Below are 112,173 nucleotides of genomic sequence, written 5' to 3' on the forward strand. Positions count from 1 at the left end.
TATGGAAAATCAGATTTCCAACATTTTGATGCCATATTTACAATTATATAAAATACACTACATTACCAAAGTATGTGAACACCGTGACACTTGCTTGCCAAACATCTCATTCCAAAATCATTGGCATTAATATGGAGTTGGTCCCCCCTTTACTGCTATCACTGCCTTCACCCTTCAGGGAAGGCTTTCCACTAGATGTTGGAACATTGCTGCGGGACTTGCTTCCGTTGAGCAATAAGAGCATTAGGGAGGTCGAGCGATTAGGCCTGGCTTGCAGTCAGCGTTCTAATTCATCATTAAGGTGTTCAATGGGATTGAGGTCAGGGCTCTGTAAAGGCCAGTCAAGTTCTTCCACACCGATCTCGACAAACAATTTCTGTATGGACCTCTCTTTGCACAGAGGCATTGTCAGGCTGAAACAGTAAAGGGCCTTCCTCAAACTGTTTCCACAAAATTGGAAGCACAGAATAGTCTAGAATGTCTTTGTATGCTGTAGCGTTAACATTTCCCTTCACTGGAACTAAGGGGCCTAGCTTGAACTTTGAAAAACAGCCCCAGACCATTATTCTTCCTCCACCAAAATGTACCGTTGGCACTATGCAATCGGGCAGGTAGCGTTCTCCTGGCATCCACGAAACCCAGATTCATCTGTCGGACCTTGATGGTGAAGCGTGATTCATCACTCCAGAGAGCGTGTTTCCACTGCTCCAGAGTCCAATGGCGGCTTTTGACTGGTACTGTATATCTAGCCTATATATAGGAAGTGAAGTTTAGGCCTAGCTCCAGAGAGAGCTATGCTACATGCTACGACACCAATGCATTTCTTTATGTCAGATGGCTATTGCATCTGCTATACAGATATAGACATACAGAAGGAGGCAAATTCTTACATTTTTTATTATAATATTTTGTATAAAGATAAGCATAATATTGTTAGATTATAGGAGTAACTCTAGTAGGCCTGAAACATTCTTCCTCACCTCAAGTTCAACTGTCGGTGTCAGTTGAAGCGCCTTTATATCACACTGCCTTTATATCATAGGCTTGCAGTGGCTAAAGCTTAATAATAGCCACTCCAAACCTTCACAAACATTTCTAAACTTTATTAGGGAAATGTCAAAAGTAAGTCAAGCCATTGTTTATAGGGGAAATACAAGCAGGCTGTTGTACTGTGGCAAACACAGCATTATAGTGGGAACTTAATTTGGCCAAAGAAAATGGCTCAACAGAATTAAACAAAACACTTGCAGGTTTAACTGGTTTAAACCTTCACAACATTTTTGAACAGGCTATATTGCAGCAATTACCAACAAAGACAAGTGCCTACTATACCCAAAAATGACAGAAATAGGCTAATGTTACATGTTTTACAACAGACCTACTTATGACCTATCTAAACTAAATACAGAGCACACAATTAAAAAGACAGATTGAATTGAATTTAGCCAATGAAAATGTCTCAACAGAATTAAACAAAACAGGTTTAGCATATTTAAATAACTGGCTTTGATTCATGAATAGGCTTACAATAATATCAATGACATACAATAATAATAATGATAATCAAACAAATTATTATAAATAATGTAACTTCCAAAATATCCTCCTACCTGAATAGGGAGTTGCGCAGTAGCCTGTATTACTCCCATCTTAGTCCACCCCAATATTAAAACTTATATTAAATTCCCCTTGTTGGCTTTTCACTATAGGTATACTCTTTTCCCTCTAACTTTTGTTTTACTTCAATGAAAAATGCCTCCATCTTGACAATCAACAGTAGCCGAGGCCAAGGCTCCTCTGCTGCTCTCTCTCCTCAGCAGTAGGCGCACCTGCGAGCAAGGCGTGAGAGAATGGTGCTGAAGAGCACATTTGGGGGTGTAGGCTATGATGCTTACAAAAAAACTGGAGCATTTTCCCATCAGAGTTGTGTTTCCACCAAATTGACTTGTTGCAGATGAAAATCTGAGTGTAAATACGTAATGCACATAAAAATACCTTTTGAGGTTCAATTCCCATGTACTGAATGCAAATACAAGCTAAATGGGTTTCCATTGCATTTTCAACTCCAGGCATACTGATGGTTTTGTCTAGCCAACAGCTGGCAGATACAGTGCAGCTATAGCCTACTACATGAGGAGATTATTAAGGACCAAAGTGCGAGATTATTTTTATTTGTCAAATGGCAAGCATCGATCATCATGTCACCAGAATAAGACCCTCGATATGTATTAAAAGGAGCACCAACCTCGTCTCTGTGCACTTTCACCGCCCTGTGAAGGTCATAATAACTTATTTCATGATGTGTTGAAACATTTTCTCAGACTTGTAAGCTACTTTACTCGCAGGGTAAAGTAAAGGTAAAGGTTATCAATGTCAAGCCATTTTGAGGATGCTGGAGTTCTATTTTGGATGAGTGTGTGCATGCCTACAGGATACTGCCTACAGGATACTGCCTACAGGATACTGCCTACAGGATACTGCCTACAGGATACTGCCTACAGGATACTGCCTATAGGATACTGCCTACAGGATACTGCCTATAGGATACTGCCTACAGGATACTGCCTACAGGATACTGCCTACAGGATACTGCCTACAGGATACTGCCTATAGGATACTGCCTACAGGATACTGCCTATAGGATACTGCCTACAGGATACTGCCTACAGGATACTGCCTACAGGATACTGCCTACAGGATACTGCCTACAGGATACTACATACAGGATACTGCCTACAGGATACTGCCTACAGGATACTGCCTACAGGAGACTTTTAAAGTAGCCTAATCATACTAAAGCATTGTGACTGGTTGTGTTTATGCTACATATAAAAGGTAATACATTTAAAACGTTTATTTATAAATATTTAGGCTATTGTCGAAGCTAAAATACCACCTATGCAGGATCAACAATTCAACTTGCCCCTGCCTACCCAATGGCAGTTATTCCTCATGAATCCCTACAGATCTGATCAGGGGCGCAACTTTCACTGGGGAGGCATTTTTGTCCCCCCCAGTTTTATCAATGGAATGCAACCGGTGTGCTTTAGGACCATGCGGACGCCTCAGAGCGGTCAGGTAGGCTGTTTGGAGCGTTTATCCGACTGGATTTAAAATATATTTTTTTTATGTCCATCCCACTTCTAAAACCAAATTTGCGCCTCTGGATCTGATAGATGCAGCTCTGCCTTACCACTGAGCTAATGTACAGCTAGGGACAGTTCTTTAAACTCTACAGTAAAGTGGGCTATCCCCAAAGTTGAGTGCTTACGCTCCGTCACCATGAGTTTATAAACCCGGTGCCTTCTCAGGATTGTCCGGGCCAGAGCTTCAACTTCAGCACACTATGAGCCGGTCGGTCGACCTCCTCTGGGTTGGTTTAGCCCAGAGACACCCCTCTTACAACACCTACCAATGCACTCAGGTTCCTTTATTCCAGCCACTCGAGTTCCCGATATACTAATTAACCAGATGTTAAAAATCCTAAATTAATCAAGTCAATTTCAGACCCCCAGAGTAAAACGACATGCACTTGTATGACTCTTTGATGACACAGGGTTTCAGAACAATAAAGCACGTTTATTCAAAATTCCGGAAACAGGCATAAAAATACCAAATTAATATCACCAATCAATGACAAGTGAAAATGAATCTCGGATTAAATTGATACATTCCTCCGGCGCCCTTAACTAAACCCTTATTGGAGTGCCAATACATTGTCTTTTACAATGTCTTTTTGTCTTTTTTTGTCTTTTATTATGAGAAGCACAGTGTTTAATAACAAGAAAAACGTGTTCTTACCTTCTACAACTGATAAACATATTTTTGTCTCCCCCTCAGGATGATCAGTCCATCAGTTGGTGTCAAAACAACTCTTAACACTTCTATCAATTAGGTAACCTAAACCTCAAAATCTATCTTCAACTAAATAGCTACAGAAAACATCTTCTTCCAGCCAGCAACATGTTATTCTAGCAAGCTCAAAGAGAGTCGTACCTCTCCCTAAAATCTTGCCTCTTTTATACCATACTCCTCATCTTCTGCTAGCTCATCGTGGCTAACACATGCCCCGATGACGCGTTCAGTGGTTGACACCTAATGTGGCCATTTCTCAAAAGGTGCTTTTTCAGCACCCACTAGCCCCCACCTTATCCTCGCCGAGGCAAGAGGTGCGCCTCCACAGGATGTCCCCCCCCCACCCCCCTCCTTGCCTCCCCTGGCTGCTCTGACCTGAGGGTTTCCACCCTTAATATACTTCATTAACATTACCTTTTAAAACGTTATTTTTTTTAAACATGAACCTTTCTTATTCCCTTCTAACTTCACTCAATTCTAATCCTACTCCAGTCTAATTTATTACTCCAGTTATGTCTTGAACACCCAACATTTTAAATATCATTTATAACATTTAATCATGATCATATTTTATCAAACCTTGTCCTCCAAGCCTCTTCAACATAATCCAAATGTGCTGTACGTTGAAACAAACAACATTATAACATTATTAACCAGCTTACTACATTACCTTTATCGCCTTTAATCATTTTTCAACCTTTAACATTCAACCGTTAACATTCAAACTTTAACATTCAACATTCAATAATCATCTTAATAAATATCTGTACCATTTTTTTCTCCTTCTTCTTCTTCTTTAGAGTCTGTCCATTTTCTTTAAATATTCCTTCTTCTTTATGCTCCGTGCGTGGGTGCAAGTGAAACTTCTTCATGAGTGTGTGTGTGTTAGTGGGGCCTTCCTAGCCATGCTCTCTGTCACTAAAATGTCAAAGAAAAGCCTGCTATTCTTCACAATACATTGAAGCGTTAGGTTCTAGGTGTGCAAGGAATAGCTCAGATTCGTGAGGAGGCAGAACATGTGTTAAACTTTCCTGAATAACTGGGCCTGCCGGGAGCACATGGGACAATTATTATAGGATGACTTGGGAGAATGATGATCTGCAGCAGACAGCGCATTCAATATCAGAAGTACAAAATAAAGCCAGACTGGCCTGCTACTGTGCCTTTCTAGACCTTATAAACTGTCGAGAGTAGAACCACAACTGATCCAAATCAAATGAAACATTCAAATCACAGAGTAGGCTAGAATGTTGTACTCACTTGAAAACAATAATGCAATTATTCATTGTGTTATAGGCGAGTCTACACTCTTAGAGAAAAGGGGTTCCAAAAGGGTTCTTTGGCTGTCCCCATAGAACAACCCTTTTTGGTTTCAGGTAGAACCTTTTTGGGTTCCATGTTGAACCCTCTGTGGAAAGGGTTCTACATGGAACAAAAAGGTTTCTTCAAATGGTTCTTCTATTAGGTCAACAGAAGAACCCTTTTAGGTTCCAGACAGCACCTTTTTTTGATAGAAGTTTAGGTAGGATAATTCTATTGTCCCTAAACAAGATCAATAGGGAAGAGTTTTGAGCTGTGTGTTACGTTTTCACTGTTCTTTCATGAGCATTGATGCCTATTGCATGTCCGGGCAAACAATCCACTATTCTCTTGATATAGGGGAGGTGCATGCAAGCAGATTAGGACATTTGGCTAGGATTGAAGAAATAATGTAGTAAAACCTGCAAAAGAGTGAATGTAAACCAGGAAGAAAACGCACTACCCTCCCCCGTCCCCAAAAAAACAAAACACAATCCTCCCCAAAGCAAAACAAAAGTTTGACAACCCACCCCTATTTTCGACCACCCCTCCCCCCCAGTAAATTGCGATCTGTCCCTAACATCCAATTATCTCATATCTCCATTCTCCAATTACCTGGGGCCTTTAGGAACAGGATCTACGAGGGGGAAAACATGTCTTAGACATGAATTGCACATCAATGCTGTTGATAATTCAGAGACAGAACATCTTAACTGGCAATAACCACCACAGAGCTAAGGTGATTGAAACCACTCTTTGCAGAGAAGGTATTTAAAGGCCCAGTGCAGTCAAAAACATGATTTCCCTGTGTTATATATAATTAAACAATATTAGGTTGAATAATACTCTGAAGTTGTAAAAATTATGATAATGCCCTTTTAGTGTAAAAGCTGTTTGAAAAGTATGTTTTGGCGGGATGGAGTTTTTTCCTGACAGTCGGTAAATTAGTTAATAAACTAATAAGAAAGACTTCCAAACCTCTCTGCCAATAGCAGCTAGTTTTCAGTTTTCCGCTCCCCACTCAGACCACTTCTAGACAGTCCTACCAAAATTCTTGCTTGAGAATTTGCTCTTTGCTAAGAAGCTATTTTTGTTTCTGTAAAGACCATTTGAATTGAAAACAATCACAGTATCGTTACCCAGAAATGATTTGATATTGAGGTAAAAACGGCTGCATTGGACCTTTAATAAACGTAATATTGCAGCAGAGACCATATTGAAACTCATTCAGGTCCAAATTCCAAATGTTAATGTCTATGCTTGAAGGAAAATGAATGTTCACACTTCATTAGTGATGAACAATACACCTTCATTCCAATAACATCACATTGAGCCTTGGGAGACAATTCTGAAATCAGCTTTCATTTGTGTGACACTAGCAACTCATCTGTGTTAATTCAGTCTATCCATGGCCCATTCTGCCATTCCACTGCAGGAAGGAAAGGTAGCCCAGGGCCAGTGTTTGGGTATTCCTGAGACAGATTCACGGGAGTCTCTACCTCGCCATCTATCCTGGGTACAACTTGCTCCTTTGTTGTGCATAAGAGACCTTAGAACAGCTGCGGGGAATCGATTTTACAGTCCTGCAGCACAGGGGTCAGTGCCCCAGGAAGGAGGCTAACGTTAGGGTTCACCGACCTTTGACATCTTTCAGAACATGGTCATGTTCATGGAGGTAGTGGCAAAGGGTGGTGCTAACAAGTGGGGAAACCTATATGCCTACGGTATATACCATACCAACGTTTGCTGTTGGTCTTCTATGTGGTCATCGTATCGTGGAAAACCGGTATGTCAGATTATGTGTTTGATCTATGTATCCAAGTTAGATCAACTCGCAGGTTACAACCACACAATACTTCTCTCATGTTTTAAGAGCCATAGTAACAACTGGAGAGAGGGAGAGACAGACAGAATGAGAAAATGAGAGAGAAAGAGAGACAAAGAGACAGACAGAGGGGGATGATTAATCTGTTTTGTGGTAAACTGTATGTACAGTACACTGTGTGGTATTAGTATTGAATAGATTTGTTTTTTCAGTCCAGCTGGTATTATGTTACTGTATGCTGTACACTACGCTGCTTCTATAGTAGACTCATAAATCATCCACACGTGTCTGGTGTGTATGTGTGTGTGTGTGTGTGTGTGTGTGTGTGTGTGTGTGTGTGTGTGTGTGTGTGTGTGTGTGTGTGTGTGTGTGTGTGTGTGTGTGTGTGTGTGTGTGTTATTCACTGTGAACCGTCTAATAACCTGAAAGCCATCGCTATAGAAACAGATAACCCAGAGGTGTTTAAAGTCTCACAATACTAACAAAAGACACTTCACTCTACGGGGTTAATGATCTTTACATGTTAAACCTGGGTAGATTATTAGGATTGACTTAAATGTCTAGTAAATAGATCTCATGGGGTTGTTTGTGAAACATAGTATTCACTGTAAAGAGGACAACTCAATGATCCTAACTGTGACCCTAATCTATAGAACAGACAGAATTTCTACTTAAAATTGTGTTTTTTTTAGACACAAGTGTAAAGTTCATGGAGGAGGTCATTCAAGGAGTTGGTCTGATGGTGCCCTCTGATGTCATCGGCAAAGGAAAACAGAAGAGGAAAGGCCTGCCTGCCCATGTCATGAGGATCCCTGGACCACCTATTGAGAAATGCCTTTTGTTAAGTAGACAAATGAACTGGAAAGGAGACTGGAGTGCAGCTTTAGAAACCTATAACCCTTTTATTACCATACATGTGTATGTCCATTTCTGGACCATTTCTGGACCGTATCTATGACGCACAACCAGAGGACAAGACTAGTGTACCTTGGATGAGTTACGAGCTGGGATTATGGCCTGGTGAAACAACACCTCATTATGTCTACATGTAACTAATGTATTCATTAGTGCACCACACTTTTTTTTTTGCCAATGATCATGAAAACAAGCCTTTCTTATTGGACAAGCTCAGGTGGTCATCCCTTCCTGTTACAGTCTTTTTTCCTCCTGTTTGATACTGTATTAATACGACCCTGGTATAACAGGTTAAGAGAGACAGGAAGGCCATGTGTCAGGGGCCTGGCTTTGAAGAATAGGCTCTTTGTGTGTTCGCAGTCAGTCAGACAGGAGCTGGACGACGGAAATATTTGAATCATGTCAGAAGCTATACAGTATCCAGACCAATGTTATTAACAGATGTTGGAGAGGGGGGGGTCTGAGACTGTTTCCTGCCACAGTTCTCTAAGAAATGCTATTTCACTCACTCAGCTCCTCCACGAGGGGAGGACATGCACGCCAACGCACGTATGCACAAGTACACGCAGGTTTGCACACACACACATACAGTGCCTTCAGAAAGTATTCATACCCCTTGACTTACTCTACGGTTTGTGTTACAGCCTGAATTCAACATGTATTCAATTGTTGTTTTTCTCACCCATCTACACACAATACCCCTTAAGGACAAAGTGAAAACATGTTTTCAAACATTTTAGCAAATTTAATTGAAAATTAAATACATAAATATCTCAGTCACATAAGCATTCACACCCCTGTTAGAATCACATTTGGCAGTGATTACAGCTGTGAGTCATTCTGGGTAAGACTCTAAGAGCTTTGAATAACTGGATAGTACAATATTTTACGGCCGGCTGTATCACAACCGGCTGTGATTAGGAGTCCCATAGGTCGCCGCAAAATTGGCCGAGTGTCGTCCCGGTTTGGCTGGTGTAGGCCGTCATTGTAAATAAGAATTTGTTCTTAACTGACTTGCCTAGTTAAATAATGGTTACATATATTTTTTTAAACGATTAAAAGCTCTATCAAGTTGGTTGTTGGTCACTGCTAGACAGCCATCTTCAAGTCTTGCCATAGGTTTTCAAGTTGATTTAATTCAAAACCGTAACTAGGCCACTGAGGAACATTGACTGTTTTCTTGGTAAGCAACTCTCTGTGTTTTAGGTTATTGTGCTGCTGAAAGGTGAATTTGTCTCCCAGTGTCTGTTGGAATCAGACAACCAGGTTTTCCTCTGTTTTTTATTTTTACCCATCTACCAATAGGTGCCCTTCTTTGTGAGGTTTTGTAAAACCTCCCTGGTCTTTATGGTTGAATCTGTGTTTGAAATTCACTGCTGGACTGAGGGACCTTCCAGATGTGTGGGGTACAGAAATAAGGGCATCATTCAAAAATCATGTTAAACACTTTTATTGGAGAGTCCATGCAATTTATGTGACTTGTTTAGCTCAATTTTACTCCTGAACCTATTTAGGCTTGCCATAACAAAGGAGTAAAATACTTATTGACTTAGGACATTTCAGCTTTTCATTTGGAATGAATTAGTAAAACATAATTCCACTTTGACGTTATGGGGTATTGTCTGTAGGCCAGTGACAAATCCAGTCTGTAACAACAACATATGGAAAAGGAGTTTGAATACTTTCTGAAGGCTCTGTACACCTGTGCATAATCCTGCAGAGTGAACACCAACTTTATAATCAGATTCTTCAGAAAACAGTTGTTTTAATAATGGTAGAACCTTGGTAGTACAAAAAGCATATACTTTACAGTACAAAGTACAAGCCCTAACAAATTCCTTTAGAAATACACAAATAAATTGCTCAATACACACCACACAGTACAAAAGTATGGTGCACCTTCTCATCCATCCAAATACAGAACACGATTTATTTTGGAATTGCTAGATGACATTACCAGTTTAAATGTTGAAAAATATACATTCAGGTCCATAGACTGTATAGGAAAAGCCTCTCTAAAGCCAGAAATAACAGATGTGTCAATGGGTTTGTAACTTAGAATTGCACTGTATACATCTGTGTAACTTCCCACTTTGATCTTGATTTATAGCTGACAAGCACGTTCTAGTCTAACGTTACCAAACAGCCAATGCAGCTGGATGATGCCGACTAGCAGGTTAGGATGGTAACCTGTTACCTGGTGATCTGTTGTTTCATCAGTTATAACACGGTCTTCAAAACAGAGACCCCCAAGTGCAACAGACGGTTCTTATCGATACAATAACACAAGAGGAACACAAAGGACTGCATGAAGTCCTTTGCTTGGGGAAGAAGTCCATCACTGATTAGAGCTGCAGGTAGTTGGGTTCATAGTGGCATTCTTATAGTAGTGTTTTTGTATTGTAGTGTGTGTGATGGCATTTAAAATATAAATTCCAATCAGGAACCAACAGGTAGTTTCCACTTGACTGAGTAAGCCCAGAACAACAGTTACAGCTAAAATGCCACTAAAACAGTGGGGAGATTTTCTACTCAAATTATAATCTCAGTCACGGGTGGCTGATGGCACCTTAATTGGGGAGGAGGGGCTTATAGTGATGGCTGGAACAGAATTAATGGAACGGTAGAAAACACTTGGTTTATATGACTTTTAACACCATTCCATTTATTCCATTCCAGCCATTATTATGAGTCGTCCTCCCCTCACCAGCATCCTGTGATCTTAATATTGTTTGACATCTCCCTCCACATCCAGGTACCACAATGTTTAGGTGCATGCGTAGGTTTCCATTGTGTGTTTGTGTTTCAAAGAGAAACTGGTGGGTGAACAACACAGCATCCACTTCCTGTATAGGCTTCTGTTTGGGCACACTGTGTAGCTAGCTGTATGGGGTTATCACAACCGGCGTCTCGGAGTGTACCCCAAATGTCAAAAGTAGTGCACTGTAAAGGGAATAGGGTGCCATTTGGGACACAGGCAGGCACAACATGGACCTTCGAGCCAGCGAAGTCCAGGTGACCACAGGCATATTATTATTATGTCCATATTATGCCTTCTTTAAGGCATTTCAAACAACAACAACACAGAAATGTTGGGTGAAGTAAACCGAGGCGCACTCGCCACAACAACTCAACATGGTTGGAATGTCCAGTTTACAGTCTTAGTTCTAGAACAGAATGTCCAATCTTAATCCATGGCTTTCAATGCTCTCTCAATGCAGAGTTAACTTAGTGCAAATCAGTTCTGGAAGGTTTTTGTGAATACCAGAAGAGTTGCTTAATTCACATTTTCATTTCTTCCACCTGGCTTGATGTTTAGTCATCATTCTTACAACATCAGTCTTTTGATGTGGTGATATTGCTGCAAGTGCACCACTACAGACTTGCTGAAGAGAGATATGTCTGAACTTGATGCTCTCATCAAAAACACCTGTAGCTATATCTGTCGCAATCATAGATCATTCACCTGTCTTTTTGAGGGTTTGCTCTTAGGCTTAGTTCATTGGCCAGAAGAGAGCTATAGATGTAGGCTAGTCTGCCGGAGGCCATTGGAGTTGAGTTGCCAAACAGGAAGTGATGCAGTTTTCAGGTGGCCATATTGAGCACTCCTGTTGTCCACCACTTCAATATGAAGTTCACTCCATAGAAATACAATTACTGGAAGGGACAAAGCCCCTAATTCTATGGTTTACTCTCTCAAACACAGAGCTGCCCAAAGGGTCCCTCAGGTCTTGTCTTTTCAGGAGGCCATATGGAGCACTTATGTTGTCCATCTTCCATAGGGAGTTAGTTCCCTGTCCATCACAGAGCTATCCACATTAGGCTCTTTAGACCTTGAAGAGCTTGGGGTAGAGAGTCTTTATGGGTGACTGAGCCGTGACGATGTTCCCAGAGGAGATCGTCGTCTCCAGGCCTTCCAGCTTCTTCGATGCCACCTCCGTCTTACTGAAGCTACACTCCAGGAACGGCACCCCCATCCTCTTCACCTGCCCGTCCTTGGTCATGAGACACGGGCGGCAGAGCAGTTTTAAAATAGCGCGACGCATGTCTTTGCTGGTCAGGGTGTATATTATGGGGTTGAGGAGCGAGTTCACCATGGCAACGCCCAGGAAGTAGTCCGCCTTGAGGAGCAGTCGGCAGCGGCGGGCAGGGCAGAATGAGTCTAGGCCGAGGAGGAGGAAGAGCGGCAACCAACAAGCGATGAAGACGCCGAGTACAATAGTGACTGTCTTGAGGAGCGCCATGTACTTCTGGGATTTTCTGGCGAGGCCTTTGCGAAGGCTTCCCTTTGCTCCTCCGAGGCGTTGGCGCTGGGTGTTAGTGCGCACGATACGGAAGACGCGGGCGTAGAGAACGACGATGGCGAGGAGCACGCCGCTGAACACGGACACGCAGCACAGGATGTAAGACTTGGCGTAGAGCGGGAGAACCGTGGAACAGTGGTCCAGATGACCCATACAGTTCCAGCCCAGGACGGGGAGCACCCCCAGCAGCCCTGCTAACGCCCAGCTCCCCCCAATCAGAGCCAGCAGCCGACCCTTCTTTGCCCCGTGGTATGGTTTCATTGTCACCATGGTAACGTGGCGTTCTATAGCGATGGCCAATAGGCTGATGACGGAGGCGGCTAATGTGATAAAGACGCCTCCTTCCCTCAGAAACCAGAGTATTGGAGTTAGTCTCAGTGTATTAGGACCAGACATGATGATATTAGCCATGTAGGTGACACCGGCCAGGAGGTCTGACAGAGTCAGGTTACCTAGGAAGAAAATATAGAAAATTAATGGAATTGCATATGGTGGATTTTTAAAAATTATATTGTAACATAACATTTTTTTAAAGTTATATAACGTATAGTCAAGTATAGTCAATATAGTATAGTCAAGTTGTCCTCTGAAGAAAGGGGGGTGGGTGTAGGACAAAAACAACAACGGTTACCTAGGAGATAGTACATGGGCAGGTGGAACTTCTTATTGGTCCAGATGGCTATTAGAACCACAGCATTCTCCAGGATGATAAGAAGACACACTACCAGGAAGGCTATGGCTTCAGGTTTTAACCCTTCACGATACCTGTCTGTCTGGAGCTTGCCTGTGTAGTTGTAGTGCGTCACAATGACATCATTGTTCTGGTAATCCCAGAAGAATTGGAGCAGGCTTGGAGAGGTGTTGGTGGGTAGAGAGCCTATAGATTCAGTGGGGAAGGTCCCAGCGTAAGCAGCACGGGAGGCTTCCATCTCCATGTTTCTGTTGTTTGTTAAGTCTTCTTTAGTGAACTCTTTGGTTGACTTTTTAATACCTTATTCTAGGTATTAATTAACGCATAGTTTAACTTGTCATGCTTCAGTTACCGATCAATACCAGTTGGTATGGGGGATCTCTGTGAGTTTCGCTCCATAGAATGACAGAACTATAATCCAATAGACAAGAAGGTGTTAGTTGCAGCTGAGTCAGGTAGTGGTTTTCTTTCCCCACGTTTCTGATCACAGGTGTTATGCTTGTCAATGCCACCAGGGGGTGCTCATGTGCTCTGTTTGAAGGGGTTTTGACTGAGCCGCTTATTGTCCAACTCCTGTGAATTAAATAATACAGAGGACATTAGGGTGAGAACAGTACAGTATGACTAATTACAAACACATAATGAAAAACAAATAAACATATATTTTTTTAAATAACTAAAAACATTTATCTACATTTTAATTTGAATTAAATGAGCCTATTGAAGGCAATCTTTAATTCGTTGCCCTAAAACGTTTGCTATAGTGATTCCTTTTTTATTAAAACATTGGGCTTATGGGAAGTGTGGAGCAGAGTCGACATTGAGATAGCGACACATGCGCTTAGTTTAAAACACATAGTGACCACTTGGGGTAAAGGTTTTGACTGAGTTAGCGAGTACCTAAAGAGGCCATGTGAAATGTTTCAAGCTCTTTCCTTAACTACCTTAATTATGTTTAAAGAGTGAGTTAATCACGTTAACGATATTAGACATTCAGCGTCATAACAGTGCGTGCGTAAAGTTGGCACACGCGGACACTTTCACCTGCCAGCTTCGTCATAGCACAGTCGGGGTGAAATGTCAGTAGGTTGGAGTAAATTTGAGTTGCTCAAGTTTCCAGAAGGAAATCAATGTAAAATGTATGGAATTTAATCTGGAATGCATATACTTTCATAAATAATGCCTTGTCAAAAGAAATCGAAACCAGAGTGGAGAATGTCTTTGATCAGATGATGTTTATGTAAGAAAACCATTAAGTGTCAACCGGGTCGCATTCCTTTGAGTCTTGTGTTTTGAGAATGGATTTTTTTTTTCTTGCCTTGAGTCATATGGTAAGATTTAAAAAATGGCCTTGTCTGGAAACGTTAACTCGAATCTAATCTGTAGCCAATGAAATTAGGGCAACAAACTTGACGTTTCAAGGTTCAAACTATAGAATTGCTAGGAATTAGAATACTCAATTTAATAGGATGTATATGTTTCAAACAAACAACAAAAAAAAAAAATGCATAGCCAACACAAATTCCACAATATAGCCTGGATATAATAGGATACATATAGAGAATTCTAACTGTTCTTAAAAATATGATAGTGACCGTTGTTGTATCTCACTGCACATTTCCATGGAATCACATCCCACTAAGCAAAATTGGTTCAGACGTTTTTTCAACGTCTTGTGCTCATATGCCTAAATGTCCAATTCAGCCCATTGACTGGTAATTACCCCAATCACATCAGATCTTTATCAGAACTGATCTAATTGGTCAAAAGACTGCCTGTCTAAATTCAGCCTAATTGCCGTACACTGATTACCCCAATAACGTCTCATTGCGATGGGCATGGTCTGTAAAGTTCCCACGGTCCACAGACCAAAAATAAGTTACCGGCTTGTGCATTCCACACAACAGGCTACATACATGTCAAACGAAATCTAATAAACAGAAAGTGAAATTGGATTCAACCGAATTCAAACATGTTCTGAGAAGAGATTCAGCACACTGCAGACACCCTTATCTTTTACAACAGATATAAAGTAAGACGCAATTCTAGCGCGTAAAAGCAACGCATCCAATCACTGCGTATTTGGTAAAACTCTTTCTATTAACATAGATTAGCACTGCGACATTGCATACAGATGTGAAATGAACCTACCTTGAATATTATTTGTAGAGATCTTATCAATGCGTTGAAGAGAATCCACACTAACCACCGCACAAGAGAGAACTGACAAGTAAGACACCGGAGCAGCAGAACCTAACTGAAAAATCCAGGGGGGTTGGTTTTAGCCCAATCTCTCTCCGTATCCCCTCTCCCTCTCTCTCTCTCCTCTCTCTGTCTCTCTCTCTCTCTCCTCTCTCTACACATTAACCATTGATGTTTTGGGACTCAATTCAACTTTTAAAATACAGGGACAAGCAGTACACGCAGGGAAAAGTGAGGAGGCAAGAGAAAAGCATATTGTCGAAGATTTTTGGTATTGTGGTTCCTTGAATTTTTTGGGTCCATAGAAATAGAATTCATAGAATTTACCCACAGAACATATGGCTGGATTCTATAGTCGAATACTCATTTGATTATTTATTATGATGCCTGTTTCATGGGAGACAGAACACATGAAACAGTTGTATCTCTCTGGCTTGATTATCGTAGATAGTTATCATCTGGAAGTGTAAATAAATGCAATGTTTATGTAGTGTTATAGACTAGCCTAACTCCAAAGATTGTCAGTAATTCTAGTAACATGCTCAGACCCGCTATGTGTTGTCACCTGCCAAACCGCTCCAGGCATTGGCTACAGATTGAACCATCTCTGTTGGAACAGAACATGGCTACAGATTGAACCAGGTCTGTTAACACTGAGAGTGCCCGACCAACCACTGTAATGTAATGTCCCATGATTGGGATGTCTGGCTTAAAGCATGTACCATACACGTGTGTGTGGGTGCATACATATACTGGATACAGGGCTGTGCACATACCTTTGGAGAGGCAGGTGTTCAAAGACACTCATCCCACTGTCAGTAAGCTACCTAGCCTAAGCTACTGCTCACAGAGAGGGCAGTATATGGGCTATCAGCTGAGCATAGCGAATGTAGAGGATGTAGGCTAAATCAGCTAACTAGTTAGTTAACTAACTGTTAGCTTTGCTGTTGTAACTATTGAACTACTCTTTACCTGTGATTGGAGTTTGTTCTGCTGCTAACATCAGCGTTGTAGGCCTACTTGAGAAACAGTCTAATTGAACCCTTCCCTGACGGTGAGAGACGACATACAACTTAGAAAGTAACCCGTGTGTTATTACTCATACTACCGCTAGGTGTCAGTAGATTCTGCTTGTGCAACAGCAGGAGGATGGTGGCAGAGGAGCGGGGGAGGGGGAATTTCCAACATTAGAAAATGAGAAATGAGCTAAATTGAATACATTCTTTACAGAACAGCAGAGACCCAACCCATCTGAATCAGCAATGTCTTACTATACTTGTGAGAACTTTATGGAGACCAGCATCCCTAACCCCTAAACCTAACCCTAACCTTCACCCCTAACCCTAACTCTAACCTTCACCCCTAAATCTAACCACTAACCCTAATTCTAACCTTAACTCTAAACCTAAACCTAACCCTAACCTTCACCCCTAAACCTAACCACTAACTCTAATTCTAACCTTAACTCTAAACCTAAACCTAACTCTAACCTTCACCCCTAAACCTAACCACTAACCCTAATTCTAACCTTAACTCTAGACCTAACCCTAACCCTAACTCTAACCTTCACCCCTAAACCTAACCACTAACCCTAATTCTAACCTTAACTCTAAACCTAACCTAAGTGAGGACTGGCAAAATGTCCTCACTTCTCTGAATTTTTGTTGGTTTACTATTCTTGTAAGGACTTTTGGTAATCACAGTATACTAAAACATGTACACACACACACACACACACACACACACACACACACACACACACACACACACACACACACACACACACACACACACACACACACACACACACAAAACCCATATAAATCAGTCTCCCACTCCAACGTGGGAGGTGAATGTGACACCTGAATGTTGATCCACATATCATTCAAATGAGAGGTTCCACCAACTGTTTGTCGCCGGTTGTATTATGGATATCCTGCTCTAATCCTGTTGGCTGTTCCAACATTCTACCTGTAGCGTATATAAACACGCCTGGGTTCAAATAATATATGTATCCTTTCAAATACTTTCAGCATTTGTCAGAGCCTGCCTGAAGTGCTAGATGGGCAGGGTTTGCACTTTCAAGTACTCCGTTGGTTCCATAGCGCCAGACAATCTCAACCAACCACAGCTTAAGTATTTGTAAGAAACAACTACTAATTGAACCCAGGTCTAGTACATATAACCAGGTGAGCCCAAGAGACAATGCCTTTCCCCTCCTCACAAACTACTGTTTGTTTATGGGATTAGCGTTAGCTGGGAGCTACCCTGATCACCCTCCCAGGGGGATTAAGTCTGGTTCCTGTGTGTGTGTGTGTGTGTGTGTCTGTGTCTGTGCGTGCGTGTGTGGGTGGGAGCGTGTGTGTGTGGGTGTGTTCTCATGTGACTGTCTTCTCAGCGTGTGTGCACGCGCTCATGTATGGACATACGGGTCAAGTGCCTGCATTTCTCCTAGTCTGATAATGTCAGTTAAGGACGGCTCGTTGACACACTGACACACATGAGAGGATCAACAGAGTAAACATTTATCATAGGCTGAGCCAACTTGAAAAAAGGCCAGTCTGCTTGTCTTCAAGGAATAACAGAAAATGCAGCAAAGACTCGGTCTACATCCCAAAACAGCACCCTATATTTCTCTATATAGGGAATAGGGTGTCATTAGGGATGCACACTAAGTGTCCAAAGGCTGTGAAGTATTTGCAGTTAATCATGTCAGTAATGTTAGTTCATCATATCAGAGCAGTAGCTCCGCCCACCGGTGAAGTGGAGCAGAGCATGCTGGGCGATCTCCAGCTCAGAGAAGAAGATCAGCTGCAGAGAAGTCAAGTGAAAGAAAGTTCCAGCCATCCTTGTGTTTTCACACCAGTTAGCTTTCATTGTGTTAGACAAGGCCAGTGTGCGTCCTTGTTGATATGTAAGTACATATTTCATATCTTTCAGGTGTTTATGTCATATTTATGGTTATGCTATTTAGTAGTTTCTACTGCGAGCTAGTTATTGTGAGATGGCTAGCTCTGTTTGGTTGTCATATCATTTGGGACATGTAACCCTGTATTTGTAAAGGATAATGTCCCCCAGTGCGTTGTTTATATGCCCTGTAATTGTATGGGTGTATGGTATATCACGTAGGCCGAGCAGTTTCCGTACCAGGCAGTGATGCAACCAGTCAGGATGCTCTCGATGTTGCAGCTGTAGAGCCTTTTGAGGATCTGAGGACCCATGACAAATCTTTGTAGTTTCCTGCCCTCTTCACGACTGTCTTGGTGTGCTTGGACCATGTTAGTTTGTTGGTGATGTGGACACTAAGGAACTTGAAGCTCTCAACCTGCTCCACTACAGCCCCGTCGATGAGAATGGGGGCATGCTCGGTCCTCCTTTTCCTGTAGTCCACAATCATCTCCTTTGTCTTGATTATGTTGAGGGATAGGTTGTTATTCTGGCACCACCCGGCCAGTTCTCTGACCTCCTCCCTCTAGGCTGTCTCGTCGTTGTCGGTGATCAGGCCTGTTGTGTCGTCTGCAAACTTAATGATGGTGTTGGAGTCGTGCCTGGCCACGCAGTCGTGGGTGAATAGGGAGCACAGGAGGGGACTGAGCACGCACCCCTGAGGGGCTCCAGTGTTGAGGATCAGCATAGCAGATGTGTTGCTAACTACCCTCACCACCTGGGGGCGCCTGTCAGGAAGTCCAGGATCCAGTTGCAGAGGGAGGTGTTTAGTCCCAGGATCTTTAGCTTAGTGATGAGTTTTAAGGGCACTATGGTGTTGAATGCTGAGCTGTAATAAATGAATAGCATTCTCACGTAGGCGTTCCTTTTGTCCAGGTGGGAAAGGGCATTGTGGAGTGCAATAGAGATTGCATCATCTGTGGATCTGTTTGGGCGGTATGCAAATTGGAGTGTGTCTAGGGTTTCTGGGATAATGGTGTTATTGTGAGCCATTACCAGCCTTTCAAAGCACTTCATGGTTACGGATGTGAGTGCTACGGATCTGTAGTCATTTAGACAGGTTGCCTTAGTGTTCTTGGGCACAGAGACTATGGTGGTCTGCACAGAGACTATGGTGGTCACTACTGTTATAGCCTCACTACTGTTATAGCCTCACTACTGTATATAGCCTCGCTACTGTATATAGCCTCGCTACTGTATATAGCCTCACTACTGTTATAGCCTCACTACTGTTATAGCCTCACTACTGTTATAGCCTCACTATTGTATATAGCCTCACTACTGTATATAGCCTCACTACTGTATATAGCCTCGCTACTGTTATAGCCTCACTACTGTTATTGCCTCTCTACTGTATAGAGCCTCTCTACTGTATATATCCTCACTACTGTATATATCCTCACTACTGTATATAGCCTCACTACTGTATATATCCTCACTACTGTTATAGCCTCACTACTGTTATAGCCTCACTACTGTATATAGCCTCAGTACTGTATATAGCCTCACTACTGTATATAGCCTCGCTACTGTTATAGCCTCACTACTGTTATTGCCTCACTACTATATATATCCTCGCTACTGTAAATAGCCTCACTACTGCATATAGCCTCACTACTGTATATAGCCTCTCTACTGTATATAGCCTCACTACTGTATATAGCCTCACTACTGTTATAGCCTTGCTACTGTATATAGCCTCACTACTGTATATAGCCTCACTACTATATATATCCTCGCTACTGTATATAGCCTCTACTGTATATAGCCTCGCTACTGTTATAGCTTTACTACTGTTATAGCCTCACTACTGTTATAGCCTTACTACTGTTATAGCCTCACTACTGTATATAGCCTCACTACTGTTATAGCCTTACTACTGTTATAGCCTCACTACTGTATATAGCCTCACTACTGTTATAGCCTCACTACTATATATATCCTCGTTACTGTATATAGCCTCACTACTATATATATCCTCGTTACTTTTATAGCCTCTCTACTGTTATAGCCTTACTACTGTATATAGCCTCTACTGTATATAGCCTCACTACTGTTATAGCCTCACTACTATATATATATCCTCGCTACTGTATATAGCCTCTCTACTGTTATAGCCTCACTACTGTATATAGTCTCACTACTGTATATAGCCTCACTACTATATATATCCTCGCTACTGTATATAGCCTATCTACTGTATATAGCCTCACTACTGGTATAGCCTCACTGCTGTATATAGCCTCACTACTATATATATCCTCGTTACTGTATAGAGCCTCTCTACTGTATATAGCCTCGCTACTGTTATTGCCTCTCTACTGTATATAGCCTCACTACTGTATATTGCCTCTCTACTGTATATAGCCTCACTACTGTTATAGCCTTGCTACTGTTATAGCCTCACTACTATATATATCCTCGCTACTGTATATAGCCTCACTACTGTTATAGCCTCACTACTGTATATAGCCTCTCTACTGTTATAGCCTTACTACTGTTATAGCCTCACTACTGTTATAGCCTCACTACTATATATATCCTCGTTACTGTATATAGCCTCACTACTGTATATAGCCTCACTACTGTTATAGCCTCACTACTGTATATAGCCTCTCTACTGTTATAGCCTCACTACTGTTATAGCCTCACTACTATATATATCCTCGTTACTGTATATAGCCTCACTACTGTATATATCCTCACTACTGTTATAGCCTCACTACTGTATATAGCCTCTCTACTGTTATAGCCTTACTACTGTTATAGCCTCACTACTGTATATAGCCTCTCTACTGTTATAGCCTCACTACTGTTATAGCCTCACTACTATATATATCCTCGTTACTGTATATAGCCTCACTACTGTATATAGCCTCACTACTGTTATAGCCTTGCTACTGTTATAGCCTCACTACTATATATATCCTCGCTACTGTATATAGCCTCTCTACTGTTATAGCCTCACTACTGTTATAGCCTCACTACTATATATATCCTCACTACTGTTATAGCCTCACTACTGTATATAGCCTCTCTACTGTTATAGCCTTACTACTGTTATAGCCTCACTACTATATATATCCTCGTTACTGTTATAGCCTCTCTACTGTTATAGCCTTACTACTGTATATAGCCTCTACTGTATATAGCCTCACTACTGTTATAGCCTCACTACTATATATAGCCTCACTACTGTATATAGCCTCACTACTATATATATCCTCGCTACATTATATAGCCTCTCTACTGTATATAGCCTCACTACTGTTATAGCCTCACTGCTGTATATAGCCTCACTACTATATATATCCTCGTTACTGTATAGAGCCTCTCTACTGTATATAGCCTCACTACTGTTATTGCCTCTCTACTGTATATAGCCTCACTACTGTTATTGCCTCTCTACTGTATATAGCCTCTCTACTGTATATAGCCTCGCTACTGTTATAGCCTTACTACTGTTATAGCCTCACTACTGTTATAGCCTCACTACTATATATATATCCTCGTTACTGTATAGAGCCTCTCTACTGTATATAGCCTCACTACTGTATATAGCCTCACTACTGTTATTGCCTCTCTACTGTATATAGCCTCTCTACTGTATATAGCCTCGCTACTGTTATAGCCTTACTACTGTTATAGCCTCACTACTGTTATAGCCTCACTACTATATATATCCTCACTACTGTATATAGCCTCACTACTGTATATAGCCTTGTACTGTATATAGCCTCACTACTGTATATAGCCTCACTACTGTATATAGCCTCACTACTGTATATAGCCTCACTACTGTATATAGCCTCACTACTGTTTTAGCCTTACTACTGTTATAGCCTCACTACTGTATATAGCCTCACTACTATATATATCCTCACTACTGTATATAGCCTCACTACTGTATATAGCCTCACTACTGTATATAGCCTCACTACTGTTTTAGCCTTACTACTGTTATAGCCTCACTACTGTTATAGCCTCACTACTATATATATATCCTCGTTACTGTATAGAGCCTCTCTACTGTATATAGCCTCACTACTGTTATAGCCTCTCTACTGTATATAGCCTCTCTACTGTATATAGCCTCACTACTATATATATCCTCGCTACTGTTATAGCCTCACTACTGTATATAGCCTCACTACTGTTTTAGCCTTACTACTGTTATAGCCTTGCTACTGTATATATCCTCACTACTGTATATAGCCTCACTACTGTATATAGCCTCACTACTATATATATCCTCGCTACTGTATATAGCCTCTACTGTATATAGCCTCACTACTGTTATAGCCTCACTGCTGTATATAGCCTCACTACTATAAATATCCTCGTTACTGTATAGAGCCTCTCTACTGTATATAGCCTCACTACTGTTATAGCCTTGCTACTGTATATAGCCTCACTACTGTATATAGCCTCACTACTATATATATCCTCGCTACTGTATATAGCCTCACTACTGTTATAGCCTCACTACTGTATATAGCCTCACTACTGTTATTGCCTCTCTACTGTATATAGCCTCGCTACTGTTATAGCCTCACTACTGTTATTGCCTCTCTACTGTATATAGTCTCTCTACTGTTATTGCCTCTCTACTGTATATAGCCTCACTACTGTTATTGCCTCTCTACTGTATATAGCCTCGCTACTGTTATAGCCTCACTACTGTTACTGCCTCTCTACTGTATATAGTCTCACTACTGTTATTGCCTCTCTACTGTATATAGTCTCTCTACTGTTATTTTTTACTGTTTTTTTACTGTTGTTTTTATTTCTTTACTTATCTAATTGTTCACCTAATTACATTTTTAAAATTAAAAATCGCACTGTTGGTTAGGGCCTGTAAGTTAGCATTTCACTGTAAGGTGTTGTATTCGGTGCACGTGCCAAATACACTTTGATTTGATTTACATGGGTATTACATTGTATTTCCCTGCTTAGAGGTATTCCAGTTCATTGTGCAGTTGTAGCCCAGTACTGAAGATGATGGTGCTATGCTTTGTAGTACACGTGCAGGGGCACCCCTTTGATCTCAAATGAGTACAGTCATGTTGTATTGCACTGTATGGTCCTGTATAGCATTATGTTATAGCCCATTATGTTATAGCCCTTTACACACACACACACACACACACACACACACACACACACACACACACACACACACACACACACACACACACACACACACACACACACACACACACTTTGGTTGAAGCAAGTTGCCAGACAATTCAGTGCCTTATCCCATCTATACTACATACACTGTGCGGCGCTGTTCCGGGCCTGTTTATTCAGCATTATTAAACCACCTCAACTGGAACCTGCCTGTCATCTGTGTCCTTACCAGCACACGGGACAGAACACATAGAGTAGAACCTAACCTGAAGAATATACAGTCTCCCAGTCCTCACTTACACTAGGCGTTTCAAACTTAATCCGAGACCTTGGGGATATTAAGACATCACCCCCCCCCCCCCCCCCACACACACACACAAGAAAGGTGCAGTGAAATGTGCTCATGTGTGGGTATGTGTGTCCATGTTTACGTGCATGCTTGTGTGTGTCCCCATGTGTGTCTCTCTAGTGTTTGTGTGTCTGTCTGCGTCATCACCACCAAATCACTTCCTGTGCTGCTGTGGTGTGGGAGTGTGTCCCTATCAGGGGGTCATTACAGACTAATACCCTGTGATTGCCTGTCCTGTGACTGAAAGCAGACAGAGGCCTTGAACATCATAGGGCCTCCGTGGGATGATGGTGTCTGTCTCATGTGGGGCGGATGAGTGATCTAACAGACAGGCAGGGCTGGTGAGTGTTGGGCTGAGGAAATGCAGTCTCCTTTTCTGTTTCTCTCCCTCTCTTTTTCTCTCTCACTGTCAGTCTTCTCATCTTATTCACTAACTCTCATTTGGTTGTCCTCCTCTCCCTCTTTCTCTCCCTCTCTCTCCATCCCATACCCACTTTCTCTCCCTCCCATTCACTCTCTCTCTCTCTCTTTCTCTCACCCACTTTCTCTCCCTCCCTCCCATTCATTCATTAATTCACTCTCTCTCTCTCTCTCTCTCTCTCTCGCTCTCACCCACTTTCTCTTTCTCTCTCTCCCATACCCACTTTCTCTTTCTCTCCCTCTCTCTCCCTCCCATACCCACATTCTATTTTTCTCTCTCCCTCCCATACCCACTTTCTCTTTCTCTCCCTCCCTCTCTCTCCCTCCCTTACCCACATTCTATTTTTCTCTCTCTCTCCAATACCCACTTTCTCTTTCTCTCCCTCTCTCTCCCTCCCATACCCACTTTCTCTCCCTCTCTCTCCCTCCCATACCCACTTTCTCTTTCTCTCCCTCCCTCTCTCTCCCTCCCTTACCCACATTCTATTTTTCTCTCTCTCTCCAATACCCACTTTCTATTTCTCTCTCTCTCTCTCCCTCCCATACCCATTTTCTCTTTCTCTCCCTCTCTTTCCCTCCCATTTTCTCTTTCTCTCCCTCTCTTTCCCTCCCATACCCACTTTCTCTTTCTTTCTCTCTCTCCCTCCCATACCCACTTTCTCTTTCTCTCTCTCCCTCCCATACCCATTTTCTCTTTCTCTCCCTCTCTCTCCCTCCCATACCCATTTTCTCTTTCTCTCCCTCTCTTTCCCTCCCATACCCACTTTCTCTTTCTCTCCCTCTCTTTCCCTCCCATACCCACTTTCTCTTTCTCTCCCTCTCTTTCCCTCCCATACCCACCTTCTATTTTTCTCTCTCTCTCTCTCTTTCCCTCCCATACCCACTTTCTCTTTCTCTCCCTCCCTTTTTCTCTCCCACACCCACCTTCTATTTTTCTCTCTCTCTCCCTCTCTTTCCCTCCCATACCCACTTTCTCTTTCTCTCCCTCCCTCTCTCTCCCTCCCATACCCACTTTCTCTTTCTCTCCCTCTCTCTCCCTCCCATACCCACTTTCTCTTTCTCTCTCTTCCTCCCATACCCACTTTCTCTTTCTCTCTCTCCCTCCCATACCCATTTTCTCTTTCTCTCCCTCTCTCTCCCTCCCATACCCACTTTCTCTTTCTCTCTCTCCCTCCCATACCCACTTTCTCTTTCTCTCTCTCCCTCCCATACCCACTTTCTCTTTCTCTCTCTCCCTCCCATACCCACTTTCTCTTTCTCTCCCTCTCTCTCCCTCCCATACCCACTTTCTCTTTCTCTCCCTCTCTCTCCCTCCCATACCCACTTTCTCTTTCTCTCTCTTCCTCCCATACCCACTTTCTCTTTCTCTCTCTCCCTCCCATACCCATTTTCTCTTTCTCTCCCTCTCTCTCCCTCCCATACCCACTTTCTCTTTCTCTCTCTCCCTCCCATACCCACTTTCTCTTTCTCTCTCTCCCTCCCATACCCACTTTCTCTTTCTCTCTCTCCCTCCCATACCCACTTTCTCTTTCTCTCTCTCCCTCCCATACCCATTTTCTCTTTCTCTCCCTCTCTCTCCCTCCCATACCCACTTTCTCTTTCTCTCCCTCTCTCTCCCTCCCATACCCACTTTCTCTTTCTCTCCCTCTCTCTCCCTCCCATACCCACTTTCTCTTTCTCTCTCTTCCTCCCATACCCACTTTCTCTTTCTCTCTCTCCCTCCCATACCCATTTTCTCTTTCTCTCCCTCTCTCTCCCTCCCATACCCACTTTCTCTTTCTCTCTCTCCCTCCCATACCCACTTTCTCTTTCTCTCTCTCCCTCCCATACCCACTTTCTCTTTCTCTCTCTCCCTCCCATACCCACTTTCTCTTTCTCTCTCTCCCTCCCATACCCATTTTCTCTTTCTCTCCCTCTCTCTCCCTCCCATACCCACTTTCTCTTTCTCTCTCTCCCTCCCATACCCACTTTCTCTTTCTCTCTCTCCCTCCCATACCCACTTTCTCTTTCTCTCCCTCTCTTTCCCTCCCATACCCACCTTCTATTTTTCTCTCTCTCTCCCTCTCTCTCCCTCCCATACTTACTTTCCCTTTCTATCTCTCCCATTCTCTCCCTCCCATACCCACTTTCTCTTTCTCTCTCCCTCCCATACCCACTTTCTCTTTCTCTCGTATTTATTTTATACATCAACACTGTGAAGTCATGTACTAGTAAAATAAATTCTCCAGCCCTTTGGCCCACACACACACTAGGATGATGCCGATCCCTTTCAGCTGAACATGCTTCTCTCTTCCCTCTGAGCTGGGATTTGGATGTAGCCATGGCCTTGGGAGCCCTGGCGTTGTGGGCAGTTTATGAGGTGAAGGAGGTGATTATTCTAGGTTGACCACAGTCTCTCCCCTACACGGAGGTCGCCATGACGATGATGAGATCCAGGAAGTGAGGTCATAGTGAGGTTTCTATGATTTCTCTGGACTGGCAGAGGTAGAGATTTCTCTGGACTGCCAGACATTTTGACTCACTCATTAGTAGAAGTGCGTTTAAGCTTTTTATGCCCTGATATTTAATGTCTACGTAGAGGGAGATGGTTGTCAAGACAAGAACGCACGGTAACTGCTCACTCAAAAATCCTTAACTCTCATTGCATTTAATCCTTAACTCTCATGGCATTTAATCAGGCCTATAAAACTATAAAACGTCAGGCCCATTTATTTCACTACTTCAGCTCTACATGTATAGAAAACAGCCTTATAGGCTACAGCCACCAGCTTCATAGCTACACAGCCTTATAGGCTACAGCCACCAGCTCTATAGCTACACAGCCTTATAGGTTACAGCCACCAGCTCTATAGCTACACAGCCTTATAGGCTACAGCCACCAGCTCTATAGCTACACAGCCTTATAGGTTACAGCCACCAGCTCTATAGCTACACAGCCTTATAGGTTACAACCACCAGCTCTATAGCTACTCTGACTTATTGGCTCCAATCACCAGCTCCATAGCTACACAGACTTATAGGCTCCAACCACCAGCTCTATAGCTACACAGCCTTATAGGTTACAGCCACCAGCTCTATGGCTATTCTGCCTTATTGGCTCCAACCACCCGCTCTATTGTTACACAGCCTTATAGGTTACAGCCACCAGCTCTATAGCTACACAGACTTATAGGTTACAACCATCAGCTCTATAGCTACACAGACTTATAGGTTACAGCCACCAGCTCTATAGCTACACAGATGTATAGGTTACAACCACCAGCTCTATAGGTACACAGCCTTATAGGCTCCAACCACCAGCTCTATAGGTACACAGCCTTATAGGCTCCAACCACCAGCTCTATAGCTACTCTGCCTTATTGGCTCCAACCACCAGCTCTATAGCTACTCTGCCTTATTGGCTCCAACCACCAGCTCTATAGCTACACAGCCTTATAGGTTACAACCACCAGCTCTATAGCTACACAGCCTACAACCACCAGGTGCCCATGTCTTTAGAGATACATAATATTTCTGATTGTCCAACAGTCCTATGTTGTGTTTTGTTTCCTGTTTGGGCCCCAGGGAGAGAGGCCACTGACTTGGCAGCAGATAATTGGGGATCCTAATAAAATACTAAATACTAAATAAATACTACCCAGTATCCTTTATACAAACAAAATAAGGCACTCCCCATGTTTGGTAAAGAAATTAAAAAGCCTTTATAAATTGGACTATCAGAATCCAGTCTCCCTCTTCACCACTTACCAGGTTATCATTCCTTCAGGCTATCGGCTTGTCACCCCCCCTATTCCCGCCCTGCCCCTCCACGCACACACATTTAAATCCTTCCGCACTGATAGGGCCTAACAACAGACCCCAGACCAGGTCACTAATGATAAGAGTGCATTCCTTCCTTAACTGTTACCATCTGAGTGTTTTTCCATATATCTCTCTCTCTCTCTCCCTCTCCCTCTCCCCCCTTCCAGGTTCCAATGGAAGCCCACATCATGGTGTGTGATGTTTACTCTTTACGTATTGGATCTTTCACTAGTTTAGTTTGGAGTTAGGTTACATGAACAGGACCTGAGACTCATTAGGTTGTTTAGTTTGGAGTTAGGTTACATAAACAGGACCTGAGACTCATTATGTAGTTTAGTTTGGAGTTAGGTTACATGAACAGGACCTGAGACTCATTAGGTTGTTTAGTTTGGAGTTAGGTTACATGAACAGGACCTGAGACTGTCATTATGTAGTTTAGTTTGGAGTTAGGTTACATGAACAGGACCTGAGACTGTCATTATGTAGTTTAGTTTGGAGTTAGGTTACATGAACAGGACCTGAGACTGTCATTATGTAGTTTAGTTTGTAGTTAGGTTACATGAACAGGACCTGAGACTGTCATTATGTAGTTTAGTTTGGAGTTAGGTTACATGAACAGGACCTGAGACTGTCATTATGTAGTTTAGTTTGGAGTTAGGTTACATGAACAGGACCTGAGACTGTCATTATGTAGTTTAGTTTGGAGTTAGGTTACATGAACAGGACCTGAGACTCATTAGGTTGTTTAGTTTGGAGTTAGGTTACATGAACAGGACCTGAGACTGTCATTATGTAGTTTAGTTTGGAGTTAGGTTACATGAACAGGACCTGAGACTGTCATTATGTAGTTTAGTTTGGAGTTAGGTTACATGAACAGGACCTGAGACTGTCATTATGTAGTTTAGTTTGGAGTTAGGTTACATAAACAGGACCTGAGACTCATTAGGTTGTTTAGTTTGTAGTTAGGTTACATGAACAGGACCTGAGACTCATTATGTAGTTTAGTTTGTAGTTAGGTTACATGAACAGGACCTGAGACTGTCATTATGTAGTTTAGTTTGGAGTTAGGTTACATAAACAGGACCTGAGACTGTCATTATGTAGTTTAGTTTGGAGTTAGGTTACATGAACAGGACCTGAGACTGTCATTATGTAGTTTAGTTTGGAGTTAGGTTACATGAACAGGACCTGAGACTCATTATGTAGTTTAGTTTGGAGTTAGGTTACATAAACAGGACCTGATACTGTCATTATGTAGTTTAGTTTGGAGTTAGGTTACATGAACAGGACCTGAGACTCATTATGTTGTTTAGTTTGGAGTTAGGTTACATGAACAGGACCCGAGACTGTCATTATGTAGTTTAGTTTGGAGTTAGGTTACATAAACAGGACCTGAGACTCATTAGGTAGTTTAGTTTGGAGTTAGGTTACATGAACAGGACCTGAGACTCATTATGTTGTTTAGTTTGGAGTTAGGTTACATGAACAGGACCCGAGACTGTCATTATGTAGTTTAGTTTGGAGTTAGGTTACATGAACAGGACCTGAGACTCATTAGGTTGTTTAGTTTGTAGTTAGGTTACATGAACAGGACCTGAGACTCATTAGGTTGTTTAGTTTGTAGTTAGGTTACATAAACAGGACCTGAGACTCATTAGGTTGTTTAGTTTGTAGTTAGGTTACATAAACAGGACCTGATACTGTCATTATGTAGTTTAGTTTGGAGTTAGGTTACATAAACAGGACCTGAGACTCATTAGGTTGTTTAGTTTGGAGTTAGGTTACATGAACAGGACCTGAGACTGTCATTATGTAGTTTAGTTTGGAGTTAGGTTACATGAACAGGACCTGATACTGTCATTATGTAGTTTAGTTTGGAGTTAGGTTACATAAACAGGACCTGAGACTCATTAGGTAGTTTAGTTTGGAGTTAGGTTACATGAACAGGACCTGATACTGTCATTATGTAGTTTAGTTTGTAGTTAGGTTACATAAACAGGACCTGAGACTGTCATTATGTAGTTTAGTTTGTAGTTAGGTTACATAAACAGGACCTGAGACTGTCATTATGTAGTTTAGTTTGTAGTTAGGTTACATAAACAGGACCTGAGACTGTCATTATGTAGTTTAGTTTGTAGTTAGGTTACATGAACAGGACCTGAGACTCATTATGTAGTTTAGTTTGGAGTTAGGTTACATGAACAGGACCTGAGACTGTCATTATGTAGTTTAGTTTGTAGTTAGGTTACATGAACAGGACCTGAGACTCATTAGGTTGTTTAGTTTGGAGTTAGGTTACATGAACAGGACCTGAGACTGTCATTATGTAGTTTAGTTTGGAGTTAGGTTACATGAACAGGACCTGAGACTGTCATTATGTTGTTTAGTTTGGAGTTAGGTTACATAAACAGGACCTGAGACTGTCATTATGTTGTTTAGTTTGGAGTTAGGTTACATGAACAGGGCCTGAGACTGTCATTATGTTGTTTAGTTTGGAGTTAGGTTACATGAACAGGACCTGAGACTGTCATTATGTAGTTTAGTTTGGAGTTAGGTTACATGAACAGGACCTGAGACTGTCATTATGTAGTTTAGTTTGGAGTTAGGTTACATGAACAGGACCTGAGACTGTCATTATGTAGTTTAGTTTGGAGTTAGGTTACATGAACAGGACCTGAGACTGTCATTATGTAGTTTAGTTTGGAGTTAGGTTACATGAACAGGACCTGAGACTCATTAGGTTGTTTAGTTTGTAGTTAGGTTACATGAACAGGACCTGAGACTCATTATGTAGTTTAGTTTGTAGTTAGGTTACATGAACAGGACCTGAGACTGTCATTATGTAGTTTAGTTTGGAGTTAGGTTACATGAACAGGACCTGAGACTCATTAGGTTGTTTAGTTTGTAGTTAGGTTACATGAACAGGACCTGAGACTGTCATTATGTAGTTTAGTTTGGAGTTAGGTTACATGAACAGGACCTGAGACTGTCATTATGTTGTTTAGTTTGGAGTTAGGTTACATAAACAGGACCTGAGACTCATTAGGTTGTTTAGTTTGTAGTTAGGTTACATGAACAGGACCTGAGACTCATTATGTAGTTTAGTTTGGAGTTAGGTTACATGAACAGGACCTGAGACTGTCATTATGTAGTTTAGTTTGGAGTTAGGTTACATGAACAGGACCTGAGACTGTCATTATGTAGTTTAGTTTGGAGTTAGGTTACATGAACAGGACCTGAGACTGTCATTATGTAGTTTAGTTTGGAGTTAGGTTACATGAACAGGACCTGAGACTGTCATTATGTTGTTTAGTTTGGAGTTAGGTTACATGAACAGGACCTGAGACTGTCATTATGTAGTTTAGTTTGGAGTTAGGTTACATGAACAGGACCTGAGACTGTCATTATGTTGTTTAGTTTGGAGTTAGGTTACATGAACAGGACCTGAGACTGTCATTATGTTGTTTAGTTTGGAGTTAGGTTACATGAACAGGGCCTGAGACTGTCATTATGTAGTTTAGTTTGTAGTTAGGTTACATGAACAGGACCTGAGACTGTCATTATGTAGTTTAGTTTGTAGTTAGGTTACATGAACAGGACCTGAGACTGTCATTATGTAGTTTAGTTTGGAGTTAGGTTACATGAACAGGACCTGAGACTGTCATTATGTTGTTTAGTTTGGAGTTAGGTTACATGAACAGGGCCTGAGACTGTCATTATGTTGTTTAGTTTGGAGTTAGGTTACATGAACAGGACCTGAGACTGTCATTATGCAGTTTAGTTTGGAGTTAGGTTACATGAACAGGACCTGAGACTGTCATTAGGTTGTTTAGTTTGGAGTTAGGTTACATGAACAGGACCTGAGACTGTCATTATGTTGTTTAGTTTGGAGTTAGGTTACATGAACAGGACCTGAGACTGTCATTATGTAGTTTAGTTTGGAGGTAGGTTACATGAACAGGACCTGAGACTGTCATTATGTAGTTTAGTTTGGAGTTAGGTTACATGAACAGGACCTGAGACTGTCATTATGTAGTTTAGTTTGGAGTTAGGTTACATGAACAGGACCTGATACTGTCATTATGTAGTTTAGTTTGGAGTTAGGTTACATGAACAGGACCTGAGACTGTCATTATGTAGTTTAGTTTGGAGTTAGGTTACATGAACAGGACCTGAGACTGTCATTATGTAGTTTAGTTTGGAGTTAGGTTACATGAACAGGACCTGAGACTGTCATTATGTAGTTTAGTTTGGAGTTAGGTTACATGAACAGGACCTGAGACTGTCATTATGTAGTTTAGTTTGGAGTTAGGTTACATGAACAGGACCTGAGACTGTCATTATGTAGTTTAGTTTGGAGTTAGGTTACATGAACAGGACCTGAGACTGTCATTATGTAGTTTAGTTTGGAGTTAGGTTACATGAACAGGACCTGAGACTCATTATGTAGTTTAGTTTGGAGTTAGGTTACATAAACAGGACCTGAGACTCATTATGTAGTTTAGTTTGGAGTTAGGTTACATGAACAGGACCTGAGACTCATTAGGTTGTTTAGTTTGGAGTTAGGTTACATGAACAGGACCTGAGACTGTCATTATGTAGTTTAGTTTGGAGTTAGGTTACATGAACAGGACCTGAGACTCATTAGGTTGTTTAGTTTGTAGTTAGGTTACATGAACAGGACCTGAGACTCATTATGTAGTTTAGTTTGGAGTTAGGTTACATGAACAGGACCTGAGACTGTCATTATGTTGTTTAGTTTGGAGTTAGGTTACATGAACAGGACCTGAGACTGTCATTATGTAGTTTAGTTTGGAGTTAGGTTACATGAACAGGACCTGAGACTGTCATTATGCAGTTTAGTTTGGAGTTAGGTTACATGAACAGGACCTGAGACTCATTAGGTTGTTTAGTTTGGAGTTAGGTTACATGAACAGGACCTGAGACTGTCATTATGTAGTTTAGTTTGGAGTTAGGTTACATGAACAGGACCTGAGACTGTCATTATGTAGTTTAGTTTGGAGTTAGGTTACATGAACAGGACCTGAGACTGTCATTAGGTTGTTTAGTTTGGAGTTAGGTTACATGAACAGGACCTGAGACTGTCATTATGTAGTTTAGTTTGGAGTTAGGTTACATGAACAGGACCTGAGACTCATTATGTAGTTTAGTTTGGAGTTAGGTTACATGAACAGGACCTGAGACTGTCATTATGTAGTTTAGTTTGGAGTTAGGTTACATGAACAGGACCTGAGACTGTCATTATGTAGTTTAGTTTGTAGTTAGGTTACATAAACAGGACCTGAGACTCATTAGGTTGTTTAGTTTGTAGTTAGGTTACATGAACAGGACCTGAGACTCATTAGGTTGTTTAGTTTGTAGTTAGGTTACATAAACAGGACCTGAGACTCATTAGGTTGTTTAGTTTGTAGTTAGGTTACATAAACAGGACCTGAGACTGTCATTATGTAGTTTAGTTTGTAGTTAGGTTACATGAACAGGACCTGAGACTGTCATTATGTAGTTTAGTTTGGAGTTAGGTTACATGAACAGGACCTGAGACTCATTAGGTTGTTTAGTTTGTAGTTAGGTTACATAAACAGGACCTGAGACTCATTAGGTTGTTTAGTTTGGAGTTAGGTTACATAAACAGGACCTGAGACTCATTAGGTTGTTTAGTTTGGAGTTAGGTTACATAAACAGGACCTGAGACTCATTAGGTTGTTTAGTTTGTAGTTAGGTTACATAAACAGGACCTGAGACTCATTAGGTTGTTTAGTTTGTAGTTAGGTTACATAAACCCCACTTGCAGAAGTTTGGAGTTCCACATGAGCCTCAGTTTATGAGGTTCAATTTCATTTTAAGTGGCCGGGGAGAAAGCACAGTGGCTTTTCGCAGGATGAGTTAAAGTAACTGTCTAGTGTTTCCAGATTTCTATAACATATGACCTACAATAGATTACAATATAAGTTAAATAGTTTCCCTTCCAATTTAGTTTAATTAAGTATGTTAAAAAACCTATTTTCTGTGTTGGAATGGTGTGGGGGTACCCCAACAAAATAATGGTGTAGGCGTATATCGGCCATAAGAAGAACATGAATGCGAGTAGACTGCTGATTGGCCAGCTCCTTCTCCTCAGGAGGATGACATCGTCCACTATGAGGGAATTACAAGTCTTTTTAAACGGTCTGTTTGAGATATAACTTTGGGTTTTTTTTATTTAATTTTTTCTCAAATTTATGCCTTAGCCACAAATATGAGTAAAGGATGAGTCAGCAACATTATTTGGGTATGAGTTAACAGAATATCAACTTTTAATAGTGAGATTTTCACTGGACAGTTACTTTAAGAAATTAGTTCAGAGAAAGTGGGTGGGTGCGGTAAGCGTCTTGTCTTCCGCTACTGATATTGGTAGAGTGGCTTTGTGGGGATAGCAGGAAAGAATCTGCAAGCAGTGAGTCATCACAATTAGGCCTAACCCTAATTGTCCAGAGAAAATGGCCCCTACTCGCTCAATTACAGAGATAACAAGGAGATTACACCCTGGACAGAAAGAGAGAGAAACAGCTGGGACATCTTTAAAGTCCTACTCCAGTCTCCTTTTCACCTCAATTAACACCTGATTTACTACTTGATTAAAGGTCTTACTCACATTGGCTACGGAGAGCATGTTCACACAGTCGTCCAGAACAGCTGGTGTTCTCACGCATGGTTCAGTGTTGCTTCAGGGTTGGGGTGTAGGGTTTGAGCATAGCCTGAAGGTATGGAGGGGAAGTTCCCTTGCTGCTCTGTAGGCAAGCCTTGTAGTGGATGCCACCTTTGACTGGAAGCCAATGGAGTGTACAGATGAGCGGGGTGACATGGGAGAACTTATGAAAGTCTGGATATAGTTTGGATGTAGTCAGCCCAGCTCTGGTAAACCGCCATCTTAATGAGAAGCAGACCAGGGCCCTGTTGGGGTTTTGTGTGTGATACATTACAACCCTCTCGGCTCCACTGGACTGTGTAACACATCATAGAGACAGGCAGACAGGCCTCCACAGGGCACGCTGCAACCCTGTTCACCTCAGGCCCCTTCCTGTGGACACATCTCATTAAGTCTCACTCAATCCCCAAGATTGACGGCTGATGAGTCGCTCATTCCTCCCAGTTGCCAGATTTCACACTCATCCCCTACGGGACCTGTGTGGGTGTCAGTCAAAGACTTCTGACACAGGGAGCCCCAATGGACGCCGTTTCAATGACACATGGTGGTAATCAAAATAAATGAGAGGACGACACAATAAAACACCACACCACACAGCTGTGCAGGCCTGATCCCCTGTGGATCTCAACTCTTGAGGATTGTGTTGCTTGAGTGTAATTTCTGGTATTTTCTCTTTCTAAAGCCCCATGGAATTCCATCTCTCTTTACCCCTTTTAGTTGAAAAGAAACTAGAAATCAGCAAGAATGTGAATGAAAGCCAGACTCAGACCTAGAATGCATCCCAAATGGCACCCTATTCCCTATATATATAGTGCACTACTTTTGACCAGAGACCCATGGCGCCCTGGTCAAAATAAGTGCACTATAAAGGGAATAGGCTGCCATTTGGCGCTCAGACTCAGTGTTTGTCTTCTCCTGTATCCTGAGCTAATTTGTTGAACATACAGCCAAGAAGACCGATAAGGTGAACTAGCAGAATACCAAGACATGCTCCAGCCTGAAACCCCTTTCGCCCCAGTCTCTTTTGTTCAGGAAGTAGAAGTGCTTTATATGCTGTAGTTCCGGATGGATGGGCAATATGTTTGGCCGAGCACAACCCCAGACACGCAAATGGAGGCTAGCTAAAACGTTAGCGTGACTGGAAAGGATTTGAAGTGAATTCTGAGTTGCTCTCACTTCCTTTTATCCCTTTCAAGTACTTTCTTTAAAGCAGGTTCCTTCCAATTCCAATATCCATATAAAAAGGGGGTATTCGAGCGAAGGCAAATTAGTTCCTCGCATCCTGATCCTTTTTCAAACGCGACCAAGCGATGATGACAGCGTTACAACGTTGACTCCATTCCTTCCTATTGGTGGTCTGGTGTCGTCGTGATATTCTTGTCAGGTTCCCAATAGAGTGAGAGTGTGCGAGCACGGGCAGACCTGGGTTCAAATAGTATTTAACAATATTTCAAGTACTTTAGCTGTACTTGAGTGTGAGACTGGCAGGCTGCAGCGAGCGGGGCTCGGGAGCTTTTCTCTAGCACGCCAGGGTCATTAGCTGAGGTTTGGATGGCTCTTCAAGAAATATGACACGTCAAAAAGAACGCTGATGATGATGTACCATGAAACTCGAACTCTGGTTTATTACTCAACATACCGACCAACCCTCAAAAAACCATTAACTCTCCTGGCATTCGATAGAAATGGCAGAACATGAGTGGTTTCTTCAACATTTGGATTCTCTGTAGAACCCCATAAACACTATTGTACTATACTTGTGAGGAAGGTTTTGGGGATGTTTTGAGCATGTTTAGTCAAATGTAAACGTAGGGAAACAACAATGCGAGAGCTAATTCAAAGTTTATGCAGCAGAACATTTCAGACTTGGGAGAATCAATAAGAAAGATGGGAGCAAAACAAATTAAGATAGTTCTTCAACCAGAGTTACTATGAAAAAAAAAGAGGGTTCTTCTATGAAGAGTCACTACAACATGTGTCCTTGATTTGAAGCGAGTTAACACTCTTGGAACTCGTTCAACTGATGGCGTATGTGTGTTATCCATAAATAATTTAGTCTCCTCTCTCATTCAGTACTCTGCTGGATTGTTACATATCAGGAGAGTATCTTTTTTTAAAGCAGCAGTGAATATTTCAACCTCTCTGCACGTCTGTAATATGTCACATCATCCTGGGAATGCCTAGCAACCAGGTGTCAACATTTAAATGAGTTACTGAGGTACTGTTAAGATGTGTAGATGAGATAAGTTAAGAAGATCAATTAAGAAGATCAGTTAAGGACAAGCAACCCAAATAGAGTCTTCACACAAACAAGCTTCATGCTCACAATACATTCAGTCATAACTTTAGTCACGTAAGACATCATTTATAGCCCATTTGATAATGAGAAGGAAATACATGACATAACCTCTACCTAGCGTGCGCTGTTGTGATTGAGTTGAATATGGTCCTATCTCCTCAGACTGTCACCCATAGAGATCTATAATAATCTCTATGGCCCCACATGAAAACAATTACGTTTACTATAGAATACTACAGTACTTACCATAGAATTCTATAGTAAACTGTAGCATACTGTAGAATACTGTACTACACACTGTAGTATCCCTCGATCATGTGTAGTACTTACTACAGAATGTTGTAGTAGCCCATGTGGCTCAGTAGGTATAGCATGGTGCTTGCAACACCAGGGTTGTGGGTTCAATTCCCATGGGGGACCAGTATGAAAAGTATAACATGTATGCACTAAGTCGCTCTGGATAAGAGCATCTGCTGAAATGTAAAGGTAGAATACTATAATAAATACTACAGTATTACCCCCCCCAACACAACAAAACCCTGCACTAAATGCTATAGTAATCTTCATAAAAACACCACAGTCTGCAAAAATGTATCATTTAACTATAGAAAATACTACAGTATTTAATTTGCATATACCCTGTCCATTCCCCTCTCCCCCATAGCCCAATTTATGCCACCCATAAGTGAAAAACGTATATATATGCCAAGTATAGACCATGTGTTCCAAACAGGTTATCAAAAGTTCAGAAGCTCCTCTGAAGTATCCATTCAGACCCCAGTCCTACCTAGAGGTTATGGAAAATGTGCTCTTTGAGTGTTTATCCAGTAGGTTTCAAAGATGATAAAAACAAAACACTATAGTAAATAATACAGTAATGTCCGCAAAAACACTAAAGTAAATACTACAGAATATTACAATCTGCAAAAACACTACATGAATGACTATAGTACATACTACATGTCTTTTACTACAGTATTTATACTATAGTTAACTGTAAACTAACTACGGGATACTAGATTAAATTCTACAGGACTAAAGTCTGAAAAAACAACAACAGTGAATATTACAGTAAAGTCTGCAACGAACACCACAGTGAATACTATAGTATTTATACCAATGTATACAATAGTGTTTTTTCATGTGGGGAGGCGACACGACCATCACTGTTCATGAAGTCCACAGAGTGGCAGTAGGAGATATATAATGTGTCATCATCCAGCAGGTTCTGGAAGCCATTCAATTGGTCCATGCTGGGTTGGGCCGGACTTAGCCGGGGGAAACGTGAGCCCAACAATGAACTGTAATGTTTTCCTTGGGTTCGTCAACGTCAAGTCTCTCTCTCTGTGTGTCAGGATGTGTATCTCTCTCTTTCTCTATGTGTCAGGATATGTAATGTAGCCCCCAAACCACATCTCCATCTCAGCACTACCAGCTGGGTCCTGTTTCTGTTTCCTCTCGCTAGCCGAGGAGTGCCGACTGGACTCAACTCGAAGCAGACTTTATTCAATGGGGTATCATGTCTCCATCAGCATAGTGTTGCATAGCATACTGGCAGATACAAAACAGCTGCTGTCATCTAGGATACTAAATTGCCCGGCAGTGAAACGTGAAAGCCAGGGAGGTGAGTTGAATGTATGTGGTTGGACAGCCTGACTGCGCAGTACTCAACATGGTCTACAACGGTTTCCTCTTCTGTCCACAGGGACTGAAACACTGTACCATAATCACACACCACACTTTAAATGGTCTCACGTAAACACACATTCTGCAGTGCACCCCAAAATCCTATACCGTATACAATGATTTTGATGATATGATGATCATTTTCATGAGTATATCCACACGTGATCGAGCACACGTACACGCACTCACACACACACACACAGGGCAAAAATGATCTTCCCAACCCTGGTTTGACTCCTCATTTTTCAGACGGTCCCTCCCTTTTCCCATTGTCTATTAGATCACAAATAGAACCAGAGACGATACTATTTTTAAAATATTTTCTGGGAAGATAATAAGTAACCCTAACCTTAGGTTTGTATCAGGCCGTTTCTCTCTTTCATGTTCAGATTACTTGGAGAGGAATTGCAATCAAACAATGCAGTTGAGGCCTAATTGTTGTTAGTTTAAAATTTAAATAACAACAAATATGAACTGTAAAAGTGTATATTGACAAAAAAAAATGATTTAGCTTATTTGTTTTACCATCTGCTAACAACATTAGCTCATCCAAACAGACTGGCATCCAGGTCACTTCAGTGAACCGCTCAGTAGTCAGTACAGTTCTACACATCTAAATGCATGCTCTTCAACCGATTGCTGCCCACACCTGCCCGCCCGCCCAGCATCACTACTCTGGACGGTTCTGACTTAGAATATGTGGACAACTACAAATACCTAGGTGTCTGGTTAGACTGTAAACTCTCCTTCCAGACTCACATTAAGCATCTCCAATCCAAAATGAAATCTAGAATCAGCTTCCTATTTCACAACAATGCATCCTTCATGCTGCCAAACATACCCTCGTAAAACTGACTCTCCTACCGATCCTTGACTTCGACGATGTCATTTACAAAATAGCCTCCAACACTCTACTCCGCAAATTGGATGCAGTCTATCACAGTGCCATCCGATTTGTCACCAAAGTGCCATATACTACCCACCATTGCGACCTGTATGCTCTCGTTGGCTGGCCCTTGCTTCATATTCGTCGCCAAACCCACTGGCTCCAGGTCATCTATAAGTCTTTGCTCGGTAAAGCCCTGCCTTATCTCAGCTCACTGGTCACCATTGCAGCACCCACCTGTAGCACGCGCTCCAGCAGGTATATTTCACTGGTCATCCCCCCAAAGCCAATTCCTCCTTCGGCCGCCTTTCCTTCCAGTTCTCCGCTGCCAATGACTGGAACGAACTGCAAAAATTACTGAGGCTGGAGAGGTATATCTCGCTCACTAGCTTTAAGCACCAGCTGTCAGAGCAGTTCAATGATCACTGCACCTGTACATAGCCCATCTGTAATTAGCCCATCCAACTACCTCATCCCCATACTGTTATCTATTTTATTTATTTTGCTCCTTTGCACCCCAGTAGCTCTACTTGTACACTCATCTTCTGCACATCTATCACTCCAGTGTTTAATTGCTATATTGTAATTATTTCGCCACTATGGCCTATTTATTGCCTTACCTCCGTTATCCTACCTCATTTGCACACACTGTATATTGACTTTTTCTATTGTATTATTGACTGTATGTTTGTTTATTCCATGTGTAACTGTGTGTTGTTGTATGTGTCGCGCTGCTTTGCTTTATCTTGGCCAGGTCGCAGTTCTAAATGAGAACTTGTTCTCAACTAGCCTACATGGTTAAATAAAGGTGAAATAAATACATTCAATAAAAAAACTGTTCTGCATAATTCTATGTCAATCCCAATCAGTGTTTTGGGACTGCGGAGATCACCAGGTCACTGGGAGTCTCAGCCATCATCCAAACTACTAGTTGTAGTATTTTGTTTGGGATATTTAACCCCCCCAGTAGAAAGGGGTTATTTTTGTTTTCCTGTGACTGATGGTCCGGGTTGTTTACGGAAACGCAATTATACGAGCAACTGAGCAGGCCATATTAGTCCCCAATGGCCTCTCAATAACAACCCTATGGAAGTCAATGGGGGGCTAACTAGTGAGCTAGCTGTTAACTGTGTTAGTGTTCAACAACACAGGAGACCCATGGCTCCAAGGCTGACAGGTTTTCCATGTTAGAGAGCAGGAATGAAAAGAGACAGAGGCATTTTTAGTTGAGGAAGAACTTGGAAAATGAGGCGATGTCGGATTTCACGAGCTTTCTAGTGAGCCTCTGACATTCTCATTTAGTTCCCATTGGGATGTGTCATTAGGGACCTTTCCCCTCCCCTTCCAGTTTAGGTATGCACAGCTCTGCCAATAGAAATGTGGACTGAAGAGGAGAGAAAGAAAGAAATAGAGAGAGAGAGAGAGAGACAGACAGACAGACAGACAGACAGACAGACAGACAGACAGACAGACAGACAAAAAAAAGAGAGACAGCTGGAAAGACAGTGAAAAGACAAAAGGTAACTGGAAAATGAAAACGCTCACTCACCATGGTAACCTATGCACGCGGTGTGCCATTTCCTTTTCAATGATAATACATTTGTTTGATTGCACCTTGACTCACATTGGTTGAGTGCCCTCCACTTCTTTCCATTATCAATAGGTTATTTCTTTACAGACATTGTCGAAAACTATAGTCTAATAATATTTCATTTAATTTACTTGGAAAGAGAGGATTCTCCTCCCACCTTTATTTAGCTAGGCAAGTCAGCTAAGAACAAATTCTTATTTACAATGATGGCCTACCAAAAGGCAAAAGGCCCCCTGCGGAGACTGGGATTAAATAAAAAAAAGCTCTTACAATATTCGACCCTACTCAACTTAGCTTACTGTTCTGACTTGGTGGTGCACATGTAGCCTATAGCCTGTTATAGAGAATTGTCATCATTGAATATTGTAAGAGCTTTCATTGTCTGCTTATATGCCCCCTTTATTTATCCTACGGTTCTGACTTGGTATACAGGGAGAATACTGTAAGAGCGGCCCATGTTCTGAATTCTGTCGCTGTACATTTCAATAGTCAGCCATATCAGCTATGTTTTTTGTGGGGAAATGGTTACATTTTTTATTTTGCTCACAACCGCTGTCATTTAAAAAGTAAAATCACTGGGGAACAGTTGCAGTGTGTGGGTAAATCACTGGGGAACAGTTGCAGTGCGTGGGTAAATCACTGGGGAACAGTAGCAGTGCGTGGGTAAATCACTGGGGAACAGTTGCAGTGCGTGGGTAAATCACTGGGGAACAGTAGCAGCGTGTGGGTAAATCACTGGGGAACAGTTGCAGTGCGTGGGTAAATCACTGGGGAACAGTTGCAGTGCGTGGGTAAATCACTGGGGAACAGTAGCAGTGCGTGGGTAAATCACTGGGGAACAGTTGCAGTGCGTGGGTAAATCACTGGGGAACAGTAGCAGTGGGTGGGTAAATCACTGGGGAACAGTAGCAGTGCGTGGGTAAATCACTGGGGAACAGTTGCAGTGCGTGGGTAAATCACTGGGGAACAGTAGCAGCGTGTGGGTAAAATCACTGGGGAACAGTTGCAGTGCGTGGGTAAAATGACTGGGGAACAGTAGTAGGGTGTGGGTAAATCACTGGGGAACAGTAGCAGTGCGTGGGAAAATCACTGGGGAACAGTAGCAGTGCGTGGGTAAATCACTGGGGAACAGTTGCAGTGCGTGGGTAAATCACTGGGGAACAGTAGCAGTGCGTGGGTAAAATCACTGGGGAACAGTTGCAGTGCGTGGGTAAATCACTGGGGAACAGTTGCAGTGCGTGGGTAAATCACTGGGGAACAGTAGCAGCGTGTGGGTAAAATCACTGGGGAACAGTTGCAGTGCGTGGGTAAAATGACTGGGGAACAGTAGTAGGGTGTGGGTAAAATCACTGGGGAACAGTAGTAGGCTGTGGGTAAAATCACTGGGGAACAGTAGTAGGGTGTGGGTAAAATCACTGGGGAACAGTAGTAGGGTGTGGGTAAAATCACTGGGGAACAGTAGCAGTGAGTGGGTAAAATCACTGGGGAACAGTAGTAGGGTGTGGGTAAAATCACTGGGGAACAGTAGTAGGGTGTGGGTAAAATCACTCGGGGAACAGTAGCAGTGTGTGGGTAAAATCACTGGGGAACAGTAGCAGTGTGTGGGTAAAATCACTGGGGAACAGTAGTAGGGTGTGGTTAAAATCACTGGGGAACAATAGTAGGGTGTGGGTAAAATCACTGGGGAACAGTAGCAGCATGTGGGTAAAATCACTGGGGAACAGTAGCAGCGTGTGGGTAAAATCACTGAGAAACAGTATCGGGGTGTAGGTAAAATCACTGGGGAACAGTAGCAGTGTGTGGGTAAAATCACTGGGGAACAGTAGTGGTGTGTGGATAAAATCACTGGGGAACAGTAGTAGGGTGTGGGTAAAATCACTGGGGAACAGTAGCAGTGTGTGGGTAAAATCACTGGGGAACAGTAGTAGGGTGTGGGTAAAATCACTGGGGAACAGTAGCAGCGTGTGGGTAAAATCATTGGGGAACAGTAGTAGGGTGTGGGTAAAATCACTGGGGAACAGTAGTAGGGTGTGGGTAAAATCACTGGGGAACAGTAGCAGTGCGTGGGTAAATCACTGGGGAACAGTTGCAGTGCGTGGGTAAATCACTGGGGAACAGTAGCAGTGCGTGGGTAAATCACTGGGGAACAGTTGCAGTGCGTGGGTAAATCACTGGGGAACAGTAGCAGTGGGTGGGTAAATCACTGGGGAACAGTAGCAGTGCGTGGGTAAATCACTGGGGAACAGTTGCAGTGCGTGGGTAAATCACTGGGGAACAGTAGCAGCGTGTGGGTAAAATCACTGGGGAACAGTTGCAGTGCGTGGGTAAAATGACTGGGGAACAGTAGTAGGGTGTGGGTAAATCACTGGGGAACAGTAGCAGTGCGTGGGAAAATCACTGGGGAATAGTAGCAGTGCGTGGGTAAATCACTGGGGAACAGTTGCAGTGCGTGGGTAAATCACTGGGGAACAGTAGCAGTGCGTGGGTAAATCACTGGGGAACAGTTGCAGTGCGTGGGTAAATCACTGGGGAACAGTTGCAGTGCGTGGGTAAATCACTGGGGAACAGTAGCAGCGTGTGGGTAAAATCACTGGGGAACAGTTGCAGTGCGTGGGTAAAATGACTGGGGAACAGTAGTAGGGTGTGGGTAAAATCACTGGGGAACAGTAGTAGGCTGTGGGTAAAATCACTGGGGAACAGTAGTAGGGTGTGGGTAAAATCACTGGGGAACAGTAGTAGGGTGTGGGTAAAATCACTGGGGAACAGTAGCAGTGAGTGGGTAAAATCACTGGGGAACAGTAGTAGGGTGTGGGTAAAATCACTGGGGAACAGTAGTAGGGTGTGGGTAAAATCACTCGGGGAACAGTAGCAGTGTGTGGGTAAAATCACTGGGGAACAGTAGCAGTGTGTGGGTAAAATCACTGGGGAACAGTAGTAGGGTGTGGTTAAAATCACTGGGGAACAATAGTAGGGTGTGGGTAAAATCACTGGGGAACAGTAGCAGCATGTGGGTAAAATCACTGGGGAACAGTAGCAGCGTGTGGGTAAAATCACTGAGAAACAGTATCGGGGTGTAGGTAAAATCACTGGGGAACAGTAGCAGTGTGTGGGTAAAATCACTGGGGAACAGTAGTGGTGTGTGGATAAAATCACTGGGGAACAGTAGTAGGGTGTGGGTAAAATCACTGGGGAACAGTAGCAGTGTGTGGGTAAAATCACTGGGGAACAGTAGTAGGGTGTGGGTAAAATCACTGGGGAACAGTAGCAGCGTGTGGGTAAAATCATTGGGGAACAGTAGTAGGGTGTGGGTAAAATCACTGGGGAACAGTAGTAGGGTGTGGGTAAAATCACTGGGGAACAGTAGTAGGGTGTGGGTAAAATCACTGGCGAACAGTAGTAGGGTGTGGGTAAAATCACTGGGGAACAGTAGCAGTGAGTGGGTAAAATCACTGGGGAACAGTAGTAGGGTGTGGGTAAAATCACTGGGGAACAGTAGTAGGGTGTGGGTAAAATCACTCGGGGAACAGTAGCAGTGTGTGGGTAAAATCACTGGGGAACAGTAGCAGTGTGTGGGTAAAATCACTGGGGAACAGTAGTAGGGTGTGGTTAAAATCACTGGGGAACAATAGTAGGGTGTGGGTAAAATCACTGGGGAACAGTAGCAGCATGTGGGTAAAATCACTGGGGAACAGTAGCAGCGTGTGGGTAAAATCACTGAGAAACAGTATCGGGGTGTAGGTAAAATCACTGGGGAACAGTAGCAGTGTGTGGGTAAAATCACTGGGGAACAGTAGTGGTGTGTGGATAAAATCACTGGGGAACAGTAGTAGGGTGTGGGTAAAATCACTGGGGAACAGTAGCAGTGTGTGGGTAAAATCACTGGGGAACAGTAGTAGGGTGTGGGTAAAATCACTGGGGAACAGTAGCAGCGTGTGGGTAAAATCATTGGGGAACAGTAGTAGGGTGTGGGTAAAATCACTGGGGAACAGTAGTAGGGTGTGGGTAAAATCACTGGGGAACAGTAGCAGTGTGTGGGTAAAATCACTGGGGAACAGTAGTAGGGTGTGGGTAAAATCACTGGGGAACAGTAGCAGCGTGTGGGTAAAATCACTGGGGAACAGTAGCAGCGTGTGGGTAAAATCACTGAGGAACAGTAGTAGGGTGTGGGTAAAATCACTGGGAAACAGTAGCAGTGTGTGGGTAAAATCACTGGGGAACAGTAGTGGTGTGTGGATAAAATCACTGGGGAACAGTAGTAGGGTGTGGGTAAAATCACTGGGGAACAGTAGCAGTGTGTGGGTAAAATCACTGGGGAACAGTAGTGGTGTGTGGATAAAATCACTGGGGAACAGTAGTAGGGTGTGGGTAAAATCACCGGGGAACAGTAGTAGGGTGTGGGTAAAATCACTGGGGAACAGTAGTAGGGTGTGGATAAAATCACTGGGGAACAGTAGTAGGGTGTGGGTAAAATCACTGGGGAACAGTAGTAGGCTGTGAATAAAATCACTGGGGAACAGTAGCAGTGTGTGGGTAAAATCACTGGGGAACAGTAGTGGTGTGTGGATAAAATCACTGGGGAACAGTAGTAGGCTGTGGATAAAATCACTGGGGAACAGTAGCAGTGTGTGGGTAAAATCACTGGGGAACAGTGGTGGTGTGTGGATAAAATCACTGGGGAACAGTAGTAGGGTGTGGGTAAAATCACTGGGGAACAGTAGTAGGGTGTGGATAAAATCACTGGGGAACAGTAGTAGGGTGTGGGTAAAATCACTGGGGAACAGTAGTAGGCTGTGGATAAAATCACTGGGGAACAGTAATAGGGTGTGGGTAAAATCACTGGGGAACAGTAGTAGGCTGTGGATAAAATCACTGGGGAACAGTAGTAGGGTGTGGGTAAAATCACTGGGGAACAGTAGTAGGGTGTGGGTAAAATCACTGGGGAACAGTAGTGGTGTGTGGATAAAATCACTGGGGAACAGTAGTAGGGTGTGGGTAAAATCACCGGGGAACAGTAGTAGGGTGTGGGTAAAATCACTGGGGAACAGTAGTGGGGTGTGGATAAAATCCCTGGGGAACAGTAGTAGGGTGTGGGTAAAATCACTGGGGAACAGTAGTAGGCTGTGGATAAAATCACTGGGGAACAGTAGTAGGGTGTGGGTAAAATCACTGGGGAACAGTAGTGGTGTGTGGATAAAATCACTGGGGAACAGTAGTAGGGTGTGGGTAAAATCACCGGGGAACAGTAGTAGGGTGTGGGTAAAATCACTGTTGTCAATGATTAGTTATTGGAGAAACAAGACCAAGATGAGACTCTGGACAAGGCGGATACGGTATATTCGAGGCCTTTTAATCAAGCATAGTGATATCTGGCAAACGTGCAGCACGGCTCCTATCGTCCACTCTTAGGGAGCTTTCGGAAAAAGAGGGCGTAACACATATTTGGGCAGTACATTTATACATTGAAATGACGTAGGTAGATTCTAGTAGTCCTGGCTCCTGGTTGGTTGTTCGTAGGTGATAGACAGTCCTCTCCAGCCTGTTGTCAGTATCCCATTGGTTCTTGACAGAGTTCTTTGTCTTTGTAGCCCATCCCAAAGGGTTTTGAGCAGTGTATATTCATGGGTTATCAGTGTGTTTAACAACAGTCAGTGAATGCGTCATTACATGTTTTAATATGTTATTACAACACTGGGGAACAGTAGTGGGGTGTGGATAAAATCCCTGGGGAACAGTAGTAGGGTGTGGGTAAAATCACTGGGGAACAGTAGTAGGCTGTGGATAAAATCCCTGGGGAACAGTAGCAGTGTGTGGGTAAAATCACTGGGGAACAGTAGTGGTGTGTGGGTAAAATCACTGGGGAATCCAGGGGGAAAAAGCCATATGTGTTAATGGCGTTGTTGCTCTATAACCTGTTAGTATAAAAACATGTTGACTCACCCTACTTGTAGAGAAATGCCAAAACTATCCTCTTCTTCATGTTTCTTAATTAAATGGTATTTTTTGTTGTCCTAGCATACCTGGCTAAAATGCTTGCTATCCTGACTTCCTTTCATGGGCAATGATGCGCCAGGCCAGCTAGTTAACATTAACCTACTAGCTACATGTTGAACTTCCATCCTCTCAGGCCAGGGGCACAATGTTTGAATTTATGGTTGGATCAGACACGCAATTATAATCATTGGCCAGTACAGAGAATGAAGTTAAACCACAAGTACAAACCCTTATCTCCGTTCGTGGCTAATTTAGGAGAGGGTTGATTTTAGCTAGCTAGCCACCAGAGGACAAAGACACAAGAGATGCAACAAATTCAACAAATGTTCAATGACATTTGGCTTATGATAAATGTGATTGGTGTGAAGCCAAATCCAAACAGGTGTCACAACCGAAGTTGGTCCCTCTCCTTGTTCAGGCGGCGTTCGGCGGTCGACGTCACCGGCTTTCTAGTCACCACCGATCCATGTTTAATTTCCGTTTTGTTTTGTCTTCATTGTACACACCTGGTTTCCATTCCATAATCATGTTCCTTATTTAACCCTCTGGCTTCCCCTTTTGTTTTGTGCGTGATTGTTTTTGTCAAGGTGCTCCGTGTACGTGTTCTGGATTGTTCATGTTTATCCTTGTTGGATTATTGTTGATATTGAGTAAATATCGTGGCTTTACTCATACATGTGTCCTGTGCCTGACTCCACTTTTTTCCATTCACCTGGAACAATGACAACAGGCTTTGTTTTGGTATGCCAGGACCATTTCCAGCTGAGCTCACTCAGTTTAGCTCAACACTGATTGGCTATTATAGGAACAAATATATAAAGGGAGGCCAAATGCTCGCTGGCTTCCCTTGCATTCAATGCTACGGGCGGCAACAATGTCATACTCTTCTTGTCCACAGGATCAGATAGACACATAGGCTACTGAGACACAGGGGGCGCTGTTTCCTTCGCTCCGATGCTTTCTCCAGTGAGATACATTTAGCCTCTTGCGAATTGAAGGACGTTTATGAGACACAGAGAGACGAAAGATACATTATTTTGTTTCTTGGTAAATGTTTTGGGAAGCCTGGCTTCCCTTGGCATCCACTAATACACGTCTATCCGCTTCATTAGGGAGCAGGCATAGGGTCTTACCTTCATCATGATACTGATAGAAAATAATAGCAATCTTAAAAAACGTGACTCTCCTTCATATTCACAACCTCCGTGGGCTTTTGGAGTAGCGATCTGGCAAAAAAATAATAGGCCTAAACTTGATTTAGGCTACATTGTGGCATGCTAAATGGTTCTGATTGGTCATAGATGATCAAGCAAATAGATGAGCCATATCACCTCCACTTATTTGCCCAGACAGAAACCATTTAACCAAATAGCTTACACAGATGAAGATTAAGTGAAACAAAATGACATTGATTGACTATCAGAGAAGTCAGGGAAGTCAGGTCCTGAGGCCTCGGCTACTAAGTGACTGTGAGTAAAGCAATCCAATTACTAAACTACATAACATGGCAAAATTTTCGAATAAATGAGCCAACTAGACAAGATGATCAGGAACTAACATTTTCCCGGCCTAATTGTAGCCTAACCAATATCCAAACGGAGATTCACTGAAAACAAAAATCGGACATTTTTTGATTTGACAAGACTCGTCCCCAAGCTTGTCTCAAAGCAGCACCATGGCGAAGTCCCCGATCAAAATGGAGCTGAAATGATCATCTAGTTGACCACACGCAGGTCCTATTGCATCAAAAGGGTTGTATGACTTTGGGAGTTTCAGTCAGCAACAATTTGATACAATTGCATTAGCCTACTTTATTCCAATATTTTCGTCACAGAGTAATTCATTCTTTGTGGATCCATCCAGTTGTGGTTTAGAAAACAGTGCATGCTCAGTGGTGGGCTATGCTAAGAGACGGACGGAGTGACTTCCCTCGCAACGTTTAGAACTGCCAGGAGGACCATCAAGAGTTAAACAGGGAAGTGTGTGCAAAGTCCCCTCAGCATTATAGCTACGTGTCATATCAGTTGTAGGCAGAACTTTACCGACATGTTTAGGCACTAGGCTACTAGGTCGTTTGGCGGAAATAAAAGTGTTGGCTTTACTACAGGCAATACCTTTCACATATCATGAAACGGTGGTGGTAAAGTTGGCTGGAAAATGTCCGTATGAAAGGGACAGCCTATAATGGATCCATGGATGAGCCAGGAATACTTCAGTATGCAGAGACAGATCCTTCTCTAATTCATGAGTGTTTAGACTGGAGAGAGAAGAGAGCCCTCAATAACCCCTCACTGGCTACTCCTGAACCCCTCTTTCTCTCTTCCCTTCCGCTGTTTCCACACTGACTGCATGTGTGTCTTGTTTCCGCAGTGTCTTTGTGTCAGGAGTAGAGAAGAGATGTGTACACTCACACATCTGTGCTAATGTTTAGTGGAAACCGTAAGGTCCTGATTCCATGTTGGATTGAGATAATTGCTCTTGGTTTGACCCTGGGAAACCAACTAGCATTATGCATCATATCTTCTACTAGCCCTATAGTGTATAATAGCATAACATGGAAACCAGCTAGCATTATGCATCAGCTGCAGCCTATCTTCAACTAGCCCTATAGTGTTTAATAGCATAACATGGAAACCAGCTAGCATTATGCATCAGATGCAACCTATCTTCAACTAGCCCTATAGTGTATAATAGCATAACATGGAAACCAGCTAGCATTATGCATCAGCTGCAGCCTATCTTCAACTAGCCCTATAGTGTATAATAGCATAGAATGTATCTTGCACGCGGATTAGCAGCACAGGTCACTCATTGTGACAGCATAACATGTTGACATTCCAAATCAGAAACACTGTACAGCTGTACACTAAGGGTGTGTGCCCCAAAAACACCCTATTCACTATGTAGTGCACTACTTTTGATCAAGGCCCATCGGATAATATATCTGGGATAGGGTGTCATTTCAGATGCAGACTAACAGTTCCACTCATAGTGCTTCCTTTGAAAACAAGTCATCCACACAGGATTGCCCGTCGTACATCGATTTTACGCTCTCGCCACTCTACATCTGAGCTGTCGTCGAGAGTGCTTATTAATAAATCAACACTGAGCCTATGAACTCTGCAGGGTAACATGTTTGGTATGTGCTCAGTATGGAGGAGCCCCAGCTTGAGAGCAGCAGGGTCTCAGTTCATTAGTTATAGGAGAGGAAAGGGGGAATTGACAAGAAGATGAGCTGTGCTGGCTGCTGCATCACACATCACCATATATAACCTTTAGTAGCTACAGGTAACACACACACCTTCCTGTCTCTGTGTGTGTGTGTGTGTGTGTGTGTGTGTGTGTGTGTGTGTGTGTGTGTGTGTGTGTGTGTGTGTGTGTGTGTGTGTGTGTGTGTGTGTGTGTGCGTGTGCGTGTGTGCGTGCGCTCATGCGTGTGTGTGTGTGTGAGAGAGAGAGTTAGAAAACAAGGGCTATAGAGTGAAAGAAAGAAAGAGCGAGGTCGAGAGAGAAAGCAAGGAAGAGAAAGAGAGAGTGAGAGAGAAAGAGAGAGGTGGGGTGAGAGACAGACAGACAGATAGACAGAGAGAGAGACAAAGAAAAAAAGAGAGACAAAGAGATCGAAAGACAGAGAAAGAGAGAGTGAAAGAGAAGTAGGGAGATTGTATGGAGAGTGTATGGAAGAGAGAGTGTGTGGGAGAGAGAGGTAGGGAGAGAGTGTATGGAAGAGAGAGTGTGTGGAAGAGAGAGGTAGGGAGAGAGTGTATGGAAGAGAGAGTGTGTGGGAGAGAGAAGTAGGGAGAGAGTGTGTGGGATCAGCAGCTGGAGGGCTCTTTCTTTCTCGAGGGGGCCTCTGTTTATTTACTGTACTACACTTCCACTCCTCTTTTTCCTCTCTCCTTCTCCCGCTCTGTTTCATTCCCCCTCTTTCTCATCCTCTAACTCTCCCACTCCCTCTCTCTGTCATCCTCCCACTCACGTCTTCCTCCCATATATTTTAAATGGTTTCACCCACTCTCCACTTTTACCCTACTCTCCAACTCCGGGACTTCCCTTTCCCACTCCCCCTCTCTCCATTTATCTTTTCCGACTCATTATCCCCCTTTCCCAAATGGTCACTCTCCCCTCTTCTACAGTATGTGTTCTTCTGCCCCTCTCCCATTCCCAAACCTTTTCCCATATGCTCCTATATGCTATGTATGATTACCAGAAGAACTAAGAAGAAGAACATCCATTGTTCATCGGTTATGGTTCCCTGTGGCCATTTTTATATACAGTATAAACCATCACACAGCAGCATGCCAGTCAAGTGCAGCGAGTCGGCCTAGATTACATCTAAACTCCATGTTAGTTTCTGTCCCCATGACTCAGTTGTATTTCTTGGTAAAGGTTCAACTTCTCTGTAATTGATCTGGTTTGTTGGTGCACTATGATGAACCGTCATGTTTCCGTGTGTGTGCCAATGTTTCCACAGGAAATGGCCCCGGTCTTAACAGGGTGAGCAGGTTTAGGCTCTGATATGTATTCTGCTCTAGAACAGCCTGAGACACACACACCACACACCCATGGACGTACGGGGGCAGAGGCGCAGGCTTAATTTACCAACAAACCACATGTTCTCAGGGACACCACAGCAGCTCATCAGCAGTATCTTTCAGTCTGTCAACTTTGCCCTCTTACTGTCCTAAAGCTCAACTCCTGACTGAGAAGTTGTTTTTGATCCCTCCCTCCCTCCCTCCCTCCCTCCCTCCCTCCCTCCCTCCCTCCCTCCCTCCCTCCCTCCCTCCCTCCGTCATTGGAAATGACTCTTCGTGTAAAGTGCAGGAGAGTGATATAATATGCCCTATGTATAATTGAACTAATAACAGGTTGGAACGAGATCCCACAGTCACTGGGTCCTGCAGGAATGGAGTTAAAGAACCTGGTATAGAGGGACTAGCTCCAGATGCTTTGGTTTGTGAGTGTGTGTTTGTGTGTGTGTGTGTGTGTGTGTGTAAGTGTGTGTAATTACATGTGTGTGTATGTGTGCAAATGCATGTGCGTGTGTGCGCATGCGTGTGCATGCATGTGTGTGTGTGTGCCTGCCTCAGCATGAATGCCTGCTGCAAGGCAAACCATGTAGGATACAGGCTCCGGAGAATAAAGTTGTGTGTTTTGCGACACAGGAGAAGAATGAGAATGATCCCTAGCAACACAGCTAGCTCTGTGAAAGGATACTCTATTTGTATCATCTTGTGCTTATTTGGCTGTTTCCAATCACTGTGGCTCTTTCTAGAGAATCCTCAGGAGTACTGGAACTTCCAGAGCTATCTGGATGATAGTAGAGCTTCTCTCTCATTTAGACATTATCTCTATTTTCAGTTTCTAAGACAAACATCTGCTCAGTGGTAGGTATAGTTAGGTCATTTTAATGACTACAAATAATGGATTATTTCTAAGAAAAGAAGCTGAATTCGGAGATAGGCGATGGTAATGGTTTGGTCATATTTATTGAAGACAAAAACAATGTTTTGTTCTCGGAAAAGAAGCTGAGTTCGAGGCTGACGATTAGTTCATTTTAATGAAAGGAAAAACAAGGTCCATGTTTGTGCCTGTTGGACGTAAGCAGCTGGTACAGGTTTTGTTCAGTGTTCAGAGTGAAGGAAAGTATGTCGTCAAGTAGGTTGTTAGCTGTGGACTGACTGCTGTGTTAAGTCCAGAGTCCTTGTCATAAGAGGGTGTGTGTGTGCTCGCGCGTGCATGCATGAAAGCCCAGGAGGTTGGTGGAACCTTCATTGGGGAGAACGGGCTCGTGGTAATGACTGGAGCGCAATAGGTGGAATGGTATCAAACACATCAAACGCATGGTTTCCATGTGGTTGATGCCATTCCATTGACTCCGTTCCAGACATTATTATGACCCGTCCTCCCCTCAGCAGCCTCCACTGGTATAAAGCTTGGTGGATTCTGACTGTGTATGGTAAAGCACACTCTCCAGGCCCAAAATAATGCCTAATGAACCACACCCTCTAACCACTAACCACACTCTGTACTCTGGCTCTCTGTCTGGGGTAGAAACTTCAAACTGCTGGAGTCCATACATGTTGGCTTCCTTTGTTTTTATTCTAATAAATATATTTCCTTCATGTTTCTGGACAACACTATGCCCAGCATGTGTTCTGGCAGGGTTTACTCCCTCCAGTAAACGCACTGCCCTGAAGAAAAAGGCAGAAAGACTGGCCACCATCTCAGCGACGCCTGCCTGCACTCCCCAACCCCAAACCCACAAAGAATGGGAACGGAGAATAGCGGGAAAGAGAGGGGGATGGAGGCAGGGTACGAGGGAGATGAGAGAGGGATTGAGGGAGGGTTTATGAAAACCACCATGGATGAAGGCAATCTTTAATAAGGGGAAATGTGAGTTTCTGTGGTTACTGGTAACGGCACCAGTTGTCTAGGAGGAATATTGTGAGATGTTGAACGAAACAGTTTGTTTACCCAGAGGAGTGAACGAGTCCATAGTCCCCCCCCCCCCCCCCCCCCCCCCCCCCCCCCACACACACACACACACGCACACACACGCATTCAGAGCCGGTCAGCTCTCATGGCTACAATCAATTATAATGGTCTCCATAGACTGACAACATTCTAAACAATCTACAGACCATGCCTCAGATTGATAATGGCCTGTATTGTATTCTCAAAGCATATTAGCCACGTAGCCTCTTAACCTTATATTAACCTTAACCCATGTCTCTTCTCTACAAGTACTCTGTGGGGGGAAGAATGTGGGGAATTTTCCCTTAATGTGCTTACATACCTCAGAAGTCCTTCATTAGTGGCAGGATGTGACATCACTGAAAAAACATGTGTGGGTTGGTTGTCCATCTACTGTCCTTAATCTACACTCTGCCTGGACTAACATCTACACTCTGCCTGGACTAACTAACATCTACACTCTGCCTGGACTAACTAACATCTACACTCTACCTGGACTAACATCTACACTCTGCCTGACTAACATCTACACTCTGCCTGGACTAACTAATATCTACACTCTGCCTGGACTAACTAACATCTACACTCTGCCTGGACAAACATCTACACTCTACCTAGACAAACATCTACACTCTGCCTGGACTAACTAACATCTACACTCTGCCTGGACTAACATCTACACTCTGCCTGGACTAACTAATATCTACACTCTGCCTGACATAATGTGTGTAAGTGACTAGAGGAGTGATGGATTACTTAAAGATGCACTCTAGTGATTGTGTTACTTTATCACACAGATACAGTAAAGGTTTAAAACAAATCTTCATGGAGTAGGCCATTCGAGGATGCGGTCTGATGGTGCCCTCTGATGTCATCGGCCTCCCCCCCTTGCTTGTGGAAACAATAGAGGAACCCCCCCCCCTCCCACTGGTGCCATGTCAGAGGATACCTCGACCACCTATTGAGATGGACATCTAGTTAAGTAAATCAGATGATAAATGATCTGAAAGTGAGACTGGAGTAGGACTTTAAGTATGGTTCATGTAAACTAGTTGAAGCTCCACAGACACCCCTGTGTTACTCCCTTTCCAATGTTTAGTGTTAGTCATGGTCAGGGACACTGTCGTAATTTCACGTTCACACTCCCTGAACGTTGTCTACAAAATGTCTTGGAGGGAAAGTTCCAGCTCAACACAAAATGTTCTATATAAGTAATTTGGTTTGGATCAGGGTGCTCTCTCTACTGTAGGCTACATGTTCAGCTCTCCAGTGGTAAACATTCACTTACATAAAGAATGTTCTCCCTCACTGATTGTGCATTTGTTGTCTGGTTGTGTTTTTACTGTAAGCTTACTGCTAGCTGCCTGGGACTGAGGGGCCGTCTCCAGTGGCGTTTCACTGTGTTTACTCTAGGTCTGAGGGGACTGAGGGGCCGTTTCCAGTGGGGTTTCACTGTGTTTACTCTAGGTCTGAGGGGACTGAGGGGCCGTCTCCAGTGGCGTTTCACTGTGTTTACTCTAGGTCTGAGGGGACTGAGGGGCCGTCTCCAGTGGCGTTTCACTGTGTTTACTCTAGGTCTGAGGGGACTGAGGGGCCGTCTCCAGTGGCGTTTCACTGTGTTTACTCTAGGTCTGAGGGGACTGAGGGGCCGTTTCCAGTGGGGTTTCACTGTGTTTACTCTAGGTCTGAGGGGACTGAGGGGCCGTCTCCAGTGGCGTTTCACTGTGTTTACTCTAGGTCTGAGGGGACTGAGGGGCCGTCTCCAGTGGCGTTTCACTGTGTTTACTCTAGGTCTGAGGGGACTGAGGGGCCGTCTCCAGTGGCGTTTCACTGTGTTTACTCTAGGTCTGAGGGGACTGAGGGGCCGTTTCCAGTGGCGTTTCACTGTGTTTACTCTCAGTCTGAGGGGACTGAGGAACAGTATGTTTGTCTAACCAGATAAAAGGTGGAGACAGCATGGTGAGATTGAGAGATGGCAGAGACAAGGAGAAAGCAGAGCGAGAGCAGTAGTGCTGTACCTGTAAACATGATTACATGTACTATTATTTATACTAATTAAATGAACTGGTTTTCATGATCGTCATTGCATTGTAATGTATTTGCTGACATGCTGGACCACTATACTGCTTTGGCAATATCTACAAATTGTATTTCATGCCAATAAATCAATCTGAGAGAGAGAGAGAGAGAGAGAGAGAGAGAGAGAGAGAGAGAGAGAGAGAGAGAGAGAGAGAGAGAGAGAGAGAGAGAGAGAGAGAGAGAGAGAGAGAGAGAGAGAGAGAGAGAGAGAGAGAGAGAGAGAGAGAGAGAGAGAGAGAGAGAGAGAGAGAGAGAGAGAGAGAGAGAGAGAGAGAGAGAGAGAGAGAGAGAGAGAGAGAGAGAGAGAGAGAGAGAGAGAGAGAGAGAGAGAGAGAGAGAGAGAGAGAGAGAGAGAGAGAGAGAGAGAGAGAGAGAGAGAGAGAGAGAGAGAGAGAGAGCACAAGTAGATGGTAAACATTTGATACTACACTATAGTACATGAGCAATTCATTACTGCATTTAAATCAAAAGTGAATAAAATCAAATCCCATTTTAATCTTCACTAAATGTGCACATATGTTATAATGTGCTCAACATATTTGGGTATTATATGTTGTACAATCATCAACCGCGTAGTCTATAATGTGGTAAAAAAGCAATTAAGAGTCCACAGGATAATTGTTCTTTCACGTCATCAGATATTTAACTCAAATTGAGACCGCTTAGGGTAGCAGAGAGATGCAGAATAAGCACAGCCACAGAAGCCAACACCACAAGAGAACACAACCGACAGTAACTCTGTGCAGATGAGGAGGAGGAGACGGGGGTTTAGTAGCCACCACATTGCCTGACACAGGAACTTCTAGATGCAGTTGGCTCAGTGTCTCTAGGCTGACTAAGCTTACTGAGGAGAAGCCTCCCTGGGAGAACACAATCCAGTGGTCCCATTTGGATGCATGTGATCTAAGCATTATGTGGTTAGACTAGAGTACTGCTTCTACGGTTCAGGGAAAGCTGAGGGTCTGGGCCGACTAAACATACTGAGGAAAAACATTGGAGAATTCACATGAACTACATGCAAACCGTGATCACTGTCTTGCTGACATTATTTTGTTCTACTTCTCAGGTCTCCCTAACTGACTCCCACAGAGGCAGATATGTAGAGACTGTGATGGAAACCTGGAGCTGCTGATAAGGGCTGCTGTGGAGGAGGACGGGCGCGTATGCTGGGGGGCCACACACACACACACACACACACACACACCACCACCTCATCAAGCGAGTTCCCCACCACCAGTCCAGAACACCCAGATTGAATGAGAACCCTATTGCTCTCAATGGACAGATCTTTCTTGAAGATAACCCACTGAGGGACGATGTTCACAGTGAAGATGGTATCTGAACCTCCATGTTGGATCTCCAGGCCTGGGCTGCACTCCAAATGGTACCCTATTGCCTACATAGTGTACTACTTTTGACCAGGGCCCATAGGGTTCTGGTCAAGAGTAGTGCACTATGTAAGGAATGAGTTACCATTTGGGATGTAACCCCGGACTCTTTGATGGGCACAGGTCCATTATTCAGGAGAGAGGGAGGGGAGAAAGACTCAGTTACCATAGTTGGAAGCCTGACTGTTCCTTAGCAGTGATCTATGCTCTGGCCCTTACATGGGGGTTTCCACCATCACACAGTGTTTGTTTTCAACTGCTGAACGTAGCCTTTAAGATACATATGGGAGTTGTGTTGTAATAGAACGTTAAAGTCAGTATATCTTCAATGCCTCCTAGTTTGTGGTACTGTGTGACTCATTACAGAGGCCTGTAGATTTGGATCAGGTTTTAGAATGTAGCCAACTGTCAGTTTAAAATGTACCATTCCATCCTTGTTATTGTAAGGGTCCAGCGGTTGGAAACGGAACTGCTATTTAAACCGGGTACGTTTCCTAACACCCATTCACTCGGCTCCCTCGGCGTCCCTCGGCTCCCTCGGCGTCCCTCGGTGTCCCTCGGCGTCCCTCGGTGTCCCTCGGCGTCCCTCGGTGTCCCTCGGCGTCCCTCGGCGTCCCTCGGCTCCCTCGGCGTCCCTCGTCGTGAGTGTTCATCTAACACTCATATCCTCATATTGTACTGCAGGAGAACTAGAGACCCAAACCGAGCCCTAACCTTTCATTTACTATGAGCAATGGGAAAAATGTATGTCAACAGAATGTTTTGTAAAACGCAACCCAGAAATGCTGCTGTGGTTTTCACTTTTCAGAGACATCTGGTGGTTGTCTTTCATATTGTTTTGGACAGTGATTCCACTGGGCAAAGACGTCATAGCAACCCTCCAATTCGGATCGATTTTTTCTAATTTGATTGAGAACTAAGAAACTAAATCAATCAAAATCCCTGTGTTGATGTATATTGAACTGGACAGAAATGGATAACAATGAAAGACCACAACACCAAGGTTTCTCTCTCACATGGACATTTTCCACTCTGAGATGTTTAGGAGCAGTGGAAGACAGGAGGTCAAGAGGTCATCAAAATACTCCGTAAAAACACAACTGAAATGGCAGAGTGCCAAACTCCCGGGAACGTGATCTGGATCCAATTCCTGGTCCAATAAGCTGGACCCGGAATAGGAGCCAATATTCCGCTAAGCTCTTCCCATTCCCAAACCCCTCCGGAATACTTCATAACATTCCAAGATTCTTTCCAACATCCTTCAACAGTGTGCAGGTGTGCTATTAGTGTGATACTACAACAAACACATGTCAGTGGAAAGAATGTAGCCTAATGTCTGTTCGCTTACTTAGTTCTGATCCTATAGGGTATGATGTTAGTCTGCCTTAAGCATAGTAAATGAGACATATAAGTCTTTCTTCGAAGGGGGAATTCCAAACTGTGGCGGAGATCATTGTATATCTGTTCCACTGGAATGTGTGGAGATTCTTTCCCTTCAGCTACACCAGATAAGAGATCAAAACGCTCAGCTCCAAGTCTGTGGGTTACCATTTCATTAAAAACCGCAACCCCAAATGTTTTTTGGTGGATTCATTTTCGCACATTCATTGTCTTGGCAGAGAATCTAGATTCAAAGCCCAAATGCTGGGAAAAGCGATTAAATACACAGTCATCTATCTGTCTGGTGTCGCTGGTGGGTGTGTTTCAATGTTTGGTTGTTTATGCCTGGTTTTGCAGTGTGTATATGCTGTGGAGTTCCCTCAGTCATACCGTAGTAGACAGGTGGGTAGGGACTAGAGGAGGTAAGCGTGCCAGCAAGGCAATGTACAGGACCCTGTGTGTGTGTATGTGTGTGTGTGTGTGTGTGTTTGTGTGTCACTGTCTGTCTATGTATGTGAGTAAGCCCTCTTGCACTGTCTGTCTGGTTTATATTGATTGTCACACAGAGCGGTAGTTCAGTCTGAAGTGTCTTTGCCCCACATCAACCCTCTGGGCTGTCTGGATCTCCCTTTAATGAGGAGGGAGATGACTGAGTGATCTATCATTAGCAAGGATTTCAGTATATATTATGAGAGACAGTAACCACAGTTACAGTAGTATTTCTGTGTGACACAAGACAGGGTGTGTGAAAAAGTCTTATTAGAGACATCTCCTAAAAACTGAAGATGACTCAGTGAACACTCCGTACTTTGTGCTTAGGTGCACTTTGTGTGTTTGTGTGCCAGCATGCATGTAATGTGCTTGAGTTTGTGTGTGTGAACACACATCTGTGTGTGTGTGTCAACCTGCAAGTGTGTGCCACATAAGTGTGTGTGTGTGTGTGTGTGTGTGAGGTTAGGGGAAAAGCACAGGGGGATCTAAAGTGGTGGAGGGAAGGTTTACTTTTAACCCAACAGGAAACCCTGTGGCAGTAACTCACAGAGGCGGGTGACAGGGCTCCGCATGATGCCAGGGACTGATACACCCTCCTGGGCTTGGGGCCTGGCCACCCTCCCCTACTACCCCTTCCCCCCTCTTCCAGGAAGAACCAGAGCAGAGCAAAGACCGTTCAACTGCCACCCACCCAGCCTGGCCTTATCAACATCCCTCTGGCCTGAGGGGTTGGAGGGTGGGGGGGGGGGGGTTGGCTGGTGGGCTGGCTATAAGGGGGCTTGGGGTGGAGAGGGTCACAAAGGCTGTTGTGGTTTAGATCTAGGTTTAACAATCCTTCTTTAATCTGTCTCCTCTCTACAATGATTCAAGTGGATTTAACAAGTGGCCTCAATAAGGGATCATCATTTTCACCAGGATTCACCGGGTCAGTCTGTCATGGAAAGAGCAGGTGTTCCTAATGTTTTGTACACTCAGTGTAGTTGAACTGAGACTGTGACTGACCACACAATAAAGTGTCTTCTCTAATTCTATTCAACATATTACAAATCATTTTTATTTATATATCTAGTCCTTATTTGATCAGTTTGATTTTAAAATAGCTCATTTGCATGAGATTAGTTTTCAGGACAATTTGGCCCTGATGAGTCCACACACACAGACACAGACACACACACACACACACACACACACACACACACACACACACACACGCGCGCGCTCGCATGCACACACACACACACGCTCGCATGCACACACACACACACACAAATCTACCGAGACCTTATCCCGAGATCTCAGTACGGGTGGAAAAGTTCCCAAAACCACAGAATCAATGCTTTGTTTAAATTGTTGGTCCTTTCCCTAAATCAAGATAGCTCTTCACAGTGTGTGAAGACAAATGTCTCTCTCCAGGTTTTATGCTGAAGTAAAGCCTGCTGTATATGGGGTCAGAGTTGTAGATCAAATCTGATGAATAGAGGAGTAACATCCCTGCTAGAGAACAGTGGGCTCTTTCAGTGGACCCATGCCGTAATCTGTCTTGGAATCAATTCATGGTTTAGGAAATCATTTCATCTAACTGCCTTTGGAATCATTCACTTTTAGTGAATCCTTTCAGTAATATACCAAACAGTTCAATTACTTTTAGGGAATCATTCAACTTATTCACCCAGGAATCGTTTAACTTTTAGGGAATAATTTCACCTACAGTACCAGTCAAAAGTTTGGACACACCTCCTCGTTCAAGGGTTTTCCTTCTTTACTATTTTCTACATTGTAGAATAATAGTGAAGACATCAAAACTATGAAATAACACATATGGAATCATGTAGTAACAAAAAATGTAGTAATAAACAAATCAAATTATATTTTATATTTGAGATTCTGTAAAGAATCCACCCTTTCCCTTGATGACAGCTTTACACACTCTTGGCGTTCTCTCAACCAGCTTCACCTGGAATGCTTTTCCAACAGTCTTGAAGGAGTTTCCACATATGCTGAGCACTTGTTGCCGGCTTTTCCTTTGCTCTGCGGGCCAACTCATCCCAAACCATCTCAATTGGGTTGAGGTCGGGTGATTGTTGAGGCCTGGTCATCTGATGCAGCACTCCATCACTTTCCTTGGTCAAATAACCCTTACACAGCCTGGAGGTGTGTTGGATCATTCTCCTGTTGAAAAACAAATGATAGTCCCACTAAGCGCAAACCAGATGGGATGGCGTATCGCTGCAGAATGCTGTGGTAGCCATGCTGGTTAAGTGTGCCTTCAATTCTAAATAAATCACAGACAGTGTCACCAGCAAAACCCCCCCACACCATCACACCTCCTCCTCCATGCTTCACTGTGGGAACCACACATGCAGAGATCTTCCGTTCACCTACTCTGCGTCTCAAAAAGACACGGCGGTTGGAACCCAAAATTTGGACTCATCAGACCAAAGGACAGATTTCCACCAGTCTAATGTCCATTGCTCGTGTTTCTTGGCCCAAGCAAGTCTCTTCTTCTTATTCTTGTCCTTTAGTAGTGGTTTCTTTTCAGGAATTTGACCATGAAGCCCTGATACACGCAGTCTCCTCTGAACAGTTGACGTTGAGATGTTTCTGTTACTTGAACTCTTTGAACCATTTATTTGGGCTGCAATCTGAGGTGCAGTTAACTCTAATAAACTCTGGGTCTTCCTTTCCTGTGGCAGTCCTCATGAGAGCCTGTTTCATCATAGGGCTTGATGGTTTTTGCGACTGCACTGAAGTGTTCTGTATTGACTGACCTTCATGTCTTCAGGTAATGATGGACTGTTGTTTCTCTTTGCTTATTTGTGCTGTTCTTGCCATTCTTGCCATTCTTGCCTTGCAGTCATGAGTGAACAGACAGTACAGGGCGGGACTGAGCACGCACCCTTGAGGGGCCCCCCGTGTTGAGGTTCAGCGTGACTAATGTGTTGTTACCTACCCTTACCACCTGGGGGTGGCCCGTCAGGAAGTCCAGGATCCAGTTGCAGAGGGAGGTGTTTAGTCCCAGGGTCTTTAGCTTAGTGATGAGCTTTATGGGCACTATGTTATTTCATAGTTTTGATATCTTCACTATTATTCTACAATGTAGAAAATAGTAAAAAATAAAGAAAAACCCTGGAATGAGTAGGTGTGTCCAAACTTCTGACTGGTACTGTATGTCTGCCTAGGAATCAAAGGTAAGCCTTTAGATTGGGATCTAAGGGCACAAAGGCACTATTGCGGTAAACCATGGACTCTGTCTCTATCTATAATCCAAATGCAGCCTGGACCCTGCCTGCTGTAGACAGACACATCACAGGCAGGAAGGCATGCCATAGATCCCTCTCTCTTATCATCTCTGTCTGTGTGGTGATAAGACCTTGAGGCTCAGACAATAACTCTGCTGCTCAGGTACGGATGTTACACTCCACACGTTCCACTCCCAGGGAGTCAGACACAACAGGAGTAGCATTATGGATAGACCTAGGTTCCAATGGTATAGGTTTTCTTAAAAGAATACTTGAAATAGCTATGTTTGAGCTTGCCTGCTGCAATGGATCCGATCAAGCAGGCACCAACTAAATCAAAAAGCAGTGCTTGTAGTATTGTTTTGCCTGAAGTTTCTCTGTCCATTTTCTCCTAAAAGTGGTAGCATCAGAGCCCAGTTGGCAAAGATGTATCTCTCCAATTGATTAAAGTTTGTTCTTTGATTCATTTGGGGGTTGGATGAGAAGCGAGTGAGTGGGAGTGAAAGAGACAGAAAAGGAGAGATGGAGAAGTGAATGATAGGGAGTCTTCTGCCAGTATAAGCACTAGTGATATATTGACTTGGACTCGGTCAACAACTGACCTCAGTTCCAGGCCCGTTGAGACGCTCCTCTTACCCCTTGTTCAGGTCAAAGATGTTAGAAACAGAGATAAGTACAAAAGGTTTCACATTAGAAAGTCATGATGACCGAAGAGCTTTAAAGAAAACAACCACATTGCTACCATAAATGGAGTTTCTTGGTATTTGTTAGATCTTTGTAGCAAAGTTGTCCTCCAATTTAACGTAATGGACAATATATGTCAAAGTCACTTATTGGCCAGGACTTCCTGGTTAAATAAATATTTAATAGATAGAAGTGAAATGGTGGACAATGCATAAAGTGAAGAAGTAGCAGTGAAATGCTCCTTTCATTGTTGTGCCTTAAAACTCCACATCTATGACTGTCAGGAAAGCAGAAGACCCAATTGAAAGGTAGGAAGTGAATATGCATTTCTTTAGCCTGTCTGCCTGTCAGTGTCCAGCCTACCAATAGTTTCCCTACTGCTGGTTCCTACCATTGAAATAGTATTATTCTTTTGTTCCTCTGTCTAGCATGACTGCCCGTTGTTGGAGACGGCAGTAAGGAACATAGCTGTGGTTTGGAGAGGAAGAAACCATAGATCTCTACCAAATGGCACCATATTCCCTACATAGTGCACTTATTTTGACCAGAGCCCAGTTAATAGTAGTGCACTATATATGGAATAGGGCGCCATTTGGGATGAAACCCATCATCCATAATGAGTTGGGCACGCAGATAAAACAATGTCAGAAAAAAAGAGCAAAGAGAGACAGACAGAGCGGACCGCACACGCACTAACGTAACACCAAAGAGCGAGGGAGTCTGTTGTTATGTGAAGATGGGAGACTATTGCCAAGTGGGCGAGTGTGCTCAAGCAACCGGGTCCAGTCAGTGTGTGTTGGTTTAGCTGTGTGTGTCAATGTTGGATATCCTCCCCTCACTCTCTTCTGAATGCAATATGTGGTCTGGTGGTTAGGAAAATGTTGGTGGTCAGCTGAAAAATCACACTCTAGTTGGGAGGAATTGTTCTAGTTCGCACTTGCTGGGGCGAACACTTCATTGGGTCAACCAGTTTACAGAAATGAGAGATGATTTACAGTCTGTTTTTCTCCTTTCATGACTCCCCCTCATCAATGTGTGCCAACTTATAAATCAGTTACCTTTGCAGCTTTTTAGAGGTTGCTTAAAAACTGGAGTCTTAAAACATTCAATGGTATTACAGGAACCCATACTACCATTATGAACCCATACCACCATTATGAACCCATACTACCATTATGAACCCATACTACCATTATGAACCCATACTACCATTATGAACCCATATATTCGTGGAGTACAGCCACATGTGAAGTAAACCAGGACCCAGTTCATCATGGGGTTAACACTTTGTAATCCCTATGGAACTTTCTATCCAATGTCTCACAGGCCTCCAGTCTGAACCTTGACTAGTCAGAAGACTAGGTTAACTGGGGTCACCAAACGTCCCTGCAAACAGATCAAGACATAACCTCCTCACTCCCCATAACTCCCCCAAACTCACCACCTCAACTAGGGGTCACGGAAAGTCCCTGAGACAGATCAAAATATAACCCCCCCCTCCCCACCTTAAACTCACCAGCTCACCTGGGGTCACCAAACGTCCCTGAAACAGATCGAGACCAGACCCCCACTCCCTAACCACCCCCAAAACCCCAACTCATCACCCCTCCAACTCCACTAAGTTATCATCCCCCCCACCTTTCAACATTACGAAGATATCCGGTCCCCAAGCCGCTCCTCTCCACTCCCCAGAGAGACCATCAATCATCCTGCTGTCATGACAACAGGGGAGGGCCCTGGGCTGGCTGATACTCCCAGGGTGTATCTGTGTTCTGTGTGTCAGACTGGGTAAAGTGATTGACAGGTCAGTCTACCATGGCAACTTGGAATGCTGTGGCTTTCTGTGATTGACATGTTGGAATATATTGTAGTAGGATTGTTCAATGGATGCATTTATTGATATAGGTATGTTAATTAGGGTTCATTTAAAGTTCTGTTTAATGATTACACCCGTCTCAGGCAAAGTTATAAGTACTTCAATTGAATCCAACAACATATGAAACAAAAAGGTTCATCAATTTGATATTGATTAATATGTTTTTAAATGTGTTTCTCCAAAGATTATAGAAAACAAACACCATCAGGACTGAGCGATGGCTTCCTTGATGTGTTGTGGTCTTTGAAATTATTTGTTATACAACCCTGTCACCACTCGGTTTCTCTATCTCAGGTTGAAAGGTCAAAGGTTAACCGTTTCAAAAGGTCAACAGTCATACTGTCAATACTGTCTATTGCTTGGCCAGACACTGGTAGCACACCAACGACTCACAAACAACAAACAAACCACAGACAAACCAAGCATAAGCCTTACTACTGCAGTCTGTGGGTTAGCAGAGCTGTGGTCCATGTGCCTCCATTGGTAAGAATGTGGCTATAAACTGTGGAGTTTTGGGAGAGTGAATGGGCTCAATGATTGTGACAGCTTTTCACGTCATTCCACACATAAGGCATGGAAAGTATAGCACAAACCATACAGTAAATATATCTCTGAATCACCACATCAATGTCACAATGCCACAGAGATCAGAAAGATGTTAATTGACATAACAATCAAAACCTGCAGAAAGCACAGGCACAATTCACACACACCATCAAAATGTCACAATCAGTGTGCAAATGTCTCAGGGACATCACACATCATCAAATCTAGGCTCAAGCTATCAAACAAATCAAGAAACAATTAGTCAAACTTATCAAACCTTTATTCTCATGTAGTTTACATTTATTTATTTTTTTGTCATTTTGTAGATACTCTTATCCAGAGTGACTTACAGGAGATATTAGGGTTAAGTGCCTTGCTCAAGGGAACATCAACAGATGTTTCACCTATGTTTCACCTCGGCTCACAGATGTGAGACGTTTCACCTCGGCTCTGGGATTCGAACCAGCAACCTTTCGGTTACTGGCCCAATGTTCTTAACCGATAGGCTACTCACCAAACTCTGTTCCATAATTTTCAGTTTAATTTCATAGATATTCTTGCGTTCCCATGCAGACAGAGGCTTTCAGGGCATAGGGGCACATAGTAACCTGTTCTTTATTACTTACGTAGCTTGGACCGGTTGAGGTTTGTGTGTCATCTGAAGGACCTGAAAGAGAAAGGAGTCCCGATACTGCTTGTCTTGCACAAGTCTACATTCACTCAGGCAGACACAGAGCAGCTGCAAACATGAGATAACGATGAGATGAGACGACATGAAATATGGTGTTCAGAAGACGTGTTCTGACCTGCCCTTTCGCCGACACACTCTTTTAGAGGCCATCAAATATCCCAGGATGACAGGATGATGCAAAGTGGTATGGACGACCATAATATCATTAGAAGATGTTTGAATATTAAAATTCTTCAAAAACACATGCACACACACACACAACACACACACACACACACACACACACACACACACACCAACCATGATCGAGTGTATAGAGTTTCACGTTTCAAGTTGTATTGGTCACGTGTAGAGAAACCCATAGGAAGAGTCTGCTAACATATAACTCTATCCCCGACGGCCTGTCCTGGGTGGAAAGACCTGGGAATATCAGAGTATCAGAACACAGCCATAGGCAGAACTGGAGACTTCTCAGAGGGGAGTTCCAGAGGAGCATGACGACTCCACTAACCTAACATGCCCAGGCCACCGCTGAGGAGGAAAGGTAAACCCAGGCCTGCCTCTGGGGAGAGAGAGGGGGAGAATGTCCACTGGTGTGTGAGCGTGTGTGCGAGTTTGTCTGTGTGTGAGCGTGTGTGTTTGAGTTTGTCTGTGTGTGAGCGTGTGTGTGTGAGTTTGTCTGTGTGTGAGCTTGTGTGTTTGAGCTTGAAGTAAGACAAGCATTGCTTTCCCATCGGAGGATATTCAACCCAATGCTTAGAAACCAAGGATAGAGCTGAGATAATATTGACACACTTATGCGCTCACACACACACACACTCAAGTCACCACAAAAATGGCAAGAGGGGACAGGCTCGCAGCTAGAGACCATTTCATCTGTAGGTCATGTGTGTAACAGTTTAACAGTCTTCCACCCACCACACCCTTACAGAGCCGCAGCTGACGACCCAAGGGCTCAAGGATGCACCGGGATGGGACACTTCCTGGTCCCTAATGGAATCCACAGGCACACAGGTGAAGACTCCCTGGATCCTAACATTAACTGAGAGACAGTTAATGTTCATCCCCCTAATTTTTACGGTTTACTATTCTTGTGAGGACTTTTGGCACTCACTCAAACACACACACACACACAACCTTCAGGATCAGTGTGTGTTACTGACAAGCCCTCAACCAACAATGCAGTTCAAGAAATAGAGTTTACTAAAGTAAAAAAAATCACAAAAAAAACAAACACAAGAAAATGACATAACAATAACGAGGCTATATACAGGGGGTACCAGTACCGAGTCAAAGTGAGGGGGTACAGGTTAGTCGAGGGGGGGGGGGGGGGGGGGGGGGGGGGGTTCAATGTAAATAGTCCGGATGGCCATTTGATTAATTGTTCAGCGGTCTTATGGCTTGTGGGTAGACGCTGTTAAGGAGCCTTTTGGTCCAAGACTTGGCGCTCCAGTACCGCTTGCCGTGCGGTAGCAGAGAGAACAGTCTATTACTTGGGTGACTGGAGTCTTTGACCATTTTTTGGGCCTCTACTTTTGGGCCTGCTCTATGTGGTTGAAGGATGAATGAACAGGAAGAGGAACCAAGCTAGCCATCAGAGCTGAAGTCGCCCACTCTTACTTAGGCCCCGGCGACCTTGACTGACTAAAGACCTTCCCTGAAGACTCATAGAAGAAGAAAGAATTACCTCTATGATATTTTATAGTGACCCGAAGGACTCACAGTAGAGGAACTCTATACAGCCATATTGGGGCTGGTACTGTATATTACTCTAGATTTAAGACTGACTTGGGGCCTGTAATGTATATTACTCGAGGTTTAATACTGACTTGAGGTCTGTACTGTATATTACTCTTGGTTTAAGACTGACTTGGGGCCTGTAATGTATATTATGTGAGGTTTAAGACTGACATGGGGCCTGTGCTGTATATTACTCTACTTATAAGACTGACTTGGGACCTGTAATGTATATTACTCTAGGTTTAAGACTGACTTGAGGTCTGTGCTGTATATTACTCTACGTTTAAGACTGACTTGGGGCCTGTACTGTATATTACTCTACGTTTAAGACTGACTTGGGGTCTGTACTGTATATTATTCTAGGTTTAAGACTGACTTGGGGCCTGTGCTGTATATTACTCTACGTTTAAGGCCGTCTTGAGGCCTGTAATGTATATTACTCTAGGTTTAAGACTGACTTGGGGCCTGTAATGTGTATTACTCTAGGTTTAAGACTGACTTGGGGCCTGTAATGTATATTACTCTAGGTTTAAGGCCGTCTTGAGGCCTGTAATGTATATTACTCTAGGTTTAAGACTGACTTGGGGCCTGTAATGTATATTACTCTACGTTTAAGGCCGTCTTGAGGCCTATGGACAGATCATGATAAAGCACCAGACTTCTTACACTAGAGGAATGACTCATTTTATGGGGTTGTATATCACATCTCACATGTCAACAAGAACGCCCCACTGTGGAGTTTTTACTGCCATGAAAGCTTTAGCATTATTTGTTAGTCATGTCTCGAATGGACATTTCAAGGCTGAGGATGTTTACCCCTGAGACTGTTGAATTGGCCCAGGGCGCAGAAGAGGAGTGTGTGTGTGTGTGTGTGTGTGTGTGTGTGTGTGTGTGTGTGTGTGTGTGTGTGTGTGTGTGTGTGTGTGTGTGTGTGTGTGTGTGTGTGTGTGTGTGTGTGTGTGTGTGTGTGTGTGTGTGTGTGTGTGTGTGTGTGTGTGTGTGTGCGCGTTGTCATGCTGCGTCACGTAGTTGGTAAGCTAATCATCATGCAATCCCTTCTCAAAGTCAGGGTATGAGTCTATTTTCCTTGAAAGTACATAATATCATGATTCCAAAGCTATACGATATTACATAGAACAAGTTAATTATCTCACATCTTCTTGTTCACAAAATTCATGCTAATGTTGTTTTTATGAGCCAGCGCCCAATTGACTCCCAGTCACTTTTCTTCTTATTTGGTATCATGGCGTTTGCACATTTTGTTTGTGCATGCCGCCACCTACTGTGTTGTAGTGTGTGGTCGATCACGTAGCCTACATTTTGTGATACAAAAATAAAAAAATGCACCACCAACTAACATCTACAGTGGCAAGAAAAAGTATGTGAACCCTTTGGAATTACCCGTACTTCTGCATAAACTGGTCAAAAAAATGTGATCTGATCTTCATCTAATCTGATCTTCATCACAACAATAGACAAACACAGTCTGCTTAAACTAATAACCAACAAACAATTTGACATTTTCATGTCTTTATTGAACACACCGTGTAAACATTCACAGTGCAGGGTGGGAAAAGTATGTGAACCCTTGGATTTAATAACTGGTTGACCCTCCGTTGGCAATAATATCCTCAACCAAAATGTTTTTTGTAGTTGCGGATCAGACCTGCACAACGGTCAGGAGGAATTTTGGACCATTCCTCTTTACAAAACTGTTTCAGTTCAGCAATATTCTTGGGATGTCTGGTGTGAACCGCTCTCTTGATGTCATGCACCGGAATCTCTATCGGGTCGAGGTCAGGACTCTGACTGGACCACTCCAGAAGGCTTATGTTCTTCTGTTGAAACCCTTCTGTTGTTGATTTACTTCTGTGTTTTGGGTCGTTGTCCTGTTGCATCACCCAACTTCTGTTGAGTTTCAATTGGCGGACAGATAGCCTAACATTCTCCTGCAAAATGTCTTGATAAACTTGGGAATTCATTTTTCCATTGATGATAGTCAGCTGTCCAGGCCCTGAGGCAGCAAAGCAGCCCCAAATTATGATGCTCCCTTCACTATACTTTACGGTTGGGATGAGGTTTTGATGTTGGTGTGCTGTCCCTTTTTTTCTCTACACATAGTGTTGTGTGTTCCCTCCAAACAACTCAACTTTAGTTTCATCTGTCCACATAATATTTTGCCAGTAACACTGTGGAACATCCAGATGCTCTTTTGCAAACTTCAGACGTGCAGCAATGTTTTTTTTGGACAGCAGTGGCTTTTTCCGTGGTGTCCTCCCAATAACACCATTCTTGTTTAGTGTTTTACGTATCGTAGACTCGTCAACAGAGATGTTAGCATGTCCCATTCTTCTTAACCTCAATGAGCATTCTGCTCTGTGCTCTTGCAGTCATCTTCGCAGGACGGACACTCCTAGGGAGAGTAGCAACAGTGCTGAACTTTCTCCATTTATAGACAATTTGTCTTACCATGGACTGATGAACATCAAGGCTTTTAGCAATACTTTTGTAACCCTTTCCAGCTTTATGCAAGTCAACATTTCTTAATCTTGGGTCTTCTGAGATCTCTTTTGTTCAAAGCATGGTTCACATCAGGCAATGTTTCTTGTGAATAGCAAACTCACATTTTGTTAGTGTTTTTAAAGGGCAGGGCAGCTCCAACCAACATCTCCAATCTCGCCCTGTTGATTGGACTCCACATTAGCTGACTCCTGATTCCAATTAGGTTTCGGAGAAGTCATTAGCTTAGGGGTTTGCATACTTTTCCCAACCTACACTGTGAATGTTTAAATGATGTATTCAATATAGACAAGAAAAATACAGTACTTTGTGTGTTATTAGTTTAGGCACACTGTGTTTGTCTGTTGTGATTTAGATGAAGATCAGATCTAATTTTATGACCAATTTATGCAGAAATCCAGATAATTCCAAAGGATTCGCATACTTTTCTTGCCACTGTATATACCACTATTACATACCACCAACTAACCTTCCAACTATATACCAATATGTCATAAAGAAATTAAATAACCACCCCATTCCACTACTTTGACCCTAACTGATCCTGGTGTAGGTTTTCTTTCGTTCAACACACCTTGTAAAACCTTGTATGTCCAAGTACTTCTCTGCAGCTGCCACCATCTGTTGTCTGTGATTTACGTACAATTTGTGTGGTACAGTTGATAACCATGGTAATGAATGCTAAGAAGCCAACCTCACTGAAGCACAAATCCGTATCACTCTCTATAGGCCTCGGCCTACTACTCAGCCTTGACCCATCATCCTCTATTCTCTTCACTGCCATAGCATACGACACCTTCTGTTCTACTCTGACCCTGGCAACCTCAACCTGTCTCACACTGGGCACTTCTGATCCCCAGCTAAATTGGCACCAAACAGCGGGAGTCACAGACAAGGAATCTTCTATTTCAGTTGCTACACCTCAACACTTAAAGCCACCCCAGTAATCACTCTGTTCAAAGGCACCCTGTTCCGGAGAGAAAAGGTCACACGGAAAAAACATAAAAATCATCACAAGTCCACTTTGTGCTACCTTCACCGATTTAACAGTACCAAACTTAATTTCTACCCAGCACGAGACTACACATGGATCAGCCAAAAGGTAGGTATCCAATTTCTCCAGAAGTGTCACTCCCCGCACAATTGGCCTAGCGTCATCCGGGTTAGGGATGGCTTGGCCGGTAGGGATATCCTTGTCTCATCGCGCACCAGCGACTCCTGTGGCGGGCCGTGCGAAGTGCGCGCCAACCAAGGTTGCCAGGTGCACGGTGTTTCCTCCAACACATTGGTGCGGCTGGCTTCCGGGTTGGATGTGCGCTGTGTTAAGAAGCAGTGCGACTTGGTTGGGTTGTGTATCGGAGGACGCATTACTTTCAACCTTCGTCTCTCCCGAGCCCGTACGGGAGTTGTAGCGATGAGACAAGATAGTAGCTACTAAACAATTGGATACCACGAAATTAGGGAGAAAAAGGGGTAAAATAAAAATAAATAAAAAGAAGCGTCACTCCCACTGGGCCCAACCCAGCTAGCAATGAGGAAGCGGCCCTCTTCCGGGGGGCCGAAACTGATTGAATCGGCCCAGAATCGGGTGTCGGACTCGGCCCGGAATCAAAATGAATCACTGCCCAGAATCGGCCCAAGTACATCAATCCGTTTCCATCTACCGGAATTCAGACGACTTTGCCAGCATCTTACCAGAATCCCCCAGAAGCGGCCTGATGCAAAATTAAATAAATGTATACAAAATGACCCAATTTAGTAATTTTAAATATTACTATTATACATACAAATTATTACCCAAAATAATTGTGTCAGAGGAACCATGCGCCTAGCCCACCACAGGAGTTGCTACAGTGCGATGGGACAAGGACATCCCGGCCAGCCAAACCCTCCCCTAACTCGGATGATGCTAGGCCAATTGCTCGTCACCTCATGGGTCTCTCGGGTTGCGACCGGCACGGGCATTGAAACAGCATCTGTAGTAACACAGTTTGCACTGCGATGCAGTGTCTTAGAACACTGCGCCACTCGGGAGGCTTCATCCACAAAGTTTTAATGCTTATCAATTGCCTTGCACAAAGTATCAAAATTCTAAAATATTACTTAAACAGGACTCTTAAAGAATTTTATTTAAATGTTAATTGTATTTTTGGATCACAGAAACAATAACAAAATATGGAAAAATATATAAAGAGAGAGTAGCCCCAATCTGCCGGAGCCCCAAGTAATACATTTGGGGCAGATAACTCACACCAGAATCGGCCCGAACTCAATTCCCGCAACCTAGCCATAAGTATTACTGTCGAAGGCGGCCCAGACGACGGCCGAGTCTGACTCTCAGCCGAAATCGTCCCAGATCCACTGTGCTTGCTGGGAAATCATCAGGTTAAATTTCTGAGCCATCAGAGCTATCACAGACAGCAGAATAGGGTTTGTACTTGGCGCCATTCTTCCTCAACACACATCTTCCCACTGCACTGGGCTCTTCTCCTTCTTCCTCTCTGTCAAAAACCACGTCTATCTGTTCACCACGCTCATACCACTCCTTCATCTGCTGTACTGCTTGCAGAACACCCACTGATGGCCTTATTCTTCTGTTCCATCTCTGGCCTCGCCATGCTCCCAAAACTTGCCACAGTCGCCAGCCAGGTCTCCTCCTCGTCATCCATTTTAGCCAACAATCCAACTTCACCACCTAGTTTCAGTCGCCGGTTGACAGCCTCCTACTCACTCCTTGAAGGAGAGGTCTCCAAACTTCCGGTGCCGACAGAGATGGCCACCTCGCTTCGCGTTCCTAGGAAACTATGCAGTATTTTGTTTTTTTAATGTGTTATTTCTTACATTGTTACCCCAGGAAATCTTAGGTTTTATTACATACAGTCAGGAGGAACTATTGGATATAAGAGCAAAGTCAACTCACCAACATTACGACCAGAAATACGACTTTCCCGAAGCGGATCCTCTGTTTGGCCCACCACCCAGGGCAATGGATCGGATCCCAGCCGGCAACCCAAAACAACGGCGCCGTAGAAGGAGCAGACGGCGCGGCCCTCTGGTCAGGCTCCGTAGACGGGTACATCGCCCACCGCTCCCGAGCATACTACTCGCCAATGTCCAGTCTCTTGACAACAAGGTAGATGAAATCCGAGCAAGGGTTGCCTTCCAGAGAGACATCAGAGATTGTATCATTCTCTGTATCACAGAAACATGGCTCACTCGAGATGTTATCGGAGTCGGTACAGCCACCTGGTTTCTTCACATATCGCGCCGACAGAAACAAGCATCTCTCTGGTAAGAAGAAGGGCGGGGGTGTATGCCTTATGATTAACGAGATGTGGTGTGATCTCATAACAACATACAGGAACTCAAGTCCTTTTGTTCACTTGACTTCCTCACAATCAAATGCCGACCGCATTATCTACCAAGAGAATTCTCTTCAATCATAATCACAGTCGCGTATATTCCGCCCCAAGCAGACACATCGACGGCCACATTTATTGTAGCTGGGGATTTTAACAAGGCTAATCTGAAGACAAGGCTTCCTAAATTCTATCAGCATATTGATTGCGCAACCTGGGCTGGCAAAACCCTGGATCATTGTTGTTCTAACTTCCACAACTCACATAAGGCCCTCCCCTGCCCTCATTTCGGAAAAGCTGACCACGACTCCATTTTGTTGCCCCCTGCCTATAGACAGAAACTAAAACAGGAAGCACCCGAGCTCAGGTCTGTTCAACGCTGGTCTGACCAATTGGATTCCACGCTTCCAAGATTGCTTCGATCACGTGGACTGGGATATGTTCCGCATAGTGTCGAACAACAACATTGATGAATACGCTGATTCAGTGAGCGAGTTTATTAGCAAGTGCGTTGGTGATGTTGTACCCACAGCATCTATTAAAACATTCCCCAACCAGAAACCGTGGATTGATGGCAGCATTCACGCAAATCTGAAAGCGTGAACCACTGCTTTTAATCAGGGCAAGGTGACCGGAAACATGACCAAATCCAACAGTGTAGCTATTCCCTCCCCAAGGCAATCAAACAAGCTAACAAGTATAGAGACAAAGTATAGAGACAAAGTAGAGTCGCAATTCAGCGGCTCAGAAACGAGAGTGATGTGGCAGGGTCTACAGTCAATCACGGCCTACAAAAGAAAAACCAGCCCAGTCGCGGACCACGATGTCTTGCTCCCAGACAGACTAAACAACTTCTTTGCCCGCTTTGAGGACAATACAGTGCCACTGACACAGCCCACTACCAAAACCTGCGGGCTCTCCTTCACTGCAGCCAAGAAAGCTAAGGTAACTGAGCTAAATGACTACCGCCCCGTAGCACTCACTTCCGTCATCATGCAGTGCTTTGAAAGACTAGTCAAGGACCATATCACCTCCACCCTTCCTGACACCCTAGACCCACTCCAATTTGCTTACGTCCCTAAATAGGTCCACAGACGACGCAATCGCAATCACACTGCACACTGACCTAACCCATCTGGACAAGAGGAATACCTATGTAAGAATGCTGTTCATTGACTACAGCTCAGTATTTAACACCATAGTACCCTCCAAACTCCTCATTAAGCTCGAGACCCTGGGTCTTGACCCCGCCCTGTGCAACTGGGTCCTGGACTTCCTGAAGTGCCGCCCCAGGTGGTGATCTCCACCCCGCTGACCCTCAACACTGGGGCCCCACAAGGGTGCGTTCTCAGCCCTCTCCTGTACTCCCTGTTCACCCACGACTGCCTGGCCATGCACGCCTCCAACTCAATCATCAAGTTTGCAGACGACACTACAGTGATAGGCTTGATTACCAACAACGACGAGACGGCCTACAGGGAGGAGGTGAGGGCCCTGGGAGTGTGGTGTCAGGAAAATAACCTCACACTCAATGTCAACAAAACAAAGGAGATGATCGTGGACTTCAACGGACAAACTGAAATGGTCCACCCTCACAGACAACGTGGTGAAGAAGGCGCAGCAGCGCCTCTTCAATCTCAGGAGGCTGAAGAAATGTGGCTTGTCACCAAAAACACTCACAAACATTTACAGATGCACAATAAAGAGCATCCTGTCGACTCCATGTTGTTGCCCCCTGCCTATAGACAGAAACTAAAACAGTAAGCACCCGAGCTCAGGTCTGTTCAACGCTGGTCCGACCAATCGGATTCCACGCTTCCAAGATTGCTTCGATCACTGGTACGATCACTGTACGATCCCTGCCTGGTACGGAAACTGCTCCGCCCATAACCGTTAGGCTCTCCAGAGGGTAGTGAGGTCTGCACAACGCATCACCCGGGGCAAACTACCTGCCCTCCAGGACACCTACACCACCCAATGTCACATGAAGGCCAAAAAGATCATCAAGGACAACAACCACCCGAGCCACTGCCTGTTCACCCTGCTATCATCCAGAAGGCGAGGTCAGTACAGGTGCATCAAAGCGGGGACCGAGAGACTGAAAAACAGCTTCTATCTCAAAGACATCAGACTGTTAAACAGCCATCACTAACATTGAGTGGCTCCTGCCAACATACTGACTCAACCCTAGCCACTTTAATAATGGAAAAATGTATGTAAAAAATGTATCACTAGCCACTTTAAACAATGCCACTTTATTTAATGTTTACATACCCTACATTACTCGTCTCATATGTATATACTGTACTCTATACCATCTACTGCATCTTACCATCTTGATTTAATAAATGTATCACTAGCCACTTTAAACAATGCCACTTTATTTAATGTTTACATACCCTACATTACTCATCTCATATGTATATACTGTACTCTATACCATCTACTGCATCTTGCCTATGCTGTTCGGCCATCACTCATTCATATATTTTTATGTACATATTCTTATTGATTCCTTTACACTTGTACAAGGTAGTTGTTGTGAAATTTTTAGGTTAGATTACTTGTTAGATATTACTGCATGGCCGGAACTATAAGCACAAGCATTTCGCTACACTCGCATTAACATCTGCTAACCATGTGAATGTGACAAATAAAATTTGATTTGGTTTGATTTCCCTGTCCCAGAATGCACCGGGCAGCCCATTGACGATGTATGGGCACTGTACACAATGGTCATTAATACGATTCCAATCGAGTTTCCCATTTCCTTAAAAGTATCAATTCAATTCAAGGGCTTCATTGGCATGGGAAGCATATGCTAACATTGCCAGAGCAAGTGAAATATATAATAAACAAAAGTGAAATAAACAATAAAATGTACAGTTAACATTACACTCACAGAAGTTCCAAAAGAATCAAGACATTTCAAATGTCATATTATCTGTGTATACAGTGTTGTAACGATGTGCTAATAGTTAAAGAACAAAAGGAAAAATAAATGAACATACACCTGGGTTGTATTTACAATGGTGTTTGTTCTTCACTGGTCGCCCTTTTCTTGTGGTAACAGGTCACAAATATTGCTGCTGTGATGGCACACTGTGGTGTTTCACCCGGTAGACATGGGAGTTTATGAAAATTTGGTTTGTTTTCAAATTCTTTGTGGATCTGTGTTATCTGAGGGAAATATGTGTCTCTAATATGTGTCTCTGACCACCCCTACACACGCATGGCTAGGCCTAACTCAACGTATGTTTAATTAAAAATATAAATATATATTCAACCTGAACTGAAAAGGCAAAGGATAATGTTGGTTGTACCCATAAAACCCCAACTACATAAAACAATAGAGCTCGAATTTGAGGCTTGCAGTATTTCATATTTCATTCGTTAACATTAATTAAGGTATCAGTACGCGCACTCCTTGGGGGTACATCCACATAGGATAAAGTAACCTAGTTGTTCTTTGATATTTTTTTTTATTTATTTAACCTTTATTTAACTATATACAGACATCACAGATATACAGACATTGCAGACGAGGGTTGTTGGTACACAAAGACTGAGATTTAAAAAATACAAAATAAAAAAACATTAATATATATATGCGAGCACCAGAATTACGTTCTCTTTAGAATTTGTTCGATAAATGTGTGTTGCAACAGCGCCCTCTGCCGCTCAAATAACCGAAGACAGTCCAAACATGCGTATGTCATTGCTACTTTTTTATTGGCTGCTTTCATTCACGTGATCAAAACATAATCATGGCGGTCTCCGCTGGAGTTCGGTCGAGCGTGGGGCTGACTTTGAGACTTTCGAGAGTTATACCAGATTGTAGCACATGTCCTTTCAACAGGTTGAATAGTTATTTGAATGGTATAGCTAGTTCGTCGAATGTTGATCGTTTTCGGACGTTGAACCGACACTTGCAGACATCCAAAGGTGAGTTGATCGGTTGCTAACTATCGCAGCTACACTTGGATTGTTATCTAACGTTAGCTAATTGTTCAGCTTCCATGAAACCAATTAATTTATATAAATTTAGTGCTAGACAGCTGCTAACAAGTTAGTTAGTTATGTCTACGAACATCGTAACTAGGTACAATTGGTAAGGATCTGCATTTCGATGCTTGAGGCGTCACTACAGACATCCTGGTTCGATTCCAGGCTGTATCACAACCGGCCTTGACTGGGAATTGGGAGTCCCATAGGGCTGCGAACAATTGGCCCCGGGTCGTCCGGTGTTGGCCGTCATTGTAAATAATCAGTTGTTTTTGTAACTTACTTGCCTAGCTAAATAAAGGTTACATAAAATCACACCCACATTGGCATCTGTTGCTAAGAATGTTTGATAAGTAGTTACACAAATCTCCAAAGCTGCAAATTCCCTGTAACTAAGTTGGTCTCAAAGTCAGACAATCCGTAAGAGGATATGGAACTGAACGTCAACGATGTCTTTATTTTTTTTGTGAAGGTCTGTACCAAAGTGAGGCGGGTGCAAGTGCAGAAGACCCCCAAGAAGATGTGTAAGTAACCATTTTGCCAGTGCATCATTTAGCTAATTGATTGTTAGCTATTTATGTATTTGCAATTTTCACTCCATTACAGTACATACATGGTCAGGTTAGTAACCCTAACCCTTATGCAGACAAACTCAAGGGGATATAGACATACTTTGTTACCAATTTTCCTTAATGTCAATTGAGGGCATCATGCATTTATCACTTGCATTGTCATTTGTGAACTGAGTTTTTAATATTGTTGTTTTTTTGGTCTGCTCTTAGGGTGAATGTGGTGTACATAGATAGATCAGGACAGAGGATTCCAGTGAAGGCTAAAGTGGGAGACAATGCAATGTACCTGGCCCATAGGCACAACATTGAACTGGAAGGTGAGTGCTAATAGGGTTTGTGATGACGTCCTGAGAGAATTCAGGTCAAAAGTTGGTGATTGATTTCTCCATTATTGTATTCATGAAAACTATTTATTTTATTTAACTAGGCAAGTCAAATTCTTATTTTACAATGATGGCCAAACCCGGACGGCGCTGGGCCAATTGTGCACTGCTCTATAGGATTCCCAATCACGGCCGGTTGTGATACAGCCTGGATTCAAACCAGGGTGTCTGTAGTGACGCCTCTATCACTGAGACGCACTGTCTTAGACCACTGCGCCCGGGAGCCACACTTACATCTGGTTTCTTTCTTCCTGTCCATGTGTGATTTTAAGGAGCTTGCGAGGCATCACTAGCTTGCTCAACGTGCCACGTGTATGTGAACAGAGACCATGTCGACAAGCTACCAGAGCCTGACGAAAGGTACGAGATTGTTTTATTATAAGATATGCCATAGTCTATGAGAGCTCATGTCATTGCACGTCTTATGGTTGTACATTGCCCCTGTCAAACGCATACTATGAAAAACAAAACTTTTTTCATTGTCAACAAGACTCTTATAATGCAATGCAAATCAATGGCTTCAATTTGATTCTTCTCATCCCAGAGAGGATGACATGCTGGACATGGCCCCAGCGCTACAGGAGAACTCCAGACTTGGCTGTCAGATCATCCTCACCCAGGAGCTGGAGGGCATAGAGCTTACCCTGCCTAAGGTCACCAGGAACTTCTACGTGGACGGCCATGTTCCCAAACCACACTGAGGACACTACACTCCACACTAGCACCCTACTTAGTGTGAAGCAATGTATTGGGCATGGATGCTTAAGTAGTATGGATGTTTACACTCCACACTAGCACCCTACTTAGTGTGAAGCAATGTATTGGGCATGGATGCTTAAGTAGTATGGATGTTTACACTCCACACTAGCACCCTACTTAGTGTGAAGCAACGTATTGGGCATGCATTCTAAGTAGTATGCTAGTATGGATGTTGGAACACGGCCCCTCAGGACTGAGTCATAAGAGAGAGAGAGAGAGTCGCTTGAAGGATCCCTCCCAAGTCAAGAATGCTCTTACATATCCACATGACTGTGTGACCGAAGACAAAAGCTATATACCAGTCACTGGCTGCATTTAGACAGCGCCCCTGATGGGATTGGTCAAAAGACCAATTAGTGGAAAAAATATCAGAATCGGGCTGCCTGTGTAAATGCAGCCTCTGAAATGTGTTGTATTTGGCTCACACTGAAAGTAATGCTGATTGTGGAAGAAGAGTTAGATGGTTTTCAGCATTCATGTATAAATATGTCATGTGTATAGAAGAGTTCTCAGGCCAAGATTGAGATGTCTATCAAACCGTTCAATGTCACAGACAGCTGTTTGTTTCATAGTAACCTGAGTCAGCATTTCAGAAAGGCCTGTTGTCATTGCTACGCAAATAAGTTTGTGTCCTTGAATAGAACATTCCATGTTACAACTCATTTACAAAGGTCAACATACACACATCTCAGGTGGAGCTTCCAAATAGTCTTGTCTCTACAATAACGGCACTCGCATACAGCTAATGAACAGGATGTTATGTATACATAGCTTTCACCATTATATCTACTTATGGCCAGTTTCTAGGAATTTTACTGTTGTGGGTGTGTGGTGACTAGTCAAGACCGTAACAAGCCCATCCACAACACTGAAAGCCCTTTCCCTACATCAAGCCTGTCAGGAATCATTAACCGTCTCTGATGTAGCACTTTTGCAGTGTGTTTTGTAAGCAGAGGGCAGCTTGAGATCGATTGGAATGGAAAGGGTTGAATCTGTTAGATAACTAATGATGCCAAGGAGATACTTGGGCTGCATTCACACAGGCAGCCTCATTTTGATATTTTTTTTCCAATCACAGATCTTTGCACATCAAAGCTGATCTGATTGGTCAAAATGCAGCCTAAACCATTTTAAACTGACATGCATTTTGTCCAATTCCCAAGTCATTTCTGTTTCTGTCCATCCATACCCAGTAATGATTTGCCTTGTCAATTCACCGTTAGTCTCATAACTGTCCATCAAAAAACACCTGTATCCAGTATTAGTTGGCTCCTTTACGAACCTGGAATGCTTTCACTTGTACTGTAATGAATGTGTCTGTCATACGCACAAAACGTGTAGGTAGGTGTATTATGTATATATGGTATATCTCAAATTTGCAAGTCTATTTTAGATTTGTGCAATAAAAATACCAAAAGTTTGTACTAGTCTGTCTTAAGCCCTATGCTTTTTAAAAACCACAATGAAGGCAATTGAACACCACAAGTGCAGTATTCAACACCAGTCCTTGAGAGCAGTTTAAATCCTCAAAACCCAGGAAATGGAAACCAATTGCATAATCGACCAATTAGCAATATCATACAAGGGTCAAGAAAACCACCTCAGGTCCTTTGAGGACTGACTTTGAATACCACTGCTAAAATGGCTGCGTTTAGGCAGCCCAATTCAGATAATTGGTCTTTTGACCCATCACAAATCTTTTCCCGAGCTGATCTGATGGGTCAAAACACCAATTAGCGAAAAATGGTCATAATTGAGCTGCCTTTCTAAACAGCCAATGTGTCACTGCTAAATACTGATACATTGTATTTGTTTTGTGTGGGAGATCATTTTAAATGGTTCAAGATAAAGCATCGCAAGTCAAACTCAACAGTAGACCTACAATTTATACCAAGAACCTCACTTCACGTGTTTTGTAATGGATGACTATTCGTACAAAACATTAGTAGCCTATTTACCTGTATGTAAAAACGTTTTATATACAGAAGAAACCGAGGCGCCACAAGGCCGACAATTCGGGAAAATCCAGAACGCAAATCACTCAACCCACACTTTTATGTGTTTATGCAGGCCAATCAACTTCAATCACAGACATCTGTGGCATCCTGTAGGCCCAACAACAAATGCATTGCGGCGACGTGACTATCAATTTCCTGAAGCTCGTGATCAAATTGGGGGAAATAACTTGTCATCTCTCTCAAGACAGATTCAGTGAGAAAACCAAGGGTGATTCTGCATGTTGGCCCTGATCGCCTTGGTAAGAGACAACCGTGATCACCAACGTGATCAGGGCATTACATAATCAAACGATTGAACTCGATAGTTTCAATAACTATTTAATCCGATCGATCACAGGGATCTCATAATTCGATTTTTAACATTTAAATACTTGATATTTTCTAAGGTAGGATGTGGAGATATTGTGTGGCAGAAAAGTTCGTATTCAAACGCACGGCCTCAGTGTGCCCTCAGACTGAGCAGTGAGCTCGAGCAAGATGTCTCATCCTTATTCAGGACGTTAATCAAATAGTAGAATGCAGATGATTACGTTTTGAGGAGAAATTCATACAATTTGACAAAGTAAGTGTGTATCAATGGGCTATATCGTGTTAGTTAGAATGTCATTGTAGGCTTACTCATTATTTGCTAAAGGTTTGTTGGGCCATTAATTCTAAGCTCTGCTCACGAAGCTAATTTGATTTGACAGCTAATTCAGACTGTTCTAGAAGTTAAGAGTAGTAGGGTACTAATAGGCTACTTTACAATATTTTTGGATTGAATTATTATAGTATAATGAAATCAACTCATGTGTAATAATTTATTGTAATTTGTAAGTATTTTGTTTTTATTTAGGAAGTGTGTGTATACCGGTAAAAATATTTAAACACCTAGTCATTCAAGTGTTCTTTATTTTTTACTATTTTCTACATTGTAGAATAAAGTGAAGACATCAAAACTAGGAAATGACACATTGAATCATGTAGTAACCCAAAAAGTCCTAAACAAATCAAAATATTTTTGAAATTCTTCAAATAGCCACCCTTTGCCTTGATGACAGCTTTGCACTCTTGGCCTTCTCTCAACCGGCTTCATGAGGAATGCTTTTCCAACAGTCTTGAAGGAGTTCCCACATATGTTGAGCACTTGTTGGCTGCTTTTCCTTCACTCTGCAGTCCGACTCATCCCAAAACGTCTCAATTTGGTTGAGGTCGGGTGACGCAGAACTCCATCACTCTACTTCTTGGTTAAATAGCCCTTAAACACCCTGGAGGTGGGTGTCGTTGTCCTGTTGAAAAACAAACAATAGACCCCCTAAGTGCAAACCAGATGGGATGGTGTATCACTGCAGAATGCTGTGGTAGCCATGCTGGTTAAGTGTGCCGTGAATTCTGAATAAATCACAGACAGTGTCACCAGCATAGCACCTATTTCTCCATGCTTCACGTTGGGAACCACACAAGCGGAGATCATCCTGTTAACCTAGTCTATGTCACAAAGACACGGCATTTGGAACCAAAAAACTAAAATTTGGAATCATCAGCCCTAAGGACAGATTTCCACCGGTCTAATGTCAATTGCTCGTGTTTCTTGGCCCAAGCAAGTCTTCTTATTATTGTTGGCCTTTAGTAGTGGTTTCTTTGCAGCAATTCAACCATGAAGGCCTGATTTTCACAGCCTCCTCTGAACAGTTGATGTTGAGATGTGTCTGTTACTTGAACACTGTGAAGCATTTATTTGGGCTGCAATCTGAGGTGCAGTTAACTCTAATGAACTTGTCCTCTGCAGCAGAGGTAACTCTGGGTCTTCCTTTCCTGTGGCGGTCCTCATGAGAGACAGTTAACTCTAATGAACTTGTCCTCTGCAGCAGAGGTAACTCTGGGTCTTCCTTTCCTGTGGCGGTCCTCATGAGAGACAGTTAACTCTAATGAACTTGTCCTCTGCAGCAGAGGTAACTCTGGGTCTTCCTTTCCTGTAGCGGTCCTCATGAGAGACAGTTAACTCTAATGAACTTGTCCTCTGCAGCAGAGGTAACTCTGGGTCTTCCTTTCCTGTGGCGGTCCTCATGAGAGACAGTTAACTCTAATGAACTTGTCCTCTGCAGCAGAGGTAACTCTGGGTCTTCCTTTCCTGTGGCGGTCCTCATGAGAGACAGTTAACTCTAATGAACTTGTCCTCTGCAGCAGAGGTAACTCTGGGTCTTCCTTTCATGTGGCGGTCCTCATGAGAGACAGTTAACTCTAATGAACTTGTCCTCTGCAGCAGAGGTAACTCTGGGTCTTCCTTTCATGTGGCGGTCCTCATGAGAGCCAGTTTCATTATAATGCTTGATGGTTTTTGTGACTGCACTTGAAGAAACTTTCAAAGTTCTTGAACATTTCCATATTGGCCTTCATGTCTTCAAGTAATGATGGACTGTCGTTCCTCTTTGCTTATTTGAGCTGTTTTTCCATAAATGGACTTGTTTTTTTTCCAAATAGTGCAAGCTTCTGTATACCAACCCTACCTTGTCACAACACAACTGATTGGCTCAAAAGCATTAAGAACAAACTTTTTAAGGCACACCTCTTAATTGAAATGCATTCCAGGTGACTACATCGTGAAGCTGGTTGAGAGACTGCCAATAGTGTGCAAAGCTGTCATCAAGGCAAAGGGTGGCTATTTGAAGAATCTCAAATATAAAATATATTTTGATATGTTTAACCCTTTTTTGGTTACTACATGATTCCATATGTGTTATTTCATAGTTTTGATGTCTTCACTATTATTCTACGATGTAGAAAATATTAAAAATCAAGAAAAATTCTTGAATGAGTAGGTGTGTCCAAACTTTTGACTGGTACTGTATTCAGCTGATCCACTTTCCAATTGTTTTCTTTCCACAATATGGGCACATCAACATGAGCACAGGAGCCATTTACAGACCAGGCAGCCAAGGGACCATGGAAGATCCGGACACCCAGGAGGGCCTGCAGGTGTGTGTGCTGTGCTTGAGGTGGGTCAATATTATCTCAGTGTGTGGTTGAGTCTTCTTTTATTTTTCTTCAGGTGACCCAGTCCACTATCCTCTACCTCATCCAAGAAGCCTCCAAGCTAGCAACTCCCACCCCTGACCACAACCGCTCCATAGACTCAAAGCCTAAGACTTTACCTGTATCAAATGAAAGGTCTAAAAAGAATCATCATAGACCTTCTAGACCTTCTCCTCCTCAGCACAATTCCTCTCTCATGAGCCTTCATAACCAGCCAAAAGATGACTTAGAACAATCTAGGAGACATACAAACTCAGTCCTGCCCAGCCGTCATAGTAGCAGCAGTCCGTGGGAGTTGATGAGCCTGATCAACATGCAGTGTGAGAGACTCCTCCAATCAGATGACCAAGAGGGAACCTCATCTAGGGCTCAGTTGGTTCTTATTGACTCTGACAATCATCCTCCTGAAGGTGTGGGGTACAGTAAGAACACTGTCCCTGTCTGCCCCACTCTAGTCAGTACCAGAGGGGATTCTCCCCATCCGCATGTCGGGTCCAGGGGAGAGATGGGGGAGTTGGGTGGAGGTGGTTATTGCTCACCCACATGTCCAGGTACCAGTTCTCAGACCTCACCGGATGTCAATGGCAGCTACAAAACTAAACCTGGTGTGGGAGCTTCAGACTCTGACGTTGTAACGAACAAAGAAACAGGAGCCACATTTTGTCTTAACGGTGATGGATTGTCTGTGAGTGAAGAAAGCAGAAAGGTCCCCTGTGCCTTAGTCCAAGACGACAACACAGTGAAGGAGGTCCGTCCTGAGGCAAAAGATGGGCTGTCAGTTAAACATCCGTCTGTGTCATATATAAACCTGTTTGAGCAAACGCTTGTCCACAAAGTAGCTACAATTAAGGATGCAGCAAGTCTGTCGTCTCCCTCCGTAGACCCCATGACATGCTTACATCCAGGCCCAGAAGAGCTGAACCTTAACATGACCCTGGACTTCAACTCAAACATATGTTTTACCTTTGACCCCAAGGAAGACATGCCACCAGCCCTGAACTCCCCTTATAATACTATGTTGCTCATATTGAACAGTGAAGCAGGGTCTGTGATTGTGAACGCAAAATCAGCACAAGATGGCAGTTTTGCAGGCGTCAAAGCAGAGCTCAACGAAAGCTCCATGGAAGAGGACACAGACACAGTACAAGATACCAGTATTATTACAGACTCTCCGTTGGACCTCACCCAAAGGTGCAAGGACTTGGAGGACGACATGGACACTATCCCCGCAGCCCCCCAGTCTCCCTCTCCGTCTGACCCCATGTGTAGGTCCACCAAGGCCCCCAGGAAGCAGCTCCGTCCCAGCCGGAGTGTGGATGTTGGAGACCCAGACTTCCAGGGAGTGACGTTCCGGATGCAGACGGAGCTGGACGACAGCAGGGAGCAGTGTCGCCTTCTCATCACCTCCAAGAAGTACAGGTATGGTTGATGTCAGAGTGCTTTGCTCTTTCTCCCCATAACTCAAAAACGTATATTATATTATTTAGCGCTGCCGTAATAAACCGTATTATATGAAATTAAATTTGTATGTCACAAATTTCCTTATGCGGTATATTCTTGTAAAATATCTCACAATGTTCTCTACAAACTTGTGTGTGTGTCCTAGTGAAGAGCTCTCTAGTGGTCCGACCAGGAGGTCACTGAGAGCAGGCAGGTCCCGTTCATCCCAGAGTTCCATCAGGACCAGCAGCTCTGAAGAGAGCGACCCCTCCTCCAGTGACTACCAATCTCTATCACTCTTCACCAGGAGGGGGCGCCACTACTGCACAAAACAATACCAGCACCGTAGAAATAGGCAGAACACTACACTCTTAGAAAAAAGGGTTCATGAGAGGTTAATTGCAGGGACTGGGTGTTTTGTGTAGAACGATCTCTACTCCAGTAATCCAGGAGGGGGTACCATTACGACACAAATCCAAACACTTTAACTAGAACCATAGACAGGTGGAATACATTTGATGAGGGGGAGTTTTAATGGAGGTATTTTGGGAAACGGCTGTGTAAACATCCTAAGACTTTAATGAGTAACGTAGTGTACAGTGTTGAGGGCAGGGTTGCGAGATCAGGTTGTGCTTTGGCACTCCCACTCACCGTGCACCTAGAAAGAAAACCGAATGAGAGAGAAGCCGCATACTGAGTCATGGAAACATGTCATTTCATTATTCTACAACATATATTTAGGAGGATTAGGGCACAAGGCCTGTTTGTTTGTTTGTACTGATAGCCACTCCTTTCTCCTCCCCATCAGAGAATAAGATCTGTGCCTCTTGCTGCACCATGAAGACTCCTCTGTGGCGAGATGCTGAGGACGGTACCCCGCTGTGTAACGCCTGTGGAATAAGGTGAGTTGCGTTAAATACAGTGCATTATCAAGCACATCGTCACGGCCCAGAGTTTCTCCTGGTCAGGTCACGTGGCCATGAACTCTGACCCTGTGGTTATAGTAAATGGTGACAGTGACATAGATGGTTTGATTACCACAATATTGCATAACCCTGTATGTGAGCAGAATTAGAACTTGAAGGACACGTAAGGCCATCAATCACTGTGACCTACAGTTGAAGTCGGATGTTTACTATAACTTAGGTTGGAGTCATTAAAACGTGTTTTTCAACCACCCCACAAATGTCTTGTTAACAAACTAAAGATTTGGCAAGTATGTTAGGACATCTACTTTGTGCATGACACAAGTAGTTTTTCCAACAATTGTTTACAGATTATTTCATTTATCATTCACTGTATCACAATTCCAGTTGGTCAGAAGTTTACATACACTAAATTGACTGCCTTTAAACAGATTGGAAAATTCCAGAAAATGACGTCATGTTTTTAGAAGCTTCTGATAGGTTAATTGGCATAATTTGAGTCAATTGGAGGTGTACCTGTGGATGTATTTCAAAGGCCTACCTTCAAACTCAGTGCCTCTTTGCTTGACATCATGGGAAAATCAAAAGAAATCAGGTCTACACAAAAAGTGTAGACCTCCACAAATCTGGTTCACCCTTGGGAGCAATTTCCAAACGCCTGAAGGTACCACGTTCATCTGTACAAACAACAGTACGCAAATCTAAACATCATGGGACCACACAGCCGTCATACTGCTCAGGAAGGAGACTCGTTCTGTCTCCTAGAAATGAATGTACTTTGGTGCGAAAAGTGAAAATCAATCCCAGAACAACAGCAAAGGACCCTGTGAAGATGCTGGAAGAAACAGGTACAAAATTATCTATATCCACAGTAAAACAAATCCTATATCGGCATAACCTGAAAGGATGCTCAGCAAGGAAGAAGCCACTGCTCCAAAACCGCCATTAAAAAAGCCAGACTACAGTTTGCAACTGCACATGGGGACAAAGATTGTACTTTTTGGAGAAATGTCCTCTGGTCTGATGAAACAAAAATGGAACTGTTTGGCCATAATGACCATCGTTATGTTTGGAGGAAAAAGGGGGAGGCTTGCAAGCCGAAGAACACCATCCCATCTGTGAAGCACGGAGTTGGCAGCATCATGTTGTGGAGGTGCTTTGCTGCAGGAGGGACTGGTGCACTTCACAAAATAGATAGCTCCATGAGGAAGGGAAATTATTTGGATATATAGAAGCAACATCTCAAGACATCAAGTCAGGAAGTTAAAGCTTGGTCGCAAATGGGTCTTCCAAATGGACATTGACCCCAAGCATACTTCCAAATTTGTGGCAAAATGGCTTAAGGACAACAAAGTCAAGGTATTGGAGTGGCTAGATCAAAACCCTGACCTCAATCCTATAGAAAATTTGTGGGCGGAACTGAAAAAGTGTGTGCAAGCAAGGAGGCCTACAAACCTGACTCAGTTACACCAGCTCTGTCAGGAGGAATGGGCCAAAATTCACCCATCTTACTGTGGGAAGCTTGTGGAAGGCTACCCAACACGTTTGACCCAAGTTAAACCATTTAAAGGCAATGCTACCAAATACTAATTGAGTGTATGTAAACTTCTGACCCACTGGGAATGTGATGAAAGAAATAAAATCTGAAATCATTCTCTCTTCTATTATTCCGACATTTCACATTCTTAAAATAAAGTGGTGATCCTAACTGACCTAAGACAGGGAATTTTTACTAGGATTAAATGCAAGGAATTGTGAAACTGAGTTTTTAATTTTTTTTGGCTAAGGTATAGGTAAACTTCTGACCTCTAATGTATATCCCCTGTTATTCTCCTCCATGTCTACTTACTCCTCAGGTATAAGAAGTACAAGGTACGCTGTCTGCAGTGTTGGCACATCCCTAGGAAGGAGGGCAACTCCAACTCGCGCTGCTTCAAATGTGGAAACTTATCACGGCTGGCTACGTCCCAACGCAAGCACTATGCCTTGTAGGGGAAGGGAACACACTTAAGCCTTGGCATGAGGTCCTAGACACTGATACCACAGACAGTCCCCCTCCAGGTACATGGTAATTGGCCACACCTCCTGACTTTGACTCTTGGAGTTATTTGATCATTTATTACATCACATACTGTCATAGTGTGTCACGGTGTTGGCTGAGCCATGGTGAGTCACAGTCTGACGGGTCTGGCTGCTTTTAGCACTGTAGCATGCGCTTGTCACTTTAGGAAGAAAGAGTTCAAATGAAGAACAGTCTCCTGCTTGGAGGCTGTGTCTGACAATAGACTGTCTGTCTGAAATGACCCTGACACAAGTAGTGCACTATACAGGGAATTGGGAGTCTCTGGCCAAAGGTAGTGCACTTTTGGCCAAAGACAGTGCCCTGCTTTACTGGGAATAGGTAGCCATTTTGGACTGTTTACTCCCCTTGTTTACTAGGCTTGACCTTGGTGCTATCCAGTTTGTATGTTACATTAAGTTCAATTAATTTGAGTGATATATTATCTGTTCTTGTTTAGTTTGTAATTGTTTTTTAAAATTTGTTTTTCTATTTGGTTGTTTCTGGACTGCCCTTAGCATTAACTGGCTGGATTAGAGATGAAGCAATTCCTTATCTTGACTGTTTCCTGTAAACAAATAAAAAATAAACGTTTGTGTTAGTGTGTACTACACTTTTGGGTTTGGTGTGCATAAAATTCATGTTAACATATCTTATTCGGTTTGTTTTCATTTCATCTCTCAACCCTCTGAATGTGTGTGCCTACGACTTGGTCTAGAATGAGGAATATGAATTGATGCGGAACCATATTCAAACTGATTTGTGAGAATTGCTCCAGGGATGTTTCTATGCTTAAATTAAATGCAATTAGTGGGACTTTAAAATGTATCAAAATAAGAAAGATGACAGTTTAATATCAGACACTGCTGCAGCAGGATTGAATACATGACCTGGCCTGTGCAGTATTTTGTGCCTGTAGTGAAACGGCTCTTTTCTTTTGCCGATGTCTTTTTCAAATCAGAAAAGTGCCAAATCCATTCTGAAATAATAACTACACAGTATTAGCCATGTGCTTGGCCACCCACTTGCGTTATCTGCTGGAAATATTGGAATTCTCATGAAGTATTTAGTATAGACCAGTTTTAAATTAAAATATGTCTACTGCTAGCTTGTCTTTCACATAAGTGGCCTAACCTAATAACATTTAGTTAAATCATATATTATTCGTTATAGCTGGCCATGGAAAGAATGGCTAATACATGATGAATTTTAATTGATTGTACAATATCGAGCTAGCTAGTGTCTTTAACACCCTTACAATGTTTATGCATTACTGCAAAGAGACCACACGTAAAAGCGCAGCAGGTGTGCGTGTGCTCTGGCACCGAAATCATTTTGTCCTAGCTCTCTAGTTCAGTGCTTCTTCATTAATTTCTCCTTTCAGAAAACAATACATTTTTAACCATATTTGACTTAAGTGAAATAAAAGCCATCATAAAAGGATGCTCTGGATCGAGAACTGGGTAGGATAGGCATTTGTTGTGGGAGACCGATTATATTCAAATAAAAGGCTGTAGGTATTCAATGGTTTTACAAATGGGAAAACGGGATATATTCTTGAGTCCTGTTATCTGTTAAACGTGTCGAAGAAAACTGACAATAGTTCACCCATCAAATGATTACAATCAGGCTTCTGATTTGAGTACAAAGTGAATTTGTATCGAGTGTATGACAACAAGCCCCAAAGACTGTTCTAATGTGCCATTGTGTGTTGGACATAAAGTTGTCTAATGGCCTATGCTTTATTCCATACGTTAGTTCTCCCCATGATCAAAAACACGTTTGTAGGCCTAATGATTGTTGTGACTGCTTGTGATGGATGTTTACGTTAGTAAGTCTTTGTCGTAATTATTTTCAGGACTGAAGAGGAAGAGCAGCAGGAGGAGGGGGGTGAAAAGTATTTTGGGGCAGCTGGGTTTTCTTTTTTTTGTTGTTAATGAAAAGCAAAAAGGCAGGAGGCAGGCCCGTCGCGTGTGTCGGCTCTGGCTGGTGTCCGACCCGAGGCTCATCATCTCGCCTGTTGGCGCATGCAGGTGGCACCGGACCCGCGAGAGGATTATGACCCTGGAAGGAGAGCTCGAACTCATGGAGAGGGCAGATGCCGACGTGGATGGAAAAGGGAACAAAGCTACACGGAACCAGGGGTATGTATCTTTAACCAAAGAAGACGGGGCCGATTTGGAGCAGCAAAGCGCTGCGTCCTTGTCTCCAAAACAGCCAGCGAAGGATACGGAGGATGAGGGTGACTTTACGCCGAACTGCACAGAGAGAATCGCTGCCTCGGTGAAACCTCCGTACTCCTACATCGCTCTTATCACCATGGCAATCCTCCAGAGCCCGAAGAAAAGACTGACTCTCTCGGAGATATGTGACTTCATCAGCCAGCGCTTCACGTATTACGGGGAGAAGTTCCCCGCGTGGCAGAACTCCATTCGTCACAACTTGTCCCTCAACGACTGCTTCGTCAAAATGCCCCGGGAGCCCGGTAACCCCGGGAAGGGGAACTACTGGACGTTAGACCCTATGTCGTCTCATATGTTCGAGAACGGGAGCTTCCTACGGCGGAGGAAACGTTTCAAACGGCAGAATTACCGATTTGGGATGATGGACACCCGGTGCCCGCTCGAGCGCAGCAGCGTGCTCCCTGGATTTTCCTTCTACGGGACAAACGGAATAGGGCCGTGTCATTTTCAGGTACCCGGTTTGGAATTGTACCATCACTTGGGCATCGAACATCATTCTGTTTCTAACCAAAGCATCCCACCAGTGAGCAGCATCTTGCCCGCGCTCTCCTCACTTTTATCAAGGAATTCGAACGTTGTCCAAAATACATTTCTTCCACATCCGTCTCTTAGCTTTGAGAATTTCGAAACGACGCGCCGCTCAGCCTCCACAGTGGCCCAAGCTTTGGTCCCCGGATCTTCATTTCTGTCCCCGGCCTCGCTCCATTCAATGGGCGCTCCGCATCTCTGGAGCTTTCATCCCGAGTACCACAAACTACGCTCTCTCCCCAACTCCAGCCGTATAGCAAATGAACTCTTGCAGCAACTTGGTGACAAATAGCTTAATCAATAGTGTTTTCTGTATTGACGAGGATTCATTAGGGAAAACCACCTTTCATAGATTTGTATTTATTCAATTAAACAAATGCTTCAAATGAAAAAAATATATGTTTTGAAGATGTGTCAATTGAGTCAACATTTTTAACAATGTTAGTGGCCAACCCAAAAAATATGTTTTGCAATATAAATGTTTGAGGCCTATATTTTGTGTAAATAAGCACTTTATAATTAAATGTTTTCATTTAATTTATAACGACATTTGGCAACATCATTAATTGTAATGTTGAAAACAACACTGATTTTTTTTTAAATCAAATTGAACATGTCAGATTTATTATACAACTTCTCTTGATTCACTAACGCAGAACCTCTCCGAATTAGCCTAATCTCCCAAATGTGCCAATCTTGCCAGTGGCAAATGTAATCTCTATACTTTGACAATGTTATATTTTGCCTTATTTATCTTTAAGGCGAAGTGTGTTTTCCTACACGGTGGAATCAAAAACACACAACATATTTGGAGCGCAAACAATGTGGAGCCCTGAAACATAAAACCACAAGTTTTCAATAGCCTTTTATTTTGAAAGGTGCCTGGTCTTATTTTTGTTAAAGTTGACAATATTTTGTTTGATTGACTGGCGTTATAATTTTACAAATTATAATTTGAAAATGTTTCATTCAGTAGCTTAATTTCTGCTACATTTGGACATGCCTGCCTGGCAGAAAACATGAGCTTCACCTGCTTGGGTACGCGAGTGGAAACCGTTTAAATGTGACGACATCATTGAGTTTATTTTTATTTTACTCTTCGTGTCAACGTGTGATTGATTTCCAAAAAAAATGTAAATTTGTTTTAAATGTGTAATGTATATGCGAGATCTCACAGTGCACACACACATCTGCCCATTCTTCATCTCTCGCTCGAGTTTCTCTGTATGCGTGTGTGTGTGAATCGGTGCGTGTCCTGCACCCCTACATGTGTTAGAAGGCATTCCACAGTCAAAACGAACGCCTTGGTATTATAAAGGCCTACAGTTCCAAATCCGGCACGCTAAATAAGTTATGAAACATCTGCTTGTTCTGTGATGTTGCTACACGATTAATCAGACGCATCTAGAGAGATCCAGCCTACATTAAACATCACATTGTTATATTGAGTGTAATGTGCAGTTGTTTACTTCAATGTAGCCTATATTTGTCTGTGTCTATAGATTATGTGTGCTGTCTTGGACTTGGGCTATAGTGTTTACCATATGCCTGCCTCTCCGTTTCAGAAAGACCCATGTCAGCATTACTACACAGCTTTAACACACTCATATTACTCACTTTAGTTGAAACCATCAGTGGATACAGCATAGGGATACTATTAATACATACATTTGTGGATGGGAGTCATTATTGAGTTTTGGGGATGGATGGACATGTGTTTTGGAGCATTTGATCTCCTGCTATAAATCCTAGTGTTATTGGATTGCTGAGCGTCGGAACACAAAACCTCTCCACTTTCCACCGTTGGTCATCTCTTTGAGCAGTTTGTTTTTCCTGGCTTTTAATCAATTATACCTTTTTCTCCTTCCCCCGTTCCCTTGCCTCTGTTTAACTGTTCTCTCTGTGTGTGTGTGTGTGTGTGTGCGCGCGGCACCCGTGCGCCCCATTAAAACTCAACTCTGCACTGTGTTTTAAAGGCCCGTGTGCGAGCATGGCGGGCGATATGAAGGAGTGTGTATTTGGAAAAGGGGACCCCCCTCGTGGCAGCAGATGACAGTGACATATAGCAGGAGTGCCACCCAGAAGGCCTATGAGCTCACACTTCAGCCATGCATCCACAGAGAATGAGAGAGATGAAGGGAGGAAGGGATAGATGGAGAGAGAGAGAGAGAGAGAGAGAGAGAGAGAGAAAGTGTGTGCACGTGCACAAGTGTTTGTGTGGAGCTTCTGAGTTTCAGGAGAACAAGGATACAGATGATGGTGCCAGAAAGGAGTTTAGTAGAGGACAGGGACTCAAGTGAAGGAGAAAGAGATGTGTTTGAAAAGGGGAACATCTGAAGAGTAACAGAGAGAAAGAGAGTTTAACAATGGTGATGGTGGTGACAAAGAGTGGCTTTGATTTTACAGTCCGGTATTTACCCGGTTACTGAGAAATGACATCATAATTACCTATAATTACATTTGGATCTTTGTGTTTTACTGAAACAACCACTCCTATGTGCCGTTAAGTACCAGGTAGTTTAGAACTCTTTGAAGTAAGCGCAACAATTCCATTCTTACCACAGAAGTGTAAATAGGGACTGTCAAGTAAAATCCTTCCATCCTATTCTGAAGAAATAACTTTAACCGCAATGTTCTTACCCCAGGACCTGTATTCAAAAAGCATCTCAGAATAGAAGTGCTGATCTAGGATCAGGTCCCCCTTGTCCATATAATCTTATTCATTATGATATAAAAGGCGTGTTGCCACGGCAAAACTGATCCTACATCAGCACTCAGAAACATTTTATGAATATGGTCCCAGATTCTTTTCTATTACTTTTAGAGATGTGATGCACCGAATGTTTCCAATTATCTAATAGCTAGAAATAGGACCACAACAAAAGCAGGAAAAAATAAAAGTCCAAATAGCCCTATTTTCTCTGCTATGTTTAGCCTCGCTACGTGATGTCAGAGAAGACAGCCAGATGTCATGACTTCACCCTCACTCACCCCTTAACCGATCCAACACATATCAATCTGTGTGTGTGTGTGCGCACGCACGTGCACGTACACATCTGTACCACACATCAGTCACAAACCCCAGTTTCCAGGTCAACAAACAGCACCAGCCATTTACTTCTTAGAGGAAAGACAGATTGACAGAACTGTAGGAAAGAAAAATGTAGGAAAAAACCCCAGATACTACCCAGGTCTAGTGTGATTTGTAGATGGAGGGGTATTTAGTTCGGATTAGCCTCTGATAGAAAAAACTGTTGACTTGGTGTTAGAAACACACACACAACTATGCTGCTCTCCTTGTGCCACCTTGGTGTACGAGGCAGGGTGGACTGGTGTGTATGTGTGTGTTGTGTGTCTGCTTCTCTTTCCTACTGCTCCTCACTTCCTTCTTCTCTCTTCTCTCCTTGTCTCCTGCTTGTCTTTCTATCCAAACTCTCACCTTCTTGTCTTTGCTCAGCCCCCTCTTTCTTTCTTTCTTTCTCTCTTTCTTTCTTTCTTTCTTTCTTTCTTTCTTTCTTTCTTTCTTTCTTTCTTTCTTTCTTTCTTTCTTTCTTTCTTTCTTTCTTTCTTTCTTTCTTTCTTTCTTCTCTCTCTCTCTCTCTCTCTCTCTCTCTCTCTCTCTCCTCTGCCAGTCTGCCCTCCTGCTGTAGTTCATATCTGTATTCTAGGTCTATGCCACCCAGCCGTCTGTGTAGTGAATGTGCTGTTCCTTCAGCCCAGTGCTAGGTAGCTCACTGTGTTGGTGGTCCCTGGTGTAAGCTGCATCCTCCTCCTCTCCTGTTCCTTTTTTTTTATATAGCAAACACAAAATGGTTCCTAATTCTCTGCTGCTGAAGGGTTGTTATTTGTGGCTTTTGGCTGGGGCAGCAGAGCCAGGCTTTTAATTAGAACAAGCTGCTGGATCTCCAGTTGTCTTTTCTTCCTTCGTGGCCTGAAGGACTCTCGCTCCAGATCTGGAATAGTACAGAACAATTCATTAGGTTCTCAGACACTAAGGGTGGTTGTGATCTGCCTGGGTGGAACCTGTTGATGTATGAGATTGAGTCCACACTTTATTTGGATCGTCCAGATGGTCCCTCTGTCGATGCTCTAGAGGTTGTCTTACTATCAACAAACTATCCGTTGATAAGCAACTGCTTGCTAAGGTTAGGTTTAGAATAAGGATTAGGGTTAAGTTTAGGGTTAGGATAAGGGTTAAGGTTAGAGCTAGGCTTAGGGTTAGTAGATAGATAGTCTACAGACTATCAGTTACATTTCAACTATCCAAATAAACTGTTACAGAGATTGAAGCAGGCTAGTGGTGGTCTCCTGTGCCTAGGGTTATGGGTTAGAACGAGGGGAGGGAAGGAGGGAGAGAGAGGGGGGGAGGGGGATGAAAATCTAAATAAAGAGTTTCTCACAGTATGTTCCGGAGCGTTTGGGGGCTGGACAGACAGCGCTGTTCTGTGTGTCGTCCTACAGCCCATAAATTCATAAATATACCCCTGCCATCCCTACCTCTCTCTTTCTCCTCTCCCTGCTCTGTGTCCAGCTCTGCCTCCAGTGCTCATAAAACCAGGGCTGACAGGTGCTGGAGACCCAAAGCAGGACTGAGGGGGAGAGAGAGAAGGAAAAGGAGTGCTTTTACAGTGTTTTAATTGTAGACGCTACAGTGGAGGGTGCGTTCAGACAGGGCAACACAGTGCTACAGATCTAGGATCAGCTTCACTCCCCAAGTCCTAACCTGACCTAAGACTAGACTGACCTAAGACTAGCATTTACAGCACAGGGCAACACAATGCTACAGATCTAGGATCAGCTTCACTCCCCAAGTCCTAACCTGACCTAAGACTAGACTGACCTAAGACTAGCATTTACAGCACAGGGCAACACAATGCTACAGATCTAGGATCAGCTTCACTCCCCAAGTCCTAACCTGACCTAAGACTAGACTGACCTAAGACTAGCATTTACAGCACAGGGCATCTTAGACCTATTCCCTGAAGCCAACACGCCTCCATACCTGAACCACATTTCCTCAACCCCGAGAGGGGGAGAGGTAGGGGGAGAAAGGGCGAGTCAGCCAGACCAGTGGGGGAGGGAACGACAGTGTCAATGGTAGCTTTGTTATTTTAAAGGAGGACTCGTTACTCCCACCCTCTCCTCCTTCCCCCCTTCCCCAGCCTTGTGGGTCCAGCCAGTTACACAGATGGGAGCGGGGGGATTGCTAGGATGTTTTCCGGGGTCGTTTTGACGATCCCACATACCGCACTGCCAGACCACCCTGGTGGAATTATTATTTGGTCATGTAAATGTGCATGAAGAGATTCTCTCTCTCTCTCCTTTCCAATGTTCATATTATATTCCCTGATAGTTCGCCTGGTTTCACAGCTGTCACACCACTCATTTAGCTACAGTAGGCCTAGCATCATTAGCTACAGTAGGCCTAACATCATTAGCTACAGTAGGCCTAGCATCATTAGCTACAGTAGGCCTAGCATCATTAGCTACAGTAGGCCTAGCATCATTAGCTACAGTAGTCCTAGCATCATTAGCTACAGTAGGCCTAGCATCATTAGCTACAGTAGGCCTAGCATCATTAGCTACAGTAGGCCTAGCATCAATAGCTACAGTAGGCCTAGCATCATTAGCTACAGTAGGCCTAGCATCATTAGCGACAGTAGGCCTAGCATCATTAGTTACAGTAGGCCTAGCATCATTAGTTACAGTAGGCCTAATTAGTGGCATCATTTTTGGAATACAGAATGCATTGCTGGTATTTGTATTTGTGTAATGACCGATGCTGGAGATGAGAAGCAGGTACGGGGAGTCAACATTTATTCAGGAACATACAGGTAACAAACAGGAACTGCGTCAACACATGGGTAAACAACAACAATTAATGCTGAAGTAGGGAACAGAGCGGGTAACCAGACAGTATTAGGGGAGGTAATGATAGAGGTGATTGAGTCCAGGTGAGTCCAATAATCGCTGATGCGCGTGATGGGGGGAAGGCAGGTGTGGGTGATGATGGTGGCAGGAGTGTGTAATGCTGGGGAGCCTGGCACCTTCGAGCGTCAGGGAGGGGGAGCAGGAGCAGGCGTGACAGTACTCCCCCGGGCGAGCCTGACGGGCCGGGAAAGGCACGGGCGCTGGACTGGGAGCCTGGCGAGCCGGCTGAGGCATAAGAGCCCGACGATCCGGCTACGGCGTGAAAGACGGTCGATCCCACTGAGGCGTGGGAGCCCAATGCTCCAACGGAGGCATAGCAGCCTGGCAAGCCAACTGGGCGTAAAAACCTGATGATCCGGCTGAGGCCCGACGTGGGATGGGCACCTTCTGAGCCAATCCGGGGCAAGAACCTCTCAAGCCAGCTAGGGCAGCCTGAAGAGCTGGCTTAGGCACCCCCGGTTCCATCGGTGGCGGGCCCCGGACCCGACGTCACCACCAACCGGAACGCCAGCACTCCCCGATGCTTTGTATGATGGATTCTGTATTCTGTAACTACCTACGCTGGAGATGAGAAGCAGATACGGGGAGTCAACATTTACTCAGGTACAGACAGGTAACAAAACAGGAACAGCGTCAGCACACGGGTAAACAACGACAAACGACAATTCATGTGGAAGTAGGGAACAGAGCGGGGAACCAGACAGATACAGTATATGGGAGGTAATGACAGAGGTGATTGAGTCCAGGTGAGTCCAATAATCACTGATGCGCGTGATGGGGGGAAGGCAAGTGTGCGTAATGATGCTGGCAGGAATGCGTAATGCTGGGGAGCCTGGTGCCTTCGAGTGTCAGGGAGGGGGAGCGGGGGCAGGCGTGACAATTTGTATTCATTATGGATCCCCATTACTCTTCCTGGGGTCCAGCAAAATTAAGGCAGTTTATACAATTTCAAAAACATTACAGTACATTCACAGATTTCACAACACACTGTGTACTCTAAGGCCCCTGTTCCACCACTACCACATATCTACAGTACTAAATCCATGTGTATGTGTGTGTATAGTGCGTATGTTATCGTGTGTGTGTGTGTGTGTGTGTGTGTACATGTGTCTGTGCCTATGTTTCTGTTGCTTCACAGTCCCTTCACAGTGGTAATATAATGGACCTGTATGTACAGCGTGGTAATATGCTGGACCTGTATGTACAATGTTGTAATAAACTGGACCTGTATGTACAGCGTGGTAATATACTGGACCTGAATGTACAGCGTGGTAATAAACTGGACCTGTATGTACAGCGTGGTAATAAACTGGACCTGTATGTACAGCGTGGTAATAAACTGGACCTGTATGAACAGCGTGGTAATAAACTGGACCTGTATGTACAGCGTAGTAATATACTGGACCTGTATGTACAGCGTAGTAATAAACTGGACCTGTATGTACAGCGTGATAATAAACTGGACCTGTATGTACAGCGTGGTAATGAACTGGACCTATATGTACAGCGTGGTAATAAACTGGACCTGTATCTATAGTGTGGTAATAAACTGGACCGATATGTACAGCGTGGTAATATAATGGACTTGTATGTACAGCGTGGTAATATAATGGACCTGTATGTACAGCGTGGTAATATAATGGACCTGTATGTACAGCGTGGTAATATAATGGACCTGTATGTACAGCGTGGTAATATAATGGACCTGTTGCTACGTTATAAGAAGTGTTGCTACATTATAAGAAGTGTTACTACATCATAAGAAGTGTTGCTATGTTATAAGAAGTGTTGCTACGTTATAAGAAGTGTTGCTACATCATAAGAAGTGTTGCTACATCATAAGAAGTGTTGCTACATCATAAGAAGTGTTGCTACGTTATAAGAAGTGTTGCTACGTTATAAGAAGTGTTGCTACATCATAAGAAGTGCTGCTACGTTATAAGAAGTGTTGCTACGTTATAAGAAGTGTTGCTACATCATAAGAAGTGTTGCTACATCATAAGAAGTGTTGCTACATCATAAGAAGTGTTGCTACGTTATAAGAAGTGTTGCTACGTTATAAGAAGTGTTGCTACATCATAAGAAGTGTTGCTACATCATAAGAAGTGTTGCTACATCATAAGAAGTGTTGCTACGTTATAAGAAGTGTTGCTACGTTATAAGAAGTGTTGCTACGTTATAAGAAGTGTTGCTACGTTATAAGAAGTGTTGCTACGTTATAAGAAGTGTTGCTACATCATAAGAAGTGTTGCTACATCATAAGAAGTGTTGCTACATCATAAGAAGTGTTGCTACGTTATAAGAAGTGTTGCTACGTTATAAGAAGTGTTGCTTCATCATAAGAAGTGTTGCTTCATCATAAGAAGTGTTGCTACATCATAAGAAGTGTTGCTACGTTATAAGAAGTGTTGCTACGTTATAAGAAGTGTTGCTACATCATAAGAAGTGTTGCTACATCATAAGAAGTGTTGCTACGTTATAAGAAAAGTTGCCACATTATAAGTCATGCAGAACTCCCCCACGCACCGCCAATCCATCTGTCAATCAAAAGTCATGACTAGGAATCTTACACACACACACACACACACACACACACACACACACACACACACACACACACACACACACACACACACACACACACACACACACACACACACACACACACACACACACACACACACACACACAACAACCCTGAAATGAAACCACTTGCACCACATTGTAATTTGACTCATGTGATTATAACCCTGCTACAAGTCTGGTCTCCATATGGTCATTCAATACAAATCCATTCAGGCTCTTATGTCTTTCAACTCGGCTCATGTGTTGTGTTTTGTGAAAGAGTCAGGCTTTTCTCTCTCTCTCTGGTTTCCCCCTTCTCTTGTATTTCCTAGTGTGTGAAGTGCATCCCAGCTCTGTCTGGTTGCTGACTGACAGTGGTCTACTGAGCTGAGTTTATGCTGTGCTTGAGTAAAGTCATTTATATAATGTATCACAGACTCCATATGTTTTATTTACATCATATTTACATTTACATTTACATCAGCAGATGTCACAAAGTGCTGTACAGAAACCCAGCCTAAAACCCTGATCAGCAAGCATGCAGATGTAGAAGCACGGTGGCTATGAAAAAGTCCCTAGTTTTTCCTAGCCACCATTCATCTAACACATTCAACTCTGCTTTGTGGAGGTCTGTTCTCTTCCCTGGTTAGTCACTCAAAAAGGGGATGGAAAGGTGTTGTTTTACAGCCCTTTTATACAGCCGGAGCAGAAACAACACCCCATTACGAGGCCAACGTGAATAAAACTAATAGCACCCTATAACCAAGAACGTTACCACATATAACCTTTAATAGTTACAGGTAACACACACACCTTCCTGGCTGTGTGTGTGTGCGCGCGTGTGCGTATGTGTATGGACGTGTGTGTGTACGTGTGTGTGTGTGTGTACATGTGTGTATGTGTACATGTAGAGAGATATGAAGAGGGATAGTGTATGGGGTTAGAGGGTAATCCATGATGTTTTATTTTCTCTGCATAACGGTTGAACTAAATCTCATTATGAGTACAAGTTATTTATTGGGTTGTTTCAGCCAACTATGAGAAACATGTGGAATCGAAAAATGTTTAATAAATAAAGTTATTAACCTTTGTCTCAATGCATGCCAGAGCCTTGTATGGGCCGCTGCCCTGCCTGCACACACACACACACACACACACACACACACACACACACACACACACACACAGACTGACCGTTTTGTTTTATAAATTGCACGATAGCCAGGACCATCAAAACAGAGATTGTTTTTTATCATTGAAAAGTGCAATTACAATCTAATGCTGTGTTACAGGCCACTTCTTTCCCTGTTAGGCTTTATTTGATAAATTTGGCTGCAGCTTTCATCCTGGGTTTACAAGGCTAAGAGCCCTGAACCACCCATGTAGAGCATGTTAAACACAGGGTTCACCCACTGTAAGATACGTCAACAGCTAGACAGCAGAATGCAGACACATGGGTATGTGTGGTGACTGGGCAGGACAGAGTGAAAATTGTGGTCGTCCTTGGTGATTACAGTATCGATAGTCCTGTTCTTCTACAGTGTATCACATCTATCCCCATTGCACATACATTCCCCCTCTTCATCACCATCACGTCTATCCCCATGGTACATACTGTACATTCCCCCTCTTCATCACCATCACATCTATCCCCATTGCACATACATTCCCCCTCTTCATCACCATCAAGTCTATCCCCATGGTACATACATTCCCCCTCTTCATCACCATCACGTCTATCCCCATGGTACATACATTCCCCCTCTTCATCACCATCACATCTATCCCCATGGTACATACATTCCCCCTCTTAATCACCATCACGTCTATCCCCATGGTACATACATTCCCCCTCTTCATCACCATCACATCTATCCCCATGGTACATACATCCCCCCTCTTCATCACCATCACGTCTATCCCCATGGTACATACTGTACATTCCCCCTCTTCATCACCATAACATCTATCCCCATGGTACATACATTCCCCCTCTTCATCACCATCACGTCTATCCCCATGGCACATACATTCCCCCTCTTCATCACCATCACATCTATCCCCATGGTACATACATTCCCCCTCTTCATCACCATCACATCTATCCCCATGGTACATACATTCCCCCTCTTCATCACCATCACATCTATCCCCATGGTACATACATTCCCCCTCTTAATCACCATCACATATATCCCCATGGTACATACTGTACATTCTCCCTTGTCATCACCATCACATCTATCCCCATGGTACATACTGTACATTCTCCCTCTTCATCACCATCACATCTATCCCCATGGTACATACTGTACATTCCCCCTCTTCATCACCATCACGTCTATCCCCATGATACATACTGTACATTCCCCCTCTTCATCACCATCACATCTATCCCCATGGTACATACTGTACATTCCCCCTCTTCATCACCATCACATCTATCCCCATGGTACATACTGTACATTCTCCCTTGTCATCACCATCACATCTATCCCCATGGTACATACATTCTCCCTCTTCATCACCATCACATCTATCCCCATGGTACATACTGTACATTCCCCCTCTTCATCACCATCACATCTATCCCCATGGCACATACTGTACATTCCCCCTCTTAATCACCATCACATCTATCCCCATGGTACATACTGTACATTCTCCCTTGTCATCACCATCACATATATCCCCATGGTACATACTGTACATTCCCCCTCTTCATCACCATCACATCTATCCCCATGGCACATACTGTACATTCCCCCTCTTCATCACCATCACGTCTATCCCCATGGTACATACATTCTCCCTCTTCATCACCATCACATCTATCCCCATGATACATACTGTACATTCCCCCTCTTCATCACCATCACATCTATCCCCATGGTACATACTGTACATTCCCCCTCTTCATCACCATCACGTCTATACCCATGGTACATACTGTACATTCTCCCTCTTTATCACCATCACATCTATCCCCATGGTACATACTGTACATTCCCCCTCTTCATCACCATCACATCTATCCCCATGGTACATACTGTACATTCTCCCTTGTCATCACCATCACGTCTATCCCCATGGTACATACATTCCCCCTCTTCATCACCATCACATCTATCCCCATGGTACATACTGTACATTATCCCTTGTCATCACCATCACATCTATCCCCATGGTACATACTGTACATTCCCCCTCTTCATCACCATCACATCTATCCCCATGGTACATACATTCCCCCTCTTCATCACCATCACGTCTATCCCCATGGTACATACTGTACATTCCCCCTCTTCATCACCATCACGTCTATCCCCATGGTACATACTGTACAATCCCCCTCTTCATCACCATAACATCTATCCCCATGGTACATACATTCCCCCTCTTCATCACCATCACGTCTATCCCCATGGCACATACATTCCCCCTCTTCATCACCATCACATCTATCCCCATGGTACATACATTCCCCCTCTTCATCACCATCACATCTATCCCCATGGTACATACATTCCCCCTCTTCAGCACCATCATGTCTATCCCCATGGTACATACACCCCCCCTCTTCATCACCATCACATCTATCCCCATGGTACATACATTCCCCCTCTTCATCACCATCACGTCTATCCCCATGGTACATACATTCCCCCTCTTAATCACCATCACGTCTATCCCCATGGTACATACTGTACATTCTCCCTTGTCATCACCATCACATCTATCCCCATGGTACATACTGTACATTCTCCCTCTTCATCACCATCACATCTATCCCCATGGTACATACTGTACATTCCCCCTCTTCATCACCATCACGTCTATCCCCATGATACATACTGTACATTCCCCCTCTTCATCACCATCACATCTATCCCCATGGTACATACTGTACATTCCCCCTCTTCATCACCATCACATCTATCCCCATGGCACATACTGTACATTCTCCCTTGTCATCACCATCACATCTATCCCCATGGTACATACATTCTCCCTCTTCATCACCATCACATCTATCCCCATGGTACATACTGTACATTCCCCCTCTTCATCACCATCACATCTATCCCCATGGCACATACTGTACATTCCCCCTCTTCATCACCATCACGTCTATCCCCATGGTACATACATTCTCCCTCTTCATCACCATCACATCTATCCCCATGATACATACTGTACATTCCCCCTCTTCATCACCATCACATCTATCCCCATGGTACATACTGTACATTCCCCCTCTTCATCACCATCACGTCTATACCCATGGTACATACTGTACATTCTCCCTCTTTATCACCATCACATCTATCCCCATGGTACATACTGTACATTCCCCCTCTTCATCACCATCACATCTATCCCCATGGTACATACTGTACATTCTCCCTTGTCATCACCATCACGTCTATCCCCATGATACATACTGTACATTCCCCCTCTTCATCACCATCACATCTATCCCCATGGTACATACTGTACATTCCCCCTCTTCATCACCATCATGTCTATCCCCATGGTACATACATTCCCCCTCTTCATCACCATCACATCTATCCCCATGGTACATACTGTACATTCTCCCTTGTCATCACCATCACATCTATCCCCATGGTACATACTGTACATTCCCCCTCTTCATCACCATCACATCTATCCCCATGGTACATACATTCCCCCTCTTCATCACCATCACATCTATCCCCATGGTACATACTGTACATTCCCCCTCTTCATCACCATCACGTCTATCCCCATGGTACATACATTCCCCCTCTTCATCACCATCACATCTATCCCCATGATACATACTGTACATTCTCCCTTGTCATCACCATCACATCTATCCCCATGGTACATACATTCTCCCTCTTCATCGCCATCACATCTATCCCCATGGTACATACTGTACATTCCCCCTCTTCATCACCATCACATCTATCCCCATGGTACATACTGTACATTCTCCCTTGTCATCACCATCACATCTATCCCCATGGTACATACTGTACATTCTCCCTTGTCATCACCATCACATCTATCCCCATGGCACATACTGTACATTCCCCCTCTTCATCACCATCACATCTATCCCCATGGCACATACTGTACATTCTCCCTTGTCATCACCATCACATCTATCCCCATGTTACATACTGTACATTCCCCCTCTTCATCACCATCACGTCTATCCCCATGGTACATACTGTACATTCCCCCTCTTCATCACCATCACATCTATCCCCATGGCACATACTGTACATTCTCCCTCTTCATCACCATCACATCTATCCCCATGGTACATACTGTACATTCTCCCTCTTCATCACCATCACATCTATCCCCATGGTACATACTGTACATTCCCCCTCTTCATCACCATCACGTCTATCCCCATGGTACATACTGTACATTCCCCCTCTTCATCACCATCACATCTATCCCCATGGCACATACTGTACATTCTCCCTTGTCATCACCATCTCCCTGTTTAGACAGGTGGTCTTCCTTATTCATCACATTCAAGTAGATCTATGAACCCTTGGGAGGTGGGTGGAAGAAGGGATAGAGAGAGAAAGACTGAACTCCAGTTCTTCAACATCATAGCCAACACCCCCCCCCCCCCACTCTCTTTCTCTCATCCTTTTTACTTTTCATTTCATTCCATGAAGTTCACATCTGGATGGCAGATGTCTATCTCAGGCAGAACATATTAGTTCTCTCTCCCTCCTTCTTTCCTCCCTCTGTCTCTCTCTCTCTTTCTCTTTCTCTCTCTCTCTCTCTCTCTCTCTCTCTCTCTCTCTCTCTCTCTCTCTCTCTCTCTCTCTCTCTCTCTCAGTTCATTCTCTTTTCCCTCCCTCCCTCTCTTTTTGTGAGTGCAGGCAGGCATGGTGATAATCCTCCTCTCTTCCACCTGGCCTGGACCACCCACTCTCTCACAGCACTATAGAACTGAGCCAGCAGCCCACCAGCAGAGAGGCAGAGCAGAGGCTGGGGGAATACCAGAACAGCACCACCATGTGGTGAACTTGGAGAACTGCACCGGGAATTACCAGGAGGACTTCAACTGTAGTGGTGCCAGCTTTGTCTGTAGGCTACCGCAGGCCTATGTCTCCACCTAGAGGGACGTGTACAGAGACTGAACACGAGTTGAGTCATGTAGGTTAACCATCACATGGGAACAAGTTATTTGGGAAAATTGTGTGAGTGAGTGAAAGTGGAAAAGTGATGTCGCGGTATTTCCTATTTTGCAGAGCTTTCGACCAACATGGCTCACCGCCCGCGGCTTCATCGTCGGTCACGCTGAATGAACCCGGAACGCCGGAACCCATTTAGAGTGGAATTTGGACAGTGCCCGTGCTGTTGATGGGGAATATGAGTGGAGAGAGGAAGAAGATACTCTGTTGTGGTACACAGTGTCATTGTGATCCTGGGGGATTACACACTCACACGGATACATACACACACTCACACGGATACATACACACACTCAAACGGATACACGCGCACACACACTGACGTGCCGCTCACACACACAGACGTGCTTGCACACGCACTAACACACGTGCACGCAGACGGAAAACTTGCTCGCAAGAATACAGACACACACACACATTCACACACTGACAAGCACGGACGCATGTATGCACACACACACACACACACACACACACACACACACACACACACACACACACACACACACACACACAACCCCTAACCCACTCAGCCATTGTAGTTTCTCCTTTTGGAAGTATCTGTGGTGGCTTTGCCAAAAGGGGAAGTGGGATGAGCACGTGATAGAATGAGGATGAGGACTTGCCGGGGGTCAAGGGTCATATAGGGAAGGTGATTGTAGCAGAGACCGTGGCTGTGAGGATAGGTCCCATGTACCACTTACCAATTGGTGGGTTGAAATTGCATTACCCAGTAGTTAATGCTTCAACTGTGGGGACAGATTTTTCTTTGTGGCTGTGAACTTGAACTTTGTGTTAACCGTGGTATCTGCTGTTAAAGGAAACAATCCTCTTGTATCATTCCAACAGCCATTCTCCCTCTCTTTCCCAGCGGGTCAAGCCTCTGTCCATAACTGAGTTGCTATAGTACTTCACCCTCTAACTCTGCCCCCTCCCCCGCTGCCCTTCCCAGCCAGTCAGAAACATGGGGTTCTAGTGCAGTGAGATTCCGCTGCATGCGTGGTGTGTGTGAGTGATGGGCGTTGGTGGTCCGCTGCTTTCACACCTGTGGCTGTGGCAGATATATCCTGTTTGGAAAGGACCGAAGGCCTCACCAACGCCCTTACGACCCCCCCCCCCCCGCCCCCCTACACACACACACACACACACACACACACACACCATCTCACCTCCTCTGCTGCCAGGAAGTGTGCACAGGAAACAGCTGTCCCCTGCGTCCGTTCGACCCCCTTCCGGCCAGGTGCATCCTGGGAAAGAAGTGATGTGTGACTGTCGACTGACGTTCAGCTCTTCTATGGTGTCGTTACAACCCAGCCAAATCACTATTATGACTGAGTTTAGACATAATTGTGTAGATTGACATATTTCCCTGTACTGCAATTCTATTGATAATGCTAACCAACATTTAGTAAGTGCAATAATCGTTTAGATTCTCCCTGACGATCACAGAGACAAGATAGAAATACAATTGTAAATACTACAGTCTACCTGTATGAGTAATTGTTCTGGGCTCCATCTCCTATAAAAGTCTTATCTAATCAAAATCATAGCATTTGGCACATTCACCCAGCTCTCAGATTGCCTTAGTCTTTCTATGTATTGGCCTAGATTCCAGTGCTAAATGGACGCTCACCTAATGGGAGTTCACCCCGTCAAAACTAATGCATTTTGTTCTGTTTGAAGAAGAATAGCCAGACTCCAAGACAACCAGGAGAAATAACACCCAAATACATCTGTGGTTATGAGCTTAGACGTGTCTGTAGTCTGTCCCACTGGCCGTCACACACGTACACACACACACACGCACACACACACACACACACACACACACACACACACACACACACACACACACACACACACACACACACACACACACACACACACACACGCTGTACTGTATTGTTTGTCACTTTCTCCATCTATAGCACTGCGAGTATTGCCTCAAACAATTAGGCCGTACTGATTCCTATCACCAGACACACAATAGTGTTTACATGAGGCTGAGGAAACGTGGCCATGGAGCCCGTCTGTGTGTGCGCTTGAACGCTTATGTATGTGTCTTGGTGTGCGTGAATGTGTGTGTGTGTGTGTGTGCTTGAGTGCTCATGTACGTGATTGTGTGAATGTGTGTGTTTGCGTGTGTGTGTGTATGTATGTTATGAAGCATGTAGTCATTTGTTAGTTTGTTAAATGATGTGGACTTAATGGAGTTAAGATGTACAGACATAGACGAATATCTGTATATCATGAGTACTCACATTGGTATATGGTGGTCCTGTACAGTGATTGCCTTGGTGATCCTGTACATTGATGACTTTGGTGATCCTGTACAGTGATGACTTTGGTGGTCCTGTACAGTGATTACTTTGGTGGTCCTGTACAGTGATGACTTTGGTGGTCCTGTACAGTGATTACTTTGGTGATCCTGTACAGTGATTACTTTGGTGGTCCTGTACAGTGATTACTTTGGTGATCCTGTACAGTGATGACTTTGGTGGTCCTGTACAGTGATGACTTTGGTGGTCCTGTACAGTGATTGCCTTGGTGATCCTGTACAGTGATTACTTTGGTGGTCCTGTACAGTGATTACTTTGGTGATCCTGTACAGTGATTACTTTGGTGATCCTGTACAGTGATTACTTTGGTGATCCTGTACAGTGATTACTTTGGTGATCCTGTACAGTGATGACCTTGGTGGTCCTGTACAGTGATTACTTTGGTGATCCTGTACAGTGATTACTTTACTGTTCCTGTACAGTGATGACTTTTTCCATTTCACCTTGCTCTTCACTCATCGTTAGGACATGTTGTACAAAACAGCTGTGATCAATATTGTTACAGTGACACACACACACACACACACACACACACACACACACACACACACACACACACACACACACACACACACACACAGTGGTGTAAAAAGTATCCATTTGTCATACTTTAGTAAAAGTAAAGACACCGTAACAGAAAATAAAAGTTACCCAGTAAAATGCTATTTGTATTAAAGGTAAATGTAATTGCTCAAATATACTTACGTATCAAAAGTGAAAGTATAAATCATTTTTAAATCCTTAAATTAAGAAAACCAGACGGCACAATGTTCTTGTTTGTTTAATTTCCGCATAGCCAGGACCACAGTCCAACACTCAGATATTATTTTCAAACTAAGCATTTGTGTTTAGTGAGTCTGCCAGATCAGAGGCAGTAGGAATGATCAGACTTTTTTTTAACTCAAGTACTTTACACCACTGCACACGCACAAACAAACACACGCATGCAAACACTGATGCACACACACACACACCAATTACCTGCAAATCCTCCCCATTAACCGAAGCTGTAATTACACTATACAGGCTCCTGACAATGTCTCAGGACATTTTTATTAAGAAGAACGTTGAGAGAACGTGAGAGAACGTTGTCGCTCTGACATGAAAACAATCTAACATTAAAACCGAGCCGAAACAACTCTGATTTCTTCCTCGGGACATTTATATTGAGCTGATTGTTTAGTGTTTTGCATGAGAAAACGTTGTCGGCCTGACATTAAAACAAATCCCCTCTGCTTTCTTCCTCGGTCAGGGGTGAAGCGGAAGTGGTCTGTTAGGGTTTTGTTGCTATTATTATTCCTGATCTACAGTTCGGGTTTCACACAGTACCGCAGGAGCCCAAATGAAAATGTCAACAATTTGTCTAGTTTCTTCTCTCTTTTTGTCACGGGTGAGAGAGCATAAAAGAGTTGATTGTCTGTGAACTCTGAGGTCAGTTAGGCATGCAGTCTTTGAAGACGGAGGCCCAATCTGACTGGGGATGTTTTGTGTTCAACTGGACTGGGCTGCCGTGCACTCTTTTGATGTCAGCTTTAAGAACGGATAAAGGCTTTACAGACAGAGCAATATAAATGATCATATATATGTACATGTATTTGTGATGAAGTTTGTTAAACACTTGCCTCTGCTCTGAAGGGTCTACCTTCAGCTCACGCTCTCTTACATGTATATTGCACTGTATGTGTAATGTACATTTTGTTTAATACTTATTCGAAGTATATTACTACCAATTTAATGCAGAAGCACAAGGTTAAGTTATTGCCTGGGGACTCACGGGTCATGGAACAGAATATATATCTGGTAGCAGGCAAAAAGCCTGACTCAGGGGAATTGTCTTCAGACCGCGTGTTGCTTTTTATACGTTACACGCAAATCCACTCAGATAGATACAGCCTTGCTACAATATTAGATGTAGTTATATTTATTTGAGTGCTTTCAACTGAAACTGCAGGTGCTTAACTCATAGTAGCTAAACTCATAGTAGCTAAACTCATAGTAGCTAAACTCATAGTAGCTAAACTCATAGTAGCTAAACTCATAGTAGCTATACCCATAGTAGCTAAACTCATAGTAGCTATACCCATAGTAGCTAAACTCATAGTAGCTATACTCATAGTAGCTAAACTCATAGTAGCTAAACTCATAGTAGCTATACCCATAGTAGCTAAACTCATAGTAGCTATACCCATAGTAGCTAAACTCATAGTAGCTATACTCATAGTAGCTAAACTCATAGTAGCTAAACTCATAGTAGCAATACCCATAGTAGCTATACCCATAGTAGCTATACCCATAGTAGCTAAACTCATAGTAGCTAAACTCATAGTAGCTAAACTCATAGTAGCTATACCCATAGTAGCTATACTCATAGTAGCTAAACTCATAGTAGCTAAACTCATAGTAGCTATACTCATAGTAGCTATACTCATAGTAGCTAAACTCATAGTAGCTATACTCATAGTAGCTATACCCATAGTAGCTATACTCATAGTAGCTAAACTCATAGTAGCTATACCCATAGTAGCTATACTCATAGGAGCTTAACTCATAGTAGCTAAACTCATAGTAGCTAAACTCATAGTAGCTATACTCATAGTAGCTATACCCATAGTAGCTATACTCATAGTAGCTAAACTCATAGTAGCTATACCCATAGTAGCTATACTCATAGTAGCTAAACTCATAGTAGCTATACCCATAGTAGCTAAACTCATAGTAGCTATACCCATAGTAGCTAAACTCATAGTAGCTATACCCATAGTAGCTAAACTCATAGTAGCTATACCCATAGTAGCTAAACTCATAGTAGCTATACCCATAGTAGCTAAACTCATAGGAGCTATACCCATAGTAGCTATACCCATAGTAGCTAAACTCATAGTAGCTATACCCATAGTAGCTATACCCATAGTAGCTATACCCATAGTAGCTATACTCATAGTAGCTAAACTCATAGGAGCTATACTCATAGTAGCTATACTCATAGGAGCTATACTCATAGTAGCTATACCCATAGTAGCTATACTCATAGTAGCTATACCCATAGTAGCTATACTCATAGTAGCTAAACTCATAGGAGCTATACCCATAGTAGCTATACCCATAGTAGCTAAACTCCTAGTAGCTATACCCATAGTAGCTAAACCCATAGTAGCTAAACTCATAGGAGCTATACCCATAGTAGCTAAACTCATAGTAGCTATACCCATAGTAGCTATACCCATAGTAGCTAAACTCATAGTAGCTATACCCATAGTAGCTATACCCATAGTAGCTATACCCATAGTAGCTATACTCATAGTAGCTAAACTCATAGGAGCTATACTCATAGTAGCTATACTCATAGGAGCTATACTCATAGGAGCTATACCCATAGGAGCTATACTCATAGTAGCTATACCCATAGTAGCTATACTCATAGTAGCTAAACTCATAGGAACTATACCCATAGGAGCTATACTCATAGTAGCTATACTCATAGGAGCTAAACTCATAGTAGCAATACCCATAGTAGCTATACTCATAGTAGCTATACCCATAGGAGCTATACTCATAGTAGCTATACCCATAGTAGCTATACTCATAGTAGCTAAACTCATAGGAGCTATACCCATAGGAGCTATACTCATAGTAGCTATACTCATAGGAGCTAAACTCATAGTAGCAATACCCATAGTAGCTATACTCATAGTAGCTATACCCATAGTAGCTATACTCATAGTAGCTATACCCATAGTAGCTATACTCATAGTAGCTAAACTCATAGGAGCTATACCCATAGGAGCTATACTCATAGTAGCTATACTCAT

At 43.4% G+C, this 112,173-nt stretch overlaps 4 protein-coding genes and 1 long non-coding RNA gene across 12 annotated transcripts; 4 read left to right on the forward strand and 1 right to left on the reverse strand.

Annotated features, from left to right (window-relative positions):
• Nucleotides 1-9,639: 9,639 nt before the first annotated feature.
• Nucleotides 9,640-15,181, reverse strand: LOC110493438 (sphingosine 1-phosphate receptor 1). Its single transcript, XM_021567705.2, has 3 exons — nt 15,041-15,181; nt 12,830-13,462; nt 9,640-12,650 (listed from the first exon to the last, which is right to left on the reverse strand). The coding sequence occupies exons 2-3, from the start codon at nt 13,131-13,133 to the stop codon at nt 11,722-11,724; spliced, it is 1,233 nt and encodes a 410-aa protein (XP_021423380.2). The 5' UTR covers nt 13,134-13,462; nt 15,041-15,181; the 3' UTR covers nt 9,640-11,721.
• Nucleotides 15,182-23,675: 8,494 nt separating this feature from the next.
• On the forward strand, nt 23,676-58,519 carry LOC118938210. The gene is made up of 2 exons (XR_005035453.1): nt 23,676-23,860; nt 56,521-58,519. It is a non-coding gene; the product is annotated as an uncharacterized LOC118938210 (long non-coding RNA).
• Nucleotides 58,520-77,129: 18,610 nt separating this feature from the next.
• On the forward strand, nt 77,130-80,515 carry LOC110493435 (ferredoxin-2, mitochondrial). 2 transcript variants are annotated; one of them, XM_021567702.2, is made up of 6 exons: nt 77,130-77,314; nt 77,847-77,898; nt 78,157-78,263; nt 78,602-78,689; nt 78,874-79,074; nt 79,148-80,515. In XM_021567702.2, the coding sequence occupies exons 1-5, from the start codon at nt 77,137-77,139 to the stop codon at nt 79,028-79,030; spliced, it is 582 nt and encodes a 193-aa protein (XP_021423377.1). In that variant the 5' UTR covers nt 77,130-77,136; the 3' UTR covers nt 79,031-79,074; nt 79,148-80,515. The 2 variants fall into 2 exon arrangements, with proteins under 2 accessions (XP_021423377.1, XP_021423376.1); XM_021567701.2 differs by having other exon boundaries at nt 78,874-80,515.
• A 613-nt stretch (nt 80,516-81,128) lies between these two features.
• Nucleotides 81,129-89,199, forward strand: LOC110493434. 7 transcript variants are annotated; one of them, XM_036940245.1, is made up of 7 exons: nt 81,129-81,345; nt 81,493-81,668; nt 83,977-84,061; nt 84,135-85,537; nt 85,725-85,834; nt 86,367-86,460; nt 88,341-89,199. In XM_036940245.1, the coding sequence occupies exons 3-7, from the start codon at nt 83,987-83,989 to the stop codon at nt 88,474-88,476; spliced, it is 1,818 nt and encodes a 605-aa protein (XP_036796140.1). In that variant the 5' UTR covers nt 81,129-81,345; nt 81,493-81,668; nt 83,977-83,986; the 3' UTR covers nt 88,477-89,199. The 7 variants fall into 7 exon arrangements, with proteins under 7 accessions (XP_036796140.1, XP_036796142.1, XP_036796143.1 ...); XM_036940247.1 differs by having other exon boundaries at nt 81,497-81,668; XM_036940250.1 differs by having other exon boundaries at nt 81,130-81,345; nt 83,997-84,061.
• Nucleotides 89,200-90,405: 1,206 nt separating this feature from the next.
• LOC110493433 (forkhead box protein D1) lies at nt 90,406-92,758 on the forward strand. Its single transcript, XM_036940253.1, has one exon. The coding sequence runs from the start codon at nt 90,602-90,604 to the stop codon at nt 91,604-91,606; it is 1,005 nt and encodes a 334-aa protein (XP_036796148.1). The 5' UTR covers nt 90,406-90,601; the 3' UTR covers nt 91,607-92,758.
• Nucleotides 92,759-112,173: the final 19,415 nt, after the last annotated feature.

This window comes from Oncorhynchus mykiss, chromosome 13 (assembly GCF_013265735.2).
Source record: "Oncorhynchus mykiss isolate Arlee chromosome 13, USDA_OmykA_1.1, whole genome shotgun sequence".
NCBI lineage: Eukaryota > Metazoa > Chordata > Actinopteri > Salmoniformes > Salmonidae > Oncorhynchus > Oncorhynchus mykiss.

Excerpts from the sequence above, each read along its gene's own strand:
- LOC110493438 (XM_021567705.2), bottom strand. The coding sequence starts at position 13,133 with ATGGAGATGGAAGCCTCCCGTGCTGCTTACGCTGGGACCTTCCCCACT. Across the intron at positions 12,651-12,829 it reads GCCCATGTACTATCTCCTAG|GTAACCTGACTCTGTCAGAC; the intron begins GTAACCGTTGTT and ends TTTTCTTCCTAG.
- LOC110493435 (XM_021567701.2), top strand. The coding sequence starts at position 77,137 with ATGGCGGTCTCCGCTGGAGTTCGGTCGAGCGTGGGGCTGACTTTGAGA. Across the intron at positions 77,315-77,846 it reads ACACTTGCAGACATCCAAAG|GTCTGTACCAAAGTGAGGCG; the intron begins GTGAGTTGATCG and ends TTTTTTGTGAAG. Across the intron at positions 77,899-78,156 it reads GAAGACCCCCAAGAAGATGT|GGTGAATGTGGTGTACATAG; the intron begins GTAAGTAACCAT and ends GTCTGCTCTTAG.
- LOC110493434 (XM_036940245.1), top strand. The coding sequence starts at position 83,987 with ATGAGCACAGGAGCCATTTACAGACCAGGCAGCCAAGGGACCATGGAA. Across the intron at positions 84,062-84,134 it reads ACACCCAGGAGGGCCTGCAG|GTGACCCAGTCCACTATCCT; the intron begins GTGTGTGTGCTG and ends ATTTTTCTTCAG. Across the intron at positions 85,835-86,366 it reads AGAGAGCGACCCCTCCTCCA|AGAATAAGATCTGTGCCTCT; the intron begins GTGACTACCAAT and ends CCTCCCCATCAG.
- LOC110493433 (XM_036940253.1), top strand. The coding sequence starts at position 90,602 with ATGACCCTGGAAGGAGAGCTCGAACTCATGGAGAGGGCAGATGCCGAC.